Source organism: Panthera leo, chromosome C1 (assembly GCF_018350215.1).
Source record: "Panthera leo isolate Ple1 chromosome C1, P.leo_Ple1_pat1.1, whole genome shotgun sequence".
NCBI lineage: Eukaryota > Metazoa > Chordata > Mammalia > Carnivora > Felidae > Panthera > Panthera leo.
This window is the reverse complement of record NC_056686.1, coordinates 151,500,739-151,644,917: the sequence shown is the minus strand read 5'-3', so window position 1 is coordinate 151,644,917 and position 144,179 is coordinate 151,500,739. Positions and strand designations below refer to the sequence as shown.

At 35.7% G+C, this 144,179-nt stretch overlaps 1 long non-coding RNA gene across 2 annotated transcripts; it reads right to left on the bottom strand.

Moving 5' to 3' along the window:
• Positions 1-51,202: 51,202 nt before the first annotated feature.
• On the bottom strand, positions 51,203-92,908 carry LOC122227834. Of its 2 annotated transcripts, none has more exons than XR_006206236.1 (4): positions 92,738-92,908; positions 89,540-89,652; positions 60,744-60,901; positions 51,203-51,304 (listed from the first exon to the last, which is right to left on the bottom strand). It is a non-coding gene; the product is annotated as an uncharacterized LOC122227834 (long non-coding RNA). The 2 variants fall into 2 exon arrangements; XR_006206235.1 differs by lacking the exons at positions 51,203-51,304; positions 60,744-60,901 and adding exons at positions 79,471-79,877; positions 83,502-83,567.
• Positions 92,909-144,179: the final 51,271 nt, after the last annotated feature.

The window sequence follows — 144,179 nt, the reverse complement described above, 5'->3', positions numbered from 1 at the left end:
ATGATCTATCCATTGTTGTAAGTGGGGTATTAAAGTCCCCTGCAATTACCACATTCTTATCAATAAGCTTGCTTATGTTTGTGAGTAATTGTTTTATATATTTGGGGGCTCCAGTATTCGGCACATAGACATTTATAATTGTTAGCTCTTCCTGGTGGATAGACCCCGTAATTATTATATAATGCCCTTCTTCATCTCTTGTTACATCCTTTAATTTAAAGTCCAGTTTGTCTGATATAAGTATGGCTACTCCAGCTTTCTTTTGACTTCCAGTAATATGATACATAGTTCTTCAACACCTCACTTTCAATCTGAAGGGGTCCTCAGGTCTAAAATGAGTCTCTTGTAGACAGTAAATAGATGAGCCTAGTTTTTTTTTTTTTTATCCATTCTAATACCCTATGTCTTTTGGTTGGAGCATTTAGTCCATTTATATTCAGTGTTATAGAAAGATATGGGTTTAGAGTCATTGTGATGTCTGTAGGTTTCATGCTTGTAGTGATGTCTCTGGTACTTTGTGGTCCTTGCAACATTTCACTCACAGAATCCCCCTTAGGATCTCTTGTAGGGCTGATTTAGTGGTGATGTATTCCTTCAGTTTTTGTTTGTTTGGGAAGACCTTTATCTCTCCTTCTATTCTAAATGACAGACTTGCTGGATAAAGGATTCTCGGCTGCATATTTTTTCTGTTCATCACATTGAAGATTTCCTGCCATTCCTTTCTGGCCTGCCAAGTTTCAGTAGATAGGTCTGTCACTAGTCTTATCGGTCTCCCTTTATATGTTAGAGCGTGTTTATCCCTAGCTGCCCTCAGAATTTTCTCTTTATCCTTGTGTTTTGCCAGTTTCACTATGATATGTCCTACAGAAGATTGATTCAAGTTATATCTGAAGGGAGTTCTCTGTGCCTCTTGGATTTCAATGCCTTTTTCCTTCCCCAGATCAGGGAAGTTCTCAGCTCTGATTTGTTCAAGTACACCTTCAGTCCCTTTCTCTCTCTCTTCCTCTTCTGGAATTCCTATTATACGGATATTGTTGTGTTTTGATTGTAGCACTTAGTTCTCTAATTCTCCTCTCATACTCCTGGATATTTTTATCTCTCTTTTTCTCAGCTTCCTCTTTTTCCATAATTTTATCTTCTAATTCACCCATTCTCTCCTCTGCCTCTTCAATCCGAGCTGTGGTTGCCTCCATTTTATTTTGCACCTTATTTATAGGATATTTTAGATCCTCATGAGTATTTCTTAGTCCCTTGATCTCTGTAGCAATAGATTCTCTGCTGTCCTCTATACTTTTTTTCAAGCCCAGCAATTAATTTTGTGACTATTATTTTAAATTAAGTTTGTTATATTGCTTAAATCATTTTTGATCAGTTCATTAGCTGTCGCTACTTCCTGGAGTTACTTTTGAGCAGAATTCTTCCATTTCATCATTTTGGATAGTCCCTGGAGTGACGCAGAACTCTTCCTCTGTGCTGTCTGTAGTAACCTGCGTTGGTGGGCAGGGCCACAGTCAGACCTGATGTCTGCCCTAGCCCACCGCTAGGGCCACAGTCAGGCTGGTGTGTACCTTATCTTCCCCTCTCCCAGGGGCAGGACTCACTGTAGAGTGGTGTGGCCCCTGTCTGGACTACTTACACACTGCCAGGCTTCTGGTGCTGCTTCTATGGGATCTGGCGTATTAGCCAGAGTAGATCGGCAAGGTGCACAGGGGCAGGAGGGGAAGGCTCAGCTTGCTTTGCCTTCAGTGGTCCACTTCTGGAGGGACCCTTGCGGCACCAGCACCAGGACGGAGGCAGACCCATCAGAGGGATGGATCCACAGAAGCACAACATTGGGTGTTTGCCCGGTGCAAGCAAGTTCCATGACGAGAACTGGTTCCCTTTGGGATTTTGGCTGGGGGATGGGCGAGGGAGATGGTGCTTCCCAATGCCTTTGTTCCCCACCAAGCTGAGCTCTGTCCTCCGGGGCTCAATAACTCTCCCTCCTGTTGTCCTTTAGCCCTTCCACTCTCTGGTCTCCAAGCAGAGCTGTTGACTTATAACATTCCAGATGTTAAGTCCCGCTGGCTGTCAGAACACACTCCGTCCGGCCCCTCCACTTTTGCAAGCCAGACTCAGGGGCTCTGCCTTGCCGGGCGGGCTGCCTCTCTGCCACCCCGGCTCCCTCCCGCCAGTCCATGTAGTGCATACCGCCTCTCTGCCCTTCCTACCCTCTTCCATGGATCTCTTCCTTGTCTACGCTTGGCTCTGGAGAGTCCATTCTGCTAGTCTTCTGGCGGTTTTCTGGGTTATTTAGGCAGATGTGGGTGGAAACTAAGTGGTCAGCAGGATGAGGTGAGCCCAGCATCCTCCTATGCTGCCATCTTCTCCCTTGTCGATATCTTACCTTTATCTTAGTATATTACTTTTCTCTGTTTTGAATGAAAAAATCTTTCTAGATGCCATTACATCTGGTTCTCAGAACTATGACAAAGATATGCACTGTCCCATTTCTCCTCTCACCTTTGATGAGGAAAAAGAAGTGCTTAAGGTTATAAACTGAATTGGAGACAGAACCAAGGCTTGAATCTAAACATGTAAAGTCATAGCTTATTGTCCTTTTTTCATCTTCTGCTGTGGTACCCACACATATGTGAGTAAAGGGCATACAAAACAAAAAATAATTGTGTTTCTATGGAAATGTTAACCATTGTCCTAATAAAATACTTTTCAATCAAGGAAATCAAAATATTTTGTGAACTTGCAATATGTAGGGTCTTTTCTAACTTTCCTGACCTGTAAAGTTTGGCCACTGGGGTCCTTTATCCATACAGAGACTCAAGCCTAAACCTTTAGCCCATCTTTGTTTAGTGATCCTGGTTTTGTTGGTTACTCGGGTTTTGTTTATGATTTTATTTGACATATCAATCAAAATCAAACAGAGAAAGATGGTACATAAACATCTAGATAAATATGGTCGAGGGTTTGAGGTATCCTTCCAAATGTTTTTATGTAATATATAAATATATGATCTAAACATATCATATAGGTAGATTTAAAAATTGAACCATATGTGTGTCATTCCATAGCTGGCTTTTTAACTTCATGGTATGGTTTTTAAACTGTATTTAACCATACTCTTATTAAGGATAATTAGCTTACTGTTTGTTTGTTTTTTTTATTGCTTTGTTCTGTTTATAGAGTCATTTGCCATGGGTATTCTGCCCCTTACACCTTCATATGCCTATGTTGCCATTTTCTTATGATAAAATCTTAGATGTAGAATAGATGGGTAGTGGTTGAGGTCTCCCAATAGCAGACTGTGAGATGAAGATTGCATTTAGGCATCTTATGCTGTGTCCGTGGGGTCAATACCTATGGAATGGAAGGGAAGGAAGCAGGACCGTGAGAAGTTGACTGTCATGCAGTCTCAGGGAAACCCTCAGCAGATCCTCCGGGGAGATTTTAAGCTGGGGTGGCCTCTTAGAGTTGCCTGGAGCTGGACTGAGGTGGACGGTCCCAAAATTGATTAGTCACTGGATGTAGGCTGCCCCAGGAAGGAGGCCGGCTTGCCCTTGAGCAAGGTGGTTCTCTTCAGCCAGAGTGATTTCTGAAGCCTGTTGACAGCTCAGGGCTGTCTGCCGGCAGCACTCCCAGCAGCTGGGGGAACTAGTCCTGCATTTCTGAAAGGGGGTCCGGATGGTGCATCACGGCACTGTGTCAAAGGCAATGCACATGATATACATTGATATATTTATAAATTGACAAATTGTGCCAGATTACATTCCAAAAGTTTGTTAAAATGTACTAATTTTACTAGCAGTATGTGAGAATGCTGGTTGCCCTAAATCCTTAATACTAACAACTATCACTCTTTATAATATTTGCCAGCCTGATAGACAAAAATCCTCATTGTTGTTTTAATTTGCATTCATTTATTAGTGAGATTAATATCTTTTCATACATTTAAAGGCCATGCATCTTTCTTCTTTAGTGACTTGCCTGTTTATGCCTCTTTTGCCATTTTCTATTGTGCTAATCTTTATGCAGTAACGATATTAACCATTTATTTGTCACATATGTTGTCAGATATGCATTTTCCGAGTTTGCAATGTGCTTTTTAATACAGTTTATATAACCTTCAATGTAGTCTTTTATATAGTCAAATCAGTTCTTTTCTTAATTTCTACTCTTTATTGTAAGCACCTTTCTTATTCAAGATTATTAATATATCTTAATATAAACTTTACTTCTAATCCTTCATAGTATATTGAATCCATTTTGAATTGTTCAAATAAACACGCATACCGTGATACCACAACTGAAGTTTGTGTTGAGGCACCAAGAAACGATACCTTAGTCTAAGTATCTAGAACAAGATGCAGCCATTACGGTTTTATATCACGAGGGTTGCAGGACTCTTAAACCTCTCAACTCTATCAAGGATAGAGGAAGGTCAGCAGCCATTGATTAAAGGGGTGGATGTTGTTGAGATAAAGCTCTCAGTGTCCCGTGAATCTCGCTATCATCTTCAGGGGGAGGAGTGGCATGGTGGGGCTCCCTTCATTTTACGGAGACCACTTAACTAGTACTTCAACTGTCTTCTGAAGTTTCAGGGCACAGTGGGTAGGTGTCTGGTGCAGGATGGAGAACTGAAGGGGCAAGTGACTAGCTTCCTAGCTTCTTTGATGTTAGAATGAAGGGCAGATTGCTACTGAGTGGCTGATCTGCATTCCCAGAATTTCTCAGTACAGAGGTTTCTGAGTGTTACCTATGATCAGAAGCTCCTTACCCCGTGCCCCTCAACACAGAAGCATAGAACGTGGGGTCAGCTTAGGTCCTGTCCCAAAGGGTCACCAATGGGGGTGAGCAGATATCAGCAGAACTCAGATTATATTTAAAGGAAAAAAAGAGACAAGACAATGTTTATAATTATAGCCTACAAGCCCTGCTTCTTCAACCTAATAGCTACAGTGGCATGAGGTAAGGATCTAATTTTTTTTCCACAAAAGTAGACAATTCTTCCAATATCATTTATAAAACAATGCACCCTTTCATTCATGGATTTGAAACACCACCATTTGTTTGTATGTTAAATTTAAATATGTATCTACTTGTTCTTGTATTCCACAATGTTCCAAAAATATGATCATTCCTCTGCAGCATCATATTCTTTTAATAAAATGAGTTTATAAAATATTTCAATATCTGGTCAGAAAAATTTATTATCATTTTGGTCTAAACATTTTTTTTTTGTTTATACTTTAGCATTTATTGTTTTTACATGAACAAAATAAACTTTAAGCAACCTCTCAAATTGTAGCTATTTTATTGGAATTGCCACATACAAAATGATTTTGGGGGAGACATCTTTTATAAAATGTAGATTTCCCACCAAATATTTGGTATGTCTTCCCTTATGTCCTTCAGTAACTTTTTATGGCTTTTTTCTATATGTCCATACACTGCTTATTATATCCGATCTTAGATATCTTATATTTTATTAATTATGCTGAATTGGGTCACTTATTCTCATTCTTTCAAACATCATAAAATTATATATATAATAAATATATTATATATAATATGTATAATTATAATTATATGTACTGATAAATGTTTAATAGCTCACTCTCTGGAAAAATAACAAAATCCTTGACTTTTAGAATTTGTCATTTTTCATTGTGCAAATATTTCTGCCATGGCCATGTTTAAGCTATGGACATCAATGCCACCAGGTGTGTTATTAGGAAAAGAATGCCAAATTTACTCTAGCAAGCTGTTATAGGCCAATTCTAGTATATCATTGTTCCTTACATCTTTTCTAGTCAAATAATTTTAAAAGATTATAATCAACTGTGAAGTTCAAAGTAAACTTTATGAATAAGAATTTAGAAGCTAATAATTAGAATCTAAGAACTTAGAAATTAAAATTTAGAAAACAATATGATATATGATCCTTAAATGTATTTTTTTCCTTGCATTTACTACTACTCATCACTGCTTCTGTTATGCATTAATTGGGGAAACATTTCTGATGATTTCTCTTGGTCTCCCTCTCAGGGGCTATTGATCGTGTGGTTTTTCTTTTCCTTTTGGTGCTTGGTCTACACTTGGACTTGTAGATGTGAGAAGTGCACTGAATCCAATATGTGAGTCTACCACACTCAACAGGCTTGAAGTCTCCCCTTGACTATGTCAGTTCTCTGTGCCAAGTAGACTTCGAGAGAAGCAACTTTAAGCACAGGGTTCTTATGAGATTCCCAAAGCTTTTCAACGTATTCTTTGTTGGGGCAGCTCCCCAAAGTTTCTTCTGCATCTGCCGGTTGGATTTTACAAGTGCCTGTGCCAGGTCAGAGTTGAAATTCGCAGTTAGAATGCTATGGACTGCTGTGGAAATTAACTGGACTTCTGCATCTTTTTTTTTTTTTTTTTTGTCTGTTTAAAGTCATTTTTTTGTTGCGAGTCACATTTACCCATTAAGATGCTAGCCTCATTCTCGCATGTCTTTATCTCTCAGTCAGGAGCCATCAATGTTTACTTTAAATTAAAATTAGGACAAAGGCTGCATTCGGTTGCTTGGGGTTCAACTAAATTTGACTTCTCCATCATCTCTCTCTGCTTCCACTCTCCCAAGCTGGGATTATAGGCATTTTTCCAGCCACTATTTTGTGCTTGAGAGTTTTCCAGACCTTTTTGGGGAATATACTTCCAATTACTTTTGAAGTAGCTCCTTTCTTTGTCAGATTAATCTATTAGGGCCCCCATAACAAGCTACCACACGCTGAATGACTTTAACAAGGAAATTCATTTCATCCCATTTCTGGAGATGAAGAGTCTTTTCTTGGCTTGTAAATGAGCATCGTCTCCCTGTGTCTTCACATGGTCTTTTCTGTGTGTGTGTGTGTGTGTGTGTATGTGTGTGTCCTCATTTTCTCTTCTTATAAGGACACAAGTCATCATATTCTATTAGGTCCCATGCAAGTTATCTCATTTAACCTGAATTACATCTTTAAAGACACTGTCTCTAAATACAGTGACATTGGCAGGATTAAGGGTTGAACTTCAACATATGAATTTTAGGGGGACACAACTCAACCCATAACATGCCAGGGTTGACGTTTAATATTGTATACCCGTTGGGACTTAATCTATTTATTTGATGATACCTAATCTGGTTTCCCATCCTAATTCTATCTTTCTTATTTTCATATTTTCTTGGACTTTTCAATAGGATATGGAGAAAAGAGGAAGATAAATACTCAAATTGGCATCTTTATATTGAAGTCTTCTGATTTTTTTCCAATGTTTGTGGAGGAAACAAAGAAGAGAAAACATATCATTAGTGATGACTATAGTGTACTCTTTCACCCTAACCGCGAAGGGCATGAGCTATTTGTGTGCCAATACATGAACCTTCAGTGAAAAATAAAACTGAAACGCTATCTCACTTAGTATTACTTTGAATTGCTCCAAAATGTTTACAAACCACATTTTAAAGTTGTTGATTAAAATATAATTAAACATTAACATGACTTATAAAGATAAAATGAAAATATTTGTGAATTTTCTGAGACGAAAGCCAGTAATGCTTATTTTCTTGGAATAATTTACATGTATATTACTATAATGTATATAACATATTAATTTACAGTATTTATGCCTACTTGTATCTAATTGTGATCTTATTTTCCAGTCATATCAAGACATGAGTCTTTATAAACTACACAAGCATTGTTAACAAGGATGGTTACAAATGATTTTTAAGGTTTCATGTTGTAAGAACATTTCTTATGAATGCATTCCATTCTACCCTCTTGAAGCCTCAGCCCACACAACTAATACAACTGCTCGCTTTAATTAAAATGAGATAATATATTACTTACAAAGCTTGGTCTTAAGCAGAGCTAGATACAAAATCTATAGTTCCCATAATGGGAGAGGCACTATAAAATGGGATAAAATGATAAATTGATAAATACATTGTATAATTATTTGTTCCCCATTGCTATCTATCTTTTATCACTGGCAAAATGTGAAAAAGAATTATAAAGCCTCTGTTTAATAAAAGAAAAACTAAGAATTATATAACTTATGAGATATTACAGTTTAAAAAGTTTTTGAAATTAAAATTCTCCTTAGATCTTTCTACCCTTCACATAATTTTTTTCTCTTCTTTTTATAATAATTAAAAAAATCCTTCCAGATAATTTCTCCAGTCATTTATGTCAAAGGAGCCAAATTATTGAGGGGAAAATAGTTTTTAGTGGCATGTCTTATTTTGTATTTGTCCATGGATGCTTTGATCATACATTGGGAAAATGAGAACAAATGCAGCTATCTTATGAGATGAACTTAGATACCAAATAAGTATTTCCTACAGGGGAAGAAACATAACTATGAGCTGCTTACTCTGGGAGCTTTTCAAGTCCTCTAACTGGTTTGAAATTATTTTGATGTGATTAATTAAAGACTAGAATTTTCTTGTTTTTGCAAGTAAACCTCAATTTGACATTTTGTACCTGTGCTATCTTAACAGTTAGGATTCTGGAAACAGGATTTCCCTTTATTGTGCCTGAGGCACAGTTGGGTGTTTTTACTTACCATTACATTTTTACTGAAATTAAATTTTCACATTTCTGGTCATAAAATAGATATTTCCTGAGAGGTGGAGGAAGGAATGTGCAGATTGGGGGAATCAACCCAAATGGGCCACTATGCTCACATATATTTGGTCATACAGATTGATGAAAATACTCTATGCCTCTATAGCTTTGCTTATAAGTTTCATATTAAATGAAAGAGACACAGTAATGCAGAGCTATATTTAGAAAACTATTCACACTCAAAGCATTTTCAAGATGTTTCTATAATAATATAAAAACAGAAAAATTGCACCATTGTCTTCTTGTGTTTATCCATAGGCTAGTGTGTAGGAATATAAAATCGAATGGCTGCCCCTTAGGGAAGTAGAGAATCTAATATGTATTTCATTTTAACTCTGTTTAAAGTAAAGTCTCAAGGTGCTACTCGGCTTTACTGGACTCTCAGGTTACGCCTCACCTTTTAAGGCAGTTTTTAGAACTCCAAGATCTCCAAGTTAGGTCCAGGGAAACAAAGAGACTAGGTTGAATTCATCATAACTATCCAGTAATGAGAAGCAAGGTAACCAGAATAGCACTTAACTATTAAATGTCAGATACATTTCTCTATTTCTTATAACTCTCAACTATTCTGTAAAGTAGTGGTTATTTTAACCACACTTGCAGAGGAAAAAAAAAAAAAAAGAGCTCAGAGAGTAATCATAGTACCCAGGTTTGAAACACACAACTGTCTTACTCAAGAAGCTACATGAATTCCAAGTCATGAAGTTGCTTCCAAAATATTCAAACTCCTGTACTGATTCCAAGGTTTATAGTTACGGCAGTGCCTATGAAGTCACAAGAATGGAGGTGAAGGATAGCTGAGGTGAATCACAATTCACAAACTTCTTTTGCTTCCACCCAAGAGGTACAACCAAGGAGGTACAACCAAACTAATGTTGAATGAGTATAGATATATTTATATATTTATATAGACACACACATAACTTCTATAATCCATTGCTCAATGACTTCGAACCAAGGTGCCTTGGAAATACCTTGGATGAATTACAAACACACTGAGATTCATAGATATGGAATATCTGAGTTCTTGAGGTAGTGTGTATACTCCCCCACCTCCACCCCCTTGTCCAAGCTACTTGTCTGTTCTCCTCCCCAACTACCCTGCCATGTTTGTCAGTACAGGAATCTTTTCCATTTCAAGAACAATCCATTGCCTAACTGGTGCAGTTCTGTCTTCTGCCACTCTTCATTTGGCACAGCTATATTGAGATGCTGGCATTTCCAGAATATACCATCTTCTTCCAAACAGCTATTTCTTTGCTCAAACTGAGCTTACCATTTGAAATGCTAACACCAGTACCGCCTATTTCCTAAATCCAGGTTGTCTACCTGGGGTTCAGATCAAAGGCAATTGTTTCTGTGGGTCACTCTGTAAGTCCCCCCCCTCCCCACCCAACAAAAGTGATCATCCTAGGCTCCTATACACCTTACATATATCTTCATTATAAAGGTAATTATTCAGATTAAAATGTGTTTTTTTTTTAACTTTCATCACTATCTCATTGTACTCTAAAACTCATTCTGACAGAAACAATGCTCTCCATGTCTAAATTGCTGATAGGATCAGCGTAGACCCTCAGTAAAATTCGTTTCATTGATTGCTTAGTAACTGATATAGAAAAGACCACAGGGTCCCCTGCCTCTTAGCTTCTCTTTTGTCAGAGAAGCCAGTATATATCCCAATTCTATAATACTTAATGATGAAAATCCATTCTCAGAATTATGCATACTATGTATATAAAAAGGGTACACCACAGTTTCAAGTTTCCATTTGATAAGAAAATTAAAGAAGAAATTCTACTATCAAAGAATCACCTTTTTTTAAGTTAAAAATTAAAAAATTCTAAATTCATCAAAAAAATTGTATCGATTGTTTCCCTTTCAATATTTAGTTTCAGTGCTCCTGCTAAGGACTTAGAATTAAGTGACAACATGAATATAAGGTAAATGGACAGGATTTTTTTCTACTTTATATTTAACAGTAGAATCTACCAAAGATAATTACCAAAGAGCTAAGCCAATTTCCATGAATTACCATCAAAGGGTCTTTTGTATACTACTTTAGATTACAGTTTTAAAATGCATATTCAGGAAATACTGATGCACCCTTTACTTTTTTGAATAAGTTAAAACTTGAATTTATTTAAAATAGCATAATCATGATGAAACATTATGAATGTGCCTCAAAAGATATTCATTCAGTGACTATATCATATGCATCTGAACATAAATATTTTCTTGAAACGTCTTGGAGAAACAAAGCCCTTTTAAGAATTATTTCATAATGGCCAATTATACAGCGTTCACTACATTGTACATAAACTTTCTCCTTCATTATTTTTAAAGATAACATGAGTGTCTGACAACATAAAATTAATCTTATAAAATTAAGACAGAGAGTTTCATACTCAAGATTGTAAGTCTAGAAGTGTTACTGGATGATTTATGTAGAAATAGAGAAGTACTCGGAGCCATCAAGAAGTCACTGGGAAAAATTCATCAAAGTTACCTCACTTTGCTTTTACATAAATGGTACTGGAATAAATATCCTTGTATCTTCATTTTTTTTCAATCATAATTGCTTTCTTTAGAAAATCAATGGGGCACCTGGGTGGCTCTGTCAGTTAAGCCTCCGACCCTGGATTTTCAATATTGTTCATATTGATTCCTAACAAATAGAAAGTAAAAATTTTAATGTAATAAAAAGCAACATTATTTCCTATTATCATTTCTGGGTTTGATTTCCTGCTTAGCTTTTTTGAATAGTAAGATACTGTTATTGTTCACCTGTATTTTCTTGGAGTGCTCATTACTACATGGATAAGGGTTTGGGTGTTCGTGTTCTCATATTTGCCTTAGCATTGAGCATGAAGAAGCCCATGCTACTGTTTTTCAACCACATGAAGCTTTCTGCTTAAGGATCTCTAAAGTTTCTTCCAATTGAAACATTCTGATTTTATGACTCTGCTTTGTGACATTATTCCTGCCAGCATAAATCTTCACAAGTTACTAAATGCACTGGATATTTGTTCTGACTCTATACACGTTTTTGTAAAAGCTCCTTTTTTTGGGCATCCATTCCATGATGAGACCATAAAAACTCAAAGGCAGACTGTGCTGTTACAGATTAGAAAAAAAAATTCTGAAAAAATCTTAATGCTTTTGACAGAATGGCACGTGTCTTGCCATTGCTTCCCTAGACAGAGGCAGCAAAATGTACCAGCAGAATGCTATTTAGTAATACTTTTCAGCTAAAAAAGATTTGCTTTCTTCTGTGCTACCATGTAAGTTCTGGTAGCCCTATTTTATTTTGTCTCATGAGTTTTCCCCCTTTGATGTTCACCTTACCTCTATTTGCTCTCATGATTATTTTACGTGAATCATAGACATAGGGACTATGGGGAAAATGACAGGTCATTGTATTCAGACCTCTGTACCTAGTACATGTTATTGCCAGACACTTATATTATTCCCTTTAGAATTATATTTAATCTCTTTCTGAATGTCTTATTGATGTTTCTTCAATGACCTCTTTGGGTGGCTATTCCATTGTTAAATTGCTCTTGCCTTTAGGACACTTTCTCTTATAAGTAATTTAAACATGCCCTTCTTATTTCTTGTAAAACATTCTAAGTCAACCACAAATGATTCTTCCCTCTACTGTATATTATTTCTTTCTTCTCCAGTAAAATACCACATGTCATGGGAGGCAAGCTTTCCATTCAACATGTAAGCCATTCAGAAGAAACCTCAGATTTATGACATTTCCTCATCTCTAAATTTTTTTCCAGCTCTAGTATTCCATGATTCTATGATTCCTACATTTGGTTGTGGAGTTTCTAAATCTCTATCCCATTGTTTGTTATGCCTGTGAACTTTTAAGTTTTGTGTTCTTAAGTCTATTATTTTTAACTTTTAATCATCTAAAAATATAAACTGTATCTTATAAAATTAATATCTGATTTTATTTAGTACTTATGTACAACTTTATATTACTGAAAGATGTATATATTTAAAATTTCTCTCCTAATGATATTAGTTTTTTGTTCGAGTTAAATATATGTTCATACACATACTCACATATTCATAATACATATTTAAATTTATTTCACTGGAACCATTACATCCAACACATCTTTTTTTCTATACTTTTCTTTTTGTGCCTTCACATAATTTTTCATTTTTCATTTTTCATTATAAAGAATTTCTGAGGACATTTATCCCAGGAAGATACTTGCTAGAACTCTTGTCCTATTCTCTACAACACTATTTTTCCTTTTTTTTTTAAATTTTTCTGTGGCTACCGTAGAAGTTCTCATCCATATATTTTTAAGAACTCTAGAGCTAGCTAATATTTTCAAAAATATATATATTTTTTATTCCTTTTAAAACTCAGTTTGGAAAATGAATTGTTTGGTTGATAATCTCATACTGAATACTTTCTTTGTTGTATGAAGTTTTCTAGTGCAGACCACATGTTAGGCCAGAAAACAAGTTTCAACAAATTCAAGAAGATTGAAATCATGCCAAGCATCTTTTCTGCCCACAATGGCATGAAAGTAGAAACCAATCACAAAAGGAAAACTGGAAAATTCATGAATATATGGAAATTATTATATCTAATGAGTGAATTCAATAAAGTTTCAGGATATGAAATCAACATTCAGAAATCAGTAACATTTCTATACTTTTTTTTACTGTGTATAAAATGCTTTATTATTATCATCACTGTACATCTAACAATATTGATTGCTATCTCAAGCTCTTTATATAGATGATATATCTTCATATATGTAAAGCAGGAAGTTTGGTCAATATTCACTTGGTTTCCCAGTGCTATTTCCAGATTATTATCTTTTACACTGTTGAGTAGAAACTAAAGCTCTCCTGAGGAGAAACTTAGGTTCTCCTGAGCCTCTGTTGAGGCTCATGGCACATTCTTACACCACCTCTATTTTCCTGTTCAACATCAACTGCAGAACTCTTGGGTGTTCCCATTTAGTCAGTGAACACTTTGATATCTCACCAATTGTTATATTTCCAACTGAAGTCCTGCCTTCATCCTAAATGATTTTAATATGCAAATGACCCCTCTAGAATCTATTTGTTAAAAGAATTATCTTTCCATTGAATTGTCTTAGCATGTCTATACATTAACAATAGAATTTCTGAAAAGGAAATAAAGAAATTGATCCCATTTATAATAACATCAAAAGCAATAAAATATTTAGGAATAAATTTAACTAAGGAGGTGAAAGATCTTCAGCATGGACGTAGAAAACTACAAGACATTGATGAAAGAAATTGAAAAAGACTCAAATAAATGGAAAGGTATCTCATGTTCATGGATTGGAAGAATTAATATTGTTAAAATGTCAATACTACTGAAAGTCATCTATAGAATCAATGGCAATCTCTATCAAGATTGCAATGGAAATTTTTTACAGAAGTTAAAAAAAAGAAAAACCTCTTAAAATTTATATAGACTCATAAAAGATCCCAAATAGCTAAGGAATTCCTGAGAAACAAAATCAAAGCCGGAGGTTATCAGATTTCTTGATTTCAAGCTATACTATAAAGCTATAGTCATCAAAACAGTATGGTACTGGCATAAAAACAGACAAATCAATGAAACAGTATCAAGAGTCCAGTAATAACCCCAAGCATATACAGTCAACTAATACTTGACAAGGTAGCCAAAGATACTCAATAAAGAAAAGATAGTCTCCTCAATAAATGTTGCTGGGATAATGTGATATTCACAAGTAAAGGAATGAAATCAGACCCACATCTTACACCACTCACAAAAATTAACTCAAAATGGATCAAAGACTTGAATGCAACATATAAAAACATGAAACTCCTAGAAGAAAACTTATGAACAAAGTTTCTTGACATGGGTCTTGGTATTGATTTTTTGGATATGACACCGAAAGCACAAGTAACAAACTAAAAAATAGACAAGTGGAGCTAAATCAAACTAAAAAGCTCAGCCCAGCAAAAGAAATCATTAACAACATGAAAAGATAGCCTATAGAATGGAAAAAAATACTTGCAAACCTATATCTGATAATGAATCCCAAAATATAAATAACTCTTACAATTCAATAGCAAAAAAATCCAAATAACCCAATTAACAGATGGGCAAAGGCCTGAATAGATATTTCTCCAAAAAAGATATGCAAAAGGCCAACATGTACATAAGAAGATGCTCAACATCACTAGTCATTAGGAAAATGCAAATTAAAACCACAATGAGATATCACCTCATTTCTGTTAGAATGACCATCATCAAAAAGACAAGAGATAAATGCTGGCTTGGATGTGGAGAAAAGGGAACCCTTGTGTATTGTTGGTCAGAATGTAAACTGGGGCAGTTACTATGTCAAACAGAATGGACGATTGTTAACAAATTAAAAATAGAACTACCATATGATCGAGCAAGAAAAACACTAACTTGAAAATATATCTGTACCCCCTTTTTCATAGCAGCATTATATATAATAGCCAAGCCATGGAAATGACCTAAGTGTCTAATGGTGGATGAATGGGTAAAAATGTTGTGGTTAGACATACAATGGAATATTATTCAGTCATAATACAATAAGGAAATCCTACCATTTGTGACAACATTGATGGAGCTTAAGGGCATTATGCTAAGTGAAATAAGTTAGACAGAGAAAAACAAATGTATGATCTCACTTATAGGTGGAATCTAAAAGAAAAAAAAAACAATAAATCTCATGAAAAAAGAGATTAGACTTGTGGTTACCAGTAGCAGAGGGTGGGAGGAGGGGGAACTGGAAGAAGGTGGTCAAAAAGTACAAACTTCCAGTTATAAGATAAATAAACGCTAGGGATATAAGGTTCAACATGATAACTATGTTATCAACATGATAACTGCTGTATAATATACAGAAATATTGTTGAGACAGTAAATCTTAAGGGTTTTCACCACACGGAGATTATTTTTCTTCATTGTTTTCTTTTCTATTTCTTTTTATTGTATCTATATAAGAAGATAGATGTTACCTGAAACTATTGTAATCATGTCATGACATGTAATTCAAATCATCCTGCCGTATGCCTTACACTTATGCAGTAATGTATGCCAATTATTTCTCCATAAAATGGGAAAAAAAGTTACTTTCACCAAGATCAGTTTTCCATGTATATACTCAATCATCTTTTGCATTGTTGGGAAGATGAATATTAGGATATAACCAACAAACTGCGAGAATGGGTCAAAGATAATGAAGAAAAACGTTTCAGTCATTGGTGAAGTGTTTCCAAAGTTTAATTAAACTTCTGGAATTTGTACTTACTAGGGGTTAAGGGGAAATGAAACACACTAGTTAGATAATTCCCCACAAGATGATTTTTATAGCACCTGCAAAATACAGCTGTGGGTTCTTTCTCAAGGTAACGTACGTTTCTGTGTTCCTGAACTGATGACCTGCTTTGCACTTCTCAAATAGCAGCAAAACAAAATTCTCTTAGAATCGAAGAAATTTTAAACATGTCAAATAGCATGTGAAGCTGAGAATCCTCTAAGGCAGAGGAATCTAGTTTTTAAGAGAGTAGAGAAATAAGCAAAATGACCCAGACAGAAAGCTTACCCTAAGAGAGAAAATAGCTGGGAGTGGAAAACCAATTCTTCAGAGGACAAAGATAGGAGGATAATTGGTTCAGAAGAAAACTTCTACCTGAAGTAGAGAAAAAGCAGGTTGATAACCCTTGTGGAACTATGAAGGAAGAGAACCAGAACTGTCTTCATAATCATGGAGGCTGGGATGGCCCCCAGTATTAGAGATTCTATTGTGGAAGTTAAAAGATAGAAGAAAGGAAGTCATTGTTCACTTGGAAAGGAACTAAAATGTTTTCAGGCCAAAGAAAATTCAATGCTGGGATTGAAACTATGAGGAAATAAAAAGATAAATGAAACACTAGATGGAAAACTAAAAATCAATAACTTTTAGAAGGTTACTGAAAAAAGGATAATGTATATTCCCCCAAATTATTGAATTCATTCACAGTTCTGTTTTTATTAAGCCTGTGTATCATTCCAAAATAAATGAAGCCGGTGATAATTTTTCACTTTCCTACCCATCAGTTTATAGGTACGTATTGGATATTTACACATATCAAACATGATGCCTGCAAAGACTACTCAGTGCTGTGTAACATGACTATGCAGTTAATCTTTGAGCGAGTAGCATTGGAGTAGGGAGTGTGCTTATTTTTAGTATAACATATAAATATGTTTAATTTAACATATAAATATGTTTAATATAACCTATAAATATGTTTAATATAAATATGTTTAGTATAACATATAAATATGTTATACTGACAACGGAATGGTTTCTACGTTTCTTTGTAATTCTGGGAATGCATCTGGAATTTTGTTCCTTCTTTCCAAAAAGAAAGGAGAATAAAATCCTAATATTGCAGATTATGAAACTACAGAAATGGAAACAGAACTAAAAGCACTGTAAACTGGGCCAATTCTTTGGCAATATAGATGCCTTTAAATACCTTTATTAAAGACCAGCTCTTAAATGTTGGAGAGTGGAGGTTTTACACTACTTTTAATGACATTACAGAAAGGAGAAACCATCCCAATATAGGAAAACTTTGGACACAGAATGTGGACATTTTAAGAGAATCATTATCAGCTGAATGATTTAGAAGAAAAGTACAGGACAAGCTCTCACATAACACATTTCCTAGGCATATCTTTATAAAGACTTTCTTAAAAAGAATCAATCCTTTTTGAGTGTAAATTTAAAACAAAATAAAATACCACCATGCAAGTCAAAGACACGGAGAGTCATTCTGACCTTCAGAAATCTAGTGAACTTCTCCCAACACTCCTGTCAACTCCAGAGCCGATGGAAATGAAAACCATTAGAGTAGATGATGTTTGTGCCCTGCCAACATGCCCTTACTCAGCATTCAACTTCCAGCACCAATATATACACCTCTATTTCTTGGGGACAGAGGTGCCAAGGAGTACCCCCTGGGAATAGCTCTCTACCAATAATTGGCAGGAATGATATATTAATACCCCCTCAGCCGGGATACCTCTGATGTATCACATTGGTTCCCCTTCCCCCAACGGGATTATGCTCAGCCACTCACAGTGTTAGAATAGCTTCATCAGGAACATTATGGGGGCCACCTTCCCTTCCTTTTCTCATTTCCTCCCTGCTGGACTGGTGGTTTCTTCTCCTCAGAGATAAACTACCTGCCCTAGAATCCTTGTCTCAGCATTGGCTTCTGGGGGCATATATGCTATGGCACGCTCTCTGAGATCTCTATGTACTCCCAGGGTGATAACATTTCTAGAGACCCTGTGTTCTCATAAGCTAACCATGGGTGAAATTCAGCTGATTCTTCAGTTCTCAAAATAAATAGTCACTTCCACAACTTTTACAAATTTAAATGACTCTACTGAGAATTTGCAACGGTCTCTGGGAGGAGTCACTGTGCACAGCATGCAGCTCGTCTCTCTCTCTTTTTTGTCCTCTACATCTTTTTTTGCAGATTGTGGAGCCTCAATTTCCTCTCCCTTCTTTTACATAGAGAAAACTCTTCTAATTTCTTCCTTCTTTCATCTAGTAGTGATAGCCAGCCAGCATCTGGGAGTCCCACTGCAACCTCAAGAACTTGTCTTTCCTCAGAGATAACTCTTTTCGGGGGATTTTAGAGTCAGCAGTTAAATTAACATTTTCTACACTTTGTTACGGTCACGATGACCATACTAAATGACACTTACATTCTGAAAGTTACTATTAGTTATTCTTGTAGAGAATAAGAATAGTTATTCTTAAAATACTGTGTAAAATAAACTGAACAGATTCTTCTAACCAAATCATTGGTTCTTCTTCTGCCCAATCATTGTCAACCCTTCTTTCTGTCATCTTGCTAGAAGTCTGGGTTAAAGAAATCCTCCTAGTACAGTTATGAATAACTATGTGGATTGGGTCCACTCTACTTGACCAGGGGTGGAACTAAGTTCTATTGGGCTTGACATCTATACCATTTGGAATATGCTTTAAGAAAAAGAGAATGCAAAGATAGGTAGATGAGCCTTGGAAAGTCAAGAACTCAGAAAATTAACTTTAATTAACTTCACAGTCAATCAGCCTTAGTCCGAGACTTGTTTTTTTTTAATGTTTATTTCATTTTGAGAGAGAAAGAGACAGAATGCGAGCAGGGGAGAGTCAGAGAGAGAGGGAGACACAGAATCTGAAGCAGGCTCCAGGCTCTGAGCTGTCAACACAGAGCCCGAGGTAGGGTTCAAACTCACGGACCACGAGATCATGACCTGAGCCGAAGTTGGACGCTTAACCAACTGAGCCATCCAGGTGCCCCTATTTGTTTAATCTATATTTAATCCCAGATTCACAGATGAGGAAACTGCTGAACAGCTAGGTTAAGTAATCTGATGGAGGCCACACAACGACTAAATGACAAAGCTTTTGCCTTGGACAGTGATGATGTGTCTCTAAAACCAGTATTTCTATGCTATAATGCTTCTGAAAATTGTGTGCTCTAAATAGCTCACTATCTGTGAAAGAAAGTACACACCAAAGATAAATCCAGCATAAACAATAAAACTCTAGTTGTTACTTCCCTACGACCTTCACAGGTAATTGGATCAGCCATATAGTCAGGCAGGGGAGTACCAAAGGTGCACTTGTCTCATGAATCTTTCCCACAGGGCAGTCACTACAGTAGGAAACTCACTACTTGATTCCCTTCAAAATAAAATTCAACTGCCCTATTAAGCCCAAAGCATATACATTAGTATAGATGTGTTGATCTGGACAGTGTCGTAATGGTACAATTACTACAGCAAAGTAGGTCTAATTATAGAGCTCCTGAGGCAATCCAAATTCCTGAATTTGGATTCAGGAATGGGACCTGCTTGCATTATAATAAATACTCCATAGAGTATTTTCCATTGTGCAAACAGCCGCTACCTCAATTGCCTTTTGTCAGTTGAACTTGAGGGCCTAATCAATCTTTCTATTTTACTCAATTGAACCAAAAGGGGGGAAAAAAAAAACCTCTCCAAACTGACAAGAAAGAAGAATTTTCTTTCCAGGGAATTCATAATTGATACTGATATATCCTTGTTCAGTTAGGAGCAACTGTAAACTTAGACGTGTGGGGCGACTCTCTTCTACCCACTGTAGGGTGGTGACTGAGAGGCAGAGAAAGCCAGTTACCAGAGAGAAACTGCCAGCAAAATTTGCCATTCACGGAGATGAGCTGCATAATTTCTCCTTTGGGGTTGTAATATGCCTGTGTATCATTTATAAAGTTTGGATTTTTCTGTTTTTTCCTTTATATTTTAACCTAGTTTGAATTCATTTTCATTAATTACAATTTACAGAGTCCTAATTAATACAGATGTAACCAAAACTTATGTTCATTTTCTTAAAAATAAAAACCTATTTAAAAGTTTGCCCTCCTTCAGAATTTTAACCACAAGTTGCTACAACAGTTTTCAATTACTGTTAACAAGAGCGAGAATGTTCACATTCCTCTATGACCAGGGATATATCGCAGTGTAAGTGGCCAGGACCGGTAATTTCTGAAGGCAACAGTTATTTCTCAGGGTATGTGGTATTAGATGGGTCTTTACCAGATCCTTCCTTAATTCTATGTTCTCCTTTTAAAGATTGAGGTCATTTTATTTTTAGTCGTTCATGTCACTGATATATTTCTGTTTTTCCTCTTCATAGAAACTTTTTTTTTCTTTTTCATAGAAACTTTTGATAATGAATCCTTGCTTTATTAGGGCTTGGGGCTTTTTAAAAGTTCAGTTGCACTGTGAAGTAAAGGTCTTAGAATTCTTTACAAGCACATGATTTTTGCTTTATGTTCATCTCAACTACTAGATTAGTTATAGCCTTACCTAAACTTTTATTTGATAGTTCATATGTATTTGTGTATGTATTCATGCATTTCTATATGCATGTATGCATGCAATAGGAACTAAAGTAAATTATCATGCTGAAAATAAGAGTCAGGGGAAGACCATCAGTATTAACTCATTAAATAAAAGTAATTTCATTACTTAGTCAAATATAATCCTTATCTGGATATTGGGGTTTTTTGTGAGTCCAATGTAATTTGAGTATTTACTGGGGTACAGGATGTTTCCTTTACTATTTTGGTTGTCTTTCTGATTCTGTTAGATTTTCTATTCATGAGAAAATTTTAAAAGAAGCCGAAAAATATTTTAAAAGGAAAACTGTCACTTGTTAATTGTTCCAAGCAGATGGTAATGTATTTTAGTAACAAAAATTGGAAACTGGCTTTATATTCTCTTCAAATTTTGTCTCACGAGTTGTTTAAAAGGTTTGGATTGTCATCTTTATACCTTCTAAAAAACAATAAAATAAAATGACAGGAAACAAAACATTGGTTTGATTATTGCAGGAAGGGCTAATAGTATGTGCATAGCATTACAGTCTCCGTTGTGATTTTTCTCTTTAAGCAGCTATTTAAATTTTGGAGTTATGTTTACTATTTAAAATAACATAATACAATACAAGCAGTGGGGACCCTCAAGCCACATCTTCTTACATCTCAAATACATAAGTATTGTGTCCTTACATGACATTGGTAAGACTCATCAGAGAAAATGAAATGTTATGATAACCGATTACAATTTTCTTGTAGCAGGCTGAGCTGAAAGAATCATATGTAGAAATTCTACAGCTTAAAGAGCATGGCAGGCAGGATAGAATGATCATTAGGCAATAAATATTTTACTTGCAGGGCATCCTTTTTTTTGCATTGGTTTTGATTTTTGGTGTGAAACATAATCACACATAAAATACATAAAATGTGTAGAAACCATTCACTTGTCTTACAGTTTCATCATATGTATAGTCACCATAAATGTTTTTGAGCTTTATATACATGAAATCATAATGTCTGTATCTTTTGATGAATTACTCTTTTTCATTCAACTTTATGACTTTTAAAGATTTATCAGTTTGTACATCATTCACTTTTGCTTCAAATAGTAGTCTGATTTTTAAGATATGTTGTTTCAAGATACATTATCTAATTTTTTATACTCTTGGCAAATATCATCTGGATTGTTTTCAGGTTTTAAAATTTTGTTTGTTTTTTGTATTACTGTATTGCTATGAACATTTTTGTGGATATCTCTAAGCTATATATCTAGAATTGAAATTGCTAAATCAAAGGATATGTATATATTCAAATTTATTAGATAACACAACTTGTTTTTGCAAAGTTGTGTTTTTTAAAAATTCCATCCATATGTGAGAATTCATTACTCCAAATCAAGGTCAAGATTTAGAATGCACTAATGTTTTAATTATTATCAATACCATGGGTGAGATATCATTATGTTTAATTTGCCTTTATTGGATTACTACAGATGTTGAATAACTTTTTAATGTATTCATATGCCACTTGTTTTTTGTCTTCTTTGAAGTGCTTGTTTATGTCATTTATCCATTTTTTTTTCTATTGAGATGTTGATCTTTTTATTTGTTATTGATTTGTAGGAATTTTTTATATATTATGAATGCTAATCCTTTGTCTTTTGTGTGTTTTACAATGATCTTTTCTCCAGCCCTAGTTGTAGTTTGTATTTTCTCTACCTTGTTATGTCATTCATTGAATATAAAGTTTCAATTTTAACAAAGTCAAAACTTGTTTTCTTTAAGTTTTGTGTTTGTATGTTTTACTTAAAACATGTTGCCTAACTAGATGATAGTTTCCTCTAAAAACATTTTGGCAATGTATGTCCTCCTGTCATTGACTTTGTGTATGGTTTAGAGTAGCATTTATTTTTCATTTTTATTTCTGAGAGGATAACCAATTAGAACTGCACTGTTTACTAAAGAGTCCATTCTTTCTCTACCGATGTGAATATCCACCTCTCTCATTTAAGTCGCCACATATTCAGGAGATTTTTGAGCGCTCTCAAACTATTACCTTGGTCTATTTATTCCTGCACCGCTATGACACTGTTTTAAATGTTAACCTTGTAATCAATGTTGGTATTTAATAACGAAGCCATTCAACTTGTTCTCTTAGAATACCTCTTGGGTATTCTTTGTCTTTAATCTTGTATCATAGAATCATATCACCAACATTCATTTAAAAATAAAATCCTGGGGCGCCTGGGTGGCTCAGTCGGTTAAGCGGCCGACTTCGGCTCAGGTCTCACTGTCTTTGAGTTCCAGCCCCGCCTCAGGCTCTGTGCTGACGGCTCAGAGCCTGGAGCCTGTTTCGGATTCTGTGTCTCCCTCTCTCTGACCCTCCCCTGTTCATGCTCTGTCTCTCCCTGTCTCAAAAATAAATAAAAATGTTAAAAAAAAAAATTAAAAAAAATAATAAAAATAAAATAAAATCCTGTTGTGATTTTGGCATTGACTCTATAGATCGATTTGGCAAGAATTCATATTTTTTATGGAATTTATTTTTTCTATCCATATACATGGTCCACTTCTTCAGTTAGTTGGGTCTTAAATATCTTTCAATAATATTTTATAGTTTTGTACATAAAGTCCTTGTACATTGTTTTTGGGTTAATTGATAGTACGTTATTTTTTAATGCTTTTGTAAATTTATTTTTATATTAATGACATTTTCTAAGTCATTCTCTTATATATTTGTACTTCATATACCTTCATGCGGTTGGTTCAATAGCTCAGGGGTTAGAGCAGTGGTCTGTATACCTTCATGTATTGAATTGCCTAATATTTTTTAACCTAAGAAAATTCTTTCTTAAATCCCAATAATTTGTCTATAATGTGTCATGGATTTTTTTTTGTAGAAAATCATATAATTTACAAATAATAACTTTAATATTGTCTCTACCAAATTGTAATATGTTATATTTTCATTAATTTAGGAATTTTAACATACATATAAAGTTTAACAAAATCTAAAGTTAATAAAAATCTTCCCCCTTCTCCTGAATAATGCTAGCATTTAGCATGTTGAAACTCTGATCACTCACTGCTTAATAGTCTATTGTACATGATTTTTAGTCTGTCTTGATTTTATACCAACCCATGAGGTACCTACTATATTACAGCTTTACAAAATAAATGTCTAGTTTAACATTTTCTGCAATGTTATTTATTTTTTCAACTCCTTTCTTCTTGAAACAAGTACATCCTGCAGGATTTCCTTTAATGAAAGTCTTTTAATTTTAACCTGTCTCAGGACTCTCTCTCTTTTTTTTCATTTAAATTTTATATAGTTAACTTACAATGCAACATCGGTTTCTGGAGTCTTTCAGTTCTCTTAATGTAAAAAAAATCTTTATTTTTATCTTCTTTGAATTTTTTTTTTTTTATTTTCTGAACATGCAATTTGTTACTTACAGTTTTTTACTGTTTGGAGAAATTATTTGACCTCTTTCTTTTCCTCTGTTGTTCTTGTTGAGAAGCCACTTATCTGTGCCATTATTATGTCTTGGTAGCTAGCTTCTGTTATCCCTGGCTTCTTTTAATATCAGTCAATTTAATGATTTTTCCTTTAGCTTTGTCTAAATGTTCTTCTTAGTTATTTTATGAACTTCTAATAACATTTATTATTTTTATCTTTTCCAGAAATTCTACTTCATGCTTTTTCAAATTTCCCAGTCGTTAATTCCTCATCACTTAAATAATTCTGTGGTTTGTTTTTAAAAATGCTAAATATTTGTATTTTATATTCTATATCTATTAGTTCAAATATCTGCAGTCTTTATGAATTTGATTCTGAAAGGGTTTTTTTTGTTGTTTGTTTATGCTTATACTCATTTCTAATGTCTTCTTTCTACATGTTTTAGTGACCTTTTTAGTTATGAGACTGTGTCTATAAACTTTATCCGTGAGAATTCTTTGAGGACTGGGTTAAAGACAGACCTTTCATAGAAAATGTATATATGCTTCTCCTAGGAGGTAGGGGGAATTATTCACTGAGTAACATTTTGAACTAAACATTTGGCTTGGGATTTGGGGTGACCAAATAAGAATTTGAATTCCAGTTCCAAAACCATATAAATGTAAAGGGATAATTAGAAATTTTCAGGGAAACTCTCCCCCAGATTTTCTCTGAATTTTGTGAGGAGCAAAGCCCAAACAGATAAGTGTTCTTTAAAGTGATAAATTGTTTCTTAGGTCGTGAATAGAAGGCCTTATACTTTTGACGGCCTGGCTTTTTGAGGATAGTATCTGACCTCCAGCTACCTTTGGTCCTAGCTTTGTGCTGTCCTGCTTTCCCAAGATGGTGCCTTTGGCCAGAGGTGTCAGCAAATGCCCTGAAGACAAAAGGCTTCAAGGCTTCCTTACTACTGTAGACTGGCTTCTTATGGTTTCTTGCTTCTTAGGAAATCTCTTATTTTCCCACTATTATACCGTCTTCACTTCTTTCTCCCTGTCCCCCTCTTCCTCCTCTTCCTCCTCCTCTTCAATTATCCTTTTATTTTTGATTATTTTATCAGACTTTTTTTTTCTCTACTGGGACATATTCCTTTGCACATTTATAGCTTCATATTGTGAGAAATGGAAATGAATTTGTTTCTCTCAAGAAAATTTTGGCTCTTTGGGTGCACAGAAGATCATAATTTTAAGCAGAAGCATGTCTTTGGCACCCGTCTCTTTTGGTTCAAATTGCTTTGGGGGCACTTATTACTGTTATGATCTTGGGAAAATTACTTAATATACTTGTATCTCAGTTTCCTTATGGGGTTAATAACTCTCCTACCTTATAGGGTTGTTAAGTTATTAAATGAGCTTAATGAAATGATAACCTACATATAATGTGCATTCAATAAATGATGATAGTATTGTTCTTCCTGATAAAGTGGGAAGAAATTATGTTCTTCTGGTTAGATCTGTTTGCATAGGCAGAACTGACTAAGTCAGGGCAGACAAAATTTGTAAAATTTGACTTGTGGATTGAATTAAAGATGAAGATCTTATTAGTAATAAAACCTATACCTTGTTTCTTCTTATTTTCCTGTGTCAAATTGGAAATTGTACATTTTGGTTCTCAGCTTACTCCCCTTTATGATGAATCCATTGGTCCATGGCAGTAGGCTCACAATGCAAATTTGCCATAACTTCTTGATAAAAGTCTCTTAGATTTTTGTTTAAAAAGCTTACTCGAAGAACCTTTTCTTAGAGATTCTAATTCAATAGACCGATTTCAGTTAAAAGTGAATTTCAGTAAGTGCCAGTTGAGGAAAAGGACCTTTTCGTCTACACTCTTATGTTTATGACCTGGAAGTTGCTAATTAAACTGATAAAAGACAGATTAACAGGAGAAAAATGGTTTATTTATGTATGCAACACACATACAGGTAGGAATGCTCAGTGATGAGTAACTCAAAGAGGTGATTAGAATTTGGGACTTATATACCTTAGTAGAGGAAGGAAAGGAAGAAGAAAGACTCCAGTGGGGAGAACAAATTGGTTTCTTTAGGAAAGATATAGGAATTTTCTTTTTCCCTTAGCAGAACTGTTGAGAGATAAGAAAAGTTGTGATAATGTTTGTCTATGCAGCTATGAGTGGTCTTTGTGTCTTCTTCTGAGCCATAAAAATCCCCCAGTGAGGGGATTTATGGTAGGTTTACTCCTGATCTCTCCCTAGGGAGTAGAATGTACCTCAAAAAGGCAAATTATGGCAATCCTCATTTCTCAGAAGTTTCTGCTTTTTGTCAGATAAGGGAAGCTCTGAGAAGGTTTCTCTCTGCATCTGTTGAACCTCAAATGTCTTCAGCCTAAAATAATCTTTCTATAAACTCTGGAGTTCCAAGTGGGTCCTCACAGACCCTAGGGAAATCTAGGACAAATCTATGACATCATGTACTAAATAAAATCTAATATATTTTCTAGTTCCGATCTGATTAAAATTAAAAAAACCTCAAGAAAGTCATTTGTACTTCATTCTCTTTTGTTCTACTCAGATAATCATGCTGTTTCTTTGTCATCAACAAGTGAAGAAAAATGTGTACAAAATACCACTGAGCATTTTGTAAAGAGATAGCACACCCAATTGAAGCCAAATAATTTCCTAAAGTATGATTATGGCTCTCCTTTTGGTGTTTGATTTTGGTTATGTCCTCCAAATGCATCTAGCCAGATCAATAACCCTTTCTTGAATCACAGCACAATTTCCTTTTCCAGAACTTCTCTCACATTGTCCCAGACCTCCTTTTATCACCTCAGAGATACTATTGCAATAAATACATTACCTGGAAGATGTGTGCCATATGGAGAGTGATCTCATAAATAAAGTGCAGCCAGATCAATCAGTTCATATCTCATATATTAGAAGGTGGTTGAATCCAATGTGAAGAACAAAGTTTGTATTCTTTCATTTTTTCACATCTTTGTGAAGAGACAAACTCTACTAAGTTTCTGCAATTCATAAATCAGAAATACATCATGCATATTAAAGGAGAAAAAGCTATAGCCACTAACAGAAAGATACAGGCTTTCTATTTCTTCTGTTATATATTCCTGATTATACTTTACCAAATTCTTATGAGTTGAAATTTTCACTATGGCTCTTTCACTATCCTTAAAATTTTAGAGCTATGAAGCACCAGATACAAATATATGAAAATATTCAATACAAATATGTTCCTAACCCAATATGAAAGATTACAATTTAGATATTTTCAGCCTACTTACTGAATGCTATGCATTTTAAACATTGATTTTGTTCATTTTTTTTATTTTAATTCCTGCATATCTCACATACAGTGTTATATTAATTCCAGGTCTACAATATAGTGATTCAACAATTCTATACATTACTCAGTGCTCATTATGACAAGTGTACTCTTAATTTCCTTCACCTATTTCACCCATCCCCCCCAACCTTGAATGCAGTGCATTTTTAAATTAAAAAATGGGTAATGATATAGTCCCTGTCCTTCATAATAATGTAATCCTGCTCCCCCAGCTTCCAACCCCCACCCCACCCCCAATCTCACTAGAATAGAAAAAGCAGAAATGACTTTCAATAAAAAGTACCTTATTTCCTCCAAACATTGCATCAGTTCTGATTATTGAGTATAGCCCTATGGCTCATTTGTATCCAGCATTGTGAGTTCTGAGGAAGGAGCAATTAGACTTGAACAATGGGATTCCAGAACATAATGGACAATATGCCAGGTATTTAGTTTCACTATCTTCATTTCTATTCACATCTTTATGGACTGTGTGATTTTTTCTTAATTTAATTTTAGTGCCGTTATTGTATCTTCTGTTTAATTTTTTTATAGCTTGCTATAATTAAGCTTTTATTTGGAAGTCATTTTAAAACCACTGCATCGTTGTCATGGAATTGTTGGTAATATGTGATTACATTATGTTGTCTTTTGCCAGGACACTCTTGTAAATGAAGCATTATCCTCAGAGATTTTCTTGGCTGAAAATGTAAGTAATTAAAAATGTAAACAAATATTATCTGTTACATATGCTGCAATAATAAATACTTCAGTATAATACAAGTTAATGTCTCTTTGGGGATGCAGTTTAATCCTACTACAACATGTTTTATAAATGGACAAATAAATGGTTAAGCACTTAATATCATATGTACTATAGCATGCAGATGTCCAGGGCTTTTATATGTTCTCTCTTTGAGTATTTATGCATGTTTAAATAGGCATTGTCAGTCATCTTTTCACATTATTTCACATTATTCACATTATAACAATGCCAACTACAGAGATGTGAAAAAGAGAATCATTCTTCAAAAATTCCCAATTAACACCCAATGTAAATGATAATCTAGGAAAATAGGCACCCTTTGTCTATAGATTTTAGGAGGAAAATTAGTACATCTTGTTTGGAAGGCAATTTGGCAATATGTAACAAAAGCCTAAGAAATGTGGATAACCAGGATGCCTGGGTGGCTCAGTGGGTTAAGCATTTGACTTTGGCTCAGGTCATGATCTCATAGTTCGTGAGTTCAAAGCCCCGCGTTGGACTCTGTGTTGACCGCTCAGAGCCTGGAGCCTGCTTCAGATTCTGTGTCTCCCTCTCTCTCTGCCCCTCTCCTGGTCATTCTCTGTCTCTCAAAAATAAATAAACATCAAAAAAATGTGTTTAAATTTTATCTGTTAGCTTATTTCTTCGAAATTTTCCTAAAAAACACTGAAATGTATACAAAAGAGAATGTACATGATTTTCATCACTATATTATTTCCAATATTAAAATATTGTAAATAACCTGATCACATATCTGTAGATAATTGGGTAAGTAGAATATGGTAAATCCATAAAATAGACTATTATGCAACTATAAAAGCCAAGTTACAAAGGAAAAGTAATTGACATGATAACATAACCCCTCTTCCTTCCTTCCTTCCTTCCTTCCTTCCTTCCTTCCTTCCCTTTCTTTCTTTCTCTTTCTTTCTTTCTTTCTTTCTTTCTTTCTTTTCTCCTTTCCGCTATTAAAATATAGTTGACACACAATGTTACACTGGTTTCAAGTGCAAAACAAAGACAATACTATACATTGCTCAATGCTCACCACAGTATGTGTTGATCCAGGATTTTGATGGCTACTCATTCATCTTGTTTTATTTCCTATACCTCGTGATGCAAATTGCTTATGCTATTGTTCTCAAGTGAAAAGAGTCACTAGATAAGTGCATATGTTCAGCAAAACTTAACTTAAAAAAACAAATTTTATGTGTTTTTTTTTCAAACTACATTCTTAGACAACCCATTGATGCCATCATTTTTAGAAACATAGTTCACACTCTAGTGTTTCCTGATGCTTTGGTAGTTCTTTGAGCAGGTGAACACACAGATGTATAGCTATCTTTATCAGGAAACATTTGTTTAATGTCCACCTGTGCACATTTCTATTAAATACTAAATTTGTTCATTTTGTGTTTTACATCCTTGGAGGGTAAAAAAGTGATATAACAGCACTTTCTCATGCAACATTCTAGCATCATAAATTAGAGAAGTGTCCACAGTGTTGGAATACAATCAGGTGCAGAGCCACAGAAAGGGAATACATGAGAGGAAGCCCCCAAATCAAAGTTAAATTCCTTGTCTTAAGTGTGACTAGAATTAAATCCTGTATTCTAGTCTTTAATATCCAGCTCGAACTTATTCCTTTTTCTCTCTGACTTATTGCACACACTTTACTTTTAATATCAGATTATCACATAAAAACTCTTTTTTGTATCTTACCTGTACCTAATAGCATGCAGGATTGCTTACACTTATGTGGTCTTTGACCTTAAAGCAAATAATTTCAAACAAGGAACACATACATGAAAGGCATATGAACAACTAAATACCTATGAGTCTAATATTATACCTTAGTTCTTAAAAATATGCTTATTTGTGGGGCGCCTGGGTGGCTCGGTCGGTTAAGCATCCGACTTCGGCTCAGGTCATTATCTTACCGTCCGTGGGTTCAAGCCCCGCGTCCGACTCTGTGCTGACAGCTCAGAGCCTGGAGCCTGTTTCAGATTCTGTGTCTCCGTCTCTCTGTGACCCTCCCCCGTTCATGCTCTGTTTCTCTCTGTCTCAAAAATAAATAAATGTTAAAAAAAAATTAAAAAAATATGCTTATTTGTCATTAATATTTTATGAAGATGGTAATGGGCATTCACACAATTTTGGGCCATTTCATTTCACATTAGTCTTCATTCACTCTTATATAGCTCCTTATAAGAATTTCTCAGCATTTTTTTTGAAGAAATATGAAGAAAAGTAAGGCACGATGCAAAGTAATTTACATAGAGAGTGTAAAAGTTAGGCTTCCATTTTTTGTCTGTTTTGCTTTGATTTTGAAGATTTTTTTTTTTTTTTTTTTTTAGTTTTGAATTAGAAGGCCAACCGGAATTAACAACCCTGCCAAATCCTCAGGTGTCTGCGCTGGGGTTGGAAGTCCTGTGTCTTAAAACCCAGGTAGAGTAAGTACTAATTCTGTAGTTATCTTCTCCACTGCAGGAAAAAATGTAAAATGCTGCCATTAATTAAATCCTTTTCTTACAAAGGCAAAGTGTCCTTAAACAAAGCCCAACAGAAGGGATGAGTTGCTACGTAAAGAACATATGTTAGACATATAGATCTTTCAGTCTTTAGTTATAAAACCAGTGGATACTTTTTAAAGAATTATGGGAAGCTCAGTCGGCATCGTGTTTGTTGTTCCAAGGTGTAATAAGGAGAAGGAGGGCATTTTTATTAATCAGAAAAATTCTTTAATTACTTTTTTTTAAATAAGTGAAAAGAGTGATATATATACCATTAGTATACATATGACCTTTATATTGCATGTAATCGATGTCACAAATTTTTAGATCAAATTAAAAAAGAGGACAAAACATAATAAAAGTGTCTCCTATCTGTACACTATTTCTTTATACAGGGTGGAGCTTTAATAAAAATGGGACCTATTTTCTAAATCAGCAGGAAGGATTTCTGAATGAGATAAGCTTATGGTTCTTAATAATTCAAAATTGCTATATTTTTTCAGACTCAGACCATGCATCAGACATTAACCCTCCCATCCTCTATTTCCTTTCCCCCCTTCCTTTTTGCTCTGTGGATGATAAGGGATACCAAATCAATAGCTGTGTAGAAGAAGCAGATATAACATTCCGAGAAACACTGGAGACAGGGAATAGAAGCAACAATTCATTTTTCTGTCTCAGTTTAGATTGTATTTATACCACCTGCTATGTCTGTGGGAATGGAATCTATAGTAGTGTCTTTAGACACAAACTTTCTGTTAGTGACTTTCCTTTTTCTATTCAGTGTGATAGCATTTTTTTTTTCCCTGGAAAAAGTAGCCTATGGCACTTGGCTGAAGAGATGAGACTTCAATGAGAAATAGGAGACAAAGAGTGACAAATTAAAATGACAAGACTGTCTTATAAGATTGTGATCCAGTGAAATGAAGTATTTCTGGCCCAGTCAATGTAGACAGCATTATGCTATGTGGGAATAGATTGCAAGACCTGGGCAGCCTGTATATGTCTTCGAGATAACTGAATTTGTCACTATCAACGCTCTCCCAAATTGTGTCTTTCCTGGCTTTTGAGAATAGGAGTATGGACAAAGGTGTTTCCAGAAGTCAAGTATTTAATGATACATTATTTTCCTTAAAAAAAAAAACTTAAAAAAAAAGATATTTTAGTAATATGTTAGTCTCTGGCATGAAATTAATCCAAGGAGAAGGCTTGAAATCGGTAACTAATAGCTCTAAAAGTAAACTTAGGCACCATATCTAGTTACATCTGTTCTCTTATTAAGTCCACCTGATAAGTGAACACATAATGTCTCCTGAGCATCAGTCCTGCCTGCTAGACATCTTTACCTGGTGTTAGCAACATCGTCCCAAATTCAACAAACATTAAGTAAACTTTGGAGACTTTCTTTAAGAAATCAGTGGAAATGCCATTGCACATTATCAGACGAAATTTACATGTAATCTGCATTTCACTGCTTGGTACAAAATGAGGAAGGAAAAGAGATAAAATGGTTATAAACATGCTTGAGTAGGAGAAAATTTAGAGTGACCTGTAATATGTCCTTCTTTGTCATCTCTTACATGTTACTTGGTGAATCACCAGATCCCATAGTTTCTTTATAATGTTTCTTAAAACATTGCCTGGGTGGCTCAGTTGGTTAAGCATCTGACATTGGGTCAGGTCATTATCTTGTGGTTTCTGGGTTTGAGGCCCACATCAGGCTCTGTGCTAACAGCGTGGAGCTTGGAGCCTGCTTTGAATTCTGTGTCTCTGTCTCTCTCTGCCCCTCTCCTGCTCACATTCTGTCTCACTCTCTCAAAAATAAAACAAAACATTTAAAAAAACTAAAAACAAAAAAAACATGTTCCCCCTTTTCAATCTTCCTGCTTCCTTCCTAACCCAGGTCCCCATTTCTTTTCCAAGTAAGAAATGTGATTCATTCAGGGACTCTAATCATGTTATAAAATACTTTCTTTGGAACTCTGAGAATACATGAGAATATTTTTTTTTTCCTTTCATCAAAGTTCCTTTGATTATTACACCATTTATATTATGTTAAAAAAATGGGGGCCATCCATGGTAGGCTTGTTGTCTATTTTGAAAATAGTCCAAGATTTCTTGATGATTTGAGTCAAGAAAGTTACCCCTTCCTAAAGTAATGAATGTCTTCATTTGTAGATATTTATGTTTTTCATCTTCTGGTTGGCCACAAATTTTTAGTTGTTTCAAGTTTACTGATGCAGTTGTTGCAGGATTCTTTACTTCAATGCCCAGCTTCATTGTCTCACCACTTTGAAGAATGAAGAGGTGGACAGAGAATAAAATGAGCAGCAGGCAAACGTTTATTAGAGTATAAGATTAGAAAATAAGAATAGTATAAAAGCTCTCTTTACAGAGAGGGGCCATTCGAAAGTGAATACCTCCGGACTATAGGCAAGGGGCTTTGCTTTATAGGGTTTTGGTGGCACCCTCCCCTTCCCCATCGCTGCTTCTCAGGTTCTACCCTTATTGGCTTGATAACTCTAGGGGATGGGTTTTCCGTTCTTAATTCGCTCCATTCCATTGTGTGAGGAATCAGGCCATGGTTATACTGTCCCTTGTTTAACATAAGTTTTACAGTTTACTTATTTTAGTTAGGCATTTTGATTGTCAAATTCCTGGGGGGAGCTGTGGGGGAGTAGGCGGTGTCTGTTACATTCTTAAAAGGAACCTTACAACCCAGGGAGGTTGATCAGGAACGTTATGACCGAGGGGGTTTGGGCTTTGATTGTAGTCAAATGCTCCAAGCATTGTTTCAAAATATGTGTTTTTCTGCACCCCACCCAGACTCCTTGGGTCCTAACCTTTCCCTCTCTGCCTACTTTATTCTATCTTTCCCTATCATACAATCATTACAAAATGTAGAGGATGGTGTGCTTTTTTGTTATGTGACAATTGTAGAATGGTCAGATTATCATTGTCTTTACTTAAATGTTATGCCCATATCCCCCAGTAAGACTGTTCATTTTTTTAATTCATTTATATAGTGTGAAGGATATTTTAGATGCTTTCTATTTTCTGAAACCAAACTCTAAAAAGTTTAGATAATTACTTAAAAAGTTGAATAAATGAGTGATGTCAAACCTGATTGTTGCAGAAATCTTAGACTCCCCCCAAATTGAGGCTCCTGGGGTCTGTCTTTCATACCCAACCCTAGGAATGGGTTATAACAATAGCCTTTTGGATGATGCAGAAGAATTTGAGTGGAGCAGTGTTTTGTAATTCAGAAACACAAAGGAAAAGTTACAATGAGAGCTATCACTCTTGGAAACAAGAGAGTCCCTTATGTTGAATCAGGAAAACTTCTGTACATATTCCCATAATATGAGAAAATAAAACCACTTCTCAAAGTCCCCATCCTTATGGTCTTATTTTTGAAAACTTTAGATTGTTTTACTCAATTCCCATTTTTGGATTTTTCCAATGTGTTAGAAAAATAAAAGGTAAATTATAAAATGTCAAGACAAAATTTAAAATACTCATGTAAAATTCAAGACCCAAATGTGGCTCATTTCTCAGACACATTTATGTAAGAATCAATAAACATAATCTCTCTTTGGTAAAGTTAGTGTTTTTAAATTGTAAACTGCTCAATATACAATATTTCCTCAGGAGCAATGGAAAGAAAAAAGGTGACTTACTTCACCATCAAAGATAACACTATATGAATGAGCTCAATGGTGGTCATTGTAGACTCAACCGGACTTAAGATGAATAAACAGTTTCAATAAATTGAATTAATTAGGTGGGGCTTAAGTGTGCAAGCAGTCTATTTTCTGAAATCATGTACAATAACTTATTCAAGAAGCGCTGGTGTATAATTGCCTGAAGTCAGAGGATAAAAAAGAGAAAAAACTGAAAATCCATTATGTGCGTGTTAACAGTCTAACTAAACTAATTAACTGCCATCTGAATTTTCACACCTCTATTTCATGATCTTTCTTGTCTCAAACCTCCAAGGCTCAAAAGCAACAAATAAACGACAACAAAAAGCATGTGGAAGAGAACAGTATTCACTATAATGTAAACCATCCCATTTTGAAAACCATTGATTCTTATTTTTTCCACCTTCCTCTGTTTACATTGCCTGACCAACAACCTTATCATATATACTCTCTCTATAAACTTATGTATCCTAATCAGTTATGTGCACACAAATAAAATGAAATATTTTTATACAGCTGTCAACTATGTTATGTGTATAGCTACTTTTAAATTTAATATCAAAATTAGAATTCTTAATATTCTAGAAGTCTAGGATTCCTAATATTCAAACTTTTAAGATAATTGAGTAAAAAATTTCAAATCAAATACCAATACCCAGCTCTCTATATTTGTTATGCAGTTTTGAAAATGTCTAAAAGGCTTTCTTTAGTTTCTATCTATATTTGAATACGTTGTTAGAATCCATTGGTTCACACACCTTCACTAACTGGGAGCTACTCTTTTATATTTGATTTTTAAAGAAAGAGACATATGAAAAGGAAACAAGTTTTCTTTAAATATCTTTTTTTATAAAGAATTTTTTACGTTTATTTATTTTACGTTTATTTATTTTACGTTTATTTATAGAGAGACAGAGCACAAGTGGGGGAGGGGCAGAGAGAGAAGGAGACACAGAATCCGAAGCAGGCTCCAGGCTCCAAGCTGTCAGCACAGAACCCGATGCAGGGCTTGAACTCATGAACCATGAGATCATGACCTGAGCCGAAGTCAGACTCTTAACCGACTGAGCCACCCAGGTGCCCCAGGAAACAAGTTTTCTTAATTGAGAAGTTATGCTTATGTAACAGGAAAGTGACCAACAGCCAACAAAAATCAAAGACAAAATTGCTATGTTGAACCATGTGAAATCTCCAATATTTGACTATTTTTGTCTTATGTACATGTTTATTTAATATGATCGAACCAGATTTAGGTCTGAATCAGAATTACTCATCCGGTACATCGCAGTTAATGGAGGCATAATAATATAATTTAAGATCTCCCAAAAGCCCTCAAATTTTCATGACTATTAATGTTAAGATGCCAATTTTTCCTTGGAAAATTTGAAAAGCATATTCTATTTCCAAATATAACACTGTTCTTTAAATCACTATAAAAATGTAGTTTATTGAATTTTTAATGATTGACATGTTATTCTCTTGTAGAAGATATTCTGATGTTCAACAATTGGTTTTATAGATACATATTTTATTGTGATTTTCTTTTATACTGTCATTAATTCAATTTAATTTATAAGAAGAGATGATATTGACAGTGATAGTATTTTACATTTCAATAAATATATTTTATTTTCAATAAAATCAAATTACATTATATAATATTTATAACATGTAAAGTAGCATAATAAATAATATTTTACATTGATTATTTCTTTATAGTTTAAGAAACAGTTTAGGGTTGTAAACAAAACTATCCATAAAGAGTTTTCTTGGTTCTTAATAAAATTTCTTCTCTTGATAAGTTTTCATTTATGATTTATGAATAACACTAAATCTGAAATTACATATCAATTTAAATAAATTAAGGACTCACAAACCACAAATTATTTTATATTCTAAGAGTTGAATCTGCTAGTAGTCAGTGTCATATTCATGAACTGAAATTTTTGAGAGTGATTAGACCCTAATTTTCTTGTACTGCAATCCCTCTTTCATGCTCTTTGGTGTACAGATTGTCTGGGTAATTTCTACAGTTGAGTTCTGACTATGAAGTGGCATTGAAGTTCAGCAGGACCCATTTCCTGTATATATTCATGGCTGGTTGTGCAATTGGTGAGAACACTCAGCTAATGAATCTAAGGTCATGAGTTCACTACTGGGTGCAATTGTTTGCTTTGTTGTAGTCAAGGGTTATGGATCACACCCTTCATCACAAATAACTTTCTTGCACATGTATGTTACTTGTCACAAGAGAGATCCATTTGCTGGATTTTGGGAGGATCAAAGCAAATCCTTATGCACGGGTGGGAAAATCACTCAAAGGCCATGTCTCCACAAGGCTGAGTCACCATCTTCCTCACCCAGGATTCCTGCTGTTGTATGCTTTATGTTCACATGTTCTCCACACTCTCGTACCCCTCACAACAAGGTAATAACGGGATTTTTCCTTTGGGGAAGAGAACCCCTTCCTAATTATGTTCTGCCATCCGGCTATACCCATGGTTATGAAGGAATGCATGTAACAGTCAGAATTAACTGTCCTAAATCCTGTTCTTCCAGCCTTTCTGTATGGATTCTGAGTTTTACTTAAGAACACAAAATATCTCAAATCAAGAGTCAAAAACTCAAGCCCAGGAATTTCTCATCCAAAATGAAGGAAATTGTAAGAGTCAAAAATAAAATTTCCTTTCCAGTATTTATGAAGTCATTTAATAAAACTGTGCTTATTTTCAACATCTACTCCCTTCCAGTCTCTAAGATGTAATCTCTGGATATAGAAATAGATATAGATATAGATGATATAGACATAGATATAGCTATAGCTATAGCTATAGCTATAGATATAGATATAGATATAGATATAGATGATATAGATATAGATACATATATATATAAACACAGAGAAAAAATATATTTAGAATATATATATTTAGAACTTGGAAATATTTACTTTTGAAAAGGTAAACAGAAAACCAACAACATGAAGGAAGATATTTTATAGAGTTTAGAACTAATATCTATTCCACTGGATTTCATTTTCTAAAAGTTTGCCTCTAAGTATATCCATTTTTCAGATGTTAATAAAATTTTAAAAGGCAGTCACTACTAGAATGGACATCTCCAAATGTAAAAACTAATAATAGCTGCAGACTCAATAATAATATATAAATAAGGCAGAGAATATTTACAATAAAATTTCCAAGGTTTCAAATAAGAGTATTAAGACACTATCAACTAGGTATGTCGATCTTGCAAATTCTATGTAAATGTTAATGATATTGTGATATTAAAGTGCATAAGGTTTTCTTATACACACACATTCCAAAAATGCAAAACAGGGCTGTAGTTTACATCAGTTAAAGAACTTTTGTAAAATAAAAAGAGAAAGGAAAACTAGAAAAATGGGCAAGGAGATATTAGTAGTACTACTAGTAAAGAGAGAAAAGCAAATTAAAATAGCAACACTGTACCTACAGTGATAGGTTACAGTACTCAGTGAAATTTAATGTGCAGATATGGGTCTACAGTTCTACCATATGGGTCTACAGTTCTATTCCTGAGTACGTATGCCATCCAGAGAAACTCTTGCTTAGGTTCCTAATAGGGTATGTAATACAAGAATGCTTACTTCAACACTGTGTGTGTGTGTGTGTGTGTGTGTGTGTGTGTGCGCGCGCGCGCACACATGTGTGTATGAGTGAGTATGTGTGTGTGAATTGGAAGCAATCTAAGGGTCCATCAGTAGGAAGATGGGTAAGAAAAGTGGGGATACTCATAAGCAATAAACTAGAAGTACATAGAGGAAGAGGAAATCTTAAAACTTATTGCTGAGTGAAAAAAGGAAAACAAACAAGAATACAAAACGTTGGGGCACTTGGGTGGCTTAGTCAGTTAAACATCTGACTTCGGCTCAGGTCATGATTTAACAGTTTGCGAGTTTGAGCCCCATGGTGGTCTCTGTGCTAATGGCTCAGAGCCTGGAGCCTCCTTCAGATTCTGTGTCTCCCTCTCTCGCTGCCCCTCCCACACTCACACTCTGTCTCTCTTTTCTCTCTCAAAAATAAACATTAAATTTTTTTTAAAAAGGCAAAACCCAGAAAAATAAAAAGCAAGGACAATAGTATAATAGGTATTACATAAAAGTAAAAATTCCAATATATACCTAGAGATCTTTCTAAGTATTCTTACATATCCTTACAAATTTACTTTTAATGGGAGTGTGTACATAGTAGGAAGAGGAAAAGGGAAAGAAAAATAGGGATGATGGAGAACCACTAAAACCAAAATAAAACAGCAACACACATTGAAGAAATGGGATAGGATCAGGTGCCATGAGCTGACGGATTTAACTTGTTTTTTGCATCTGAGGTTATACAAGAAAAGAAAATGGAGGAGGAGGAAAGAAGAGGCAGATGAAAGACAAGAGGAGAGGCTCAAGCAAACATGCTAATCTTAGTCTTCCTGAATCACTAAGGATGTAATTTTAGGTAAGTCTTAAACTCAAAGCAAGAGTGAAGTCAGTGTTCTCAGATGCCAGTGCATTTGGAGAGTTTAACTGACACTTTCCACAGACACACTGCTGGTTCTCACTCGTCAAATGCTCCTTACATCCTGGCAATGATAGTCTCGGATTTTATTAATTCGGAAATTGTTTTTCTAATAAGGCTATTTGTGTGATGACATGCCCATGTCGCTTCGAATATATTTGGTGAACTATTAGAATCTTAAAAGAGTACATTGGGTATATTGTGTTTGATTAGAAAAAGTGCCACTGATTGCCCTACAGCTAAACTCTTTATTAATTTGTACCATGCAGTTTCTAGTTTGAAATTCATAGGCATTTAGAAAATTAATCCTTCACAGAGAAAGGATAATTCAGGTGGTGAACTTAGTAGAACGAAGGCCTTTTGGGTATTTACTTTGGACACATTATTCCCAGCAGACCTGAATGAAGGGTTTTCTGAACCATTTGCTGCAAAAATCCTTTCGGTAAGGCAAGTTCAGACGTTGCCTTCATCAGCTTATGGAAGGTGAATAAATCTTGCATTTACATAGTGTTTTGCATTTTAGCTTTAAAGTGCATTACATAGTACACTTGACTTAAGTAGGTAGAAGTAAACAATGTCAGGGGCTGGGGCAAAGCAACTCATGGTACTAACCACACCACAAACACACACACACGCGCGCGCACACACACACACACACACACACGCCACCCATTCAGTGTTGACAGGAAGATTATTCACCAAGAAGCCAACTATGATATCACAAGCATATGATTATAGGCAAATTTTCTGCCAGCCAGCTATGTAAAATCTTCAACTTGAATTACATTCTTGGTGATTTTGGTTTGATTCTCCGAGGAGTTTCATGGCATGAATGTCCAAGTGCAGAATTGAGTTTGGAGCATAAGTACATGAAATAAAAACCTGGTTGCCATACGAAAGGGAGTGGGATGATTAAACTCACATTAAATAACATTATTTAAGAGTTCTATATTTCTTTCACACAACTCACAAGACCAAAAATAAATTCACAGAAAAATTATAAAATCAGTGTAAATCCATCTAGAACCATTGTTCACAGGGTGATTATCTCTAAAATTTTTTCAGAGTATGAACAGGTAACACTTTGGAACTCAGTTTCAACTAGAATAATGTGGTCGCATACTACATACATTTATGTATATACCTACACACTCATTTTTCAAAATACACCACAATGACAGAGATGCATATACTCCACATGTACCCATGTGTAAAGTGTATACATATATATACCAGGATGGCTTCCTGTAGAATAAAAGCATAAATGTAGGTGAAACTTGAATTTGACAAACACAAATGTATCTTCAACTTTGCAAGCAATCTATCCTCAGTTGTCTAAAGAAAAACTGCCAGGTACATTTTTTCAAGAAAGCTTTGTTCATTATATTACCATTGTCCATAGTGACAAAAGTTCTTAGGAAAATTACTGGATGACATTTGATAATAGTTCTCTTCAAGTCCGTGGTTTCTCCTTTCTCTGTCAATATATTCTAATGCTGTGTCTAGAGCACAGCGTGAAGAAGCTGACTTTGTGGCTGATGACGATAGTAGCCATGAAGAAGATGTTGGCAATTCAAAATTCTCTCCCGAGCTGAGGAGAGTGACCGAGGATGTTGATTTCTTCTGTGTTGTTGCTGTTTTCAGAAAAATAATTGGATCTTAAAATAACAACAAAAATAAGAGATAAAAATAAAACAACAATTCCTAATAAGGACCTACACTGGGTTCTGGGAGGGTGTGTACATATAAACTAGTAATTTGAACAAAGTTAGGCAATTGATTGACATGACCTGGAACATACAGCATTCAAGGTGTGCCTGTGTGCATTTTGACTACTCATTAGGAATCGTTTCTGGACTGCATATAACCTCCGTGCCTTTAGCTAAGTTACATCTGTTAATATCTCTGTAGAGAACAGAGGGTCCGGATTCCTTTTTGTTAATGAGGTAATAGCCAAATATGACAAACTTACCCCCTGCCAATCTTCATGTCTAACGCTTGATTTTGTGATGCTTTCTTAATCTTTAATTTAAAATAAGCCAATAGAGTCGACTACTACTACTATTATTATATGATCTATGATTTTCATAAAAAGGCATCCTGGGGAAAGGGTCAGTTTTAGAACGAGGTAGGATATAGACAGTGGTACACTCAGGCCCTAGGGCCGTAGCCCATCTGTGGCCAGTTCTGAACACATTTCTATGGCCTTTCAGTCATAGCCTCTGTGCTATGCTGGCAGGTTTGTAAACATCTTTAAAATAACGAAGTAGGTGAGAGAGGTGGAAACCAGATTGACAGGCACACCACCTTATTATCGTTTATCCCTGATTTAAAAAAAAAAAAAACAATGCCCATATTAATTTTCACAGCACGTATAGAAGAACAAAAGGAATGATTTAAATGTCTATTAGCACCTATTATCTGGGACTACATTAAGGAGGTGCTGGTCAGCTTGGCTTCATTTGTCCTCCAGACGCTGCGGAGATGTGAGGCCAGGCCAATTGAGGTTAAAGCAGGCAGGGAACTGGTACAGCTGGGGATCATTAAGAGTGATCAAGGGCCAGCCAGAAGACAAAGTCAGCTGAAAACAAGGCTGAACGCTCTTCCAGGCAGAGCTGGAGAGTCATGTGCACTCAGGAAACAGCCTAACCCCATCCCGCGAACTTTGTTGATTTAATTAGATTTTGTTTAAAATTCCAAAGTAGGAGCAGCATGGTCAGCTTTGATGCAAAACTTGGCAGGGGAAACTATCATTCATTTTCAAAAGTAGTCTTATTGAGGCATTTAAGAAATGTTCAAAATCTTTGTCGTGGTTAAAAAAAATGCACTAAAGCACACAAATGTCTCCTGGCTGATAAAGTCTTGTCATCTTTCCTTGACCGATTAATATATAGATTGTGGATTTTATTGTGAGCTTGTTCATCTATGCGCATTTAATTTATTGGCTTTTCCTCCCATCTCTGTCTCACATTTCCACTCCTTCACCAGTACTTTCGGGATGACTTTCCGAATAAGTTATTTGCTCTCAAATCCTTGTCTTGGAGTCTATTTGGTGAAACTAAATCAAGATGTACAAATCCCAGGAATTACTTAAATTTCATCTTTACCTCACAGAATCACACCTGATAATACAGGCAAAAATAGTTTTTAATAGTAAAGTGATACAAGTGGAAGTTATTCAAAGACCCCCAAATTTGTCTTTGTACCCATTATAATTTGCCGTATTATAAACTAGAGGAGGAATTTAATAAATGTCTGTGGAAAAACGCTAGAACTCTGATGCTTACTTGGATATGTAAAATATTTTCAGAACTAAAAGCCAGGTTTACTGTTCTCATAGGCACACATGGGCAATGCTGCTACAGAGTTCTTGCTTCCTCTGTGTTTCTATGAGAGTAAGGATGTGACATGAAACCAGGGGAGGAGAGGCAGTGGAAGGCGCAGATAGTATCAGCTAAAACTAGGTCCTTGCCTGTACTAACCTTTGCCTACAAAAACATAGCTCTGAGGAAGACAAGGAAACAAACAAAATTCTGAGTCCCTAGTGACCAAATTATTTTCCAAGCCTAGGTTAAAAAAAGTAAGATAATGAAGGAGAAAAAGGACTCAGTTCATTCCCAGTATTTTCACTGTGTGTGTGTGTCTGTGTGTGTGTGTGTGTGAGAGAGAGAGAGAGAGAGTTTTATGAAGTCCTAGAAATTTCATCTCTTCTAGAATTTGCCTGTGTAAGCATAGCTTACACCAGTGACTCTCAAACTTGTGGTCCTCAGCCACAAGTATTATCATTATCTGAGAGCTGTTAGAAGTGGAAATTACTTTTTTTAAAAAAAATAAATGTTTATATATATTGCAAAATGATCACCAAAGAGATCCAGTTAATATCCCTCACCATACAGAGTTACCATTTTTTTTCTTGTGATGAGAACTTTCAAGATCCATCCATCTAGCTACTTTCAAATATGCAATACAGTATTTTTAACTATAGTCACCAAGATGTGAATTGCATCCCCATGGCTTACTCATTCTAAAGTTGGAAATTTGTACCTTTTGATCCCTTCACTCATTTCATGGACCCCCCCAATGCACTGCTTTACACAACCAATGGTCTGTTCTCTATATCCATGAGCTTGTTTTGTTTTGTTTTTAGGTTTCACATATAAGTGAGATCATATGATATTTATGTTTTTCTGTATGACTTATTTCACTCAGAATAATGTCCTCAAGGTCCATCCATGTTGTCATAATTGGCAAGATTTCATTCTTTTCTATGGCTGAATAATATTCCATTAGATAGATAGATAGATAGATAGATAGATAGATAGATATGTATATATATCTTCTTTAACCATTGCCATCAATGGATATTTTGATGTCTTGGATATTTTTCATGTCTTGGATATCTTAAAAGATGCGGCAATGAACATGGGGGTGCATATATCGTTTCAAATTAGTGTTTTAACTTTCTTTGGATAGATATACACAAGAGGGTTGATAGAACATATGGTAGTTCCATTTTAAAATGTTTTGAGGAAACCCCAAACTGCTTTCCACAGTAGCTGCACCAATTTACATTCTCACCAACAGTGTTCCCTTTTCTCCACATCTTGTCAACACTTGTTATTTCTTGTCTTTTTTATAACAGCATTCTAAGATGAGGTGATATCTTATTGTAGTTTTGATTTTCATTTCCCTGATATTAGTGACAGTCAGCCCCTTTTCATTATCTGTTGGTTAATTTGTCTTTTTTGGAAAGATGTCTATTCAGATCCTCTGCCCATTTTTAAAACTCAGATTGTGTTTTTTGCCACTGAGTTGTATGAGTTCTTTATATATTTTAGATATTTGACCCCTTATCAGATATGTAATTTGCAAGTATTTTCTCCCATTCAGGAGGTTGCCTTTTCATTTTGCTGATTATTTCCTTTGCTGTGAAGAAGAAAAATTCTTAAGCCTCATCACACATCTACTGAATCAGAAGCTCTGCACTCAGGGCTCAGTAATATGTATTTTAACAAACCTTCCACGTGATTCTGACATTTAAAGTTTTGGAACCTCTGGCCCACCGTGATCTCTTTGGATAAACTAAGAATGCTTTTGATTTAAAGTGAAAGTTCTAGAATTAATCTAGCCTTTAAATTTCTGTTGTACCAAAGCCTGCCTATTTCTGTTTTTAGAGCATCTAAAATTGAGGATCTGAGTTACATTGTCCAAGCTTCTGAGTGCCAGAGCAATAGGAGGAGGAACTCAGGATTTCTAGGAATAGCACATTGGAAAGCACCAGGTTCTGCATAACCCAGCGAGGGTAAGGAAGAGCGGAAGCCTATACACATCTCCCAAGGAGGGCAAAGCTAAGTTAGTGATGGGGAAAGTGGGTCTCTCCCAAATGACCTCTGCAGTGCTGTCTGGATGGAGAAAGAAAGGTCTTGATGATGCACAGCTTCTTTCCCCAGCCCATCTCAATGATACTCAAATGTATCATTTCCTTGGGAAAGAACATCACTTATATTATTCCTGATATTGGTTATATTGCTTGGTGAAAGTCCTGGTGTGACCTCTGTGAATGGTGACTTCCAACATTCTTAATAAATATTGACTCTTAGATAAATAGCAATCTCTATTTTATTTGGAAAGTACATGCAAATTGGATATAATGGAAGTTTATTTGTATTTACTAGTGTGTTTGTTAACGTGTTTAAACTCAGTTAACATGTTTAAACTCAGTCATTCCATGGCCAATTTGATGGTTGTACACTGGGGCATTAAACTTGGGACTGCATTAGCATTTGGGATCCTCACATTAAGCTAAATGTGGGAAATTGAAGATGATGTGAAGGAGGAAATAAGTAGAAATAACCATAAGATTGCAAAGCAGGCTAATAGAGGAAAAATAAGGAAATTCAGATTAAATAATTTAGAGAAGGAAAGACTGAAAGGCAGCCTACCACTTTCCCTCAAGTTTATGAAAAATAGTCGTTAGTAGTTTATCCCCTTCAATGGCAAGAATGAAAAGGATAAGTTTAAATGACAGTGGGTAGGATATAGGTTAACTAGAACAACCTTCTTGGAATAAGGATTAACACAGACATGCCTCATCATGAATGGAATTGGACTTCTTCAGTGGAAAATTGGGCAGTGAGTTGAAGAGAAGGAAGCCAGAGCCTTATCATCCCTGGTCCAGGAGTGGGAATATTGCTGTGGATTCCCACACTTAGAAATATGGCGAGGTGTCATGAGAAGGGACCAGTTTTACTTCACAAATGGTTCAACTTCGGTTATTCATGGATGCTAAAAAGGTATTTACAGTCTATAATTTACAAAGCCTTAGAATCAATGACCTACAGTTAGCCAAATCTTCATTTTTTAAAAGAATTTAACCAGTATAATTCACCCCATTTCCAAATATAGATTATTTGAAATATGGTATATTCTCTCTTTGAGAAATTTTCCTTTTTTAAAGGCAAACTATTGAATTTTGTAAAACTGTAAGTGAGATCTAAGGAAATTGATTAGGGTCCAATTAGCTCTTTTATCAAAAGAAGTGCTCTTCTTATGAAGGAAAGGTTTCGAACATTCATGTCTGAGAGGAGGATCTACAGATCCTCACTGGCATTCAAATCCATAGAACTTTTAAACTCAAGAGAAGATTTGAAATATGGTGCTTATATTTCAACTGTTTTTTATATAATAAAGGAGTTAGGGGTTTAATACATCAATATGAAATTTCATTCAATAAGAAAAATATTTGTCATTTATTGTGTTTTAAAGTGAAAAAAAATTAACGTGCGATTTCTCTAGCAATTCCAGGTAGTATGACATATTATATTATCTGTGTATGCAGGAGGGGGGCTAGGTATGTGTTTACGTGTATTTATGAATGCACACTGCATGCTCTTATTTCCTATATAAATGATTATTTTAAAAAAAGAATCTCGTGGGGCACTTGGGTGGCTCAGTCGGTTAAGCATCCGACTTCATCTCAGGTCATGATCTCACAGCTCGTGGGTTCAAGCCCCGTGTTGGTCTCTGTGCTGACATCTCAGAGCCTGCAGCCTGTTTTGGATTCTGTGTCTCCTGCTCTCTCTGCTCCTAACCCACTCGCACTCTGTCTCTCTCTCTTCTCTCTCTCTCTCTCTCCCTCCCTCTCAAAACTAAATAAACATTTAAAAAAAAAGGAATCTCATAAGAAGAGTAATTCCAGGACATGATTGATGTAGAGGAAATCTTAAGATCTGATAAATGATGGAACACTGGAGAAGTCTTCATTCAAGGTTACTTTCTTAAATCCTCAATTTTTAAGTAGAGAACAGTCTTGTGTTAGATAACTAATCGGACAAGTATAGAATCTAAACTATAGTGCTCCACCTTTAAAAATAATTGGATTTCAAACTGACAGACTTATGAACTTGTATTCTGCAGTTTTAAGAGTTAACACAGAAGTATTGCATGTCAATTTAGATAGTAATGATTTGAATGTGTTCACAATTATCATTGCATTATTTTACTAATCTTTGCACATCTGTTAAATAACATTTACAACACAACTATATAAATCCATTAAATAGATAAATGTTTTGATTATCTTTTATTGTTTATATTTTACCTTCAGGGATTCATTACGTTGACTATACCTTTCAAAACATAATCTACAGCTTAATTAAGCCTTGCAGTTATAAATTTTGAGCCAACATATTAAGAGAGAAGTTATTGCTTTTGGGGGTACAATATTACTAATGAATGTTTTGCTCTGCGACACCACTGCTGGTATAAAATTCTGAGTCTATCCAAAAGAAACTGTCCTTGATTTCACTATTCAGAGATCATAAGTCAACTTTTTATGTACTATAAGCTTCTTAGGAACAAAATCCAAACCTATTGATGGCTGAGTAAATTTCACAGCTTGTAGAAAAGACACATATCATTGTAATGTGTGAAATTTTAATCAAAAATGTTATGAGGGAGAAAGGTAAACTGACTGCTATAATTAATGTGTTCTGACACAGAGATTTAGCTGGCACATTTGTGGACCGTGCTGTGCTCTGTTAACTGTTCCATTGCTTAAGGACTGTCAGAGTTAGGAGTTCCTGTGCTATGGTTCCACCACCGGACACATTTTCCGAGAGCGTCAGCTTTTTCATGATTTGAAATTTAACGTCATTTCTTCCTTGGCTTTCCTATTAATGTTTAGTTAGGTGTCATGGGTGTCTGGTGATAGGGTATGTTATCTTCCTTTTCAAAGCAGCTTCACTTACAATTAAACTATAGAAACATTGCTTTTAAAATGAATGACCTTGTGTTTTGTTTCTCTGCTGTTTAAATAGTATCCTATGTCTTAAAGGTGAGAGCGCTGAGTAAAACTAATTGAGGTAATGAAGAAATTAGGAACCATATCCTCATGTAACACACCCGAGTATTTTCATATTTTTCCACATATATTTCACAATTAAAGTTACGTGGTCTCTCAAAGTAAATAAAATACTTCTCCATTAGGAAATAAACTCTGATTTTTAAATTGTTTTAAATGTTTATTTATTTTTTGAGGGAGAGGGAGAGAGAGACAGAGAGCAAGTGGGGGAGAAACAGAGAGAGAGACAGACAGACAGACAGACAGAATCCGAAGCAGGCTCCAGGCTCCGAGCCGTCAGCACAGAGCCCAACAAGGGGCTCGAACTCACAAACCATGAGATGATGACCTGAGCCAAAGTGGGACACTTAACGGACTGAGCCACCCAGGTGCCCCTTAAACTACGATTTTTAAAAGAATACTTGCCGTGTATTTACAATTTGGAAGAATCATCAGATTCATGAACTATTGGTAAAATGGTGCTAAAATACTCTTTCATGCCAGACACCGAGTAAAATGGTAGTTTTCACGCCAGACGCTAGATTAGATGGTGGCTCTATATTTCAGAGAGATTCTTCTGAAAATTATAGATTGGGTTCCTGGCTCTGCTGCGTCCATCTACTTGCAGAGATCTACTGCAAACTCTCTGAGTGCACCGTCAGTGTGGTTGTGCAGTAGACAAAAGACATACCTGAAAGGGGAAGACAGATACGCCACTTAAATTAAATAGGAAATGAATTGGCCAGCAAGCTGGCATGTCTGCTGAGACAAATCATGGACAACATGTCTCTCAACAACAAAACTTATTTGTTTTCTCTTGCCAACAGATTCATCACTGCCCAGGCAAAACAGGCAAAATACATTAGTGTCATGGTAAACTGATAAAGAGAAGTGCCTCAATCCAGCATCCTCAATGGTGAAAGTCTTAGGGCAGTATTGATCTGTGTTATATAAATCTTGTTTTCTGTCTGCAGAAGTGAATCAGGAATGACCCGTAAGGTTAACAAACATTGTAATGTCTTTCAGCTGGGGCAGATGCCTGTGAGTTCCACACATTGTATTTGGTCAAGTTCCATCTTGTCATTTTACCGCCAAGAAGCTTAACTAATTGCTGGCAATCATAAGAATGTTTGACGGAAGGAGAGAATTCCTACGATTTTTACCCTCTCTCCCATCCCCTCTCTCTCTCTCTTTTTTTTCCCTTAAGTCCTAACAAGCAGTCAAAGCCAAGTAGCGGAAAACAATCAACACTGAATTAGTCAGCAGGAGTCTTCACTTACTTGAAAGTTTATGTAATTGGCATGTCATGTTCCTACATTGCCAAGAACAGACCTGATTAAGCTGATGCACTTTGTTTCAGTAAAGTTTGACAAAGAAAGCTTCTCCTCCTTTTGAGTTACATGTCGGGGTATGTACTTACCATGATTTTCTTCTGTTCATAAGGAACCAAAGGCCAAAAGTGTACTCTGTGAGCTGATGAAATAAAAATTGTCACCAAATAAAGGCCTGACAAAATCAGTGTTTTGGGGAAAAGGGAAGACAATATTGATGGTAAAAGATAATCATCAATGAAACGAAAATGTATGAGCAAAAGTACAATTACCCATGATAGCCTGCTTTATTTTATAAACAGAGCACTCTTAAAGGAATGGCAAATTCAGTCTTATTTTGTAAGGGGGGGGTTCACTTGACCGTATACACTTTCTCCACGTGTGGTGTCTTATCCTTTTACTTATGAAAAATGGTTCCTGGAGCCTTAACAAATTTTTACAATGGAAGCTCTCTTTAGAGACTAACCAGCCATCTGAATTTTGTCTGCTAACTTTTTTTACAAAGCTGTATTAGGCTGCGTATGGTGGATTTTGCCCTTATTTGGAAAGTCAGCTTTTGTGGTGAAAAAACAAATGCCTAGCGTTCGAAGAGACTCTATAAAGCTTGTGATATTTTATTTGTATTTGCTCACACTAGTGTCCCCTTGTCATAACCCTAAATCAAATGGTAGATTTGAACTTGGCTTAGATTATTAAAGCTACAAGACAGCAGTTACTGAGGGAGCTGTCCACGCATCTATTACGTCATAGTTGACAGTATAAAGGCAAGATTCAGGGAACTAATGGAGTTTCTTTTTCTTCTCCCCTTTTGTCATAGAAAGGTCAAGCTAGTTTTCAACATTTTTATGTATGTCATTCTCAATATAGCAACAGAATCTCTTATGGAAAACAATGTAAGTAAATGTCTCCACGATGCTACTAGTCACCTGATCAAAAGCCAATGTTGAAAAACACTTCTAATGACTGTCTCTTATGCATCAGTGCACCTACTAATGAGCTGCCAGAAAAGGCTTTGTAAAGCTTTGCTAAGATAGAGCAGGAATGTGAGAAGCCTGAGATATAACTTCCCTGCTGTGATCCCTGCCTTTCTACTAACAGGGAGCCTAGACTTGGAGCTGCTAATGAGCATGCTGGAGAGAGTGTCCAAACCAATGCAGGCTGGAGACAATTCACCTGTCTGCTTTCAGATCCAGGGTATGATGCATGACAGTAAGACACCCGGTAGTAGCTTTTCTTTAAATAATTTAGATATTTATTGATTTTCCCTCTCTACCCCCATATTTTTATTTAGCCCCTGCATTTTACTTTCCTTCAGTGATTTCTAGCACCATCAGAGAAAAAAATAAGAATTATTCTTTCTATCGCCTTCCTCCCCCACCCACATATATATGAGAAATTAATGTCATCATGTCATATAATAGCAATATGGAATACCTAATTAATTTTTCTGTAGGAGAGAGAAATATGTGCTTTTCAGAGGTGATATTTATAAAATGAGGCAATTGAAATCAATAGCTTTTTAAAAACCAAAATATGGCTTATTTGAATTAAAGGGATTCAAAATATGGCATGTATTTTGACACTTAAAACAATATACAGCATAACTTAAAGACTTTTCTCTCTCTAGCAATGCCTGTTCAACATCTTTATCCATAGCAAAACCCAGCAAGATCTTTATAAAGAACGCTTACTTAACTTGGTTTGTAGAAATTCCTGGCCCATAAATGAAATAGTTAACTGCAGGATACCTTTCAAGTTCAATGCTAAGCTGTTCACATTACAGGTTTTGATGCTATGCTTCCTTTGAGTTTTCCTAGAGGCTATTTTACTAGTTAATTTTTTTTTTTTAGTCAAACAAAATTACAGAATACACACTGTGTAATTTCACCAATTTGCAATGCCACAGTTATCCCAGAAAGAGGATCAACATCCCTGTCCATTAATTACAATCCTGACTATCTTCTAGCATCCCAGGAGGCAGCCCATGCAGTTCAGATGGGCTAGTGCTATCTGTCCCTTCCAGTTGCCAATGTTCCTATTTTCCACAGCTCACCCTTGCTTTTTCTCAGGTTGATACAACATGCCATGGGAAATCGCAAGCTCCGTGGCAACTGGGGAGATAAGAACCTCGTGTGCCTCGGCGGCCCCTTTTATCCAAGCATCTCCAAAGAGCTTTATAGAAATCTATTTTTTTAATCCTCTGGATACCCCCGTGAGATAGGTATTAGCCTAACTTCACAACTAGCACAGTGCAAATCAGGGGAGCATCTACCTGCATATCAGCCCCTGAACCCTTCTTGCTATTGGATATGGTGCAAGAAGAGAGCTTGAATTCTGAACCCGTTTCTGACAACGCGGGGAGCGAGTTGGAGTTTCCTGTTAGGAAAGTTCTGAATTCTCATAAAAGGGGGCTGGACATAAATACTTCTTAAAAAAAGAGTGAAGAAAAACAGAAATATAAATAATATAATAAATGTTTGAGGTAACAGTTGTATTATAACAGGTCTGATCTGGAACTTTGTCACCAAGAAATCCTTATCTTCTCAAACTTGGTACTCCAAAGTACATTTTTTTTTAATTTCTTTATTTGATAATCAAGTTGCCACAAGAGTAAAAGCAAAAGTAGGGGTTAACCAATTAAGGTTTTTGAGTCAATCTCAGCTCAGTAGAGAGCTACCCAACATGCAAAAATCACCTTCTTACTCTCAGGAAAGTTAGAATCTAAGAGGAAAGAGAAAAATATAGTTAAGCTCACCAACATAAATGACATGCTCATCATGAATATAACCTGCTACTGTTAAAAGTTATCTTTTGAGAATTTTACTATCTGTAGTGATAGAACATTGAATAAAATGTCTCTTTTTATCATGCTGTTTGTGGAATTCTGTCCTTGTATATTCACACCTAATAGAAAAATAAATTCTTAACTACTATATTATTTTCTTATTAAGAAGTGATCTTGAAATACTATGGAATGCTCTGTATCTATATCTCTTGCTGAGATACCCAGGGGCACGGCGGATATAATATTGTCATTGTCCTTTGGAACTCTACATTTCATATGTAAAATTTTGTTTTAGCATCAAGTTTTTTTTTTTTTAATTGTCAGTCATTTGTCAAAATATATCCAATTTTCTTTAAATTTTCTCTTATTTTAGATCAATCTGACTTAAAATATTCTGTGCCACTCAGTGGCCAAATATTTCAGAACCTAAATAAATGTCTAACAAATGAATTATCAAACCAAAACTGTAAGAAGACCTCCCTTCTTTTCTCTTTATTTTCTTCAGAATCTGAGCTTTTGGAGAAAAGCAAGTAAAGCACAATGTTATCTTAGCCTATCAATAGATAAGCTGTATTCTTCTCTAAGCAAGGGGATTTCCTGACAGTAAGTTAGGTCCTTGGAAAGAGACTTTCACTCTTGAGCCACTAGGGTCCCATTAAATACATATATATATATATATATATATATATATATATATATATCACACTGACTGGTGCTTTCCACTCAGTTTGAATTTTTATTTTTCCCACTTCTATCAGTAAAACCACTTGGCCAAGCATCCTTAATATATTTGCATTTATAGATAAATTTTATATATCTATATCTATATCTATCTATCTATCTATCTATATATGTGTATCTACTCTACTCAGAAAATATTCTAAGATACACATAAAGAGGATACTAAGGATGAGAGAAAATAAAGAAAATATATTAATGTCTTATTTATTCACAGGGAAAAACATACTTTGCTTCTAGTAATGATATTGATTATACAATTTTAGTGAATTTTACATAACTGGATATGCTTCCTTATTTTTGGAAATCTTGTTTAAAGTCTTAGTTTACACTAAGTCCAAAAACTGGCCCTAGATTCAGTTTATTTTGATACTTGGTTTTAATTGTTACTATAGCTGGAAATAATACCTCACAAAGTTATTATAAAAGAAATGCTTTTATGAAATTGTTATACTGATTTTCAAATTCCATCCCAAAATACACCAATATTTTTATTTAAATGTTGATAATAAATTTCCATCTGTTTGATGACAATTCCTTTTGCATTTAGTTGGATTGAGTAGCCTTTTAACATATTGTTTTAAGTTTAGTTATTTATTTTGAGAGAGAGAGAGAGAGAGAGAGAGAGAGCAAGGCAGGGAAGGACAGAGAGAGGGAGAGAGAATCCCAGGCAGGCTCCGCACTGTCAGCACAGAGCCCGATGTGAGCTTGAACTCACAAACCATGAGATCATGAGATCATGACCTGAGCCTACGTCAGATTCTTAACTGACTGAGGCACCCAGGTGCCCCATACTTTAATATTTTTAATGAATAGCTTCAATATTGCTGAAATGCTTTAGGAAATTTCAAAACATGTTAGCAAATTTTCTTCTTAAGATTATTTTCTTTTTTTTTTTTTTTTTTTTGACACTTGTCTATTTTTTATTTTATTTTTTATTTTTTTTATTTTTTTTTATTTTTTTTTATTTTTTAATATATGAAATTTACTGTCAAATTGGTTTCCATACAACACCCAGTGCTCATCCCAAAAGGTGCCCTCCTCAATACCCATCACCCACCCTGCCCTCCCTCCCACCCCCCATCAACCCTCAGTTTGTTCTCAGTTTTTAACAGTCTCTAATGCTTTGGCTCTCTCCCACTCTAACCTCTTTTTTTTTTTTTTTTTTTTTTTTCCTTCCCCTCCCCCATGGGTTTCTGTTATGTTTCTCAGGATCCACATAAGAGTGAAACCATATGGTATCTGTCTTTCTCTGTATGGCTTATTTCACTTAGCATCACACTCTCCAGTTCCATCCATGTTGCTACAAAAGGCCATATTTCATTTTTTCTCATTGCCACGTAGTATTCCATTGTGTATATAAACCACAATTTCTTTATCCATTCATCAGTTGATGGACATTTAGGCTCTTTCCATAATTTGGCTATTGTTGAGAGTGCCGCTATAAACATTGGGGTACAGGTGCCCCTATGCATCAGTACTCCTGTATCCCTTGGATAAATTCCTAGCAGTGCTATTGCTGGGTCATAGGGTAGGTCTATTTTTAATTTTCTGAGGAACCTCCACACTGCTTTCCAGAGCGGCTGCACCAATTTGCATTCCCACCAACAGTGCAAGAGGGTTCCTGTTTCTCCACATCCTCTCCAGCATCTATAGTCTCCTGATTTCTTCATTTTGGCCACTCTGACTGGCGTGAGGTGGTATCTGAGTGTGGTTTTGATTTGTATTTCCCTGATAAGGAGCGACGTTGAACATCTTTTCATGTGCCTGTTGGCCATCCGGATGTCTTCTTTAGAGAAGTGTCTATTCATGTTTTCTGCCCATTTCTTCACTGGGTTATTTGTTTTTCGGGTGTGGAGTTTGATGAGCTCTTTATAGATTTTGGATACTAGCCCTTTGTCCGATGTGTCATTTGCAAATATCTTTTCCCATTCCGTTGGTTGCCTTTTAGTTTTGTTGGTTGTTTCCTTTGCTGTGCAGAAGCTTTTTATCTTCATAAGGTCCCAGTAATTCACTTTTGCTTTTAATTCCCTTGCCTTTGGGGATGTGCCGAGTAAGAGATTGCTACGGCTGAGGTCAGAGAGGTCTTTTCCTGCTTTCTCCTCTAAGGTTTGGATGGTTTCCTGTCTCACATTCAGGTCCTTTATCCATTTTGAGTTTATTTTTGTGAATGGTGTGAGAAAGTGGTCTAGTTTCAACCTTCTGCATGTTGCTGTCCAGTTCTCCCAGCACCATTTGTTAAAGAGACTGTCTTTTTTCCATTGGATGTTCTTTCCTGCTTTGTCAAAGATGAGTTGGCCATACGTTTGTGGGTCTAGTTCTGGGGTTTCTATTCTATTCCATTGGTCTATGTGTCTGTTTTTATGCCAATACCATGCTGTCTTGATGATGACAGCTTTGTAGTAGAGGCTAAAGTCTGGGATTGTGATGCCTCCTGCTTTGGTCTTCTTCAAAATTACTTTGGCTATTCGGGGCCTTTTGTGGTTCCATATGAATTTTAGGATTGCTTGTTCTAGTTTCGAGAAGAATGCTGGTGCAATTTTGATTGGGATTGCATTGAATGTGTAGATAGCTTTGGGTAGTATTGACATTTTGACAATATTTATTCTTCCAATCCATGAGCAGGGAATGTCTTTCCATTTCTTTATATCTTCTTCAATTACCTGCATAAGCTTTCTATAGTTTTCAGCATACAGATCTTTTACATCTTTGGTTAGATTTATTCCTAGGTATTTTATGCTTCTTGGTGCAATTGTGAATGGGATCAGTTTCTTCATTTGTCTTTCTGTTGCTTCATTGTTAGTGTATAAGAATGCAACTGATTTCTGCACATTGATTTTGTATCCTGCAACTTTGCTGAATTCATGTATCAGTTCTAGCAGACTTTTGGTGGAGTCTATCGGATTTTCCATGTATAATATCATGTCATCTGCAAAAAGCGAAAGCTTGACTTCATCTTTGCCAATTTTGATGCCTTTGATTTCCTTTTGTTGTCTGATTGCTGATGCTAGAACTTCCAGCACTATATTAAACAGCAGCGGTGACAGTGGGCATCCCTGTCGTGTTCCTGATCTCAGGGAAAAAGCTCTCAGTTTTTCCCCGTTGAGGATGATGTTAGCTGTGGGCTTTTCATAAATGGCCTTTATGATCTTTAAGTATGTTCCTTCTATCCCGACTTTCTCAAGGGTTTTTATTAAGAAAGGGTGCTGGATTTTGTCAAAGGCCTTTTCTGCATCGATTGACAGGATCATATGGTTCTTGTCTTTTTTTTTTGTTAATGTGATGTATCACGTTGATCGATTTGCGAATGTTGAACCAGCCCTGCATCCCAGGAATGAATCCCACTTGATCATGGTGAATAATTCTTTTTATATGCTGTTGAATTCGATTTGCTAGTATCTTATTAAGAATTTTTGCATCCATATTCATCAGGGATATTGGCCTGTAGTTCTCTTTTTTTACTGGGTCTCTGTCTGGTTTAGGAATCAAAGTAATACTGGCTTCATAGAATGAGTCTGGAAGTTTTCCTTCCCTTTCTATTTCTTGGAATAGCTTGAGAAGGATAGGTATTATCTCTGCTTTAAATGTCTGGTAGAACTCCCCTGGGAAGCCATCTGGTCCTGGACTCTTATTTGTTGGGAGATTTTTGATAACCGATTCAATTTCTTCGCTGGTTATGGGTCTGTTCAAGCTTTCTATTTCCTCCTGATTGAGTTTTGGAAGAGTGTGGGTGTTTAGGAATTTGTCCATTTCTTCCAGGTTGTCCAATTTGCTGGCATATAATTTTTCATAGTATTCCCTGATAATTGTTTGTATCTCTGAGGGATTGGTTGTAATCATTCCATTTTCATTCATGATTTTATCTATTTGGGTCATCTCCCTTTTCTTTTTGAGAAGCCTGGCTAGAGGTTTGTCAATTTTGTTTATTTTTTCAAAAAACCAACTCTTGGTTTCGTTGATCTGCTCTACAGTTTTTTTAGATTCTATATTGTTTATTTCTGCTCTGATCTTTATTATTTCTCTTCTGATGCTGGGTTTAGGCTGCCTTTGCTGTTCTGCTTCTATTTCCTTTAGGTGTGCTGTTAGATTTTGTATTTGGGATTTTTCTTGTTTCTTGAGATAGGCCTGGATTGCAATGTATTTTCCTCTCAGGACTGCCTTCGCTGCATCCCAAAGCGTTTGGATTGTTGTATTTTCATTTTCGTTTGTTTCCATATATGTTTTAATTTCTTCTCTAATTGCCTGGTTGACCCACTCATTCGTTAGTAGGGTGTTCTTTAACCTCCATGCTTTTGGAGGTTTTCCAGACTTTTTCCTGTGGTTGATTTCAAGCTTCATAGCATTGTGGTCTGAAAGTATGCATGGTATAATTTCAATTCTTGTAAACTTATGAAGGGCTGTTTTGTGACCCAGTATATGATCTATCTTGGAGAATGTTCCATGTGCACTCGAGAAGAAAGTATATTCTGTTGCTTTGGGATGCAGAGTTCTAAATATATCTGTCAAGTCCATCTGATCCAATGTATCATTCAGGGCCCTTGTTTCTTTATTGACCGTGTGTCTAGATGATCTATCCATTTCTGTAAGTGGGGTGTTAAAGTCCCCTGCAGTGACCACATTCTTATCAATAAGGTTGCTTATGTTTATGAGTAATTGTTTTATATATCTGGGGGCTCGGGTATTTGGCGCATAGACATTTATAATAGTTAGCTCTTCCTGGTGGATAGACCCTGTGATTATTATATAATGCCCTTCTTCATCTCTTGTTACAGCCTTTAATTTAAAGTCTAGTTTGTCTGATATAAGTATGGCTACTCCAGCTTTCTTTTGGCTTCCAGTAGCATGGTAAATAGTTCTCCATCCCCTCACTCTCAATCTAAAGGTGTCCTCAGATCTAAAATGAGTCTCTTGTAGACAGCAAATAGATGGGTCTTGTTTTTTTATCCATTCTGATACCCTATGTCTTTTGGTTGGCGCATTTAATCCATTTACATTCAGTGTTATTATAGAAAGATATGGGTTTAGAGTCATTGTGATGTCTGTATGTTTTATGCTTGTAGTGATGTCTCTGGTACTTTGTCTCACAGGATCCCCCTTAGGATCTCTTGTAGGGCTGGTTTCGTGGTGACAAATTCCTTCAGTTTTTGTTTGTTTGGGAAGACCTTTATCTCTCCTTCTATTCTAAATGACAGACTTGCTGGGTAAAGGATTCTCGGCTGCATATTTTTTCTGTTTAGCACACTGTAGATATCGTGCCAAGCCTTTCTGGCCTGCCAAGTTTCAAAGGAGAGATCAGTCACGAGTCTTATAGGTGTCCCTTTATATGTGAGGGCACGTTTATCCCTTGCTGCTTTCAGAATTTTCTCTTTATCCTTGTATTTTGCCAGTTTCACTATGATATGTCGTGCAGAAGATCGATTCAAGTTACGTCTGAAGGGAGTTCTCTGTGCCTCTTGGATTTCAATGCCTTTTTCCTTCCCCAGTTCAGGGAAGTTCTCAGCTATAATTTGTTCAAGTACCCCTTCAGCACCCTTCCCTCTCTCTTCCTCCTCTGGGATACCAATTATGCGTATATTATTTTTTTTTAGTGTATCACTTAGTTCTCTAATTTTCCCCTCATACTCCTGGATTTTTTTATCTCTCTTTCTTTCAGCTTCCTCTTTCTCCATAACTTTATCTTCTAGTTCACCTATTCTCTCCTCTGCCTCTTCAAGCCGAGCCATCGTGGATTCCATTTTGTTTTGCAATTCGTTTAAAGCATTTTTCAACTCCTCGTGACTGTTCCTTAGTCCCTCGATCTTTGTGGCAAGAGATTCTCTGCTGTCCTGTATACTGTTTTCAAGCCCAGCGATTAATTTTATGACTATTATTCTAAATTCACTTTCTGTTATATTATTTAAATCCTTTTTGATCAGTTCATTGGCTGTTGTTATTTCCTGGAGATTATTCTGAGGGGAATTCTTCCGTTTGGTCATTTTGGAGAGTCCCTGGCGTGGTGAGGACCTGCAGTGCACTTCCCCTGTGCTGTGGTGTATAACTGGAGTTAGTGGGCGGGGCCGCAGTCCGACCCGATGTCTGCCCCCAGCCCACTGCTGGGGCCACAGTCAGACTGGTGTGTGCCTTCTCTTCCCCTCTCCTAGGGGCGGGATTCACTGTGGGGTGGCGTGTCCCGTCTGGGCTACTTGCACACTGCCAGGCTTGTGTTGCTGGGGATCTGGCGTATTAGCTGGGGTGGGTAGGCAAGGTGCACGGGGGCTGGAGGGGCAGGCTTAGCTCGCTTCTCCTTAGGTGATCCACTTCAGGAGGAGCCCTGTGGCAGCGGGAGGGAGTCAGATCCGCTGCTGGAGGTTTGGCTCCGCAGAAGCACAGAGTTGGGTGTTTGCGCGGAGCGAGCAAGTTCTCTGGCAGGAACTGGTTCCCTTTGGGATTTTGGCTGGGGGATGGGCGGGGGAGATGGCGCTGGTGAGCGCCTTTGTTCCCCGCCAAGCTGAGCTCTGCCGTCCGGGGGCTCAGCAGCTCTCCCTCCCTTTGTCCCCCAGCCTTCCCGCTTTCCGAGCAGAGCTGTTAACTTCTGACCTCCCAGACGCTAAGTCGCGCTTGCTGTTGGAACACAGTCCGTCCGGCCCCTCCGCTTTTGCCAGCCAGACTCAGGGGCTCTGCTTGGCCGGCGAGCCGCCCCTCCGCCCCGGCTCCCTCCCGCCAGTCCGTGGAGCGCGCACCGCCTCGCCGCCCTTCCTACCCTCTTCCGTGGGCCTCTCGATGCGCTTGGCTCCGGAGACTCCCTTCTGCTAATCCTCTGGCGGTTTTCTGGGTTCTTTAGGCAGGTGTAGGTGGAATCTAAGTGATCGGCAGGACGCGCTGTGAGCCCCGCGTCCTCCTAAGCCGCCATCTTCCGGAACCAAGATTATTTTCTTTTCAAGTGGAAAAAGATGCATCTTTAGAAAGGATATATCACTTTGGCCACAAAATCCCAAAATTACATATTATCTCCAAATGCCTATTTTCAAAATTTATTTTTTATATATTTTTATAAAAATGAAGATTTTTAAAAATTAAAACATCTTTATTTTAAAAGATATAATTATGGGCACCTGGCTGGCTCAGTTGGTTAAGTGTCCAACTCTTGATTTCATGACTCTCAGGTCATGATCTCATGATCTCATGATTGGGGCTCCCTACATCCAGCTCTGCGCTGGCAGCTCAGAGCCTGCTTGGGATTCTCTTTCTCTTTCTCTCTGCCCCTCCCACAATTGCACTCTCGCTCAAATAAATAAATACACATTTAAAAAAAAAAAGAGATAAAATGAGTGTTTTTTATTCTTTTGGGGGAAAAAAGCCAGCTAATTATCACACCATTGGAGCCACTTGTCATCACCAATGAATTTGGAATACTTACCTCTTTTATAAAATAAAGACATACAGTACATTTTTTCTAGGAGCTTTTTCATAAGATAACCAGTGAACATTTTCATGGCATTCTTCATGTCATTCAAAATTACTATAAAGATTCTACCTTTTAAATGGATTGTTTATATGAGAATAAACTCCGTTTTTTAAAAAAATCTTACAGTATGAAAGCTGTGATTTGTTATAATACACTGAAGGCAAACAGCGGTGTGAGGCCATCTCTTTCAACTACATTGTGGAAACTCATTCTTTCCCCAGGATGGAATGCATAGGAATAAACCCCTCTCTTTGGACCAGTGTTAATCTTTAGAAAAGCATAATTTCCTTTGGTTTATTAGATGAAAATAAATTTCATTACAAGACTTGATATTTTTCTATATCCTTAGAATGGCTTGTCCACTTTGGAGACCGCCATTCTGAACAGCCACGGGATGGGGTGGGATGATTAGGAAGACAGGTGTCTGAATAGAATTTTAGTTGAGGCTAAAGCAATCATATCAAACATAAAAATAGCATTGAATAAATGAACATGGTCACAAGCATTAGGAGAATTCAGTACATTGGCTGGTCATAAAATTGGTATATAGAAGTCAATAGATTTCTCACATACTGAGGATATATTGGATTAGAAAATAATGACTAAGTTGTCTTTTTTCATATTTACAACAAGACATAATACTGAGAATAAAACCTAAAGAGAATTGTGCAAGACCTATATTTATAATATTGTAACACGTTCTGAAGGACATAAAAAAGAAAACTGGAGAAGTGGAAAGAGCTACTTGGATCCTGGATAGGACTACAGATACCTGTGGATTTTCAAACAGTGTTGCCTCTGGGAGAAGCAATTCAGAGATGGGACAGTTATTTTTCAATGTCTATCTAATAGTTTGTTATCTGCGTACAATTATTATTTTAAAATAAACATTAAAATAGCTTATTCTTATGATTTGCTTATACTGTATGGCAGGTAGGGTTCTAAGTACTTTACCCTAATTAACTCACCCCTTGAATTGGATACTATTATTCTTATTTTCTAGATTAGAAACTGAGGCACAAATAATTTATTTGCCATAGGTCACATAGCCAGTGGCTGGAATTTTGATCAACAGCCTAAGCTTTAAACATTAACATGTACTTCCTTTCTGGAATAAACATCTTAAAAATTATTCTTCCGAAATTTGAGGTGACTTTAATAATTCAAAGTGAACAAAGAAAATGTATACTTACGAACATGTTGTTTAGATGTTATAAATATTGAAGACACAGTATGTAACTTTGCTGCAATACCTCCCAGGTAAGCACACATCGTTCCACAGACCAACAACAATTTGGTTTTATAACCAAGTTACGTCCTGTGTTTCATGAGAATCCATGCAACGCTGAGTCTGCAGAAAATGAGTCCTTGTATTTAATAAGGAAAGAAAATAGAAAATACACAAACTTTGTCTTAAAAATGATTTCTCATTGTTTCTTGACATGGAACCCCCTCCCCAGCCAATCACATACACTTTTTCCTGCCTGGAGGGCTTTTCTGTGAGGTTTTCCCCCAGTCCCACACGTTCACAACCAATTCTGCTCACCTGTAAGATACAGGCTAGTCCCCCTCTTCCACAAAATCTTAACAGAGTAACACATTTGATGATTATTTTTCTCTAATATAAATTTCTTATTATACTGAAATATAGCCTGAGATATACCTGGCCATTCTTACTCATATTCTATTCTTTTCTTAGAAATATTTTCTAATTTTAAAATATATGTAATGTGATTTCTCTTTTTTCTAATTTGTATCAAGTTCTGGAAATGGTTTAATTTTCTTTTATATTTCCTATATGACCCAACATAGTGTGGAACTCAATTATTATTTAATAAATATTTATTAACTGTATTTTATGTACATATCTGCTAGTTATTGAGGTTCTTAGAAAATGAATAAGATGTCATTGCTTGTTTCCTGGGAACTTAGAGGTTTGTAGAGGAGATATCTGAAAGTTAAGCATAACAGTAATTATGTGAAAGGACCAATTCGATATCTTAGTGTATGTAGTTAGCCCAAGGCCATCTTCTTTACCTAGTTTCCTGGACTCCTGATAATACAATTTATCTGAGTGCATCAAATGTTTTTTAAGAAAGTTAAAAGTTGTTTTTTTCAAAAACAGCATGACGTGTAACGTTTAACTCTAAAACTAAGTCAGACTTATATGATGTGTAATTATTTCATAGTGCTCATTTTTGACCACACTCTAGAGGTTGAGCATTCAACTTGTGTTTTTCCAACTCTTTTTTGTCTATGATTCCAAATACTTATGTTTTGTTCTTCCTTTTAAATCATGTAGTCTAAATTCCAAATGGTTAAATAATGAAGCAGCATATATCAAAATAAAACACAATTTATTTCCTTTGTTTTCTTGGGTATAACTCCTGGTACAAGTTATGGGCTATTATTTTAAACAAACTCAATGTGTGTGTGTGTGTGTGTGTGTGTGTACAGGATAACATAAAGTAGGAAGCTTGTGTTTTAGAAATATTTTATACAGTATTAATAAATGGGGAAATCAATTGTTTGATCTGTTTTTTACTATGTACTTTCTATATACCATACACAAGCTATTTTGAGCATATGAAATATTTTTGAAACTGTCAAGCAGCATGATGCAGACAACAAATTGTACATGCTGAAATTGGTAATATTCTGCAAAGGAACAATGCAGTGAACCATCAACATAGGATACTGCTGCTAATGAGTAGAAAATTCCACGAGACTGGCTGCCATCTTGTCCATGTAGCTTTTATTTGCCCTGAAAATGTGTCTCCTATGTACGTATCTACACATCAAAAAGAAATATTTGAAAGTACAGAAAGACATGAAATTAAACTCACATAAAAGTGAGTTTCCTATTAACTCCGGCTGCTTTCTTCCATAAAACTAAATACTAAACTTTCTAGTTATCTATCAACAAAAAATGACTTCTACTATCTTCTCATTAAGAAAGGTAAGGAATTTAGCTTGCTAAATTATCTTTTTCTTAAACTCCAAAGTTTGTGAAATATTTTTCTTTTTAGCTATATAGATTACAGCATAAAAACTTAAACTTTTACTTCTTGATCCATAGCTTTTTGGTGTTATATATAACTCCCCTATGCATAAGAAGACATTAACACTCCATCTCATTCTCCATCATCGTTTCTCTAACCCCTCCCAATTTTTGTTAGCTCTGTCATGAGTATGATGTCGCCAGTTGTACATTTATTTCATGATTTATATATATATATATATATATATATATATATATATATATATAGTATAGTACAACAAAAAATATATTTTATGTATATTTATATAGTGTAATTTAGTTTTCTATACTTCATATCTACTTAATTCTGAGATCTGGTAATGAATAGTTTTTGAAATATTGTTATTATTAAAATAATAGGGAGTACTATAGAGTACAGAATACAGTAAATATTGGTTCCATAAAGAAGCTGGTACAGTTTTTTGAGCTAAATCTATTTTTTTTAGAGAGGGTAAGCTAAATGTCAAAGTCAAACATGTTTTATTTTCTTATACCCCAAAACTTTGGAGCTACGACTTTCCTGGATAGCAAGAGTTTTTAATCCTATGGTTTTACCATTAACATTGAAAATAGAAATATAGGGGCGCCTGGGTGTCTCAGTTGGTTAAGCATCAGACTCTTGACTTCAGCTCAGGTCATGATCTCACGTTTTGTGAGTTTCAGCCCCACATCGATAGCACGGAGGCTGCTTGGGGTTCTCTCTCTCTCCTTCTCTCTCTGTCCCTTCCCCACTCATGTGTTCTGTTTTTCTCTATTTCAAAGTAAATAAATAAGCTCAAAAATTTTTAAAAAATAGAAATATATACTCTTTGCACTACCGGATGAGTGGTGAAATTTGAAGACACTTCTTTAAGGGACTCAAAGCACTCCTAGATAAGACCAATATATTTCAGATCTCATATCTTCCTCTTTCTTAAATTTCATTTTCATTGTCTAGGAATATTTTTTTAAAGAGTGGATGAGTAGTAAATTTCTGGGAACTTGCGTTTCCAAAAAAGTGGTGTTTATTTTACTGCGCCCCCAGTGGTATGCCAGAATTGACTCGTAGCAGCTCACAAATGCTGACTGTTTAGCATCTCTTCCGAACCCTGTGACCTCGCTTTGGTAGCTTGAAATTTCCCATGATAGGAGTGTTTGGCTTATGTATGTATGTATGTATGTATGTATGTATGTATGTATTTACTTATTTATTTATTTACAGTACTGGTTGTTAAGTTTGGGGCTTATTTATTTATTCATTTATTTATTTATTTTGAGTACTGTTTGTTAAGCTTTTTTCTGCATACCACTTCACTCACCAGGTTGGGTATAGAATTTTCAATTCAAAATTACTTTCCCTATATATTGAGAAGCTCTGGAAAACATTTTTCTATTGGTTACATATTTCTTCTGTTCTCCTGTATATAGTTTTTTTTTTTTTCTTTTTAGAATGTCTTGAGTCTTAGTTACTCCATGAAGGCAAAGATTCTCATTCATTACCATGACAAAATCCATGAGGACAATATGTAGTACATAGTAAGCACTCAATATATATAGTTGGCTAATAAATTAATTAAATTCTGTTGAAGAACATTTTCCCTTCTAGATTTATTTTATGTGAGTTTTTATTTTTTGTTCTAGTATTCAATCTTTTTTGTTTAAGTGTTCAATCTTTTTGATGTTTTATTCTATGTTCAGAGAATTTTTCAGTAAATTTAGTAAATTTATTATTATTACTATTATTATTATTATTATTATTTCAGCCATCAGTTCAATTTCAGAACTATTTCCTCTTCTCTGTTCCTCTTCCATAGAAGCAGTTTTTTGTATAATGATGTAATGTTATCTCAATGCTCTTCGAGAGGTAACTTTGGAATTCTTTTAACATCCTTTTCTTTCCATTTTCTCTGCTCCTACTGATCCTAGTATTTCTATTTCTTTATCTCAGTCTTCTTCTTTCCAACTATTGATAATTCCTAGGTCTTATGATTCTTTAGTGATTATTTTTCATTTATGAGTGGAGAACTAATTTGATTAATATAGATAGTTGATGTGGGCTTCTCTTACTACTACTGGCCCTTCACCTGACTTAAGAGTACTGACCACAAAACCTATGTGAGTGGATAGCTTGTTAATAACTGGAAGACTTCTTTTTGGTGTAGCAGACAAACCACTTGCCACACCACACTGCATTCTACCTATCAATTCTAAAAAGTTCTAACCTGGAAAATCAATATTCTATTCTAGGATGTATACAGAGAGATGATAGATAGATGGATGGATAGATAGATAGAAGATAGATTTGAATAATATTTATGAATTAGCTGGACCTTCTTTATCATAGGTTTGATTCTGTATGCTTTCACTTTTTTTTAAATTTTTTTTAACATTTATTTATTTTTGAGACGGAGAGACAGAGCATGAATGGGGGAGGGGCAGGGAGAGAGGGAGACACAGAATCGGAAGCAGGCTCCAGGCTCTGAGCCATCAGCCCAGAGCCGACGCGGGGCTCGAACTCACGGACCGCGAGATCGTGACCTGAGCTGAAGTCGGACCCTTAACCGACTGAGCCACCCAGGCGCCCCAGTATGCTTTCGCTTTTAAGAAATTATGCAAAATGATTAGTCCTCTGATCTTCTTGTCCTCCTTTTTTCTATAGCTTATACCTCAGAATTTTAAAGTAGTTTTTCATCTCTGTACTACTTTATATTCATTTCAATGAGTCTTAATGAAAGAAATTACAGTGTGTGCTTAGCTCTCTGTCTTGAATCCTATGGTTGGTTTGCATCTTAATCTTAATAACTTCGTCAAAAACAATTTAAATTCTGATTTTTGGGAAGATTTCTCACTTAAAAAAATAGATCTCTGGTATGGTATTAAGTAATTGTGAGGAACACAGTTTGAATTACCAGATTTGTGGCTAATAATATTATATGCATATTCCAGGATACAGCTGCAAGTGAAAATTATCTATAACACATCTTATGACCTCAAAATCAATACCTTCTTGGGAAAGGTGGGATGAAGGAGAAGAGTTTGGCAAGTGATTCTCACACTTAAGGAAAACTGTCTAATATCAAAGTCTTATGTAGTTCATTTAAATGTATGACATTGGGCTCTCATGTGGGAAAATGAAGGAATAGATGTGTTTTAAACATAGTGTGTTAAATTTAATAATAGAAAATCAAAGCTATTTCCTTTGGAAATCTTTTAGTCTATTATGGATATTTAAGTAACTATAACTGCTTAGTGAGTTAAGACAAGAGAAGACTTAACTAAAACTTCTAAATTATGTTTGGTTGCCTATTGTGATTAGACACAAGAAGGAATTATTGGCTATTAAGATTCTTTATCGGCCCTGCTTCTTGAGTTCCTGGAACTTTTCCTCTTTTAATAAGTACACTTAGCTTGAACTTAACAATGACAAATGACCATTGGCATATCTGTCTATTTCCAGTAATTGAGCAGGCATTCTATACCTCCATGTACTATAGATTTGTAGTGTTATAACAATCTAATTATATTACTGCCCCTTATTTACAATGCTATCTTCTGATTGTGATGTCTCTTTGGCTTCTGGAAAATATGTAAGTTGATTACTTAATCCACACGTACATACACAATTTTCTTCTGGATTGCTGCCACAATCAACATGTTCAGAAAATGAAAACTTTTAGATATCTAAGAGATCTGAGTCTCTAAAGTTTTGGTTCAGAGAGAATGGTTCTATGATCACAGTACCAGATTGATCAACCTGGGCTAGTTATCATTTCTAAGTTCAGTATCTTTTTTTCACCTATGAAACAAGAGAATTGTATTATTATTTTGCATACCTCTTAGCTTTAAAATTCCGTGATTATAGGAATCAAAGATGGTAACATGTACAATAATAATATACTTATGTATTAACACATAATGTAAAAACCTAAGAAAGATATTTAAATTTGGATGTGTTGACTTACATAAGTTTAAAATTATGAGAATAACCCTGGTTTAGTGCTAAAATTTTACACTTGGGAGCTGTTGAAATGATATTAATGTAAAGCTTTCTTGAAATACTCTTCTTCAATTTTGGCAAAAAGTTAATGACTTTTCAATGTATTACTATAGATATATTAAATGCCAAAAATGATTAATAAAAGTTGAAATCAGCTAGTAATTTCATTAAGTGAAATGGGAAATCAGTGGCACAAAAGGTGAAAAGTAAATGCCTCTTTCATGTTCTCATTTAACTCATAAATAATGCAATTAGAGCTTTGTCTTAAATGTTTATTGAGACCACGCTCTCTCATTGAGAACTTTCAGACTTTGCTCTCCTTGTGCTTAAATGTTCAATTTCTTTAATATGGTTTTGGCATGAGTAATAAAGTATAAATATTTTACAGAATCAAAGTTCTAAGAAAGGACTTATGAAACAGTTGGTGTATTTCTTAAAGTAGTTCCCTCCAAATTAATTTAAATTGGCTCTGGAATGAGCACTGAAAATTTGCTTAAGGACCATAAGAAAAAGGTAATTATAAATGGCAGAGCATCCGACTTAGGGGAGCTGTCTGGTGGGGTGTTTGGTGTTCATCCAAGTTTTCTCTAACAACTTTATTAATTATCTGGAAGAAGAAATAAACAGCATGTTAATTAAATTTGCAGCTGATAATAATTGGGAAATGTTGCCAACTCTGATGCAAAAAATAAAGAAAGAGAAAAAGAAGAAAGAAAGAGAAATAATAAAAGGAAAAATAGATTGGGTTGATATATGTTCAGACTATAAGAAAACAAGAAAGCAATGACAAATATGATAGAGGAAAATGAAAGAATAAAGAATCCTAATCATAAATCAATGAAAAGAATATATTAACAAATAATTTTAAACATTTAAATTGTAGCTGGTAATATAAATATTATAAGCTTAAATATGCCATCTGTAATGCATTCATATCATAAACATATGGATAATCAATGATTTTACTCAAGAAAAATAAAGCCCTAACACAAAAGATATAGGAAATCTTAGAGTTTGAGATTTGGGGAGATGAATATGATAACCAGAGTAAGAGTATTTATCAAACTAAATCATATTTAAGCTTTCTTCTACTTAATCTCCATCTGAAAACTCTACTGCCAGCCTTTACATTGTCTTTACCTATTCTTTAAGGCAGACAATTGGGATTTAAAAAAAAATCCTAATTTGTTAGCCTTTTGAATGTGAAATGTATTGTGTAGTATTTATCAGGCACACTCTCAAGGTTCTTTGCTAACAAAGAGTAGTTTTTTATCGTATATTCAAACCTAAATAGCCATAAATTAGAAGGGAGATGAGGAAAAATGGCAGACAAACTTTAAATGAAAACGCAGTTCTTTCTTTTCTTATTCTCCATAATCTATTGTTCTCCTCGTCATGATATCCAATTGCAGGAACACTTCATAGATTCAACTTTTATAGTGTCTTACAAATAGATCCTTTACACTATTTATCATTACAGTATATGTTTATTTATCTGTGCCTCTTCACTATGTGGTGAGATCCTTAAGGGCAGAAACCATATCTTAAACATCTTTATAATTTTCAACATCTAGAGCCATGTTTGATATCTAATAAATGTTCAAGTAAAGTTAACTGGATGAATACATGTTACATGATATTTGGGAAACTTCTTTTGGCTACATATTAGTTCTGTGATATTGAAAAGACTTTTAACTTTCTGAGCCTCATTCTTCTTATTCCTAAAAATGGAGAAAATTTAAAAACTGGAGAAAATAATATCCTATTTTACATGGATTGGGAATAAATCCTGTATATAAAATACAGTGTTTAGCCCATAAAATTTTACCTCCCTTCCTCTTCTTAAAACTTGTAGTTTTCTTTTTAGATTTTATCCAAATTTTATGTTCAACTCTATATGCATTGTTAAGTAGGTGTTAAGTGACTTACCTTGACTCTTCATAATGATAATATGTAAAAAGATCTTATGATTTATGTATTTGGGAATTTTAAGACAATTATTACTTAGAATACTCTATGACCACTCCATAAAAATACACATCACCATAAAATAACTGCGTATGGAGTATTTAATCCTGAACTTCTAAAGATGAAAAGTGAAAGTAGTTACAATAATCATTATTTTCAATTTTATGTAGTTAAGTGGTTTTACACAAAAAAAATTAGCCTTCCAAATGACATAGTTATAATGCGTTAATGGTAGCATAACGTGTTATTACATTATGCAACATAATTTCATGGATATTATGTATGGCATTTTAGAAACTCATGTACTTACAGTTATTAGAAGATACTCAATTTTTTCAGACCATATTCTTCTTAACCCTATTACTTAATGTAATCCTTGAGTGGTTTCTCTGCCTTTTGATGAGGTCTTTGTATGGATTGTATAACCTATTTTCTAACAATTTAACTTACTGTTCCCCAATTTCTTCATTATTATCTTTTTGTCTTCTCATTTCCAAGTGAATATTTAGAATATTGTCTTAAAGTGATTCCAAAGTCAAGAAGTAATAATAATATACTATATCTAGTTTATAAAAAGTGCTTTGGTTTTAAAGGTTGACTATTTATGTAATAAATCTTAATAAATTTAGATGGAATTGAATATTTCTTCCACCATCATTAGCACCAGAAATAGTATTTTATTCATCATAATTCATGAAATTCTTTAATAGCAAATTATCATTTATCAAATGGTCAACATTCAGTTAAATTCCCCACTTTCTGAGTACTTGCTTTTGGGAGACCATGCACAAAACGGTTAAAAATAGAGAACTTCCTCTCAAACATAACTGGATTCAAATCCCAGATCTGAGACGTAATTCCTGCATGGATTTAGATGTATTAATCCACCCTAGAACTTCTCTTTTTTCCTATAAAGTAAATTTAGTAATAATCACTCCAAACATTTCTTAAGAAATATTGAAATAAGATTGCTAAAACATCTCAGATATTGTTATTCTAATTAATATTTTAATGTGTCAGGTAGTAGTAAAAAGGTTAAAAAAAAAGAGTTCATAGTTTCATGGAGCTAAAAGCTGAAAAGAATCACATAACTAGGTAAAATTAAAGTCACCGCCCTCAAGAAATGTCATATAGTATTTGTTGAATAAATAAGAAAACTGAGGACAAAGATTTGGCAAAGCAGTAACTTCAATGGAAGTCAGTGTGTTAGTTACCATAATCAATATAAACAAAGTAATGTATGGATATTCTGCAGAAAGGGACTGAACTATTATGGTTGAGGAAGACAAGAAAAGATTTAGAGGTCTGAGTTTGGAGGATAAGTGGAAATATAAAATTTGAAGAACACTGGTGGGGTGTTCAAAGCCAAGATAAAACCATAAACAAAGTTTTGAAATAATTAAGTTGTTGAATGTTTGCAAGGTCAGGATTTCTAATATCCTATGAATGAAGGTGTAGGGTTTAGGAAACAGAACAAAATAGTATTGGAGGTATGCTGGGTAACAATGATAAATGCGACAATGTATATGACATTGTTTTAAAACAATCCATATAACTTACATTTGTAATTATGTATTTGCATGTGCATGTAAAATGTTTGTCTGTCTGTACAGATTGTGGTAGAGTTTTAGATTCTATTCACAACAGCCCAGGGCCTGCCCTCTAGTATCTTACAAGCTATTCAGACATTGATTTCAATAGGTAAATGAAAGATCATATAGAAAGTGGTCTGACAGTGATGTTTGGAAGTAGAAGTTAGAAGGAAGAAGGTGGTTCTGATGAGTATCTGCATGGGGTGATGAGCATCTATAGTCTGAGAAGACCTAACACTGATGAGTGAGCAGGTGCCAAACAAAGGATGCATTGATCACAACAGAAATGAAGACTACATTTTTCCTGGCTTGTTTCCTCTATTACCCGGTGGTCCTTACTACAAGAATGCTGTGTTTGCCCCAAGTTTGTACTTTTCATTCTATTTTCCACGCCACTCTGAGTTTTGCTTTACTTCTTTCCTCTCCCATTTTTCTTCAGAAATGGATCAAGAAGTGTTTCTGGCAAGAAGCCTAAAATGGTGGGAAGTACAGGCCTACCTAGGAGAATTTGTGGGTTTGGTTCCAGACCACTGCAATAAAAGCAAATGTTGCAATAAAGCAAGTCAAATGAATTTTTCGTTTCCCAGTGCATTTAAAAGTTATGTTTACATTATACTGTAGTCTATTAAGTATATGATAGCCTTATACCTAAAAAAATATATATGTATCTTATTTTGAAAATACTTTATGCTAAAACATACTAACCATCTTCTGAGCTTCCAGAGTCATCATTTTTTTTTTGCTGGTGGAAGGTCATGCTTTTTTAAAAACAAAATTTAATGTTTATTTATTTCTGAGACAGAGAGAGACAGAGCATGAGTGGGGGAGGGGCAGAGAGAGAGAGGGAGACACAGAATATGAAGCAGGCTCCAGGCTCCGAGCTGTCAGCACAGAGCCCGACGCGGGGCTTGAACTCACAGACCGCGAGATCATGACCTGAGCCAAAGCCGGTCACTCAACTGACTGACCCACCCAGGCGCCCCTGGTCACTCTTTGATATTGATAGTTGCTGACTGATCAGGATGGTAGTTGCTGAAGGATGGGGTGGCTGTGCCAATTTCTTAATACAACAATGAAGTTTGCTGCACTGATCGATTCTTCCTTTCACAAATAACTTCTCTGTAGCATGTAATGATGTTTGATATCATTTTATCCATAATAGAACTTCTTTCAAATATGAGCGATAAGGCTGTTTTGCTTTCTTATCATTTGTGTATTCACTGGAGTAGCACTTTTAATTTCCTTCAAGATCTTTCCCTTTGCATTTGTAATTTAGCTAACTTTATATAAGAGGCTTAGCTTTCAGCCTCTTTTGGCTTTCAACACGTCTTCTTCACTAAGCATAATCATTTCTAGCTTTTGGTTTAAAGTAAGAGATATGTTCACAATTCCAGACTTCACATTATATTTCAAAGCTGTAGTAATCAAAACAGCACAGTTCTGGCACAGTAAGAAACACATAGATCAATAGAACAGAAAAGAAATCCCAGAAATAAACCCATAATTATATGGTGAATTAATCTTTGACAAAGCCAGAAAGAATGTTCAATGGGAAAAGGATGATCTTTTCAACAAATGGAACTGGGAAAACTGGACACCTACATGCAAAAGAAAGAAACTGGACTTTCCTTCACCATACACAAAAATAAATTCAAGATGTTTTAAGGACCTAATGTGAGACCTGAAACCATGAAAATATTAGAAGAGAACACAGGCAGTAATTTCTCTGACATTAGCTATAGCAAAAGTTTTCTAGATATATCTTCTGACGCAAGGGAAATAAAAGCAAAAATAAAATATTGGGACTACATAAAAGTAAACAGCTTCTGCACAGTGAAGGAAACAACCAATAAAACTAAAAGTAAACCTACTCAATGGAGAAGATATTTGCAAATGACATATCTGATAAAGGCTTAGTATCCAAAATATACAAAGAACTTCTACAACTCAACACCCAAAAATCAAATAACTCAATTTAAAAAATGGGCAGAAGACATGTCTCCAAACAAGACATCCAGAAGGCCAACAGACATATGAAAAGATGCTCAACAACACTCATCATCAGAGAACTGCAAACCAAAACTACAATGAGATATCACCTCACACTTGTCAGAATGGCTAAAATCAGAAACTCAAGAAACAACAAGTGTTGGTGAAGATGTGGAGAAGATTCCCATAAACTGCTTCTTACTTACAGGGCATAGTGATCAGATGTTCTAAGACTGTTCCCTCATCTCTACAATGGGGGGTATTAATAACACCTCCTTTATAAGGTTCCTCTGCTACAATGTCCTTCCTCCTAGATACCCAGGCACTTTTTCTGTCAGTGGGTTCTTGTTCATGTAAAAAATCTTTCAGTGAGCAAAAATGGTCTGGTTCTGGTAATGTTGCCTTACTCAGTCACTGGCTGGATGCAGCCTTGTGGAACCATGTGTCGGCATGAACATCACATACAACTAATGGTATAGTGCCTACAGGCTATTATTTCCCACTAAGTAGTTAATACTTATTTTCCCACACTTCTAGCCCCCCACAATCACTAATCCGTATTGTGTTTATATTGATTTCCCTATTTCATATAAATGGAATGATACAATACGTGACCTTTGTGTCTGGTTTCTTTCATGTAGCATGGTGTTTTCAAGGTTTGTTTATGTCATAGACCTTTTTAGTACTTCATTCCTTTTTATGACTGAATCATAGTCCACTGTATGTATATACCATATTCTGTTGATCTATTCATCCATTCATGGACATTTGGGATTTTTCTATCTTTTGGCTAACATGAATATGTTACTATGATCATCTTGTGCACTTGAGTACTGTGTTTTATGTGAACGCAGTTTTTTGAGTCCCTGTTTTTAATTATTCTACTTATATACATAGGAATGGAATATCTGGGTCAGGTGGTATACAATGTGTAACTATATGAGAAACCAGTAAAATGTTTTTCACAGTGGCTGCATCATTTTATATTGCCACCAGTTATGTAAAGAATTTCTTATTTCTCTACATTCTTACCAACACCTTTTATTTTCTGAATTATGATTAGTGTGAAGTGGTATTTTCTTGTGATTTTGACTTACATTTTTCTAACTAATGATATCGAGTGTCTTTTCACGTGCTTAATGTCTATTTGTGTATCTCCTTTGGAGCAATATCTATTCAAGTTCTTTGCCCAGTTATTAATTGGGTTGACTTTTATGGTTGAATTTAAGAGTTCTTCATATATTTTGGATACTAGTTCTTTGTCAGATATGACTTGCAAATATTTCTTCCATGGTTGTCTTTTCACTTTCTTGGTTATGCTCTCTGATGTACAAAGTTTTTTAATTTTGATAAAGTTTATTTATTTTTTTCTTTTGTTACTGTTGTTTATGGTGTCATATCTAATTACCCGTTGCCAGATCCAGGGCTGTGAGGACCTATTTTGTTTTGCTCAGAATTTTATAGTTTTACCTTTTGCATTTAGAGTTTTATTCTGTTTGATTTTCACAGTTTTTGTCAGTCTTCCCATTGACTCTATTGAGGAACAGATTTTTTTTATATTTAAAAAAATTATTTTAAAGTTTAGTTATTTTTGAGAAAGAGACAGAGTGCCAGTGGAGGAGGGGCAGAGAGAGAGGGAGACACAGAATCTGAAGAGGGCTCATAGCTGTCAGCCCAGAGCCTGACATGGGGATCGAACTCACAAACCGTGAGATCATGACCTTTAGCCTGAAGTCGGATGCTTAAACGACTGAGCCACCCAGGTGCCCACTGTTTGATTTTCACAATTTTTGTCAGTCTTCTCATTGACTTCATTGAGGAGCAGATTTTTGAAGGTTCTTTCTCTGCCATTCTGAATGTGTCTCTATCTCTCCTTGATGTTTTAACCTATTCATGTTTTAAGACTTTAAGCCAGTCATTTTATTTTTTTTAAGTTTATTCATATATTTTGAGAGAAAGAGAGCACATGGAGAAGGGACAGAGAGGGAGAGAGAGAGAATCCCAAACAGGCTCTGCACTGCATAGTCAGTACAGAGCCCAATGCAGGGCTCAAACTCATGAACCATGAGATGATGACCTGAGCTTAAATCAAGAGTCAAACACTTAACTGAGTGAGCCACACAGGCACCCCTAAGTCAGTCATTTTAAAGAGTGATATCAATTTGGGCTTGTTTGATATGTCCACATAGCTATAATCATATTATAAAATTTTGTCGTAATACCAAAGAAGTGATGTTTTTCTTTAGTGCATCCTGTCAGAAGGCATATGATGCTAATTGTCCAATTACTATGATGTTAACTTGGATCATTTGGTTAAGGATCATATTTCTCCAATGTGAAATTATTATTTTTCTCTTTGTAATCAACAAGTATGCTGTGAGGATATAATATTAAACTATGTAAATACCTTACATAGTTTATAATATTAAACTATGTAAATACCTTACATACATATTTACCTTACATAAAAAATCAATTACCAATTGATCATCCATTGATATTTCTTACATTAATAAATTATTATGCTGATGATTACTAATGGTAATGTGCTATGTATATGACTTCTTCTGTTATGAAGCAGTGGCCACGTCTATGTCTCTTGGCTGCAAAGATTTCAAGTTGATAGTCTATATGCTCCAAAAAGTTAAAGGCTAAGCCTATAACCCTATGTTCAGCATGGTAGTTGGAATAATGATTAATCAATATTTATTTAGTAAATTAATCATAAAATGAATGAGAAAATTGTTGGCAGATTTCAGTCAAGAATTTTTTAAAAAATCCTCAAATTCCTTGCTCTTTGGAATTAAAACAACTTTTTTTTGAGGGTTTATTTTGAGGATATATTATTCACCAGAATTTATTTCCTTCATATATAAATATTATATTTCCCTTTTCTGCTGAGATCAAGCATGACCCTGTGACTCACTTTGGCCAATGAAAATTGAGAGATGTGGGTAGTGAAAATTGCAGACTACATATTTTTTCTCAAACTCACATAGAAATTCAAAAAAATAGACCACATTCTGGACCATAAAGCACATCTTCATAAATGAAAAACAAAAAAAAGACATACAGATGGCCAACACACACGTAAAAAGATGCTCAACATCTCTCATCATCAAGAAAATACAGATCAAAACTATGATGAAATATCACCTCACATCAATCAGAATGGTTAAAATCAACAACACAGGAAACGACAGGTGTTAATGACGTTGTAGGGAAAGGGGAACATCTTACACTGTTGGTGGGAATGCAAACTGGAGCAGTCACTCTGGAAAACAAGTCTGAAGGTTCCTCAAAATTTAAAAATAGAAGTACCCCATGACTCAGTAATTGCACCACTAGGTATTTACACAAACGATAAAAAATACTAATTCAAAGGGTTATATGCACCCCAAAGTTTATAGCAGCATTATCAACAATAGCCAAATTATGAAAGAGCCCAAATGTCCATCGACTGATGATGGATAAAGAAGATGTATATATACACATATACATACAATGGACTATTACTCAGCCATAAAAAAGAATGAAAATTTGCATTTACAATGATGTGGATGGAGCTAGAGAGTATTATGCTAAATGAAATAGTCATAGAGAAAGACAACTACCATATGATTTCACTCACATGTGGAATTTAAGAAACAAAACAAATGAAAGAGAAGAAAAACGAAGAGATAGATTCTTAACTATAGAGAACAAGCTGATAGTTACCAGAGGAGAGGTGGACAAGGTGCGGGGTTAAATAGGTGATGAGGATTAACGAGTGCATTTGTTTTGTTTGCTTGTTTGTTTGTTTGTTTGTGTTTTAAGTAGGTTCCATGCCCAACACAGAACCCAAGAGTGCACTTGTTTTGATGAGCACCAGGTGTTGTATGTAACTGATGAATCGCTAAATTCTATGCCTAAAATTAATACTACACTGCATGTTAACTGGAATTTAAGTAAAAACATGGAAGAAAACAAACAAACAAAAAACAAAATAAAGAAATTGTACAATGTCTGCTTTCACACCACAATGGAATTAACTTAGAAATCGATAACAACAGAAAGATACATGGAAAATTAAAAAATGCATAGAGATTAAATAGCACACTTCTAAATAACACATGGGTCAAAGATGAAATCTGAAAAGGAATTTTAAAATATTTTTAACCAGGGGCACCTGGGTGGCTCAGTCGGTTAAGCCTCCAACTTCGGTTCAGGTCATGATCTCACAGTTTGTTGGTTCGAGCCCCACATTGGATTCTGTGCTGACAGCTCAGAACCTGGAACCGGCTTTGGATTCTGTGTCTCCTTCCTCTCTCTTCCCCTCCCCCGCTCACACTCTGTCTCCCTGTCTCTCTCACAAATGAAAAAATGTCAAAAAAAATATCTTTAACCAAATAAAAATAAATACAACCAAACAAAATTTGTGAGATGAATGAAACCAGGGCTAAGAGAAGTTTACAGTATTAAATGCATATGTTAAAGGTCAATAATCTGGGTCAATGTTATGTAAAACTATTATCTTAAACTATTCATTTTAAATTGTTTATGTAAAAAAATGACACTTTATTATGAGTTGAAGTTTTTACCACTTTTTCTTAGAGCATTTAGTGTTTTTTTTCCTTTATGCTTCTCCCTGAAATATATCAATCATGTATAAAGTTATTGTCTTTGAATTTTCCCCTTTTTAATAAAAAACTTTTTGACCACAAAATTAAATACAAAATTAAATAAACCATTTGAAACATTTTGGGCTTTGTATATTTTCCCTTAAAAATACCTAAAGAGTTAAAATTACCTGAAATAGCAAGTAATTTGTTCTACCCATCTGCTCTATTTATTTCAACAATTGTGCATTTAAAAAAAAAATTTAAGTTTACTTAGTCATTTGGAGAGAGAGAGAGAGAGAGAGAGAGAGCAAGTCGGGGAAGAGCAGAAAGAGAGAGACAGACAAAATCCCAAGCAGCTTCCACACTGTCAGGGCAGAGCCGCACAGACATGGGACTCCAACTCAAGAACTGTGAGATCATGACCTGAGCTGAGATCAAGAGTAAGAAGCTTAACCAACTGAACCACCCAGGTGCCCTTTAACAATTGTGCATCTTTAACATGCTTTGATTTTAAATTTTGTTATGTGTGTTGTGAATAAAAAGCTATAGGATGGCTCATACTCACATGTACAACCGTGTCAAATGCGTAAGCCTTGAGCTGGAGGAATGGAGACCTATTAGCTAAAAGCCAAAAAGATCCAATTTATTTTATACAAACCTCAGTTAAACCTATACTGTGTTAAACATTGCAATTGAAAATAAATGATTTTAAATAACCTGACACCTTCTGCCAGATATGCTTCAGACATTTCTTGAAATATGAAGAATGGACTAATGAAAATGTATCTATAGAATCCATTAGTTTGTGGTCTCCCTTTCTTTCCTGCACTCCAGGAAGGAAGATGATCTACTCCACCCAGAAGGCAATCATAATGAAACCTCCTATACATGACTGTTTTCTTGGCTACCTAATAGCCATTCTCAACCCCCTCCTCCCTCATCCAACCTTCACTCCAGGGGCTAAAAAGTCTAGCACTTCCTTTCCCTCTCCTGCAGGTAGAAACCGCCATATGATCCAGTTCCTGCCAATGAGCTATTAGGGGGAACCTGTTCTGAACCTTCTGAAATAAGTTTTGTAACATGGTAAGAAAAGAGAGATACTACTGTAAAGTTCTTATGCATGCTTCCGCCTTTGGATGTGGTTGTGTGAGAACATAATGACTGGAATTGTAGCAGCCATGTGAGATCAATAATTAATATGACAATAAATGCTGAAATATTAAAGCAGAGAATGAGAATTCTCCAGTTTCTTGATGATAACATTGAGCTCATGAACTGACCACTAACCATGACTATAGATTTCTCATCTAGTCAACAATAAATGTCAAATATTGGCTAATACAATGTTAATTACAATAATACAATGCTACTACAATGTGTCTCAAACCCTTGCTACTCAAAGTGTGGTCATCATCTGGGAAGATTGTAAAATGTGGAATCTCAGGACTCATCTGTTTGCATCTCAAACATCTCAAACATTTAACAAGATAAAGTCAATTAAAAAGAATATCAAAATTTAAGAAGCTCTGGTTTAAGTCATTGTCAGGTGGTCATGGTGTTACTTGCAGTTGCAAGATAGAATTGCTAAATTGTCAAGGTCCTATGGTCTCTGTTGCCTAATATATGATACTATGATTCTTAATACTTCTTTAATTTCTTCATATTAAAATAAAATAAATTCTACACTTCCATTTCTTAGTTTTTCATATAATATTAGCTTTCCTTCTCTATTGTCTTTTGTCCCTGCCTGTTTTCCAGAGGGAAAAAAGCTTCTTTTATTGATTTAGTTTATTAGATATCACCACATATATGTGTGTGTATATTACATATAACCATATATATATAAAACATATAAAATGTGTATACTTTTTATATATATGTATATACACATATACATATATATAACATCTACAGTTATGTGCTAACGCTGGAATTAAGAAATTAAATAAAACACATTATAATCAAGATATGACTCTTATCTTTATTAAATGACTCATTTATGTTATTGAGGAAACACAAGGATTAGATTAAAGCAAAAGAAATATATGAAGCAGGATAATAATTTATCATTGTTAAAATAAAACAAAATAAAAATAATATATCCCCAAAGCCCTTAAATGTATTTCATGTAAAAGTTTCACAGAAGACCTCACTTTCTTCTGAGTTGCTTTTCATTAAACTTTTTGCTTTACTGAAGAACCAAAATTAAAAATACATAATACTAACAACAATATTTCCTTTCAATCAATTATATTTTAAAAATGTGATATCTTTAAGAGGGATGTATTTCTGTCCCTGGAAGATTATACTAGCTTAAATTTACAAAAACTAATGATTTTACAGGCTGGCCTCGAGCCTTTATGACTACCTATAACATTTTGTGAAATAATCTATTCCATTTGACTCATAAACAAATTTTGGGAGTCCAATCTATGTCTTCGGTAGGAATAATTACTGTATTTTCTAGAAGTTTAGTACTTGCTAATGTAGGACCATTTAATTAAATTTATGGGAAATAATTCCTTGCTCTTTGGAATTAAAACAGCTTAAAACAAAAATCTTCCCACTTATGGAAAATTTATTTGGTTCTAGGCTCCAGTCAAGACACTTTCCATGCACTTTCTAATTTAGTTCTCACAATATCACAATGATAGGAAAGAGTGTCAGAGATGAGGACACAGCTATACCAAGAAATGATGCAAACCAGATAATACATGAATATGTAATAAAAGAGGTTTATTAATTTCTGCCATAAATATGGATTCCAAGAAGCAAAGATGTTTTAAATTAAATTTTTTGTGTGTGAACAATTTTTGTTCTCTTAGTCTATATTCATTAATAAGTTTTGTTTGTTTATTTTCAGTTTTCAGGAAAATCTCCTCTGGTTTTGAGATTGATGATTCCAGGGGATTTCTGGCACAATAACTTTCTAATCTGTCCTTTGTGGAATTTGATGGGGTTCCTTGCCTTGTCCATTGAGATAGAGATGGGAACTTCTCCTAAAAGCCTGCAGAATCAGAGCCCCCATTGCTGGCGCCCTTTCTACTGGCTGTCCTGGGCACCAGATGCTTCTCTCTGCTGTTGTGACAGTTGGAAAGGCACTGTGTCTTGATTCTTTTCATCATCCTGCTGGGCCTGTTCCTGAACTTTGACAGTAGCTGCTGCTTAACGACAGCAAGACTGTTGGTGAAATAGCTGTTGCTCGTGTTAAATGATCTATAAATCTATGATCAAACACTGTGGTCTGGAGAAAGTGGGTGTAGAGTTAAATGTGGCCCAACCATTTAATAAGATGAACTGTGAAAATGTTGCAAGGAAGACCAAGTACAAACAAGGTTTAACACCATGGTCATCAGAATATAAAGACTTCCTTATTACAACAGGAGGATGACCTGGCTGAGGTTTTCCAATTCAGCAGTGAGTTGCATTTTTGATTGGGTCTCAGAAGTCAGAGGGACTTCCCAATGAGTCCATTTTCCCAGGAGCTGAAGGCCAGTTATCTACCTCTTCTCTGCATACCACAGGTCTCTATGATCTATGTTGGGCAAAGCCAAGGTTGTCCTCTGCTTTATAAAGTTAGTCATTAAGAGGGTTTATGTTTCACCCTTTTTGAAAGATTTCAAAATGTCCATTTCAAAGAGATGTGTGAATATGGGAAATTTAAAGACAAAAGGAGAAAATCGTCAGTTATTAAGCTGTAAAACTGGTGATAAGATTTGCACACTGAAGGAACTTAAATGAACCTCTGCTTCAGTCGACTGGATTTTTAGAGCCAAATAAAGTCTAAGATAAACAGAAATAAATCCATGCTTTTTATAACTCTAATCAGTGCCTTGGTGTCCAACCTAATTTCTGCTGGTTAGGTTGCTGTGCAACCAGCAGACAGAATTCCTAACAGACAATGCACGTAGACACGGAACAGAAATATGAACCCCCATTTGAACCACACACAAGTTGACTTGAGGCATATTAGACCGGATCTACTCTAGCAAATGGCAGTTAACTTGCAAACTTGCAAGGGAAATGTATTGGCTTGAAGGAATTACCCAAGCCTAAAAATGATTTGTGTGTGTGTGTGTGTGTTGTTTGGATAGAGTCCTAGAAGCTGGATTTTAGACAGTGGCAAAGAGATAGAGAAAATGAGGGGCCAGAAAATAAGCTCCTCCTAACCTATTCCACAGCCAGTTGCTGGACAAGCAAGACCATTTCCATGAAATTTAAATGAGGCATTTAAATTGGCTCTCTGAATAAATTACTCTACATGGATATTCTCCTATCTGACATCCATGCTGATTTTAGATCCATCTTGCTGTTACATGGAGTGTAGTTTATGTAAAATGGGTAAGGATTGGAAAAAAAAATTAGGTCGGCCCAATGAGGGGGTTAAACGAGAATAAGAGAATATGTCTCCAAAGCTTACATTATTCATCAAATTAGATGCAAAAAAAAATCTTACATTAACGAAAAATTAAGTTTGAGCTCTTCATTACAGAGATATAAGGAATTTACATGTTACAGTAGAATAATTTCTTTAATAGGAAAAAAATTCTGGGTTCCAAGAGCCTACACTGCTTAATTTGAGGGGGGAAAAAGTAGAATCATCAGCAACTAAGGACAAAATGGGACTTAAGGAATTGCAGATTAAATTTCATGACTCTCCTGAGTCCCACAGGTTGCTTCCGCTGAGAAGTGGAACATTGTCCACAGTGCAAGATGTGACTAGTGAAATGAGCAGGCTCACCCAGTCTGGCATCTCCCTCCTTTGGCTTCCTGCCTTCCCCCAGTACACTGAGCTTTTCCTCTTCCTCCTTTGCCTCACCTTTGTTTTATAATCAGTACAACAGCTCTGCATCTGACACTTGCACTTAACTAGAAATGTCTGCCCTGAGGTCAGTGTTAAAAAAAAATGGCATTAAAAAATGGCATGAGTTCTTCAGAATAAACCCTTGCTGCCTCAATCATGATTTATCACTAAATGAGATCACTGATCATAGAAATATTTTTAATTGCTCTATATTTATTGTTTAAAAAGTATGAGTTATTTCCTTACTGAAATATAGAAAACGAGTCTAATAATTGTAGTGACTCTGAAAAATCCCAATTATCCACATGATATTTATGATTCTTCAAAATATTCAAATATACATTATTCACAATATACATTTCTCATCTTTAGGTACTTAGAAAAGTATTTAGAAATTCATGCAGTCATCTCAATATACTATTTTAGGTTCTCCAATTGACTGATATACTGATAGAATACCAAGGAACTAGAGTATTTTAAGGATATAAACATTAAGGTGAATTAGAGTTAGGTTGTTTGGTAATGTCTGATAGAGTCAGCTGTCTTTAAATTGCTAGACAGGCCATATAGATTCCCGGAATTCCAAATGGTATCTGTTAGGGAGTGAATTGTATCTTTATGTTTAAGTATTAACCCTTACCACCTCAGAATGTGACTGTATTTGGAGATAGGGTCTTAACAAAGTAGTTAAATTAAAATGAGTTGTTAGGATGGACTTTAATTCAATGACTGGTGTCCTTAGAAACAGAGGATATTTGGACACAATCACATACAAAGGGAAGACCATGTGAACACCCAGGAAGGAGACAGCCATCTGTAAGCAAAGAAGAGAGGCCTCAGAAGAAAACAACCCTACCAATACCTTAATCTCAGACTTCTAGCTTCCATAATCCTGAGAGAATAATTTCTGTTGATTTAAGTCATCCAGTCGGTAATTCTTTGTTATGCCAGCTTCAGCAAACTAGTCAAGTACACCAGTGATTGGAAAGAGATAATGTCTTCCCTAAATGGTTTTGTCTACTACTCCCCCTTACAAATAGTAAACTCTGAGACAAGCTGGCTGATTAACTCCTTCAGTAATTCACGAATTAATTCATACTGTCAACAAATAAGCACTAATTGAATGTTCTCTATCTTCTGGTCACTTGCTAAATTTTGGAGCTTATAAGGATGTCATCTCTAGAAATTCACAGCTATTGGGAGATATGAACATGAGGAAATAATTACAGTTAGTGTGGGAGATGACAAAGTGAGAATATTCATTCCTTCACGCATTCATTTATTTTCTCAATTTAATGTACACTTGTTGAGTTCTTACTCTGCCAATACAAAGCTGGAGGAATATCGAACTCTCATGGCAAAACATTTCAGTGAAGCACTTCCTAATAATGTGTACATTTTCAAATGAGGAGGGAAGGAAGGCTTCACTCAATAGCTTTTATTGGCTTTCATCGGGATATCCTACCTGGTACCTCACAACTGAAACCTCCATATAGTGATGTTGTCTTCCCCAAATGAGTCTACTCCTCTTTCCAGTTTCCTCATCTTACTGCATAGCATGTTCCTCCATCCAATCACTCAAGTCAAAACCTGAGATTAGCTGAGATTAGCTTTGGTCATCCTTTCATTCCCACCCCACATCTGTTGGGTCATCAAGTCTGGTGACTCTTCTCAAATATCTCAGTGCTCTCTCTCTATACCTAACCTTCACCATCTCCTGCTTAGATTAGTCTATAATTAGTATAGTCTACAGTGTATGATATAGATTATTATCTTCTGTGGTAGAAAAACTTCTACTTCCTGTTGTCTCTCATTCTAATCATCCTTCCAAATTGACTCAAGAATCATATTTCTAAAGTGAAAATGTGAATATGCAGGGTTTTTGCCCAATATTTCATGATGGCTAATGAGATGTAACAGAAACCCCTTAACCCAGTATACTAGGTTCTTTCTGCTTCTCCAGCCACTTCTCACTACTTACCAGAGTGTATCTTAAGTTCTTTTCATAAGAAAATTTGATTTGGGATTCTAAATATACAATATAAACCTGAAAAAAATAGAGGAAAAAAGGGAAAGCTTTTGTTTTGTTTTGTTTAGTTTTTGCTTTTAAAGTAATTTTCAAACTACGGAAAGAATAACCATCCTAGATCTTAATATGTGTGAACCCTTTCAATATTCATTACACCAAATGTTCTGTCTAGGTCCTACTTATAATTATTATCACCATCACTCTCCCTGCAATATGCATACAAGACTTTACCACAGGTAGGGAGAGAGGGGGAAGACTACATATTCAAAGAAAATGTATAATTATAAATAATTAAATAAGAATAACACCCGCCTTCTGGTATCTTGGTATGGAAATTGGAAAATATCATGTGGATATAGGTGAGCAACAGAATAAATCAATTCAACATATTTTCCTCAATTGTATTTCATTTTCTTAGAGAAATCTGATTAAATAGAGTCACTCATTAAAAATATTTAAATAAATAACAAATCTTCGTATTCTTTATTTACAGGAGAAATAGTTTTTAGTGGAGAATATTTTAAAGGAAAATTAAAACATCCAAACCTTTAACTCAATGAAGGCAATAGGAAGGCACATAGTATTTTTTTTCAAGAATGGTAGAATATATATTATGTCTTATGACCTCAAAATTGCACATGTCATGTATAACCCCAGAAACAGAATCAAGGAGTTATTTAATATAGCTGATAATATAAAAAGTTGTTTTCCTCTTACATTAATAAGTTTGCTAAAAATATGATTTCATGATCCATTTCTTCAGAATAATAAATATTCAGGGAAAAAAAGTGCCCACGTGTTGTAAATCAGCCAAAGAAAAATTTTCTCAATTTTTGATACCAAAAACTAATAATCTGAGTCTTTATACATTGAATTCTGGGGTTTATTTCCCCATCAAAAACCAAATTGCTGATATCCCTGGCCTACTTTTTGGCACATATCACATTGTTAGAAATCCATAAATATTAAGAAATTTCTTTTCAAAAAGACTAACAGTTTCAGGCCATCCAACCATGAAGACTGTCTTCAGAAGTTCCAGCCTTCTGGAGCCAGCCATGGAATTCATGAGAGTTCTGGGAGGGAATGGTCCTGCAAGGGTGTCTGAGGACAAAGGCCCTGAATATTATGCTAAGAAGCACTGATCATCAAAGAGAGAAAAAGAACCCAGCTTGATTTTAATGAAATCTGTCTAAAGTGCAGGAAAGGCAAGGAATGTGGAAACATCAGTGACTCGGGAAGCAGGTTGGAGGAGGAGGGCCCCAGTCTATTCAGAAGATTACTTGGTACCCGACGATAATTAGACAGTCTCTTGGAAATACATTAGTGGATGGCCCTTATTCTGGACAGGTATGTTTCCTTTCCAAACTTCAAATTATTGCCCCAACTGGATCTGTCAAAACCCTCCTGCCTACATCAGTTGGGGATGGAGATTACAGGCTCTTCATTGCCATTTCCAAGGCTTGTACGAAAGCTTCCTGCTCTACGGGTTTTGTGGCTCAATGGAAGTTTCCAGCCTCCAGGGCTGCTAATTTAACAGCTTCCATATTAAAGTTCAAGGAAAATAATCCCTTTTTAAAAAGGAACATTAAGTTATTTCTCACTAAATCAGGAGAAAAGCCTTTTCTACCAATTACAAAGTATTAAAAAGTTAGCAATTATTAGGAGCTTTACTGACAAGGTCATTTGTAAAAGAATCATTCAATCTAGCCAGAGAAAACTGCTGCTGAGAACACAACTAAAAACAATTCTTCAGCTAAATTCTCAGGAAATTAATGTCTCTGTTATCTATATTTATATTTAGAGAAGGAGCAGTGAGAATGTTTCATCCTTGAACTGAGAAACTACCTCTGAGCTCTTTGCAGAGAAAAAGAAGAAAGTTTGATTGCACTGGCAGGCTTGAACAGTTTAGACGTGCAGAGTATTGATTTCTCTCCTGTATTTATTCTATTCTTGTGTTAGGAAGCGTTAAGTATCTGGAGAGGGATGGCAAAGTGGGCATTTTTAAAACAGTTTGACATGATTGAAAGTCTTCATATTTGTCAAGGTGTTTACCTGCTCTATGGAATTGTTTTTTGTTTTCACATTTTTGTTCTCATTGATGTCATATCCTTGAAATGTGGCAGATTCATGTCTCTGAAGTATCAGTTTTTCAGTTTAACACCAGATGCAGTCAGTTGTGGACGAGGGAACCATGGCATGTTGATATAGCCACATGTTTTTGCTCCCTTTTTTACTAATAAGGCAGTTGGTAAGTGCAAGGAATTGTCCGTATTGTACTGTTCAGCACATGGATCAAACACTGTTGTTAGTACTGTATTCTAACCAGCCATGGCCATTCTTTAGTCGTGTCTCAAAAGGTACCACAGTTCCCAAGTTGGTTTCTCTGGCAACTGTAGGGACAGTTGAATTACAATTCGTAATTGACCAGTCACCAGCCCTGGGGATTTTTTCTTCATCCGCCAAGCTTCCATGTGGCCTGTGGAGTGTGGAAAGTGGTTGCCCCTCCCAGTTTCCTGGGTCCTTTGAGACAGAGCCAGTGAACCACAACCCTCTGTGTTCTGATCACTGGACAGATTTTTTTTTTCTTTACAATTCATTCAGAACCGCTTTTACTTTGTTAAAAGACTGTTATCCCAGGGAACAATGCTGCTTGTTTGGGATTGTTTTGTGCTCTTCATACCTGTTGAGCTCAAATTATGCTAAAGCTGCCAACTCACTTTATAAAGAGTCATCTGGAAAACAATTTGAAAATGTCACCTTTTTGCTTCCTTTATAAACTTCACTCTACTATGACTCCCATATGAGCAAATGTAATGAGAATAACTTGTTAGGCTTCTAACGTTTCTCATATATTCCTCACGTGGAAGCCGTTTCAGATAAGTTGTCTTAAGTTAAAGATCTTATCAAAGACTTTTTATGTCTTACATAAATTTGTGGAAAACTCCTTCTCAGCCCCCGAAAGAATATTTTGTGTCTTTCATCCTAGGTTTATGTGTAAGAAGTCTTGGCATCTGAACACATGTTAGTTAATTTAGGCACTGAACAGTCTGTCAGGTATGTCACAAATACAGAATAAAACCAAATAAGCCTGATATTGAGAAGTATTAAATGTTTTGAGAAATATTCAAGTCCATTCCTCCATTGGCTGACGTGTAAATAAATTGCCAAATTTAGAAACCAAGGTGATTGCATTTGGAACTATGATTGCTTAGAGTTGCATTAACGTTCACTTTTCGTTTTACATGAATATTGATTTGATCTCGGTGGGTGAAGATGGTAGACTGGTGTGAATCTTTACCTTTTTAAGTTCACATCAGGGTGTGTATAGTGCCCAGATGTTCAGGACAGAGGCTGTGTGGGATTGGCTGGCGTAAGAGAAATGGGCTCTGTAAACATCAACACCATGGACACACCTGTACTGCCCTTGGAAGAGAACACTTCCTTCCTTTTACTTTACCATTGTCAGTCACGTTATCGATCACCGGCCCCCTCAGAGGAAATGTTGCCACCAGTGGTACAAATTGAGCCTGAGAAGGAACTCAATTAACACGATTCCCGTGCCACGGCCACTTTTTCAAGATGCGTTCTTGCTCACTCGGTGACTTTCCTGTTTCATTGATTCCAGGCACTCGGGTTCTCTCAGAATATATATGGCCAAGTGCTCTTTTGCTTTTATGGCTTACCATAGCACAAATTGCTGCAGATGCGAATGTTCTTATTGGCATACATGGAAGAATGACCTTACTTTATAGTGCTATTATAAAAGCACAGTTTAAACCAGCCTTTCAATTTTTGTGTGACAGAAGAAGGGGCTAATCTTATGGGTCTTGACCTCTCTCGAGCATTCAAACTATTGATGACAGAGCACAAGGCTCTTAACATTCCCTGCTTGTCATTTTCTTGGCCTTAGATGGTTTCCAACCCATTTCAGTGCATACGCCTTATTGACGTCCTGCGTTGGAGGGTAATGTATCTTCTCAGCCTCAACATCTCTGGTCTACTCTTCTGTAAGGATTAAGGAAAGAAATGATCTTCCTCAGTCCCAGACGTTGCTTTCCACATCTCCAATTCGTAGCAGCAAAAATACTACTGGAGGTATGAGACCTCCTGCCTTATTAATAAGAGTACCTAATCAATGCATTATTTTTTTTTTATTTTTTTATTTTTTTATTTTTTAATATATGAAATTTACTGTCAAATTGGTTTCCATACAACACCCAGTGCTCATCCCAAAAGGTGCCCTCCTCAATACCCATCACCCACCCTGTCCTCCCTCCCACCCTGCCCTCCCTCCCACCCCCCATCAACCCTCAGTTTGTTCTCAGTTTTTAACAGTCTCTAATCAATGCATTATTTCAAGCAACTGGTTGATCATCCAATTTCATGGCTCACGTTTGTTCACTAAGCTGGATCTTCCTCAGAAACACCTTTAATTTCTTTTACAGGAGGTGTCTCAAATTAGTTGCACATTTTTTACTAAGGCTTCAATGAGGATTTCATCTACTGTGCTCATTCTCCTCTTAGGCATTTACCAATACTCTATACACATTTAAGCGGGAACTTTTCTTTTTAATTCCTCATGAGGATATACACAGAACAACATAAACGTTTAAGGGATGTACTAAAGACAGCACAAAAGAGGACATAAATAATACCAAAAGGGGGCATCCTAAGCCATCTGTCAGTTTCGTGGTTTTCCTTGGAGATTCCAAGGTGTCTGTTGTTCCCAAATTCCCTCAGAGGGGCTCCTTATGTGGGGGACATCACCACTCTTACCATATACAATTGGTCCCAGAGTGCGTGCTAGACACAAAGGCACCCACATGGCGTCTGGCCAGCAGAGTGTACATTTTCCTGGCGAGAGCACTTTCGCCAACTCAGCTGCCTTAAAATGGATGAGACTGACAGACCCAATCAGATTTTCATGTCCTTTGTGAAGTTTGAATGGGACATTCAAAGAAAGGCTGAAGACAATAGGGTGGTTAAAGTTGCTGAGAGATACACAGAAAGGAAGCAGTAAGCAGAAACTATGGGGATGTAGGACTCAGGGTTAAGAAAACGCCTCAATAGAGAAGAGAATAATGAGGACCAGCTTGCAAGTGACAGCAGGAGCTGTAGATGCAGAGAGAGAGTGACTGAGTTGGCGTCATGTGGAACACTAAAGCAGAGAGGAGGAGGTGACGTGTGCTGAGGGCACAACTCGGTTCTCTAGAACTGTTTTTACTCTAAACAATCATCCACTTCTTCATGGTGGCTGGCTGTGTCCTTGTGGGTATATGTTGAAAGTTATTTCCATCTCTGTGACTTAAGTTAGGCCTCACTTTGCTTGTGGGCATTTCCCCATTTCTCGTCTCAGGAAACCAGAGCCAGAATGTATAGGACTCTTAGGAGATAGAAAAACTCGCACCATATATACTTTTGATCATTTTTGGTGGAGGGAGTAGATGTCGTCCAGGCTAGATCACTTGCAGTCATACTGTTGAAAAAAGTTGTAAATTTGGAAAAAAAAAAAAAGATTCTTTACATTAAAAGTGGTAGTAAAAGAATTGCCAAGGATAAGTATTTCCTAACCGTTTTCAGGGGGACACACATGGGGGCATTTTTTTTTTAATTAGAATTTAGGATGAGGATGATGTGTTAAGTCTGGGAAAGGTTTAGGATGTGCATTAGCTTATTAAAATTTCTGTAAACTCTTGCAATTAGCAACAACTACTACTCTTGTTTAACCTAGCAAAAGAAAACACCTTTTCATTGCATCAAAGCAACAGATCATATCTCACCAAATTATTTTTTCTATGGTACGCAGTTTTTAAAACTTTAATTTACATATGTAAAAACCACATTACATCTTACAAAGGATAGCTGCCCTTGAGATTGTACTGAGCTGTGAATTATTCTAGACTTCGAAATTCTTACTGCTCCCAATGTCATGCAAGAGGTCTTAGGAATAATACCGAAGGTATGTTGGCTATTAAAAGTTCTGTAAATACCTATTTGAAAAATTTCTTTCTGTTTCTTCTCATCCAGCTTTTGGTTGTCTGTAGTAGATTTCCTTGGAGGGTTGCCAGTGCAATTTAGAGATTTTGCATATCAGCTCTCTAACCTGAGGAAATTGGAAGAGCAATAAGTATAATGGGTAAGTACAGTTATCTTAACATCTTTGAAACAATGTGATAAAGATTGAAGAGATCAACAGGGATTGGATAAACACATGTTTCATATCTCCTGTAGGACTCTAACTGAATTTTGGTACTGCTTTGCCACGGGGTAATAAAACACCGGGTATTCTGAGATACATAGTTTGACACACAAAGTGAAACATTCAAATTTTTTATTTCAGTGAGATGTAAAAGATGGCAATTAACACTATCTTAATAGGAGTTCTGCTAGTTTAATGGGAGAAGAAAAGAAAGAGAAAAGGATTTTAATTATAAAATCAAATAATTGGTTTAATCTAAAAAAGATTATTTAAGGACATAAAAGTAGAAAATCACTCATAAATTTTATGATATCTCCTTAATAACTCTGAAAATAGATGGCCAGTAGAATATAGTTCCATGCTATCTTTATTTAGTCAAGTAGCTTTCAACTCTGATAGTATTTATGCATAGACTTGTATGGGGGAAGGCAAGGATATTAAAGTGTTCAGAATTTGAAAGTAATCAATATATATTTTGAAAATTTGGAGAAACAGAGAAAAGAAATTACCACCCACTCATAATTACAGTGTTTAGCAATATTGACTTTGTTATAGTTGGCAGATATATTTTCCTAGATGTATGTATCCTTTTATAGAATTCAGATACTAATACATGATTTTTCCAGCTTTTACCTGTGCTATATTTTGTCAATATTCCCATATATTCCATATAATTGAAACAAATAAAGATTATTCAAAACTTTTTCCAATTCCCATATTATTAATTACATAATATTTCATTGAAATTTATTTAATATTTCTCCTATACAGGTTAATTCAGGCTGATTTCTGTCTGAATTAATTTAAAATTTCAATTTTACTGATAGAATATGATGTGTGTATATCTTTTTTCTTTTTCTTTCTTTCTTTATGCACATCTTTTTTTCTTTAAGGCATTTTTACTTTGGGATAGATTCCAAAACAAATTAATAGTCAGGTGTTTCAACCTTTTAAAAACTTGCAATACATATTTCAAATATTTTGTTAAAATCTTGAAAATATGTGCATTCTCTACTGTAACATAACCTTTATATTTATTCATTTGTAAATTTCTCCTTCACATCCTTTTTACTCACCTATTGGCCTATGTATATTTTCTAGTTGATTTTATATGAACTTTTTTCATATTAACCATTTACTTTGTGTATTAAATAAAAATATTGGTATTTTTTATATTGTTTGCTTTTTATGTCATTTTCGTAAATAGAAGATTGGTGATCATATTCTAAAAACTATTGATATTTCTACAGTGATTTCTTCATTTTCTTATAAGTTTAGTATATCTACTTCTTTGTCTTAGGACTTATGCAAATTAAGGATGAATTCTCTCTCTAGGCTATTGTACTTGTGAGAGAATATTTTGAACTCCCACTTAAGGACTAGTAAGCAGGTTTTACTGTTCCTTTATTCCTTAGCAATGTTTTGGAGGGAGTATTCCGATCTTCTTATGTGAACCTCTGTCACAGCAAAAAGGGGAATCTGTTGTAACATTTCACGAAAATTCCGAACTTCTCGGTAGAGTGTAATCAGTTTCCTCTAGCCTCTAAGAGAATCAAAGAGAATAACTTGCACTTCTACACAAAGAGATTTGAATGCAAGATTTTGTAGAGGTTGTTTGCTCCTCCCTCATTTAAGTCTATCACCTAGAAAAGGAGCATCTAGGGCTTGGCTGGACTTGCTTACGAAAAGCAGGAGATAGTCACAGACTGTTTATTTCATCCTATTTATACTGCCAGTTCTTGCAATATATGGACTTCTTTGTAGAATCTGTGTCTAGGTTATGTTATACTATCTTATTTAGATGATGTTTATCTTAATAATACCACCACACAGTTTCAGTTGTGTAATTTTATAGTAAAGTTTAAAATCTTGTATGGCAGATACCCTGTTATTAGTCTTTTTTTTTTTTTTTACCATTTCCTAAATATTGATGTCTATTTAATCTTTCTAATAAAATAGATCAGATTCTAAAATAATCTCTTTGGGATTTTTATTGGATTTTCATTAAATATATATATTAATTTTGGAAGAAAATTATATTTTATTTTAATAAACATATCTCACAAAAGTCAAAATTGGTAAGTTTCTCTGATATACAATGTCTAATGGATTGAAAAGTGTGTTATAGTGGAAAGAACACTGGGTTAGGTAGTAGGAGGTTTGGTTCCCAGGTCTGGATCTCAGTTTTCTACCTTTATGAACCTGGGCAAATTAATTTACTGCTCTATGGCTCAGTTTTTTTATTTGAATAATAAAAAGGCTGTACCACATAAGGCATTAGAATAGTCAATGAGTTCCATTCCAAATTGTGAATGCAATGATGTTATTAAAAATAATTATTTTTGCCCACTGGCTACTTAACATCTTAGTTTAACCACTCTCCCTTCAATTTTAGCACTCCTTCCCTAGCTAAAAATATATTCCACAGAATTTTATGGAAATTATTGTGCATGAAAAATTATATCTGCCTTCTAAATATAGATTACCTAATTTCAAGTGGAATGGCACCATGCACCATATATAAAACTAGAATCCTAGATTTGACTAGTTTGGTTTTCAGTAACATAACCCCTTTGGTCCCAGGATATCTCATATGGGATTCCAGTATACAGAAATTAACTTGATGGGAAGGAAGCCATAAATAACAAGAAGAAGAAGAAGAAGAAGAAGAAGAAGAAGAAGAAGAAGAAGAAGGAGAAATAACGTTGTAAAATAAACATAACTAGTAGTAAGCTACAAAATGGATTTAATTCAACACAGCTTAGTTAAAATGAAATCCAACATTTGAAACACATTCATAGTTTTAAATATATCAACCTAAAATATAAAAAATAATGGATTATAAGCACTAAAGCAGGAGGGGCAAGCCACCCTAACACTAGAAACCAGACTCTCAGTGTCTTAATACAATTAAAATATATTGTTCTCTCATGTCATTGTTCAATCTGCATTTGCCACATGGTATTATTGAGAGATTCAGGGCCCTTACCTCCTGTAATCCAACATCTCCTAAGGCCTCATTTTTCTCTGCATTCAGTGGTATGGATGAGCAAAGAGATGAGGGAGAAGGCACATTCTCTCTTAACCACCTAAATCTTGGGATAACATTTCACTTCTTACTTTCCTTGGCCTCAGTTGCGTAGTTCTAAAGAACTGCAAGGGAATCAGGAAAAGAGAGTCTAGTGATATGCCAAGAAGAAGAGGATCTATTTCATGTGAAAATTAGCAACATCTACCACAGTTAGTCATTTTTATCATGAAATATTATTTCTTTTTCTCCACGTATAGAACACACGCATACCTCTCCCCAGGAAAGAACTCAATCCAGTCTTTGCATTCAGTGTAAGCTTATGCTATCCAAATAATGGATAGTACTCTGTCCGTCTAGTTATGGCTCCTTATTGCACCGGGACCTATGAAATAAATAGATACATTTCCTGATCTTCTCATAATCAATAGGCAGACATACTGAATGTCATCTGTCCAGGCATTTGAGAAAATTGCTTTAGTTGGACACTAGTGATGCTCTCTGGAAGGGACTCATTTGCCCATTGTTTTTGTCAATTATTCTCTATACCATATCTGAGGTAGACATTGGGGATTGTTTCCTCCTTGGAGGCCACGCATATATTGCAGACTGCTTCTAATGAAGTAAACTCGAGGACCCAAACTTTGCTTACAGCTTGAACAAAGAAAGTGTTTGTTAAGCCTGGGCTCATGATATTTTGAAAGACTGGCAAAAACATCACAGGCATAAGACATATCTACCCTTAATAAAATCCATGTGCCAGTAACCTAGACAATTCTTAAGCTTGATTTATTTCTTGCTTCTTCCTACCCACCCCCCCCCCCCCCGCCCCGCTTCTCTGCCTCAAATTAATGGTGCTAACTTGAGGCCATCTAGAACAAAACTCTCACCTTTGCCACTTGGCTTAGTGATACTTATCCTTAAGGCCCCATCCCTCAATCTGTTTCCATACCATCTCTTACTATTTAATGTCTAGAAGCGGGTTCCAGAACTTCTGATCTTCTTAGTTCAGTTTCATTTATTTTTGTTAACCAGCTCATCTACTTCATTTAATAACTTGCCAAAGTCACCAATAGTCCTCTAACATATGCTCATGCAACGCTTCTTTCCACCTTTTCTAAAGCTGCCTGCTCAATGGCACAAGATCTGCCTTTCAAAGTATCATGCCAGCATTTTTACTAAACATTTTGCCAAAGATTATGAAAAGCCTCCAGCCTACTGGCCTCCAATATTGATTGGTTCTTCATTACACAAGGCCCACTTACTTAGCCTCCTGCTGAATATTTTGGGATATTTTTACATTAACATCCCTTTCTCAGCATCATTTTATCTTTTGGTCAGCATCTGTTAATGGCTAGAATGAACAACTCCAAATTCTTGGTATCTTAAATCAATAAAGATTTATTTTTCAGACATCCAAATCTTGTATGGTCGGCAATGGAGCTCTACTTCACAGAAATAGGTTTTTTTCTTATGTGGCTCAACCATTTTCTAGAACTTTGTTTTCTTCTACATTAAGAAGCTGAATGAGGAAAGAGAAAGTGAGTAGAAAGTACACACATTTTAATTGTCTTTGTCTAAAAAGTGATACATAACCCCTCTGCTCACAATCTACTGGCCAGAAAGCCATCACCCCCATTACACCAATCGAACACATGTAGAATAGAGTCGGGGGACTGTGTTCTACATGTGTTCCCAGGAAGAAGAAGAACACTGCCGCTTTATCACGAGCCTACAAACAACTTAACAATAACAACAACAAAGGATAAACATTGAGTGTCAAAAGGATAAAAATGTGTTAAAAGTTGTGTGTTCCTATCGCCTGTTTCTAACACACTAGTCCCTTCTAATATTAGGCTGGAACAAAAAGGAGTGCAGCAGCGATATGCTTCCATCTCTCCACTTTCCTAGAAATTCCTTCCACATTTAATTGTTCAAGTATCACGTTCCTGGAATCTGGAAACACTTGAGCTCTCCTTTGTTTGACATGAGCCATACTTTGTTGTCAAAGTAAAGCGTCAGCAGAGGGAGGTGATATTATTACTTGGAACAGCTTATACATTTGGTCAGAGGAAGAGGTAGTTGTACGTTGCCACAGACACCACAGGGCAACTATTGGTTACACTGCAGTTCCGTACAATGCATGAATCCTTACATTAGATACTGAGTTATTGTCATTTATTTTTTTCAATTTTTTTAGAAGGGTGCATTTATTATTTTCACCACAATGAACCTGAAAAGTGGATAGTCAGTCTGTGGGAAATTGAGACTTAATTTAAGAAATGACAGCATATATTCTCTGGAATGTGTGTAACTCTGCCTACAGAGAGGGATTGTTTGAGAAAGCTCTAGAGCTACACAGATACAATTTGAAAATCACTAAGGAAGCGCTTATGGTAGACAGTTGTTGGTTCTCATTCTTTACACATCCCTGAATTCATATTCATTTCCATGTAAGTTTGTAGTTCCTGCAGCTAGAGACAAAATATATTTCTTCATGCCTTGACATTAGGTACAGCCATATGAATGACTTTGGCCAATGGATTTTAGTAGATGTGAAGGAAGCAAAGACTTGAAATGTGCATGGTTGGTGCGGTTACCATCGTCCTTCTTGCATTTCCTGTGAGAAAAACATGCCCCAGGAAACGCACCACTCCAAGAAGGACGAGAAGAATTTCACCCACGTTCCATCTTGGAACCAAGGCTATCTCGGCCCAGCTGAGCCTAGCCAGGATCATCCAAATCCTAACCAAATGGCAGATACACGTACAAGAATAAATGATGGCTGTTTCAAGTTACTGAGTTTTGGGATGTTTTCTTAAGTGGAAATCATGGAGTGATAGAGTCTTTAACAGGTAACAGAATGAACTACGATGAAAATTATTTGCCAAAGGCAAAAGCCAGGATATATATAACCAGACAATTTTATTTCCGGATGGGCAATCTTTATAACATCATTTCTAGTTCAAACTTAGTTTCTGTAGGCATCTACCCTGTGCCATGGCTTAAGTTCAGAATATCAAAGCTTACATATGCTCAGTGTAAGCAGAATTAAGATGCTATTAGAGAATTAAGCTTTGTTTATGCTTTTTGTTATAGTTTTCTAGAGTGTGCTTTAAGCATTGGCCACAAGCCACGTTGGGACATTAAGTAATCACGATACTAACACATTTCAATATTCAGCTGGCAACAAGGCCTACAATTATAGTTAAGCTTTGATTCTCTGTGTCTGCAATTACCTAACCAGTGAAAGGAGATTTTCATGATTGCCATTAAGGGTTTAATTATGACTGAGTTAGATACTCGAACACTTGTTAGCAGGATATCTATGCATCCCGGTGGCTACATTGGCCCATCGGAGGACAAGGCCTAGAAAGATAGGCTAAAGTAGCAATGGCAACCAATCAACTGCATTACTGTGGGCTCAGGGACACATCGTTGCCACTTTAGTTTCCTCCCGGAAGCTTCATACGATATGGGCCCCTTTTGTGGCCTCATTGCCTTGAGAGGGCTGATGGACTTCAAGTGCAGAACAATCCTGATGCAGTCCTCTTGCTCTAGGTGTCTGGATACTTAGTCTGTAACAAAGGATGGAATAAAAGGAAGTTCTTAGCATGTAAGTAATACTAGACAAAGTAAACACTTTGAATTACTTGAAAAGGAACTGGAAGATTGGATATTACTAATTCATTGGTTTTATTTATTGAATGTTCCTGTCACTTTAATAGGCCATTTACAAATGTAATCCAACATTGAATATTTAGTGGCTTTGTTATAAACCATATCAAACAATTTGAATCTAAGCATGTCAGAGGAGAATGTCACTGGTTTGCCTAGTTGTTTGACAGGCATGTTTGTTGGCAGATAATAAGCCAAAAGTGCCATTGTTTTTTTTTTAAATCTGTGGAATCCAAACAACATTATGAACGAAAGCTCCAGTAGGAAATAGCAGAAATAGATAGTTATTGTGAAGTGCTTTGGAGAAGCTAGTTAGAAAGGATGTTAGATCATAGTGGAAATAAGCAAAGGTGATCTTCTTTCTCTGAGTGTCTGAAGTATGTATTGTCCTGATTAGTTGTTTGCTTAAATGGGATAGTAGTGATTATAATACAGATAAAAAAAAATTTCATGTTTTTGTTACATCAAAAGAAGAAACATTATTCGTTGTCCATATGCTAAATTTATTTTAACAAGGATGTGTCAAACCACTTTCAAGGCTCTAAAATAGTATTTTTCTCTTCGGCTCAAATCTGTTCTATCATTTTAACTATTTGGAAAATAAATTTGATGAGTTTTAGAATGTACCAGAGCATGAAGGATTCTCAGTAGGAATTTCCTGCCACAATATATTTTTAGAAAATGTTTGAAATTTAGCTTGAGCCTGAGAAAGATGAAATTACTTTCTTTCATATGTAAAAATGCCCTTAAAGTGAATTTAAGTATAAGCAGAATTTAAAAATATGCCATCAATGATTATTTAAGTCGAACGGAATCAGAATTATGATCTAATTCAATTTTATTCATTTGGATTAAAATTTACTAATTTTTTTTAAAGTACAAAACATGGCCACATGATCCACTTTTTCAATAAAACTGTATATTAAAATTTAAAGTGAGAAACTTGCAACTTAGAATTAAATGTAGACACAGGAAGACATAAAATATCCCAAAGAACAAAGTCAACATAAAGTCACATTAGAAAAATGGCCATGTGATAGAAAAGAGTGAAAACATTAGAAATGAAGACATGAAAAGAAGCAAGACCTAAAATACACAAAGTGATTAGATACAGTGTATACCAGAGTAAAAAGGTCCACTCTAAAAGTCTCCAAACATAGACATTTTTTCTACTGTATGCAATTTAAAAAGAAAGGGAAAAAAAGCACGTGGAAATTGATGATTGCATTGCCGGTTTAATTTACTATTTGCTTTTTGTTTTTAACAGACACTTGTGTAGCACTCATTGTAACTAGACACTAGCCACTAGTTAGTTACTTTATCAACTTGTATCATCTTCCAAGCAATTCTGACAGGTAGGCATTGACATTACTACTAATGCACAGAGCAGGTAACAATTTGCCCGGGATCACACAGCAGTAAATGGTGGAGGTGATATTCAAACACAGGCAGGCTCATTCCAGGGTAAGTGCACAGAACCACTATGCTTCCTTACCTCTGTAGTAACTCAACAAGTAGCAACTGCTCTGTCTACATTTATTGCCCCATCTATCTTTATATTTGCAAATGGTTACAAATGGTATATATATACTAACTGAACTCCAATTTTAGCCAACATAAATTGCATACTAATCTTTTTCTTTTTTAATGTGTTCTCCAAACACAATTGAGAAAATGCGGTTCCACTGGTAGAATAAAATCATACTGTGTCTAAAGACAAGGAGTACCTCTCCCTCGCCCCCAATTTTCTCTTAGGGAGAATATTACCTTAAAATTGAATTGTTTCAAGGTTTTCTTGATAAGGCAAATTAGAAATAACCATCAACAATGTCATTTTTGGACGATCATAGAGGTTACCTATAATCTCTCTACTTTTTTTAAGGGGCCAAACACAGATCTACTTATTATCTTTGGGACTAAAACCTTTCAATTGTGTTAGATGCCATTTTACATAAATCTTGTAGAGATCATTTTAAAAAGCAAGACAGTAAATGATTATATTACAGAGCTCACATACTATAAAAGTTTCATTACTAAAAAATAGGCAAAAATAATAAAGACGACAACAAAAATCTCAAACTTTCCTAATGTTAATCAAATAGGAACTTATAAATTGGGATAAAAGTTCCATGACAGCATCGTATATTGATTCAAAAACTTTCTGTGTCAAATAAACTGTGTAAACTAGAAGATAAAGCTTTCCAGGAAATCTTTCTAAATGACAAAGGTACAACTCAATTGATAACGAGGAAATTGATGTTGAATATGTATAAAAAGCATTTAAATAATATTATTTCATACAATGTGAGTGAAAAATGGTTCTAAATTAAAATATCATTTTCAGCACGTGACATGAACTCATACTGCAACTAAATTTTAAAAGAGGCACTGAGGAGACACTTGACCTTTCCCCTTACAATCTTAAAAGTTTATATCCAAAATTTTTTGTGGTTATATGTGCTAAGCATGTAGTTTATGATATAAAAATCTTAAATGTGTATGATCTTAAGTGTTTCATACTTAGAAGTTGAGTTATTTTCAGGACACTCGGGTGGCTCAGTCAATTAAATGTCCGACCCTTGATTGTCACTCAAGTCATGATCTCATGGTGGTGAGATTCACCCCCAGCCCAGAATGGACCCTGCCAAATATTCTGTCTCTCTTTCTCTCTCCCTCTCTCTCTCTCTCTCTCTTGCTCTCTCTCTCTCTCCACCCCCCCTTCCGCGCTCAAATGCTTTCACCCTCTCTCTTTCTCAAAAAAAATTTTTTTAATGTTGGGTTATTTTCTTTGGCTGCTATCTTCATTGTTTGAACAGCAGAAATGGGATGAGGAGGACTGCCTCACTAGATCTTTATCCAATTCTGTATTCTGTTGAATACTGCTCATGATTAAGAACCTCAATAAATTTTAAATGACAATATTGACTCTTGTACTCTCCTTTTAAATATACTTACCCTCAAATCTTGTACTGAATATATGTACTTTTTTTATTAGTATATACATATTTCATAATTTAAACAATGTTGTTGCCCAAATATGTGTGTGTGTGTGTGTGTGTATCTGTCAATACTAAGTTTTAAGTTATTAGAAGATTGGGTTCACACATTTATTCTCTGAACTTGTGACAAGTACTAATTAAATGTACATACCCTATTCTTGAAATGATTGGGAAACACAAAATAATAAAGCTATAATGTTCTTAAGAAAAGAAAAACAGGCTCCAACAACTGTAGACTATGCTTTGTAAATAATAGTCTCTCTTTAAATATTTTATAAGTATTTCACATAAGACTAGTGTTTGTGGAGCAAAATGAAGAATTATGTTTTGGAGGAATGTGGCTTTAGACATGTTCAAGAAGATGAGCCTTATGACAGAATTTAAGGAAATTGATTGACACCAATGAACAATGGTCCCAGGGGGGCTCATATCACAAGGAAATGAGGAAAAAGCTCTAACAAATGACAGGAATTCTCACAATACTTTTAAGTGATACAAAATAGGGCTTGTATGGCTGGAGAGATGAAAGAGAGGGAGAGAGAGCGAGAGAGAGGACCAGTGTCCTGGAATTAAAGTGAGATGGAGTTGAATATCAAATTAAGAATTTATATTTAGGGGCGCCTGGGTGGCGCAGTCGGTTAAGCGTCCGACTTCAGCCAGGTCACGATCTCGCGGTCTGTGGGTTCGAGCCCCGCGTCAGGCTCTGGGCTGATGGCTCAGAGCCTGGAGCCTGTTTCCGATTCTGTGTCTCCCTCTCTCTCTGCCCCTCCCCTGTTCATGCTCTGTCTCTCTCTGTCCCAAAAATAAATAAAAAACGTTGAAAAAAAAATTAAAAAAAAAAAGAATTTATATTTAAACAGATACATAACGGGATGTCCACTGAAGATGCTTGATTGAAAGAAAATATTTTATAGAAATAGTGGTGATATGAAATGGCCCTTCAGTAAAATGATCTTTGTAACTATATGTGATGAACTAAAGCAGGAATGGATCAGATTCTAGGCAAATCAGAACAGAAAGATGGATGGCTATGTCAACATAGAGAAGGAGTCCATTCATGAGATAATAAGAATACAATCATGGTGTCCTTCTTGGAGAAAAGTGGGGACAATATATAAATATATACATAAATTGTCCATATGGTAGGAAACCTAGAAGTTTAATTTGTGATTACTAATTATATAAAAACATTTACTAGTGAGCTTCAGATTTGCATTTTTCTTTAAATTAAGAAAACTAGATTCCCCACTGCATTATCAGATTTTTAAGAAACAAAATAGATTAAAAAAAAAATAGGGATGGGGTGGATTTATATAAATCAGTCTCAGAGTTAAGAGAGAAATGCTTAAACACAAACTCTTCCTCCTAAGAGACTGGTCCATAGCGCCACCTTGTGTTGATGATATGGGTTTTTGGTTTTGTTTTGTTTTGTTTTGTTTTGTTTTCAAAGACTCATTTCCTTGTGTTAAACCAGATACAGAAGCAAATATGGGTGATTTTGCCCTAATTTCATATTAGTGAATCCCTGAATTAAGTAACAAATAAATACTTTTAAATAATTCTTGTTCACTAGTCATTTTTTCTGCTCACTCTGTTGCAAATTATTGTGTTTTTTTTTCTTTTTTTAAAACTAAAATGTGGTCAATCTACTGGGGCCATGCAAAGGAGTATTAGGAACAGGTGGATTCTGTACTGAATCTAAGGGTAGAACTAAATAAAGCATGTTGTTTTGGAGTAATTATAATCAAAGAAAGTACATGACCAGGTATGTGCATTGTAATATAACACCACAATTAACTGGCATTGGGTAATCTATGTTTTCCAACTATATTTTAAATGGGTACAAATTACTGACATTTTAGTGGAAAGTTTTTGTGAATTCACTGTTCTGGGAATGATTGAAATAGGAACTGATCAAATCTACCTTTACCAAGTCTTTCTATTGTATCTAAGCCCTCATTATTTGAACTAACAGTGGATTACTATTTCTAATCACCAGCCAAATTGGATCTCCTTCCATTAATCCCTGGAGAGCTAGTAGAAAAAATGCTTGGGGAAAATAATCTAGACAATAAACCACAAACCTTATTTTGAAAGTTACTATCCAAAATTGTCTCATGGCCCACAAGTCTCTGGATGCTTTCAACTGAATACTTTTTCCTCCTTAAAAATCACCATAGCTGTTCCTCTCCTATCATCCTTCCCTTCATCCTTACCATCTCCTATCAATAATTGATTCATTTAAGGGAAAATAAGCTTGAATTGGCTTTTTTCTACTTTCCTTTTCCCACTGTCAAATAACTTCTAGATCCTTAAATATAGGTATTAAATTAGAAAATAAAGATAGCATATGTAATTTATTTAGAGTGTAGCCTACCAAGATACTAGAACTATCCCTGAAATAAAAGTAAAATCCACAGATTCTTACTCAAGCTAGTATAATTTCTTAATGATAAAGTTAGACATACCAACATGCCTCTAGAGTCTTTATTTACTATTATGAAACAAAAGATTTAGTGTGTTTTACATGTAGATATTTATTATTATATGTAAACTTTAATATATAAGTTTTAATTATAATATATGTACAACTCCACTGAAAACTGTATTTCCTATGGTTATGCGATGTGCTTATAATGGATAATGAGATTATTTTTTATTTAAAAAATTTTTTTTTTCATTTATTTATTTTTGAGAGACAGAGAGAGCACAAGTGGGGAGGGTCAGAGAGAGAAGGAGACAGAATCCGAAGCAGGCTCCAGGCTCTGAGATGTCAGCGTAGAGCCCGACGCGAGCTCAAACTCACAAACTGTGAGATCATGACCTGAGCCACCCAGCCACGTTTAATCGACTGAGCCTCCCAGGCGCTCCTGGATGATGAGATTTCTTTAAGTGTCGATAGTAAATAACTAAAGTAAATTACCTATTAAGGATAATTTTAGATTCTACATGAATTTTACTGTAGGCAACCTTCTTCCTGTCTAGCACTTAAGTCAAAAATTTTCATTTTTACAGTTTATGTTCATTAAAATTTCATACTCTTAAGACCAATTCAACTATACGCTTAATTATTGTCAAAGAATCTCAACTCTTCATAAAAACACATTTCTTAAATGACAAACAAGGAATTTGTCACTAACAATTATTCTGGATGTCATGTCTTTCCCTTTCATCATAAATATTCTGTCATTCCTTTGCAGAATGCATATTTTTTGTCTAGCTGAGGTGCATTATTTTTAGGAGAAAGCTGCTCAACAGATTAGGGAATTTGAGCTAGCCAGTGGAGAATTTAACGACATAAGCCCACTACACCTAATTATAAAAGATGAAGGTTTTTAAATTTGCATAATTGCAACTATTGGTAGGGGTCGGTAACATATTTGCATTATCTACTTATGTTCCATACCAACACTTTTAAGCACCACTTAAAAAAAAAAAGTCTGCTAAGTCAGATGCTTGTAGGTGTCAGAACGTTGTAACCTAAAATGCAGGCAAAGCCTTTTCTACCCATATGCCTGCGTTCTGACAGCTTTCTAAATCAATTTCTGGGTTTTGGTACTATTTTATCTTCTGAATTTTGAAATAAACAGTCTTTCTATCCAAAACTGCATGCAGCAAAAGAAATGCCTTGTGCTCTGAAACCAAGTCCCAAGTACTCATGTATCCCTTTTGCAAATAATCATTCCATTTGCTCTCATTCATAATAATTAATGGTTACAAATGGCATTCACAAAATAAAAGTGCAGAGATGGCCAAGAATAGTGGTTGGTTATAAAAACTTTCCCCTCTCTAACCAATAATACAGGAATATATAGTTCTTATTGGAAAATATTTAATACCTCTTGATTATGATATTTAGATTTAATATTTGTGTCTTATGTAAAAGAATTAGAAAGTTTTCCACATACCATTAGAATACTCCAAAGAAAGAAAGAGGGGTGCATTTCAATCTACCCAAATATAATGATGCTAGAAAAAAAAACATTGTTTTTAGTTTTTCTATTACTCTTTCATCAGCTTTTATGGAAAATAAATTAGCAATGAGTATAAAATTATTTTTGATGTAAGAGGGTCGTTAACATCACACCTAGGAAAAATAAGTCATCTAGTTATTGTTTCCATCGTGGTTTTAATTGATCTACTATGTTTTGGGTAGTGTCTTTATTTCTCAACATTTTCTTCTCAAAGTGTTCTTTTCTTATCTCACAGCATAGTTTTTAATATTTAATTGAAAGTGAGTATTTGGTTTATTTCAGTAAATCCATTTTAGTAGTTTACCTGTTCTCAGAACACTGGTTTTCACTTCTGAACTGTCTCTGTACTAAAGTATTTTCGCTCTAAATTCCTATGTTGATTTTTTGTTTGCTTATTTTTATGAAGTTCTACATGGCTACCTATTCTTCACAACTAGTATAATAATGTTGAGTTTTTATTACAATACTCTAGGCCCGGCTCACTTTCTAATATTCTCACTATGGCACAGTAGCACGTTGCACAGAGTCAGTATACACTAAGTAAGTAAAGAAAGAAATGAAATTCACTTGGTACTATTTTGAGGACAACGAATCTTTACTAGTAAAAAATGGTGAAGTAGGATCTATCATATTAAATAGATTATTAAGGTTCTGCCATGAAAGCATTATTCATAAAACATAGTTGTAACTTAATGGCAAGGAGGCAATATGGAGTAGAGGACGGACTCTAGAGTCACAAAAAGCAGGTTTAAACAGGTTTAATTTCTATAAGATCTAGAAAATTGGGCTAATTATTAGACTTTCTGAGCTTCAGGTTTGCCTTCTATAAAATAGGGGCAAAATATCTGTCTTAATAGGATCTTAATTATAAATAGAAATAATATATGTAAGATACCTGGACTTTGCACACACAAGCTGTCAAATTAATAGTAGCTATTGTCATCATAATTCTTTTTTTAAGTTTGTTTATTTATTTATTTAATGAGACAGAGAGTGGGGTAGGGGCAAAGAGAGATGGAGAAAGAGAATCCCAAATAAGCTCTGCACTGTGAGCGCAGAGCCCAACACAGAGCTCAGTCTCACGAAGTGTGCGGCCATGACCTGAGCTGAAATCAAGAGTCAGACGCTTAACCGACTGAGCTACCCAGGCGCCCCTCATCATAATTCTTACTAGCCAAATCTCAAAATTGATTATCAACCCCTTTTTCTATTTTCTAGTTCAATTATTTCAGATCCTATTTAAATACTATGCAATAGAAGCTACAAAAAGATCATTTCCCTAAGTTACTGAGATTCTTTTAGCCCTTGTGATGGAGGCAGAGGCTTCTTGGGACACTATCACCGCTCTTAGTCTCCATACACTAAAGTATTTTCATGTAGACTAAAGAGCACTTGCGGAAGACTCAACCAGCCATTTTCCTGAGTGTGTCTGCCTGTAATGGGAAATTTCCTCTCTCCTCTGTTCTCTAGTCCCTTGAAGTCTGGCACAGGTACCTCTTATATCAGGAAAATGTTATCATGGGGTGAGAAGGAACGGGGCACAGCAGAAAGGTGGTATTTTCTAAGCATCAATCTACAAGTATTTAATTCAAAATGTACCATGTCCAGGATACTAATGTGATCACAGTCTTCCATTCTCTAATTTGCAGAATCACAGGGGACATATTATTACCTTGAATATGGTTTTTATGACAATGCCTTTTTAAAAAAATGTTCATTTATTTATTTTGAGAGAGAGAGAAAGTGCTCAGCGGAAGGGCAGAGAAAGAGGGAGAGAGAGAATCCCAAGCAGGCTCTGAGCTGTCAGCACAGAGCCCAACGCGGGGCTCAAACTCAAAAACGGTGAGATCATGACCTGACCTGAGCCAAAATCAAGAGTCAGGTGCTGACTGAGCCACCCAGGCACCTTGAGAATGTCTTAATAAAAGTTGGACACAAACTTCCAAAATTAGTGTAAGTCATGCAAAGAGACAGAATAGAAACTAAAATCATAGCATATTAAATCTAAAAATGACCACTCTTAGCAATCATTTTATAGGTGAGAAAACAATTCTCAAGGGATTAGACGATTTCCTTCAGCAGATTTGCTAATTAAGAATGGTGACTTCAGGACGAGAGTTAGGTTCTTTCTATGTACTGTGTTGGGTGTCTTCAACTACACTGTATTTAAGCATGTGCCTGTGAAAAAAAAGTAAGGCTTGGGGCGCCTGGGTGGCTTGGTCGGTTAAGCGTCCGGCTTTGGCTCAGGTCATGATCTCGCGGTCCGTGAGATGGAGCCCCGCGTCGGGCTCTGTGCTGACAGCTCAGAGCCTGGAGCCTGTTTCAGATTCTGTGTCTCCCTCTCTCTCTGGCCCTCCCACGTTCATGCTCTGCCTGTCTCTGTCTCAAAAATAAATAAACGTTAAAAAAAAATTAAAAAAAAAAAAAAGCAAGGCTCATTGCCCTTCAGAAATATGGTGACTTGAGGCAGCCAGTAAGTCTCTTGAGTGCGAGAGAAGCCCAGCTCAGGTCTGGCCATCTGTGAGGTCTCTTTTAGCTTCTACGTTTTTGTTAGTTTTTTTCTTTTTATTTAATTCCAGGATAGTTAAAATAATGTTCTATTCGTTTCAGGTGTACAATATAGTGAGTCAACACTTCCATACGTTACTCAGTGTTTTCCAACCTCTATTTTTATCTTGTCTCCCAGCAGATTCACACGTGACATTTATGATGCAACATGGTGTGTGAGTATTTGGAGTGTGCCTCTTTGGTATTAAGAAGTTTCTAAGAGAAAAAATTTAAATCTAGTTTATGCAAGAAAATGTGTCATTCTTGGCCAGCTTGATGTTTAGTCAGACGTAAAGACCTAGAGAAACGATTTAGGAAAGGGAGATCGTAAAAAAAAGAAAAGCATTTTATTTCCACAATGAGTCATGCTTTGAACAGTAAGAGTCTGGAGAGTCAAATGTCATTTTTTTTTTTTTTTTACCATACAAATGTAACTGGGAGATAATGTATTCATTATAATGCTATATTCATAAAACAAATCCAAAACAACTTTTTCTTGCAAATCAAATATGACAAGTAGATAAGTTTCTGTTAATTAAAATTGCTTGATATCCTGGCAATTCCCAATGATCAAAATTGCACAGGAAGTAAGGCTGTTTTAGCTGGCTCCCAGTGAACACATCCATTTACTTCCCACTTACAGCAAATACTGAGATTTTTCACTTGCATTGCTCAGGCTCCCTTCAGTTTCTGCTCTCCTGAGGTAACGTTCGAGCCCGGCATTTTCTGTAACTTGATTTCTCAGCAGTTTCTAGGACAGAAAGGTATCAATGAGCTTCCAGTTTTATTATTAACTCCTTCACAGTGGAAAACAGCCTTTTCATCATGCTCAGTCGTAGAAGCCAAAAGTATTTAGCCACATCTTCTGTTGGATGAAGTTAGAATATCACCACCGACTATAATAAAATCTATACTCACCTTTCTCTGAGCATCAAAACTAAGTGCGTGTGAGCGCATCTGTGTTTGTGTACGCGCGCGTCGTGTGTTTCCTGTCGTGTCTTCACCTTGATAATAACAATAGCGTGTGGCTCTGCACGAGGGTTTCTCTTGCTGCACATTTTGATTTGCTGGTTTTTGAACTCTTGACAAATTTGGTGACACTGTGGCTGATCCACTTTATCCCTGCTTTGTTTGGGCATGGTCTTGCCTCTGAGGCTCCACTTCCCCGTTTTCATTGACTTCAGGAAAAGGTTCATTAGGCCTGATCTCTCTTAGTCTTTTTTCTTCCTCCCCTTTCTTCTCTCTTCTCCACGCTGGACTCTGGGGCTCTTTATTCCTCAGGTCCCCTGTAGGTTAAGCCTAAGCTCTTATCCTCTCTTCTCTTTAACTCTCAGTCGGCATTGGCATCTGTATTCCGTAACCCTCCATATAAATAAATAAAAGCAGGTACCAGCCTCCCAAATCTCCAGGTCTAGCCAGACAAACAGCTTGAGATACAGCTCCTGTCACAATTTCATACATCACCTTGGAGCAAAAACTCCCCAATGCCATTGAGATGCATCTGACTGTAACTTAAATTCCCTGGTGTTTAAGTTTGCCAGACTCCTACAAAGCTCTACATAACCTACAAATAATTAACATCTAAAGAAAAACAAATTATGGGCATGAATGATGCACTAGGCAGAACGAATGGATGTATCTGTGCATGGGATAATTAAGAGTTTCTGTGGAGATTTTTATGCTTTTCGAAGGGTCTGATCTGTCAGTAGACGACTAGGGTCTGAGCCAGTTTGAGTAGTGGGATAGGTAATGTGCAATTGCCAAGATTTTTCACACCTCATTGTGTGCATCCATGATTCTTGCTCTTTATAAAAATTCTTCATTTTTCAAATAGTATGCTCCTTTGGAATTATTCCAAAATGATGACTGTTTGCAAATGAAACTTATGGGGGCGGGGGGGAAGAGCTAGTACTCTAGCTCTTGGGAAGTTTGGGTTTTGCCTCTGTTTTTAACACTGAGGTTTACACAAAATTGAGCTATTCATATTATCAGTTCATAAAACATAATCATTCTGGGTCTCTGTAAGTCACTGATCTTGGTGAGTATGTGGGTTGCTCATCTGCTTAAGTTTTAAAATTCCTTTTAATCCCTGTTTGTTGCTTAACCACACTCGTCATTCCCTGATTGGGCAACCATTTGCATGTGTAGCATTTTACTATATTGCGTTCTTGTAAAGTGTGCAAGGTATTATGTGCATTTATTTTCCCATAAATGATATTTTCCTATAACTCTTTCTGTGTCCTACTTTCACCTTGTATGTTTTAGTACCCATCCCTGTTGTTAGGTATATTACTAGTTTATTGCTTGTAACAGCTCCCAATGCTCACGCTGTGTACCTACCCACATTTTGCCTGTTCATTAGAGGTCTGAACTTGACTTCAGAGTAAGGAAAAACAGACCCATAGCCTTAAGTTTTTTTCTTGCTCTTAGAGTATTTTCTGTGCCAGTGCTGGGTGAAAGGATATAATGATCTAATTCAAGGATGGAAAAAAGGAGAAAGGATGTGAATTAGAATTATGGGTCGTTTAGAATAAGTAGGATTGAGGTTTAGATGTTTTAGATTCAATATTGTACGGCTTACATCTGTTCAGACTTGCTGGATGCCAACCTTGGCTCATCTACTCACCAACTCTGTAACCTGAGAATAAGTTACTTGACTTTTTAGGCATCAGTTTCCTCATCTGTAATATGGATACAAAAATAATATATTTCTTGTACCAATCCAGGAAGGCTATATAATGTTGCTATAACAAACTACCTGCAAATCTCAAGGGATTAAGACCACAGAAGCGATTTCTTGCTCATGTTACAGGTCTATCAGGGTTGGCTGGGGGCTCTGTTCCATGTTGCTTTCATCCTTACTGCAGGATCTTGGTTGATGGAGAAACCACCATATAGATTTTTGGCTGCTGAGATAGTGGGAAAAGAGAGCTCTGGACTCTCACATAGAGGATTGTTCAGACCACAGGTAACAACCATACTTCTGCTTACAAGTTCTTGGTCCTAGGACCCTACTCAACCCCCCAAGGTCACAAAGGAAAATCTCCCTAAGCGCCCAGAAGTTGAAGAGCTTGAAATACTCAGTGAACATGCTTAATGGGTACCATATGCCTCACATAACTGTTGTAAGGTTTAATGAGGCTATCTCTTATGAAGTGGTTACTATTATACATATAGTACAGTAAATACAGTATAAATATTAGCTGTTATTTTATAGTTCTTTAGAAGATAGATAAAGTTTTCATGTTTTCCTAAAACTCCCTAAACACTGCATTGTATCCCTTCCAAATCTTTTTTTCCCTCACATCCCACTAGAAAAATAAGCCAACTCTCCCTTCATGTTTCAGGTGCACAGTATTTTTCAGTATCTTGATCCTCATTCCATTTCTCTTGGCTTTCCCGGCCACTGATTCCTTGCCAATTCTGCCATCATAATCAACTCTTGCCCTTCAGATCTACCTACACTACTGGTCTTGGTGACAGTTGGCTCACAGCTGTATTTACTGTAGCTTTATTTGTATGTTTTATCATATAAATACAATTATTGTCTAAACTAGCACTTTTTTAAGAGTAAAGGAGGGCAGCAGTAAGTCAAAACTGGGACTACTTCAGGGAAAATGGGATAGATAGTCCCTCTACTTGTTGATTTTAGCAATAAATTAATGGGCTGCTTTAATAGCTTCCTATGGTCCTTTTATTCCATATGGTGTCAGCTCACTAGGCTTGTTCTAGCCTTGAGGATTTTCTCATTTTTTAAGACACCTCAACCATAACTTTTCCTGGGCATCCTTTTCCAATTCCTTCATTCCTCCAGTTAGTGCATTCTTTCTCGAAGAAAGAGGAGTATACTTCACATTGTATGAAAAATATTTACATACTTATCTCCTAAAGCTATGAAGTCCTTGAACACAGGGATCTCATTTCATTAGTCTTTGTATCCCCCAAAACCTACAAAGTCCTGACACATGGTAGGCAATCAATGTTTGTTGCACGGATGAATGCCGTTCTAGAAACGTAATACCTTAATTAAGGAGACCAAATCTTTAATGGTTTGGGAAGTGGGTATTTTAGCCATTGTGGGAGAACAGCTGGGGATAGATTTTTGAGGAAGAAGTTATTTCAGTATTGTCTTAAGATTTCTTGTCAACGTTTTTGTTTCTATTCAAATGTTTATTCTAATTTATTTCTGGCATTTGAAGTCATTAGTTTATAAGAATTACAGTGCTCTAATACTATCTCTGTAGGATAGGTTTAGATGTTCTTAAACTGCAGATATTTGTTAATAATAACCGTAGTAATGGTACTAGTAATAATCACATGAATCTTTAGAGAATTTAGGCCCTTTCAATACCTGGCATTTTGTTTATTGGAAAAAAAAAAAGCCCACAATTCCATCAGTGACAATTTATCAGACTTCCTAAAAAGGCCTTCCCCAAAAAGGCTAGTGGTAATACTTTTTAAAAGACTAAAATTTGCACAATAATTTCATAGCCTCTGTAACTCTCATTAGGATTGACTTTCTTTATATTATACCCTTCATTTTCCCATCCAAAGCATTTCAGTATTGCAAAAGCCCCCCTAACTCCTTCCTCTTGCACCTCCAATTCATGCATCAACACTCATGGGGCCAGTGACTACAAATCAGTAATTAGATCACATGACTCCCTTGATCAAAAATTATTAAGGTGTATCTTTATAATTTGAAAATTAAAGGACAGCATGTCATTTGACATCCCTCATCAATTAGACCCAACTTAGCTCCTAGACTCAAGACATACTACTGTCCACCGTCATTCCGACTCTTTAGTCATGCAATTGCCTGCCTGAATATACTAGGTACTTGCACAACTGTGTCTTTTTTTTTTTTTTTATGTTTCTTCTTCCTTCCTTCATCCTTTTAAAAAAAAACTCTACTTATTCAATATTCAACTTAATGTTTATTTATTTCTGAGACAGAGAGAGACAGAGCATGAGTGGGGGAGGGGCAGAGATAGAGGGAGATACAGAATCCGAAGTAGGCTCCAGGCTCTGACCTGTCAGCACAGAGCCTGTTGCGGGGCTCGAACTCACAAACTGTGAGATCATGACCTGAGCTGAAGTCGGTCGCTCAACCGACTGAGCCACCCAGGCACCCCTCAATATTCAATTTAAATGACACACTCTCCTTCCATTCCCTTTCCATGTATTTACAATTTTACCTTTGTTTAGCTTTTGTATCTCAAATGGATTTTAAGTTCCTTGACAAGAATTTTTATGTCTTATTGATATTTATTCCTTTAGCATCCACTTAAGTGTCTCCAAATTGTAGTTACTGGTTTTTAAACGAATTGAATTGGGGCGCCTGGGTGGCTCAGTTGGTTAAGCGTCCAACTTCAGCTTAAGTCATGATCTTGCAGTCTGTGGGTTTGAGCCTCACATCGGATCTGTGCTGACAGCTCAGAGCCCGGAGCCTGCTTTGGACTCTGTGTCTCCCTCTCTTTCTGCCCCTCCCCCACTCATGTTCTGTCTTCCTCCATCTCTAAAAAATGAATAAATGGTAAAAATAAATAACTAATGGAATCGAATTAATTGTTGTAAAATAACTTATTGCATTAAAGTTCCAATTCTGAACAAAGATGATTTTTTAAACTGTCAGATTTGGGGGATGGACTAGACTCTCACAAGTGTTTCATATTTCTCAAATATTTCTAGGCTGAAATCAATCTTTCTTATTTCTCGATTTCATTTTTTTCCTTTACATCAAGATTTATAAAAAAAATCAGTAATAGAAAATGTTTTATAAAAATATAAAATGTTCTGCAAAGTATACACCATGCTCATGAACTCAAAATTATTAACATTGTTTGAGGCTAAAATCTCTAATAATCTTAATATAAGGTGACACAAAATGCCTATAATAGTGACATCTGGTGGCTCATAGGAAAAGTTACATTAATTTACCAATTTTAATTTCTAAATATGTTTCCATTTAGTAAGACAGCTGCCTTTGTCCCTGTAAACTAGTACTTGTATACTTATGAAGGGCTGTTTTGTGACCCAGTATGTGATCTATCTTGGAGAATGTTCCACGTGCACTCGAGAAGAAAGTATATTCTGTTGCTTTGGGATGCAGAGTTCTAAATATATCTGTCAAGTCCATCTGATCCAATGTATCATTCAGGACCCTTGATTCTTTATTGATCCTGTGTCTAGATGATCTATCCATTGTTGTAAGTGGGGTATTAAAGTCCCCTGCAATTAGCACATTCTTATCAATAAGGTGGCTTATGTTTGTGAGTAATTGTTTTATATATTTGGGGGCTCCTGTATTCAGCGCATAGACATTTATAATTATTAGCTCTTCCTGATGGATAGACCCTGTAATTATTATATAATTCCCTTCTTCATCTCTTGTTACAGCCTTTAATTTAAAGTCTAGGTTATCTGATATAAGTATGGCTACTCCAGCTTTCTTTTGACTTCCAGTAGCATGATAGATAGTTCTCTATCCCCTCACGTTCAATCTGAAGGGGTCCTCAGGTCTAAAAAGAGTCTCTTGTAGACAGCAAATAGATGGGTCTTGTTTTTTTTTTTTTTTTATCCATTCTGATACCCTATGTCTTTTGGTTGGAGCATTTAGTCCATTTACATTCAGTGTTATTATAGAAAGATATGGGTTTAGAGTCATTGTGATGTCTGTAGGTTTCATGCTTGTAGTGATGTCTCTGGTACTTTGTGGTCCTTGCAACATTTCACTCACAGAATCCCTCTTAGGATCTCTTGTAGGGCTGGGTTAGTGGTGATGAATTCCTTCAGGTTTTGTTTGTTTGGGAAAACCTTTATCTCTCCTATTCTGAATGACAGACTTGTTGGATAAAGGAGTCTCGGCTGCATATTTTTTTCTGTTCATCACATTGAAGATTTCCTGCCATTCTTTTCTGGTCTGCCAAGTTTCAGTAGATAGGTCTGCAGCTACTCTTATGTGTCTACCTTTGTAAGTTAGAGCATGTTTATCCCTAGCTGCTTTCAGAATTTTCTCTTTATCCTTGTTTTTTGCCAGTTTCACTATGATATGTCCTACAGAAGATCGATTCAAGTTACATCTGAAGGGAGTTCTCTGTGCCTCTTGGATTTCAATGCCTTTTTCCTGCCCCAGGTCAGGGAAGTTCTCGGCTATGATTTGTTCAAGTACACCTTCAGCTCCTTTTTCTCTCTCTTCTTCTTCTGGAATTCCTATGATATGGATATTTTTCTGTTTTATTGCATCACTTAGTTCTCTAATTCTCTCGTCATTTTGGGTAGTCCCTGCGGTGGTTCCAAACTGCAGGGCACGTCCCCTGTGCTGTCTGGAGTAACTTGTGTTGGTGGGTGGGGCTGCAGTCAGACCCGATGTCTCCCCAGCCCACCGCTGGGGCCACAGTCAGACTGGTGTGTACCTTGTCTTCCCCTCTCCCAGGGGCAGGACTCACTGTGGAGTGGTGTGGGCCCTGTCTGGGCTACTTGCACACTTCCAGGCTTGTGGTGCTGCTTCGACGGGATCTGTCCAAGGGTGTGTTAGCCGGGGTGGATCCACCAAGTGCACAGGGGTGGGAGGGGCAGGCTTAGCTCGCTTTGCCTTTGGTGGTTCCCTGCGGGAGGGGCTCTGTGGCACCAGGAGGGAGGCAGACCCGTTGGAGGGATGGATCCACCGAAGCACAGCATTGGGTGTTTGCATGGTGCAAGCAAGTTCGGTGACAGGAACTGGTTCCCTTTGGAATTTCGGCTGGGGGATGGGAGAGGGAGATGGCGCTTGCCAGCACCTTTGTCCACACCCCCCCACCCCCCAACCCCCCGCCGAGCTGAGCTCTGTCTGCTAGGGCTCAACAACTCTCCCTCCCAGTGTTCTCTCGCCCTCCCCGCTCTCCAAGAGCAGAGCCGTTGACTTTTAACATTCCCGATGTTAAGTCCCTCTGGATGTCAGAACATATGGCATCCGGCCCCTCAGCTTTTGCAAGGGGCTCTGCCTTGCTGGTCGGGCTGCCCCTCCACCGCCAGGCTCCCCCCAGCCAGTCCGGTAGCGCACACCTCCTCTCCACCCTTCCTACCTGCTTCCGTGTACTCTCGTCTACACTTGGCTCCGGAGAGTCCATTCTGCTAGTCTTCTGGTGGTTTTCTGGGTTATTTAGGCAGGTGTGGGTGGAATCTAAGTGATCAGCAGGACGAGGTGAGCCCACCTCCTCCTATGCCACCATCTTCCCCTCTGAGTCCTAAACTAGTACTAATTAATCAAAATATTTGCTTCATCTCTTACTGAGAATATTAATATTATCCTATATGTATTATTTTCTAATATTCAAAAGTCTTAAATACATTGAGTTAGTTAGTAAAAGTAGGCTAAATTATAGACCTGAGTTCTTCTTAGACCTAAAAGGAGTAGAAGGTGGAAGAAGACGTTAACAGGATCTGTAATCCATAACACTGTAACTCTGAATGCAATACTCCCTAAACAATTTTGGTCTTCTAGAACATATATGTCAAAATCCATCCTTTGTACCTACATGCTGTGAATCACTGTGATGCAACAAAGATAAAGAAGACGGGGAAGGAGAAGGAGATTGGAATTCCAGACAAACTCTACCACTGCTGAATTTTGTGACCCTGCATCAGTCTTTTAATTCCTTGGGCCTCAATTTTCTCATTGGAATGATTTAGACTAGATACCCTCCATCTTGAAAATTCTTAATGACAGGGACTTAATAGACAGTGATGGTTAATTACAATGACATAGCTCTCCTCTGATATTTGGCTTTTGGTGCATAGAGGATAGGTATTTTTAAAAATGATAATAAGGCTTCTTCAAATTTATATTCAGTATTCATGTAACATCCATTATCAGAGTACCCAATGGGATAACTCAAGATTCCCAGGACCACTGGCAAGGAGCCAAAGCTATTACAGTCACATTTGTGAATAAATTAGAAACAGCTTAGGTTCAGTTTCTCACACTCAAGAGCCGACTAAATGTACCTGCTGCTCTATCCCCATTCAGTAATTTCCAAAGTCTGTTAGAGAACAGATTCATTAGAATTATCTGAACACTTGTTAAATATATGTCTCTCGTGCGCCCCACTAAATCTACTGAAGGGAGATGACTGGAAGCCATATTTTTAACAAGCTCTCCTGATGATAATGGTGGTTATATTGGTTTGGGTACTACTTACTATCCCAACCCAGAAACCATATAAATTCAGACAGAAAGGGAAACTGATACCATCTAGTTGATAAAAGATAAACCCCTTTTCAACTGAAGTGTCTACAGGGCTCACACAAGTAACTTAACTGGGGCGGGGGGGGGGGGGGGGGGGGCGGGGCGGGGAACAGCCAAGTAGGAATTACGGAGAACTCTAGAGAACATGCCCCATGTAAAGTAGATAGCCTTTAATTAGCTCTAGTGGCTGCCAAGAGGCAAGCTTCCCAGGGTTGCCCTGTGTTTTGTTAAAAGAAGATGAAAATAGGATTCTTACGTGAAATCTCCAATTTGTAGGAGTTGGAACTAATTCAATGTGAGCTAAATGAAACACATTTGTGGCTTCAAGTTTATATTCTCTATTTGAGATCCAATTCTCATTGTGCCCTCTACATCACACTTCTCTCTTTTTCAGCTCCACTGCATTTTTCAGTCTAATGTGTGTTTAACCAGCCAGACGAACTTACAGAAAACCCCACATAGAATGGCCATTCTATCTTTTCTGTTGTCATATTGTTTCAAATTCTTATAAAATTGTTGAAACGTTGTTTCCTCCATAAAACATTTTGGAACTGCACTCTCTAAACTCTTGCAAATGCACTCATCACAAGTATTATGCCCAAATATCTTAACCAAGTCTATTATTTAACAAATATTATGATAGGTATTATTCATCTTCACATAAACTATCTACTATAGGCTTTAGCTAAAACAAGGGAAGATAATATTTCCAACAATAATTTTTCACCAGTGACTAAGTGTATTGCATACAATTAGCCTTTACATATAAATTTCAACGCTGGAAGCTTATTATTTATTCATTATTGAGTGCCTATTGCTTGCTTAACATTACCCTGATTAAAAACAAATACTGTGAGGGGCACTTGGGTGGCTCAGTCAGTTAAGCATCCAACTCTTGATTTTGACTCAGGTCATGATCTCACATGGTATAGAACCCTGAGTTGGGCTTTGTGCTCACAAACTGGAGCCTGGTTGGGATTCTCTCTCCTCTCTTTCTGCCCCTTTCCCGCTCATGCTGTCTCTCCCTCTCAAAACAAATAAACTTAAAAACAACAACAACAACAACCACTGTGAAGATCTGTCTTCGTTCTAAAGCAAGAGAAAGAATTTTGAAAATAACTAAATGAAGACTTTTCCCAAAAAGCAAATTGAAAAGCTTTACGATGAAGTGTTCTCATGAGCCTGGATCCTAAGACAATATGAAAGAAAGTCTCTGGGGCATATGACAAAGTAAAAGACTTTATACAGAAACCCAGAAACTTTTTATGAAATAAACACTATGCCTTACACTAGAAAAAAAGTTCTAAAAATTGGCCAAAGTTCAATTTTTGTTCGTTTTTTGCTTGATTATTTTAGTTGTGATGAGTGATAGAGTAAGGTTTCTAAGTGACAGGGCAACACTTCAAATTCCCTGAAGAGAAAGGAAGGAAAATAAAAGCATATTACACTGAGAGGAGATCCCTAATATTAGCATGAGGACTGAGGCACACCAAAGCACTATCAATTATCTCCACATATTCGAATTGGTCATCCGAAGGAAATTCGGGATTTATTGTAACCTGGAATGCATCCAAAAGCCACTATTTCTGAATATATGACATATCACCAGGACTCATATCATTGTAAAATGATATGACTCAATTAATTTGAATGAGGATAAAAGATATCTAAATTTTATGTCCTATAATAAGCATCACTTATATGACACATTAATAGAATTTATAGAGGTTGATGATTTATTGAACATTAGCTCTGATTATTGCCCTATATTGAGATGATGGAGAAAGAATAAAAATAAACACAAAAGATCATTTCCACTCTAGAGTAGCTTCAACTCTATTTTAAAAATACAAACAAAGTACAGGCATAAAGATGCCTTGGAACAAAGTAGGATTCCAAATGAATTGTGCATTTTGATGAGAACTTGGTCCACAAAGTTTTAGGGAATTAAAGATTCAGAGTACAGTGGCAGTTGCTAAGGAAATTAAACAAGCTATTTTTAAATTGTCAGCATAGCTAACTAGGTTCAAGACTTCTAATTCATTCAATCATTTATTCATTCAACAAACATTTGTTAAGTGCTTTCTGCAATTTTATTAAAAGGTAATGAATTCATATGGCTCAGAAATTTTTTAAAAATGTAGTAAGAAGTCTCACTACTCCCTCATCCTCATATATTTCCATAAACGATCATTTTTATTGTTTTTTTCTTATCCTTATAGACTATTTTTGCAAATGCAAGAAAATATTAATGTGATTTAGTAGTTTAACCCCTTTAATATACAAAAGATAGCAATATTGTAAGCATTAGTCTTTTTTTAGTGTTTATTTATTTTTGAGGGGGGGAGAAGAAAAAGGGAGATAGAGAACCCCAAGGTGGGGCTTGAACTCACTCATGACCAGTGAGATCATGACCTGAGTTGAAATCAAGAGTTGGTTGCTTAACCAACTGTGTCACCCAGGCGCCCCATGTAAACACTGGTCTTTACCTTACTTTCAGTTTTATTAAAGTCTCCTATACAATCAAACAATATTCCACTCTGTGATTATGCCATTGTTTAACCCATCCCCTCTGGATGGATACAGGTTATATCCAGTCTCTTGTTAATATCAACAGAACTAACATTGCTCCAACAATAATCTTGTGAATGAGTGTTCATATTCCTTGTCTTTTCTCACCAAACTCCCTCAATAGATTCTAATACTCTAATAACACAAAAATTACCACTGGTTCAAGAGAAAAGAAGGTTAGGAATGGGGCTGCAGAGTAAAAAGTAAGAGAGGAGAAGAGAGGTGGTAAAGGAAAGGAAGTGTAAGAATGGACAGGCCCTGCTCTGAATGCTGCCTATTATTACAGCATTATTTCCCTTCCCACAGGAGCTATCGTTCTGAAATTAAAATATTATCCAATTGTGAAAACTAAAAATCCTGCCATGGTTGACTATAAAATATAAAGGAAAATAATTTTAAAAAATGAACAACATAAATTTAGTACTAATTGCTTAAAAAATCCAAAACATTCTTCCACAATATATGTGTATATATATCATATATATACACAATTTTATGTACATATTTATATGTACAATTATATATTCTCTGCTATATTTTAAATATAATATGTAATTTTAAACTTGATATATATTATTGCTGTCGATAATATCCCTCTCCCTCAATATAAATCACAGCATGAATTGTCCTCCAATTCCTGAAAGCAATTTTAAGGAACCCTAATGCAGCTTAAGGGAAACATGACATTTTTGTCTCTCCACACCTCACATAATAATTTTTTCCCGGTAATAACCACCTTTTCTATCTTAATCTCTTATTGGTATTAAGTTGTGGATCATTACACAGTCAAAATGTTAACTGAATCATGTCATGTCCCATGGAGTTTTACCATGTTTAAATTTTCAAAACTTGGCTACATGTAGGAAAATGAAAGGTATTAAAAAAAAAACCAAAGCCCAGGTTCTTCCCAAGCTCTGACAGCTTGAAAGGAACTCCAACAGAGAAACAGAAGTAAAATGAAAACTCCTGGAGCCTTAGCCCACCCATACATGACTCTAATTGGCAGCCTTCATAGGGAATTCGTCAGTCTTTCCAGTTCCCCAGACTGTATTTTCTGATGAACTTTGAAAACACAGACATCATCTGATACTGTGATGTATCTCCAAATTAAAATAACAGTTAAATATTTCAGAAAAGTTTGCATTTAGGGTCTACATTTATTTTAAAACATATTTGTTACCTATTTCTTTATCACCTTTTATTAGAACTATTGCTTAAATATCTACTTCAGATCCCACTCCTTTGCAGATGAGATCATGTTCATGGCTCATTTAGTAAATTTATCTGTTGAGAATGCCTCTCTCTAAATGTAAAATATTTCAAAGCTCTTCTCTGTAATGTGTGTGCATAATAGAACATACCTGACATACACTTTTGAAACTTGTAAGATCCTTTGCTAATTGAAAAAAAAATATATATGCTGCTGCTCAGGAGATCTCAGAGAATTTCAAAATCATCTGGTTTTAAAATCCTGTACACTTGTGAGGGATCAATATTATTTTGAAGAATATGTGACTTCTGAAAGCTCCGAGTCAGTGGCAGAGCTCAAAATAGAACCAATGAATCTTGCCTCTCAATTTGTGTCTCTAGCTAACCACATTAACTGGACAATTTTCTTTCATCTGTGTATTATTAATAACATAATATCCTGTGACACAACAGACTAATAGCCTCTTTGGAGAATTACCTTAGAGTTATGTGGTACACGTTTTTAAAGAACCTGTTATGTGCAGATATATATAACTTATGACTGTCACATAATTAAATAATTGCCGCCTACTTAGGTGAAGGTTCTCACTTTCAATAGTCTTAGTCTTATAAATAGGTATAAGCTCCTTGGAACAATGATACATCTTAAATGCACAGAATAGCTTTTCTTAAACAAACTCCAGTTTTCTCATACTTAAAGACCTCATGAAAAGGGAGGTATTTAGAACCCTCACATCCTATCTTTATTTTAGGTTTAGGTAAAATGAGGTCGAGACTGAATAAATTACTGCTCTGGATCCAAAGGAAATTAGTATTTGACAGGGCTTTGAACCCAGGCTATTCAAATTCGATTCCAGAACAATGGGTTTTCCAACTTGTATGGTTTCTGGTTAATGTTAGTGTTGTTGTTAGCTATTCAAGTATCATGATAACTGTATTTCACTACCTTCAAACTCTTCCCTTCCTTAGTGGTAATAACAATTATGCTGTTAGGGTTTTCATGTTATTTCTCCATTTCTAATTTCTTCTAAACCTTAAATGGAAGTTTTCCTTAACAGTCTCTCCTTGAACTTCTTCTTTTCTTTCTGACATAAACTTCCATGGCTCAATTATTACTTATATGAAGCTCTTTCCAACATGTATAACACTAGCTTAACCTTACTCCTGAGATTTATTTGCCTTCTAGCCATTTCCTTCTGGGTTTTCATTAGCAGCTCAAATGCAACATGTCCTAAGCTTTCCTTAGCTTTTTACTCTTGAAGGTATCAGCCGCATATACTCTGTGATTCCCATATGCATAAAAAGCCTAGTTTCTTTTCCATATTGTTTTATAATTATATCCATATAGGTCTTTTATCCCAGCTAAGCTGCAAGTTCCTCATGAACACGGTCTTATTCATCTTTGTTGTCCTGCTAGATAGCATGGTATAGCGCTTGGCAGATGTTTGATAAAGTTTTTGGTGACTGAATGAATGAATGATCACTGGGCAAAGAGCTGGTAAACTTGCAGGTTATTTGACATAGAAGGAGATCAATGTCATGTAAGAAAAAGAATTTAAGCTTTGCCTTTTAAAAAGTTGCCAGATAACAAATTACTAGAATCCACTATGTTAATCGACTAGAACACCATTGTTATCATTGTTATGTAGTTTTAGGATATAATTTTAATAAAATTATATTATCTTGATGGAGCAGCTTCAACAATAGGTGTTGCCTCTTAAAGGCAGTCTTATAAAGCAGTGTCATTATATTAAAGTTTATGTTAGTACAGTGCTAGGTATTTATAATTATGAAGGAAATACAATTAAGACAAAAGCATTTCCAATCAAATAGGATTTGATTATCCATTAATGCTAAATGGGAGGTTCATGACCTGAGCCTGATGGGCCCTTTACAAGTTGTAGTGGACAATTAAACAACTCAGCAGTGAAACTGACATTGAGGAGCAGATTTTGCCTGCCAGCCGTTCTCAGGGTTTGGATTTCACTGGATCATGTTCCGAAAGGTCAGCACTGGCCAGATGACCAGTCCAGAACTGCAGATGGCAATGTGGTCACCTGACCACTCTGGGGCTCCCCAACCTGCTGCACAGGCTCAAGTTCACTGAAAGGTCATGGCAGGCCCTGTGTCACTACTCAGAAATACCATAATTCCGGGGACGCTCTCTTCTGCATTATGTGGAATAAAGAAGAAGATTTTGGTTTCCTAGCCACAGAATAAAACAATGACACTTATAACAACTGCAAGATAACAGCTTAGCTATAGGGAACAGCTCAATGTAGGCCAGCTTTCTTCAGAGGCATGTTCACATTCTAGGAATAAAACAGCATTTACATACTCTCCAGAAACCTGGGAGAAACACACCTGAATTCAAGTCTGACTATGCCAATTACAACCTGTACATCCTTGTGGCAGTCAGGTCATCTCCTTGAACCTCAGCTTTATTTTGAGCTATATATGGGAGAAAATAAGATTGTACCTATGTGCCCTGCCAACTTCAGAAAGTTGAGAAACACAGCATGTAATTCATTGGCCAACTGGTGACATATAAACATACTATCCATTTTCTTTGTGTTTGAATGAGTCTTTGAATGAATGTCCACAGCAAAAAATTTGGGAAAAAATGTTTTTCCTATTTTTAAGCCATACACATTAGGCTGAGTGTATGTACCTGAACTCTTTTAAAAAGGGACCCAAAGGAGAACAGTTTGATCTAAGAAAACCTTTGGGCAATGATTCTCTTGCCCAAATATTGCCCAACCTAGCAGGAAAAGGAAACTAACTTTAATTTGGAATACTTTTATACTGTCAGAATCAGTAAATTAAAGAATATGTGTTTGAATGTGACTTGGAACTATGTATTATTTGTGTTCAAATGGAATTAAAAAAAAAAACTTACAGAATATAATCACATAATCTCTCCCAGTTCTGCTATTTTTTGACAAGACAAATTTTTTGCACTGTGACTCTCCCAGCTTCAACAGGGTATTTTGTTTGTCCACAATGTCCACCTCTTGGACATTATTCACTCAAGGTAACTGGAGTGAGATTATGCCCATGATATGAGCTGCTCATCTGCACACAAGAGAGAGATAAAGCTGGACTCAAGGGTAGTGCTGGAATTTGAAACAGTGAGGTTATTTTTTTTTCTGAAAGCCCTTTTAAGAATGATCAGCAATGGACTGTGGAGCAGGAAACCACCCCTACAGCCCATGGATGAGCTCTTAGCTGAAGTTCTGCAAAGTTCACACATGCATGTTTTTAGCAAACAAATAGTTAATCTTGGAGGGAAAATTAACTTGTTTATTTTGAATTGTAAGGTACTAAGGAAGGGCTTAAAATATTTTAACTTATAACAATTGTGGAAAAAAACGAATGTATTTGTTTGAGACAATTGTCAACAGACAAAAATCAAATTTGCATTGGTACATTCTCATTCTTTCCAATTATTTGTCTCTGCACTGAGAGAACAGAGGCATCTGTCTACAGCTAATGTAGCCTTCTCCGAAAGTTTTCAAGGAAAACAATCAAGAACCCAATGGACAAGAGGGCAGATGTACAGTCCTCAAGCCTACGGTTGGCTTGGCATGACTTTACATCCCAGTAAATTGAGAGAATGCTGATTTGTGCCCAAATAAATACTTCTGGTTCCTTGGAGTAGAAGCAAGGAGAAAATAATTAGATCAGTTGTCTCATAGAAACTATAAAGCTAGAATTTCTACCTTGTTTTTGTGAGAACTGGAGAACTAGGCAAGGTCTGTAGCCTGCAGGAAAGGAACAGCTGTAGAGATAGACATGGACAGTCACTGCTCTTTCCTTAAGTGCCAGTGTGTGGGCAGTCAGCATTCTGAGTAGCTTAGGTTCTTTGTGTCTCGCCTGTTCTCAGACTGGTTTCTAAAAACTATGTCTACACATACGTGGCTAAAACTTTCCTCTCCTGGGTATCTCCTGTCTGTACTGGTGGTAGGATTTGGCTCCAAGAACCTGGATTTCTGTTTATTTAGCTAGGCACCCACATATATGCCTCACCTACTAATTCTGCCTTCATAGCTTTTCCCAATGCTCTAATCAACACCATTGTTTGCTGCCAGGATTTATTTGCCCTGAGGAAACTACTGGGGCAGGTGATGGAGACAAACTGTACTGTCGAACTCTTCTTCTATATTTTGCCCCTTAGGTGCTTCAATTAGGAAAGGTATGCTCCCCATGCCTAAAAGTACTCCTAGGAAGTTGTTGTAGAAACGTTTGAACTGTATGCAAATCTGTCACACATACATACACACACACACACACTCACACTCTTTTCTGAAGCCAATTGTCATTTTTTTCAGCCTAGGTGTCTGTTCAGCCCCACACCACCCAAGCCTGGCTTGCAGGGTCAAGCTGTTGTTTCATAGTGGGAAAAAGCTGATGAAAATCCTTCACACAGAGGTGTTAAGAGCTTAATGATGAACATTCCCTTGAGTATCTTCATTTTGAAAGAGATTGCCTGGAGAGGTTATTGATTTACACAGAGAAATGGATTTCTAATCCTGGAATTTCGTCACGAGAAGGGAAAGAGATTGACTTGGGTGGGGTTGGAGATCATTTTTTGTTTTGGAATAACTCCAGAAATTACACAGAAACAGCCACCTGATTTGTCCTGATAAAGTGGACTGGGTTATCTCATTGCTTTCGACTCAAATATAGTGATGACCTTTGATAGAAAACAGAAAAGGGATCTTGGGCTGAGGATGGAGATATGGGAGTGGGGGTCAGGGAACAAAAACTAGAGCCAGAGTCAGCACCACTTCACAATAAGGGAACAGAGAATTCCACAACATCTACCCCTGTGAGGAAATGGGTTTCTAGGCAAATATTTGGATTACTTGGACATAGTACTATAACCATCGAGTTTGGCACTTGAACTAGATTAAAATGAATATGTTTTGACAGCATAAAATAAGGTACTATCTAAAAAAAGAGAGAAATTAATCTAATCAGCTAGAGTGTCCTCTTAAATGTGCTTCCATGAGATCTTAAAAAGTGTCATCTGCTAAACATTATGACAGAAGTAAGGAAGGAGGGAAGGAAGGAAGGAAGAAAGGAAGGGAGTGAGGTAGGGAGGAAGAAAGTAAAGAAATGAGGAGGGTGGAAAGGAGGGGAGGGAGCTCCGGAGGACGGAAGGAAGAAAGAAAGAGAGACAGAGAAAGGAAAGGAAAGTAAGGAAAGAAAACCTCAAACATGCCAGGGCAAAATGAGATCACTGTAATTGCATAACAAAGATGACTTTTAAAAATAGACACCTCCTATCCAGGTACAAAAGTACAGGATGAATCAATAGCAGTAATATTAATAATATTTACTGAAGATAATGGTGATGGTAAGGAGATCACATAGCATTATTGTGATCACTAGATCATCATAGCAATATTATAAGATTGATACTATTAGCATTTTAAAGAGGAGGGAAAGGAGAAACTTGATGGACTTAAAATTAGCAAGTGGTGGAGCCAGAAGATAGCAAAGAAATTTTGTGGTTTTTCTTTAGTGTATTCTGAAGCTACATATGAGTGTTTCAAAGCAAGCTTATCTTAAATGTTTCCTGTGCTTTTGAACCATCTTTAATTGGCCTCTTTGTTTCAGGGCTGTGGTACTTCCTGACGACAAAGCCCAGATAATGACAAATCCTGACAATATTTGCAAATCCTACAAATCAATACTTCAAAGATAGGTAGAACCAGTTGCTTTGGGGATTTAAACAAAAGGAGAATGATTTCTTCAATCAATCAATTGTCCTACTTTTCTTACTTTAAACAACAATGGCAACAATACTTTTTAAAATTCTTTGTTTCAAAGTTTGGAAGAGACATTAGAGATGGGAAAACTGAGGCCCATTAGAAAAGCATTAACTAATTTGCTCAAAGTAATAAAATGATATTAAAGGGCCTAATTTTCCAAAAGGTAGCTTCAAGTGGCATTAACATTGTGTCATTTAGTGATTTGTGATGTAGTTATTTTAATCTAGGTTACTGAGGTGGCTCGTATAAAATAGGCATTTCACCACTTTTTGTTGATCTTCCTCCTTTTGCTCAACTTTGGCTTTTGCCCAGAGGCTCCAGAATCATTACTTTTGTTACATGAGAGAAAACACTGGATTTTCAGATAGTCATTCCCCCTTTCCTGTATCCCTCCCACTTTCATGGCTATTCTTCACTGAGGAATGAAAGCCTTTAACAAGTTTGCTTTTCTTGGGGAGGAATCATTCTTTTTTTTTTCATTCCGTAACGGTTTTTATGAATGCTCCATTGCTAGAGCCAACAAAGAAATCATGGGTGAAGATGCTTAGTTTATAATTTTTTTACTTCTTTTCCTATAATCAACTCCCTAGTTCTAGAATTATTTGCCCATCTTACATGTTAAATTTTGTATTGAATTTTGTGTGTGTACATGTATGTATGTGTATATTCGTATGTATGTATATATGTATGCATGTGTCTATGTGTATATATGCTCAAATATATCCACCCGCGCACACACACACACACACACACACACACACACACATCCCACATCTCTCTTAGGTCTCGTGCCATCTGTGAGACATTATAGAGCTTAGACTTTTTATTCAAATGTTAGCTCCAACCCTTGGTGGGTAGGTGACTTTGAACGATTTACTTGCCTTCTTGACTCTCTTGTTTCTTCCATTTAAGTTAATAACAGCATTTCTTTCAGAGCTGTTTTTAGGATAATAGATACATGTGATTGTGTAAAGAGCCTAGCATAATGCCTGGCATACAATAAGTGATCAATAAATGCTGTTATTATTTGTGCCTGGCCTATAGTAGGTGCTCAGTACATATTATAGTGTACTTATGATTATTCTATGTCTCTGACCATTCAAGATTTGTCTCACTACCATAGCAACAATGCTCTTGAACTACCGCTGCATAACCTTATTCTTTAAGTAGACAAATAAGCAGGATGTGATATACTTGTGAGGATTATGCATCATAATCCACATGCAAATGTCATAGAAAGTGCTCAATAAAAGTTTGATATTATTATGGTTTTGTTTGGCAACATAACTGTTGTACAAGGCTTGTTCTGCACACTATCCTTCCCTAGCTACTCTAGCTTGTTAGTTAGGTGAATCCCCTTAACACTTAATTTCTAAAAGCAATATAAAACCACCAATTATGTGGAAATCTTAGTTCTGCCTCCATTGTCCTTTGTGGTTTGGGCCAGATAATTTATCACCTGTAAATAAGAGTCAGTTTCTCAATCTTAAGAGTGAAGTATCCAAATGAGATCTTGAGCGTACCTGTCACAATTTCATACCTTACACAATTACATTCACATTTTCTTGAATCTGTTATGCAAGTAAGAGCCATAGGGCCATCACCATCACCACAAAAGCATGTGACCACTGCTTCACTTTCAGAGTCTAATTTGGAATCATCCAATGAGATTTCTTATCAAAGAGGCATATGCCAGTTGAAAGTCAAATACTAAATATCCTTGCTTTAAATACAGTTCTTAGGTTCCTAATTTTCTCCATTTCCTAATTGGGCAACCTGGTACAACATCAGGATAAAGGGTAGTGTACACATTACTTAGGATCTCAGCGTAAGCCATTTGTTTTGTTAATCTCATTATAAATTCTTTACAACGTCAACCTGGACCTTATTATATGTGGAACTACAGAGAATCGTAATCTGATGAGCCATAAAGCAATGTAGTTTTGTCAAAAAATCTATTTGTTGAATAAAATGCATTTACACTTGTTTGTTTCAATAGATGGTGTATAGTGACATCTATTGGAGATTGTGTGTAATGAATAACACAGTTAAAATCCAGATTCTATGGGTGTGGTAAGCTTTTAGTGTGGAGAAAATGCACTAAATGGAAACAGGAAAATATAAATTCAGTATTAACACTTATGGCGTATGTCTCCCTGAAGAATTGAAGATGATCCATATATATCCCATAAAATAAATGGCTTCAAATGACTGGACAAATTGAAGGGGAAGAAAGCAATTTCCATGGAAACCGTATAAAGGGGAATTTTTAAAAGAAAGAGTGAGGTGAAGAACAGAAATAAAAAGAGGTTGACCAGAAAGAAAAATATACCTAACAAGCAGATATATAGGGCAGAAGCAGTTCCTTCGTTGAAATATTGTGTAAAATACTATGTAATTCTCTAAAACAATAATCCTAATAAAACAACTGTGGATATAATTACAGTTATATCATGCATTATGCCATAAAGTTAAATTTTCTAGATAGAAGTATTGTGTCACAAACATGTCTAAAATAGCAGTAACGGCACACCAGGGTGGCTCAGTTTGTTGAGCATCTGACTTCGGCTCAGGTCACGACATCATAGCTTTTGAGTTCAAGACCTGCATCAAGCTCTGTGTTGATGGCTCAGAGCCTGAAGCCTGCTTCAGATTCTGTGTCTCCCTCTCTCTCTGCTCCTCCCCTGCTCACCCTCTGTCTCTCTCTCCTTCAAAAAAAATTTTTTTAAATAGCAATAGCAACACAGCATGGAGAAGGGAGTAAACTGGTGGTCAGAGGGCAGTCCCAGGTACCAGGTCTGTTGTAACCTCTCTGGACCTTAGTTGTTTTACCCACAAAATGAGAAGGAATGACAAGATAGTCTCAAAGGTCAAATTTAGCTTTAAATTTTTCCAACTATGACTTTAAAGTAGTGGCAAATTTTCTTTGTTAATGATTCCATGATTAGTTGTTAACTTGGTGTGCAACTTTGCACAAAGCACTTAATTTCTCTGTGCCTGTCTCCTCACTTATAATTGTAGGTGTTTGGACTAGATCACCTATAAGTTGACATCTCTAAAATGTGATTATTTTCAAACACTTTACCATATTCCCAAGCCTATTTTGTGCCGGAGTGAATTACAACTCTACTTTGAGGTAGAATTAAGAGAATTGGTGAAATCCCCCGCATATAGATAAAAGGACTAATTATATTAAACATGAATGTATCTCCAAATATATTTCTCTGAGTTTGAAGGGGATATTTTATTTAACAAAATCTATGCATCTGTACCACTTCTGTTGTTTGCTTGGTAACTGTGGACAGCAACAGAAAGTGCCTCTGAAGGTCCTGTCTCCTCTCCAACTCTGCCCTTAGTCGGGCTTCAAGTTTGGTACCATGGCACTAAAAGGAAAACAGAGGTCTAAATTTCTGAGTTCAATTCCCCAGATCCTCCTAAGTCTTTATATTTAAGCTGACAGTCATTCAGGGATTGCCTAAGATTTTGAAACAAAATTAAATACGCATTTACTATACCTGTTCTGAGAAGAGACACTTTAGTATAGCTATCTACATTCAAATTGTACTGTGCCTACACTGGAAAAAGCTACATACGGGTTACTAGGATTTCTTGATAATTAACAAAAGAGTAACTCTTTTTCTTATGTTTTGGCTTGAAACCAAGCTTAGAATCCCCTTAGTAGTAAATTAAAGACCAATTTTATTGGGCACGTATTATGCGCCAAAAATAATGGTAAAACTTTAGGCGCAGTGTCTCATTTAATCTTTCTAATTGAGTGAAGGTCTTTTAACCTTTCATAAATGAAGAAATTTAAGCTTTGAAAGTTTAAGATATTAAGCTTGAAACTTAACTGAAGCAGAATGAATGTGAATTCATATACACATATATTTATATATTTATTTATTTATATTTTAGGTATTTATTTAATTATATATTTATTTATATATATTATATTGTGTTTGTATGTAAGGCAAACACATGCAGGCACACAAACAGGCCCACTTTAATTGTTTTCTAGCATTGTTACCATAGGTTTAATCTTTCTTACTTTACTCATTCTACGAGGTAATAGTCAATAGTATGTTTAGTTTCTATATAAGAAGAGCTAAAGTAAATTTAGGACTAACAAATAGCTTTACCTTCTATTTCTGGTGCTGTTGGTTTGCCATGGGAAATAAAGGAGTTTGCAGAGAACTTTATATAAGGTTAAGAAGTATCATTGGGTGTTGATGGAGGTGAATGGAGGAGTTGAGGCACATTGAATTAAACTTAATACATTTTTTTAATATATGTGTTATCAATTTTATTTAAAAATATTTTTTTCAATTTTTCCTTTTTTTATGACAGGATTTTCAACCTATAAAAAAATAAGACAGTAAAATGAACCACAACCAAAATGCACCTATAGGCAATCCTGCCTCAACCACAATCCATCCATTTGCTTCTCCCAAATTATTATTATTTTTTTTAATGTTTACTTATATTTCAAGAGACAGAGAGACTGTGAGCAGGGAAGGGGCAGAGAGACAGGAAGACGCAGAATTTGAAGCAGGTTCCAGGCTCTGAGCTATCAGCACAGAGCTGGACGTGGGGCTCGAACTCACGGATTGCAAGATCATGACCTGAGCTGAAGTCATATGCTCACCAACTGAGCCACCCAGGCGCCCTGCCTCTTCCAAATTATTTAGAAGCAAAGCATTTGCATCATATCACTTCATCTTATATGTTTTAGAATGTGTCACTAAAATATAAGGAATTTTGTGTAATGTAACAATACATTTATCATGCACCCCAAAACAATAATTTCTTATTAGCAAATATTCAATGTTTTTTGAAATGCAAGTGACTTTAGAAAATATTTTTTCTTAGCAAACAAGACATAGAAAGGAAGTCTCTTAATCTGAAAAAGAAAGTCTTTTAAAAAGCTACAGCACATATATAATCAATGGTAAATTATTCAAAGGTTTTCTCTAGAGAACAAGAACAAGACATGGATGTATGATATCATTACTTGCAGAAATCATACTTTGTATGATATCAAAACTTGCATAATTACTTGCAGTTAGTACCAAATCCTAACAATCTAAGAAATCAAAACCAAAAAGACATTAGTTTTCAAGGCAAGAAATCACGCTATTTGTTTTGCAAATGGCATGATTGTTTATGTAGAAAATACAGATTTTTTTAGCCAGGTAACTAGATATAGGAAGGTAGATGGATATAAGTAAATATACAAAAATTAATTGCATTTTTAAATATCAGGAATAAGCAGATAGAAAATTTTTAAAAATTTTAAATAACATAAAAATCAGGAAGTACTGAGGAAAAATTCAAGTGATGCATACAAGACCTGTATACCAAAAACTATAAATATTCTTGAAAAAAATTAAGAAATCCAATACTAATGGAGATATATATACTGTCCATGGGTTGGAACTTTCAATATTGCAAAAATATCAATTGCTTCCAATGTGATTTCCAATAAAAAAACAAATTAATATCTACCCATTTTATATCTAGTTGTATATGCTCTTGAAGCACACACAAATATTGACAAAAATAGTTTTATACTAAATATCTAATTTGAAAGAATCATGGAGTTTCACAAACACAACTCAAGGCAAGACCTAATCATTTCAACTGATAAAGATACAATGAGCCACTTTCAGATTTAGAGAGTTGACTGTTTACATGGACAGCAAAAAAGAATAAACCAAAGGTGGCAGCTTCCTAGGCCCTTGCCCAACACACTGAAAAGGACAACACTGAAACAAACAGGAAAGCTGAATAATTGCACTGCAAGTTGTAGAATATCCTGATGCTGAGGGGCCAAATCTAGACTGCAGCTAAGTGATTTTATATTATGCAGCTCTACAGTGAGGATGATTGAAAGAAACCCCCAAGACATATCTGACCCAGGAGATGAAGAGAAACTGTCTTATAACAGCGTTCCAGAAGACATGAAAAGATGAGTGGGCAATGGCCTCATAGAAGATCCTTAAAGACCTCCCACACTCTCATGTTCCCAGCAGATCATAAGGTATACTGTCAAAACTCAAATAAGCTGCATTTTAAGCCTTTGCTATTAGGAATATGTGCAACGTCAGCAAGGTAGCAGAGATGAGCAATTCCCCTAACGCTATGTTCTTTGTGAAAAATATGGTAAGCAAAGAAGATTCAGATGGCAAGCATATTAAAGGATGCTCCACACCATAAGTCACTAGGAAAATGCAAATTAAAACACAGTGAGATACCACTAAACACCTATTAGAATGACCAAAACTCAGAACACTGATAATATCAAATGTTGGCAAGGACATGAAGTAACAGGAACTCTCATTTATTGCTGGTGGGAATACAAAATGGTACAATAACTTTGAAAGAGAGTTTGGCAGGTTTTTTTGTTTTGTTTTGTTTTGTTTTTTTTGTTTGTTTTTGTTTCTGTTTTTGTTTTTGTTTTTTACAAAATTAAACATACTCTTACCATGCACTCCAACAATTGCATTTTTTGGTATTTACTCAAAGGAATTAAATTTTATGTTCACCCAAAAACCTGTTGTTTAGAGCAGATATAATTTTTGAATTCTGGAAGCAACCTAGATGTCCTTCAGTAGATCAACAAATTGTGGTACATTCAGACAATGCAATATTACTCAGTAATAAAAAGAAATGAGCTATAAAGCCATGAAAAGATGTAGAAAAATCTTAAATGCATATTACCAAGAGAATGAAGCCAATCCGAAAAGGCTACAAATTGTACAATTACAACTATATGGCATTCCGGAAAAGGCAAAGCTATGGAGACAATAAAAAGATCAGTCATTGCCAAGGATAGGGAGAAACAGGAAAGAAGAATAAGCAGAGTACTAAAAATGTTTAGGGTAATAAAACACTCTGTATGATACTATACTTATGGATACATTCATTGTACATTTGGCCAAAGTCTTGGAATGTACAACACCAAGAAGGAACTCCACCATAAACTATGTGTTTTGGGTGAATGTGATGTATCAATAGTTTATCCTTGGTAAAATGTACCATTCTGATGAGTTGTGTTGATAATGGGGTGGCTATGAATATGCGGGGATGAAGGATATATGAGAAATCTCTATACTTTCTTCTCAATTTAGTTGTAACTACAAAACTCTAAAAATAAAATCTTAAAAAATAAGTAATAAAAGTTAAAAAACTAAAAAATAAAAGCAACATAAAATATCATGTACTTAGGAACTTAAAAAAATAAAGATCAGGATGGAGAAGAAGATGTGAAGAAAATAATTACTTGTATACCCATGCCAAATTTCTGGATCACAGATGTGCCTACGTGGTTCAGTCAAAACAGCATGCAACTCTTGTTAGTTGGAGCCCCACATTGGGCATGGAGCCTACAAAAATAAATTCTGGATAACAGTGCAAGTAGTATTTTACAAGAAAAAAAAAATTTTAAACATGGGCTAACTATTTAAATCAGAAAGATTGAAAAGAAGAACAAAAATAAATCCAAATCAGTAAAAAAATAAGAAAACATTATAGATGTAATCATCAATATCCTATCAACATCATGTTTAAAATGAATTCTTACTGATTTTTCCAACACATATCTGTTACCACAGGGATCAATCCCCTTGACAATCTATCAGAAACCTGATTTCTATCATGTATTAGCCATTTACTTAATTATTCAATTCCAGTATTCTTGTATAATAGCAACAGAATCTTAACCTGTAGCCTTTGGGAAAATAACTTTATCAACTAGACAACAATACTAGTGTGAAGTACTTTTACCTTTAGTCTTATAGGGCTCCATTCATATCTATGGATTTGTATCTATATATTTATAGATATGCATGTATGCATAAGTTAGTATACAAACATACCATTCTTTGTTCTGTCAGTTGAAAAGCCTAAAAGAAATAACATACCAGTAGTAACAAGCATACCAAATGCCCAGATTTTGCTTTCTAATACCATTCTCCAATAAATGGAATGACAGCTCCTTGGGGGAAATAGCTTAATCTAGGACAACGGTAGAAAACATACACGATGAACCTGAAGCATCTTATTGTGTCAGAAAGTTACAAATGAACAACCTCTCTCTCATTGATGTGGGGTGTATCAAATGGGCATGGGAGCCAAATGAAAGAAATCTCAATGGGAAAGCTGAAACAACTCAAGCAACAAAATAAATAAAATAGATTATAACCTAAAAACAGAAATACTAATGAGTCCACATTCATATAAATAAATGATTGACTAAATGATGAACACAAGTCAGACCTAACAGTGAAGAAAAGTTCCAAATAAGTTTTGTAGGTACTCCATACTAAAGGAAGTGGAGCATAACTCCCCACTCTTTAAGTATGGGCTGTACATAGTGACTTCCTCCCCAAGAGTACGGTCTAGAAAGTGGGGAAGAGAATAACTCTACCATAGAGAAACCTGACAAACAGTACTTCAGACAAGTGATCAAGGTCAACATCAGCAGTTATAAATCATGTTGATAGTATGTTCCCTGGATATGATGTGACGAAAGTGGCACTTAACCCCTGTGATCTTCCCCTCAGAAACTCAAAACCCCAGGATAATCATGAGAAAACATCAGGCGAATTCTAACACAAAGCATCCTATAATATACCTTACCGATATTCAAAACTGTCAGGGTCATCAAAAACGAGGAAATTCAGAGAAACCGTTACAGCCAAGAGGAAACTAAGAAGATATGACAAACAAATATAACAAACAAATATAAAGTGGTATCCTGCAACAGAAATAGGAGATTAGGTAACACCAGAGAGAATTAGCTATGAACTTTAGTTAATAATCTTAAAAAGGAAGGACATGACAAGAAAAGAAAAAAAAAAAAACTCACTGAAAACAGGACTAATGCAATTAATTTGTAACCCACTCAGACAATCCAGGATAATCTGTCCATCTCAAAGTCTATAACTTTAATCTCTTCTGCAAATATTCTTTGCCATATAATGTAATATATCTACAAGTTCCAGAGGTTAGGATATGGATATCTTTGGGAGGGGAAACATCTTTCTGCCTACGACAGGAATATGAAAGTAACTTTGAATAAATAGAGAAAGTCACTGTGTTTAGGAACAGATATTTTTAAGATTTTTCGTGAATGTATATAAATCTATATGAATGCAAGGCAATTACAATAAAAATTTTGGTGAATATTGAAAGAATTCAATAAAATGATTCTAAAATACATGTAGAAATATAAATGGGAATAGCTAAAACAATTTTGAAACAGCAAAATGAAGGAGTTGCCCTTCATCTGGAATAAATCTAAATTTTAAGTAAATAAGTGCAATGCTATACTTGGAAAGACTTGAAAAATAGGCCAATGGAAGGAAATTCCATGAGTAAGTCCATATAGATACCGAAAATTGGCACACGAGAAATGTAGCATAACAGATTAGTGAAGAAAGCCTAGATTTTTTTAAGCATAATGATGGAAAAATTTCTTAATACATGGAGACGTACTTTGGGATGCCTGATTCACATCATTAAAAAAAAAAACTCCAAATAAATCAAAGACTTAAATTTCAAAGGTAAATTATAGAGAACAAACTGATGGTTGATGGAGAGGAGGTGGGTGGGGGATGGGCTAAATGGGTGATGGGCATTAAGGAGGGCACTTGTTGGGATGAGCACCGGATGTTATATGTAAGTGATGAATCACTAAACTCTACTCCTGAAGCCAGTATTACATTATATGTTAACTAACTAGAATTTAAATAAAAACTTAAAAAATAAAGATAAATTATAAAAGTATTTGAACCATATTTTGAATAACCTTCTATTGGGGCGCCTGGGTGGCTCAGTCGGTTGAGCGACCGACTTCGGCTCAGGTCATGATCTCATGGTTTGTGGGTTTGAGCCCCGCATCGGGCTCTGTGCTGCCAGCTCAGAGCCTGGAGTCTGCTTCTGATTCTGTGTCTCCCTCTCTCTCTGACCCTCCCCCACTCATGCTCTGTCTCTCTCTGCCTCAGAAATAAACATTGAATAAACTTCTATTGATGTAATTGATTCACATACAATACCTGACAAAATATATAATGGGAAAAGTTATGCATTTGGCTACGTTATATCAATGCTCTGTTTTTCCTATAAACACACATAGATAGAGAAGTGTTTTCAATGCCCCAAATAAAAAGAGTATTAATTCTTAGCATAAAAAAAACAAATTCTCAAGTCAACCAGAATTATGGAAGATCCAAAAGACAAAAATATGTGGGCAAGAAATAGAAATAGTAATTTGCACAACTTAAGTCTGGGTGGTTAACAGGTATTTGAAGGGATGCTCAGGCTTGTAAAGAACCAGAGAAAACAAGAACACTACTTGTAGACTGGCAAAAACAAATGGAAGTTATTTTTGCGGAGAACAAGAACTCTTGATGGGAATGTAAACTGATGTGGCCATTATATACAACATTTCAGAGCTGTCTGTCTCTCTCCAACAAGCAAGCAAACAAACACATATTTAGATACATACCATATATGAGGATACAAATTGCTATTCGCATGATGCTGATGTTTATATTCTCATAGGGACACACAGATCTATAATATTGTATATTAAACGTGTTAGAGTTTGGACTTGGATGAGGATGAAGAGAAAGCATAATCAAATTAAATGAAACATGGGAAGGGTCTTGCATGGACCCAAATGATAGGACACCATGAGTTATCCCTAAAGCATAATGTATCCTACCATTGTGAGTCTGGGTTTGGAATTTATAATGCATCATTATACTTAAACAAAATTCTAAGATGTTTATAGATTATAAGCAACCTAGAAATACTTTTTTCCCCTCAGTACAGTAAGGCAACATCCATTAGGTGTCTGTTAGCTCTGACTGTTCTTACTGGTGAGAAGACTCAATGATCATATTTCTGACACAGGTTTACAAGGCAAGAGAATCCCCTAAAATGAAATCGAGCGCCTACTACATATATAGAGAAAAATTCCAAGTTGTATTGTCAGAGATATGGATTTTTTTTTCTTTTTCAAATCAAGGAATTACTCTGTCTTATGGACAGGAAATACATAAAGAATGTCAGTAGCTCAAAGGGCCCTCCTCTTTCCAAGATATACTCCCAGAGAAAACTGGAGGGGGATCTGGGTGGCTCAGTTGGTTGGACATCTGACTTCTGCTCAGGTCATGATCTTGTGGTTCCTGAGTTCAATCCCTGAGTCTGGCCCTGTGCTGACAACTCAAAGCCTGGAGCTGGCTTTGGATTTGTGTCTCCCCCTCTCTCTGCCCCTCCCCTGCACACACACACTCTCTCTCTTTCTCTCTGTCTCTCAAAACTAAACAATTTTAAAAATTAAAAAAAAAGAAAAGAAACTGGCGAGAAGAGGTGTTTCACCAGGCAAAACTTGGAGCAGTCAGATTCACAGACCAAGGAATTCACTTTCATTTCAGGCAGTGATCGGATAAATGGATGCACCTGAAAATTTGCCACCCAAATTTGTGTTAAAATTTCTATGTTTTAGTGTGTAGAATTGATTCTAGTGTGTAGAACATTATCAGTGTTCATTTCTTTCTAAGTCTCTTTATTTATTCTCCTGTGTAAATGATAATTTTTATTGCAATTTGCCTGTTTGGGAGTGACTAAATTTTAATTAGAAGTTTACTAGCAAGGACTTTTCATGAATCCAGTCAAAATAATAATAACAATAATAAAAAATCCAGAAGAAGAATGGGGGCAGCCTGGATATTGTAGTTGACTCATAAAATGTTTCTTTCTCACATCTTTGGGTTGTGCCTTTGAGATAAATACTTTTGAAGCTGTTTCTGTAGTTAGAGTTGTATTATGTTTTAAGTAGACATATATTTGGAATCTTACAAATATATGTAAATGTGGATAGATGATTATATATGCAAGGCCAAAAACATGGATGAAATATATTAGAAATTTTAAATATATCCTCATTGATCTGCTATGATATGGGACTTGGGTGTTGATATTTAGAGAGAGTGGCCTCTCTACGACTGAGTATGAGGCAGGATTTTTGCAAAGGTGATGTGAGTGTAGGGAGAATGTATCCCTGAGTACTATTTTCAAAATGTCTTTACTTGCTTCCTGTCCAGTTTATAGTGCTCTAAAGAACTTTTTTTTTCTGTTCAAATTAATTAACTTTCTTTTTCCTCTTCAAGCCTTTGTCAGTGCTATCTGTTATGCTATGTTATGTCTAACAGTTTTGGAAATACAGAAAGTACAAAGATAATATGTTCTGACAAATGCTTAAGAGAAGTCCAAGTTAAATAATTTTATTCTTTTTAGAAAGGCAATTAATGAAATGAGTAATCAATAGTCACTTAATTTTCATTCCCTGGAGGAAACGTTCACATACGTCAATTCACATATTAGAAGAGTCTTTTTAAGCCACAGGAGGTACTTTTGAATAAGTAAAATATAAAGATGACTCTGCCATTGAAATATTTGGTGCAACTTCTCAAAATAATAATGGAGTGTATCAATTAAAACTATGCTGTCATTTGGATCAGTGAAGAATAAAGACTAGAGTTTGAGTCTTGGAGTAAGGAATTGGGAGAGAAACAGTTGCCTCAAATATTTCTTCTATTCCTTTACCTCTTTCTTCACCTTCTGGTATTCCTATGTTGTGTGTGTTACACCATTTGTAGTTATCCCACAGTTTGGGAATATTCTACTCCAAAATTTTCCTTCTATTTTTCTCTTTGCTTTTCAGTTTGGGGATTCTATTGACATATCCTCAAGCTCAGAGATTCTTTCCTCAACTGTGTCCAGTCTACAAATGAGCCTATCAAAGGCATTCTTCATTTCTATTACAGTCTTTTTGATCTTTATCATTTTTTTCCTTAGAATTGTTATCTCTCTGTTTTCTTTACTCCTCTGTTTTTTCATGTTGTTTACTTATTTCACTAGAGACCTTAGCATGTTAATCATATTTGTTTTAAATTCATGGTCTGACAGTTCCGACATCCTTGTTATGGTTGATTCTGATGCTTGCTCTGCCTCTCCAAACTGTTTTTTGCTATTCAATGTGTCTTGTTATTTTTTGTCGAAAGGCAGACATGATTTATTGAGTCAATGGAACTGTGGGTAAAAGACCTTAAGTGATGTAGTGATGAGCTGTGGGGGGCAGCAGGAGCATTCTATAGCCTTATGATTAGGTCTCAGTCTTTCAGACACCATGTGCCCCTGGGCTGTGAACTTCACAATTGCTTCTCAGTCTGTTTCATTCCCTTAGGTAGTACAGAATGGCAAGAGGGTGCTACAGTTCTATTTTTCTTCCTCCAGGTCACTTAAGTTCTGATAAAACCCCAATAGGTCAAGCTCTGATAAAACAGTTTCTCTTGAGGGCAGGACAGAATCCTGCTGTTAGGTAGAAGAGTCCTCTGATGTATTCCAAAGTGGTTGCTTCTTTTCTCCCATGCTGGAAGTCCAAGGAGAATTTTCTCTGATCTCACAGGCTCTCATGGTGAAATCTGTTAGAGCTCCAGGAGTTAAAATTCATAAAAATGTGGCTGGATCCCTCTGACTGGGTCCTCCTGTGGCTATTTTATTTTCTTTTTCTCTCAGGCTTGTCCACACTGACCTCCAGCAATTTGTCAATTACAGTTCCGGCTTCCTGGGAAAGTTTCTGCTGGTGGCTTTCTATTCCAGCAAGTTGTGATTCTCTGTATCTGTCTATCTGTCTCTCTAATTTTGGGGGCAGTGTTTGCCCTGTGGCCTCACTTCTCTGATAGATCTAAGACTTGTTGATTTTTCAGTTTGCTCAGCTTTTTACTTGTTAGAATGGTGTGGTGACTTCTAAGCTCCTTACATGCCAGACTGGAAAAAAGAAGTCCTAAATCAATAAACTTTTATTCTTTTCTTATATCTAATTTTGTAATAAGATGTTACTATTCTCATAAAATTAGTTGGCTATGTCTGCATCTTTTTGTTTCCTGTTTTGTTAGCTGGAAGAAATCTGTAAGAAAGAATTCTTCATTCTTCAATGTTTGGTAAAAGTCATCTACAAAACAGGGTGGGCTTGGGGGTCTCGTGACTCTTTTAAATATTGCTTCAGGTTATATTTCTACATAAATTAATTAAGCTATTTGCATTTTCTAGTTCTCTGTGTTCAGCCACAATAAATCTTTTTTAGTATATCAAAAAAAAAAACCAGCTGGGTTTTGTACATGCTATTTTTCTTTTTGAAGTACTTTTACCTCTGTATATTTTGCCAGCTAACTTCTATTAACCTTTAGTTTTATTTGATACTTTTGTCTCTAATCAATAGCTCCTATCAGATAGTTGTGATCATGTTATAAAGAACCATGTCTTCTAAAAAACCATTTTTTTCTTTTTTTTTTAAATTTTTTTAACGTTTATTTATTATTGAGAGACAGAGAGAGAGAGAGTGTGAGCAGGGGAGGGGCAGAGAGAGAGGGAGACACAGAATCTGAAGCAGGCTCCAGGCTCCAAGCTGTCAGCACAGAGCCCGATGCAGGGCTCAGACTCACAGACCACGAGATCATGACCTGGGCCAAAGTCAAATGCTTAACCGACTGAGCCACCCAGGCACCCCGACACCCCGAAAGCCTTCTTTTTCTAAGTAAGAGTATGTGCATATGCTGTCTGAGCATGTAGAATATGTACTTCTGTACTATATTCCTCATCACACAATAATACCATTCCTTGTAAACTTATCAGTGTCTATCTCTTGCCTCTTTGAAGGCAAGAAATTGACTCCTTCACTCGATTCCTTAGTGACTGATGTATATTGTCTTAAAATACTTGTTAAATAAAATTATTCTATAACACTATAATTAGGCCATGGCGTTAAAGAGGAAGTTACCAGCTTTCTCTATACCTTTGTTTTGATATTGACATTGTGGAGAGATTTTAATTGTTCAGTGTACACTTTACAACAGATAACCACTACCATCTGGTGGCAATTACATGAATTACAGCTCGCAGCCTCAAAGTGACTGAAAGCGGATGTTTTCTTTTAATCCAGTTGTTCTCACTTAGGGCTGGGAAACCAGATGAGTGGGGTGGTGAGTAGCAAATAATGTGTTTATCAAAATACTCAAGAGGTCAACGTTAACACATTCTTTTTAAAAACATGGATGTTTGGTGGTAAATATATAACTATATATTTCACTCACAATCTCAAAGCTCAACTGTTTTTTGAAGATATCGTGCGGCTGAATACACATTTATTATTGTTATGTTTTACCACTGAATTATCTTTTTGTCATTATGAAATGTCCTTCATTTCTAACAGTTCTTCTTGCCTTAGGTTCTACATCAATATTAATATGGCCATACCACTTCCTTTTGATATTGCGTTTTCTATACTTTCATTTTCAGTTCATCTGTGTCCATAATATGTAAAGTTTATGGCTATCACTCCATCTGCTTTACTGGTTCTGGTTTATATGTCAGGTAGCCCTCTGGGGATCACCACACCTAACTTCTGTAAGTGCCTTCAAGACCATTATTTTATCTCTTGCCTTCAACAGTGGGTGACACCATGTTATCCTGGTTTGGTCTTAAACTGCACCTAATAAGAATGGATATTCCTCTGTTGAACGGGATACTTTCTTTTGTTCTGCCTATGTGCCCTTCCTGTCCTCTCTGCTTGTGGCCTTGTGGGGAAGGCATTGAACGAGATCACGTGATAGAAATGTAGTGATTATACCTAATGTGTCACAGAGAAGACATAGGTGGAAAATTCCCACATAGGAATTCCCACATAGGAAATTTAACAAGACCAACAAACAAGTTATTGTTTACATTTTTCTATATAAAATGTAAAACTATCAATGATGAGCAGTTTCAACTTTTAGAGAGCCATTAAAAACTAGTATTCATGGGCAGCATAATGCATGATGTAACATCATAGGCAACAATGCACCCAACATTGAATTAATGGTATTAAGACACTGCAGAAGCAATATCTCCACTGTTTCAATATAAACACATTCGACAGAGCCACGTTACCCCATTTTTTCTAAATGTTGGAAATATGAAACTAGCCATTGGACAATAAACAACACACACAAAGTCATTACAAACCTTAGAGGAACGAGTGTTTGCCTGGACACTACAAGGAATCATGATGCATGCCAATAAATAAATAAGAACTTTTTCTCTGTGCACTGTTAAAAAAGAAACTTTATTATAAATCACTCAACTTTGTATAGACTCAAGAATATTATAACGTATTTTAAAATCATGTTGTAGATATGGAAAGGGCCCTATAAGTAGCTCTGTTTGTAAGCACCTTTAATGAGATAGTAGGGGACTTGTTTAGGAGTGGGCCCCTAGAAGGGAAATAACCCTAACTGAACAAGATAGAGTTAAATAGAACAAACTGGAGACTTCCTTTATAGTGAGAGAAGCAATGGATACACTCACTAATGATGTTCCATAAATTAATGGAAAGTACCAATTTAAATTCTGCCAAAAGATAGCTTGAGCATAGACCTTGGTTTCCACACCCTTTTGACTTTTTCTAGGATAATGCAATATGACATTCTAGAAAAGGCAAAAACATGAGAATGGGAAATAACTTAGAAATTTTAATGCCAATTGCCCTATCTGAAGAAAATACTCAAGGGGTTATTATAATTAGATGACAATTGAAAGAGAATAGAGATTTCCAAAGTAGGTGGTGATGGCAAGGAAAAAGAAATTTTGTGGGTATTAAATCTCTCTCCTTCTTTCTCTTTATCTACCCATAATTTCTACCTACTTATCTATCTAAAATTACTATGCTTTTGAAATAGAAGCTTCACCAACTCTTTATTCAAAAATGCATTATAAATAAAAATATTAATAGAAACCTGAAATAGAAAATTTAAATTTTCTCTGCAAAACATAATAGAGGTAGTTGCTAAGAGCCTTGAAATTGATATCAAATATACTATTTAATATTAAGAATGATAAAAAGGAATCAGATTTACTTTTTTAATGTAGAGGGAAAACAAGATATGTATTATTTAAATAAGAAAAGTGAACATAAAAGAGACTGATTTTTGTAAAAACAAACAAACCAAAACTCTGTATATATGCATATTTATGTACTTAATTTTGTATGGGCACAGAATGAGAGGGGGATATAAAGGCTATTAACATGGGCTTGATTATGAATGGATAAAGGAAGAAAGTAATCAGGGAGAAATTATTAATTTTTTATACTGTCTTGCATTATTTCATTCATTACAGTAATCACTTAATGTTTCTTTAACATTTTAATAGGGGAACTATTAATGAATGTCTATTTATTAGTGTGGGAAAACATCCAAATCTTTGGTTGAGCACCTACTATCTTTTTTTTTTTTTAATTTTTTAAACTTTTTTATTTATTTTTGAGACAGAGAGAGACAGAGCATGAACGGGGGAGGGTCACAGAGAGAGGGAGACACAGAATCTGAAACAGGCTCCAGGCTCTGAGCTGTCAGCACAGAGCCCGACGCGGGGCTCGAACTCACGAACTGTGAGATCATGACCTGAGCCGAAGTCGGACACTCAACTGACCGAGCCACCCAGGTGCCCCGAGCACCTACTATCTTTAAGATAATATGCAGAATTTGAGGTATTAGGACACACATGAAGTCTGCCCTCAAGAAACTATCAATCATTTTTACATTTCTTTTAAAGAGTGACTAAGTTCTTGCACACCAATCATCTGGACATATGCAGGCTATGGATAGTTATAAAACATCAGAACTAAAGGGAAATGCAGAAAGGAGCCCGATATTTAGTGCAAGGTTTTTTTGTGTTTTTGGTTTTTTTTTGCCCTTGAGGCATTTGCCAGTTACCATGTTCTATATGAGAAACTAAAAAGATGGAAAGCAAATGGTGGCTTAGAACCTGAGAAATTGGGCAAAGCTTCTTGTCATTTCATGTGGCTGATAGGACACGATGGTGTTTCAAAGCAACCAAGAAGGGGGATGTTGGGTAAACACTTCAGATTTTCATGTGAAGACCTGAAAAGCTATAGTCGAGGTGTATGGATAAGGGGAAATAGACCAGTTTTCACAAATAACGACATCTAGATGATAGTAAGTGTAAAGTTATCCACTCCTAACCAAGCCTGTCAGAATAAAACTGAATCTTCTTTGGAAGGATGCATCATCATCTATAGCATGAAAATACCATTTCCATATTCAATGCTTGGCACTAAATAAAAATTACTAGGCATAAGAAAAGACAAATTACACTGAAAAGATCAAGAGAAAAAAACAGAAAATAGAAACAGACCTAGAGAAGATTGTTATATTTGATTAATAATGAATTTGTATCACAATCTAGAACATATCAGAAGAATACTAGAAAATAAAAAGATCAAATAGAAATAAAGAATCTGTTATAATAAAAATACAGTAACAAATTAAGAAATCAAAACATGAGTTAACAGCTGAAGACAAGATTTCTTTAAGGCACAGAATTTATTCAAGTTTAGTAAAAATTCCAAATGCTGGGAGCATAAAAGAAGCCTCAAAAACCTTCAAGGGAGGGACACCTACATGGCTCGGTCAGTTAAGCCTCTGACTTTGGCTCAGGTTATGATTTCATGGTTCATAAGTTTGAGCCCAAGTTGGGCTCTGCTATCAGGGAAGAGCCCTCTTTGTATCCTTTGTCTCCCTCTCTCTATGCCCCTCCCCCCCTCTCAAAAATAAACATTTAAAAAAAAGCTTCAAGGGACTGAACTTACACAAAGTATACTGCTATAAAGCAGAAGTTAAACTAAAATAAATAATAAAGATGACTAGAAAAGCTCTAAATTTAAAATTATGGACACACCATTATATATACCATACGTCAAAAAGAAATAAAGCCCATGAGGAAATATTTTGAACTGAATGTCTATGACTATTTAGAGTATATAAATATTTATGAAATGCAGCCTAATGAAGGAGAAAAGCTATAACCATGCTTCCACGGAAAGTCATAGCCTTAAAGGCATATATTAGAAAAGAAGAGTGAAAAGCCAATGATTTCAATATCCACCTCAAGAAGTTAGAAAAAGTAATCAAACCAAAGAAAGAAGAACAAAATAATAAAGACAAGAACAGAAATTAATGAAATATACTGCAAACATAGAATTGAGAAAAGCCTGAAAATGAAAAGCTGGTTGTTTGAAAAAAGTAATAAAGTTGTTAAAACCCTACAATGGTCATTGAAGAAAAAAGACACAAGAAACATAATACCAACATCACAAATGAAAAAGAGAGATAGAAGTATAGCTCACACAGACATTAGAAACATTAACGCATGATTTTGTGAACAGCTTTATGATAATATCTGATAATAAATTTCAATATAAATTCTTTAAGAAACACAAATTACTGGGATGCCTGGGTGGCTCAGTTGGTTAAGCAACCTACTTCAGCTCAGGTCATGATCTTGCAGTTC